The sequence below is a fragment of the Megalops cyprinoides genome, chromosome 1, assembly GCF_013368585.1.
Source record: "Megalops cyprinoides isolate fMegCyp1 chromosome 1, fMegCyp1.pri, whole genome shotgun sequence".
NCBI lineage: Eukaryota > Metazoa > Chordata > Actinopteri > Elopiformes > Megalopidae > Megalops > Megalops cyprinoides.
Genome location: NC_050583.1, coordinates 57,433,103 through 57,577,281, shown reverse-complemented (window position 1 = coordinate 57,577,281; position 144,179 = coordinate 57,433,103). Strand labels below are relative to the sequence as shown.

General features: G+C 39.0%; 6 protein-coding genes and 1 long non-coding RNA gene across 10 annotated transcripts; 3 read left to right on the top strand and 4 right to left on the bottom strand.

Annotated features, from left to right (window-relative positions):
* Positions 1–45,271: 45,271 nt before the first annotated feature.
* LOC118782901 lies at positions 45,272–50,457 on the bottom strand. Its single transcript, XR_005005184.1, has 3 exons — positions 50,156–50,457; positions 47,923–47,985; positions 45,272–45,815 (listed from the first exon to the last, which is right to left on the bottom strand). It is a non-coding gene; the product is annotated as an uncharacterized LOC118782901 (long non-coding RNA).
* Positions 50,458–61,154: 10,697 nt separating this feature from the next.
* LOC118782911 (carbohydrate sulfotransferase 3-like) lies at positions 61,155–75,866 on the bottom strand. Of its 3 annotated transcripts, XM_036536545.1 has the most exons (4): positions 75,417–75,866; positions 67,645–67,688; positions 64,402–64,616; positions 61,155–64,255 (listed from the first exon to the last, which is right to left on the bottom strand). In XM_036536545.1, the coding sequence occupies exons 3-4, from the start codon at positions 64,479–64,481 to the stop codon at positions 63,037–63,039; spliced, it is 1,299 nt and encodes a 432-aa protein (XP_036392438.1). In that variant the 5' UTR covers positions 64,482–64,616; positions 67,645–67,688; positions 75,417–75,866; the 3' UTR covers positions 61,155–63,036. The 3 variants fall into 3 exon arrangements, with proteins under 3 accessions (XP_036392438.1, XP_036392430.1, XP_036392446.1); XM_036536537.1 differs by lacking the exon at positions 67,645–67,688; XM_036536553.1 differs by lacking the exons at positions 67,645–67,688; positions 75,417–75,866 and adding an exon at positions 73,986–74,063.
* Positions 75,867–78,099: 2,233 nt separating this feature from the next.
* On the top strand, positions 78,100–85,703 carry ghitm (growth hormone inducible transmembrane protein). Of its 2 annotated transcripts, none has more exons than XM_036531777.1 (9): positions 78,100–78,156; positions 79,206–79,348; positions 79,706–79,808; positions 80,996–81,107; positions 81,433–81,574; positions 82,043–82,151; positions 83,806–83,994; positions 84,638–84,809; positions 84,960–85,703. In XM_036531777.1, the coding sequence occupies exons 2-9, from the start codon at positions 79,217–79,219 to the stop codon at positions 85,045–85,047; spliced, it is 1,047 nt and encodes a 348-aa protein (XP_036387670.1). In that variant the 5' UTR covers positions 78,100–78,156; positions 79,206–79,216; the 3' UTR covers positions 85,048–85,703. The 2 variants fall into 2 exon arrangements, with proteins under 2 accessions (XP_036387670.1, XP_036387662.1); XM_036531769.1 differs by having other exon boundaries at positions 78,109–78,200.
* An 11,545-nt stretch (positions 85,704–97,248) lies between these two features.
* Positions 97,249–113,384, top strand: LOC118792939 (cadherin-related family member 1-like). Its single transcript, XM_036550816.1, has 18 exons — positions 97,249–97,365; positions 97,575–97,577; positions 97,931–98,026; positions 98,648–98,793; positions 98,891–98,941; positions 99,057–99,146; positions 99,454–99,540; positions 100,165–100,281; positions 100,707–100,850; positions 101,227–101,305; positions 101,662–101,762; positions 101,899–102,099; positions 104,277–104,429; positions 104,734–104,898; positions 105,797–105,864; positions 109,919–110,147; positions 110,555–110,809; positions 112,857–113,384. The coding sequence occupies exons 1-18, from the start codon at positions 97,305–97,307 to the stop codon at positions 113,382–113,384; spliced, it is 2,574 nt and encodes an 857-aa protein (XP_036406709.1). The 5' UTR covers positions 97,249–97,304.
* A 7,058-nt stretch (positions 113,385–120,442) lies between these two features.
* On the bottom strand, positions 120,443–123,154 carry LOC118769442 (leucine-rich repeat, immunoglobulin-like domain and transmembrane domain-containing protein 2). Its single transcript, XM_036516579.1, has 3 exons — positions 123,075–123,154; positions 121,895–122,676; positions 120,443–121,233 (listed from the first exon to the last, which is right to left on the bottom strand). The coding sequence occupies exons 2-3, from the start codon at positions 122,661–122,663 to the stop codon at positions 120,443–120,445; spliced, it is 1,560 nt and encodes a 519-aa protein (XP_036372472.1). The 5' UTR covers positions 122,664–122,676; positions 123,075–123,154.
* Positions 123,155–124,869: 1,715 nt separating this feature from the next.
* On the bottom strand, positions 124,870–128,041 carry lrit1b (leucine-rich repeat, immunoglobulin-like and transmembrane domains 1b). Its single transcript, XM_036549720.1, has 4 exons — positions 127,920–128,041; positions 126,981–127,441; positions 126,114–126,419; positions 124,870–125,930 (listed from the first exon to the last, which is right to left on the bottom strand). Exons 1-4 carry the CDS (start codon positions 128,039–128,041, stop codon positions 124,870–124,872), a joined length of 1,950 nt encoding a protein of 649 aa, XP_036405613.1.
* Positions 128,042–136,316: 8,275 nt separating this feature from the next.
* Positions 136,317–140,917, top strand: rgrb (retinal G protein coupled receptor b). Its single transcript, XM_036550687.1, has 7 exons — positions 136,317–136,392; positions 136,727–136,883; positions 137,349–137,470; positions 137,998–138,151; positions 139,759–139,876; positions 140,374–140,487; positions 140,777–140,917. The coding sequence occupies exons 1-7, from the start codon at positions 136,317–136,319 to the stop codon at positions 140,915–140,917; spliced, it is 882 nt and encodes a 293-aa protein (XP_036406580.1).
* The last annotated feature ends 3,262 nt before the right edge of the window (positions 140,918–144,179 follow it).

Genomic DNA, 144,179 nt, shown 5'->3' with positions numbered 1-144,179 from the left:
TGAAAGAACTTTTTTAATAACTGTTTTGAAGGGTAAACAGCCAGGAGATTCTAAAGGTGACGTATCTTTACCAACTTCAAAGGGCCCCAAAACAATAATAATTATTAAAAAATCTATATTTTTTTACTGTAGTCATTTTTGGAACATGTCATTTTTGAACATGTTATTTATTAGAATAAATATTTGCTTTATAATGTATTCCTTACTACAATGTTTTAAAGCTTGATTTTTGTGTCAAAATATCAGTTTTGTCACAGTATATTAAGGGTTATGTCCACTCACTGTTTTGCTGTTGTATCATTTCAGATATTTTTCACTGAAAGCATTTGTGATATTAATTCTCAGTGGATCATATGCGAGGAAAGCTATATGGAGGCACATGGTCTAACTTTGAGCTGGGCAAAGCAATTTTCAACTAAATGAACAAGCACTATTGTGTGAGAACTGGGAAAAACATAATTCTTAGCTTTATTGCTAAATACCACAGAGGTTAAAATGAATGCTATCTTATGAACAACCCCTGACGCCTCACTAATTTACTTAAAACTCAAAACTTCTGGTAATCTCTTCCACTGTGTATAATAATATTGATACAGAAATGGATAGGTGTCCATACGTACACATAGAAGCAGACCATGGTGACTTCCCCATAGAGTGCACTGGGTCTTCAAAAAGTCAAGACGAAACAAAGTACGCAGCGATTTAAAAAGGCCAGCTGGGGTGGGTGGGCAATATTGTGATCACTCACCTTCATCCTTAATTTGTAGTCATTATCCTTACAAGCATGTCAAGATCAAAAACAAGGAGAGAGGGAGTGATGAGGAGAGAGAGAAAGACAGGGAGAGGGAGGGAGAGACAAAGAAACGGAGAGAGAGAAAAAACGACGGTGTCCATGTGCCCCTGTTTGGGAGTTTGAGGGTATGTCGGTGGTACGATGTGGGGAGATAGGGGTGATAGCACCTTAAAACCAACAGTGCCGGAAAAGCTATGAATATTAAATTCCGGCACAAGGTTAAATAGCTGGTTTCATGCGAGGCATTACAGAATTATAATTTCAGATTTGTCATAGATGTTATGCAGGCTTGAGTAGGAACAACAACGCGCGGCACATTGAGTCTTACTCCTCTAATGGAAGTAGTGTAGTAAATGTCTGATGCAATACAAGCTATTCACATCTAAGCACCCATCAACCAGAACTGCCCTTCCCACCCCCGTCCCGATCCCATTAGTTTCCACACAGACTGCATTCAACGTTATCATATCCTCAAAATTCTGTTTGTATTCCTTTTTTTTCCCCTCTCTCGCAACGCAGGATCTATATGCGATAAATATTCAAATTTGTTGTTGATGTAGCTAATGCTACTACGAATGTTTTCCCCTGAAAATGTTAAGATGATAGTGTACACTCCCAAGATCACCTTCAGGCTGATTAAAAAAAATCAATAGCCCTTAAATAGGTTTATTGTTTTTTATGTTCATATCATACAACCAACATTGCAAGTATACATATTTCTTATTGCTGTAATGCTGTATGCAGTAATGCTGTATGTTTTAACTCAGCACTGCATATGACAGTGGTTCAAAGCTGGTGATACTGTATATGGCCTATGTGTGCAAGAGTCAGAAAAATATGCTATATTTTGCTTTTCATAGTGGTTAACTGTCCACTTTGATGTGCATGAAGTTGCACTGTTCACAAAAAAGATGTTACCAAAGATTGTTTGGTAATGTGGTCTCATTATAATGCATGTAAAATGGTGTTCACTAAATATCCTTTCATTGAAAGTTCCATAGATTGACACAGGACAAATCAAGCTACCCACTGTAGATTCTAAAGTGTTATTTATGCTAGTATTTTCTGTACAAGACATACAGCACAGTAACCCATGTGCATTAGTAGAAGTTAAAGGCATTATCTCAAACAGCAGTTGAGGGTGAAGTGTACAGTTTGTAAGTTGTTAAAATAATTCAAGAACTTTTAAATAAAATCCATTATTAGCTGGAAAAATGGAATATGAAATGTAATATCTCAATATTTAAAGGTATACATTTCAGGGAAGATTTAGGGGAGTGACTGAACCAGAGCATGTGGCATACTAGTGCCACATAGATCCATCTAGACATTGTACCAAAGAAGTAAAAGAGTCAAATAGGATGCTACGGTACACAACATATGATATTTAGTATGAATCGAAGGAAGTAATGAAGCTGTGCAATGCTTTCGTCACATGCCTATGTACAGTCCCTGGTACTGGATGGCTCGAGGATCATAGAAGCTCTCAAAAAAGCACATAGGAGGGCAACAAGACTGCTATTGGATATCAATCATTTGTTCAGCAGAGAGATTTAAGACACTTAAGCTCTTTTTTAAAGGTATCTCTGTACTGTTGGAGACATACCTCATGATGTTTGATGTTTAGTGAAGGTCAATAGCGTAGGCACGGATAACTGAAATCTTTAATATTCTTGAAAGACCGTACAGTATAAATGCACATTGGCAGAGCAGGCAAAAAATTAATTTACAAGAATTTGCAGGGAATCAATGTCAGCCTTGAGAATATTACTTAAACAAGCAAGAACAGAATCATTATGTTTTAGACTATTTTAATAGAAAATATTGACTAAAGACTCATATAATCAAACACTTCTGATGTCAAAGGAAAGCAGACCATTCAAGTATTGGAAAGGAGCAACCAGTCATACCATTTATTAGAGACTTGAAAATATTGGGGATAAAAATGTGGTCATGGTCAAAGATACAGTATTTAAAGGGCTCTAAAAGAATTCTTCATTTGACATTTTTTGTCATTCTCTAGGTCTGCCAGTCTAGTCAGTCTTTCCTGGCTCCTAGGTGCACGCAGTAGTGATTTTTATAATAGTCTTTTATGTATTTGAAAACTTCTTGAAATTTTATAAAGTTCTTAGTCATCCAGTTTCCATACTATGTCAGTAATTGGCTGCATTTTTTTAACCTAAATGTATAGTTTTACACTATGTGTAATTTTTACATAATGGTTTTAAAACAATAATTAGATTTTTGTGGTAACTAGGGATGGTATAAAAGACATAAACCAGTCCTATCCAAGTACTTCACAGGATGTGACCCGTTACTACAATTAAACAAATATGTCAAAGGGTCTGTTTATAAAATGACTACCTTACTGAAATTAGGCAAGGTACTTCTTTCATACTACACTATTATGTGCAGGTGAAATTGATATTCTAAACTAAAATGTGATTTTTAAAAATAATGGTTTACACTTTCTCCATTTGACTCAAATCTGCTTAAATTCCTGTATGCAGAATTGAATGTCTTTTGAAAAAGGCATACAATCTGACCATGACATACTGTAGACAATGATTATGATGAAGGTTCCAATATCATTCATTTTATTAGGCCATGTTGGACACATTTAAGAAAAATCTGAGGTGGTCTAATATGGTCCAATACAAGAATAGACAACTTAGCCTACTGATTCTGAAAATCAATATTATTTTTAATTTTAAAGGACTACTGTTTATACTATTTAGACACAAGGCTTTTTGTGTTTTGCTTTTTTGGAAACTTTATTTTGGATTTACCTTATATACTAGGCTTGTCTCACCACAACAACCACTGAACCACCAGAGTGCTGAGGAAAAACAGATGCAATCCTCTGATACACACATCACACAGGGCACAAGAGGAGAGTGGATGCTCATTGGAGAATAGGCATTAGTCCAGTATTACTCCAGTGACATCATCTGAGCAGGCGTCTGATCAGCTGCAGGCTGCCTGAGAGCGATGGGCCAAGCACATGCTGGCTGACCTACCAACCATATATATATATGGGGTTAAACTAACGAGTAATGATAATCCTATGAAAAGATATCACAATTATCAAAACTATCACAGTATCATCTTTTCTCTCAGTTTATTGAAAATGTATTTGCCTAATCTAATGTTTAGCTGTCAGAAGATGATCAACCTGGGTTCTAGAACTCAGCTTGTGCTGAAGCAGCTGCCGTAGCTATTGAGCAACTAGAGAACAACAGAATTTGTAATTGCACTTGTACCACAACTCGAAATTACTATATAAATCATTCATTAACTTTCATGTTAACTGAGATTGAAGCTCAATTTATGCTGTTGCTTAACATTGTGTCTCACTTGCAAGTTAACAAATATGCTGTATCATTTACTGGTATCAGTGGGGGGGGGGGGGGGGGGGGGGGGAACTCTCAGACACACTTCAGTGGAAAATTGAGGCATCCTCTGTATGACGGAAATTCTCAAGTGCAGTTGCTCAGTAGTCACAAATCAAACTGCTAGCTATATTTGAACAGCTGATGGAGTGTCTTGGTCCACATGCTCCATTGTCTTATGTAATTTTGTTATAGCTGACATATTTTGAAAGAGTTGTGCATATGTACAGTATTTCTTGCAAATCTCAACAATAGCAATTAATATACTTATTTTTTTTACTTTTAAATTTTTTTTACTATTACTTTTAAAATTACTTATATCTACAGGTACCTAGCTTGCTAGAACCTTGACGTCATATACCAGTGAGTAAGCGTAATGAGTTGTAACTTTTAAGTTACTGTGCTGTAGCTAGGAAGCTGCTTGAAGCAAGAAGTTCAGTGATGCCTACAACAACAGTATATCAACTGCTGAGTCCAGCTAGCAGACAAAATTATGATTACCACAGGTGGTAGGTGAAGGTTAGACTATAGTGAGGACACTCTGCTACATATATCAGGTCCTCCTGATACGCCATGGTATTAGAAATGACAGAAGTAGCTAAAATGCTTACTTAAAGATAGACAAAGTAATGTTTTATCATGGCATGTGCAGAACATTTCAATTCACAGAATTTAAAAGAAATTAAAAGAAGAAAAAGAAAAAAGAAAAATTATGAAGAAGATTATTTGGATAAAAAGCGCACTGATAATTAGGACAATAACTTTACTCTATAACTCTGTATGAATATGTGGGTGAGATAAACAGTGGATTCCATCCATCTAATAGCTATGTCTCTTTCCAGGCTCACGTATGCATCCATTCAAATCACATAGCCAACACGGCCAATGACAATTCCCGATTCCCATTGTACGATGGTGCTAAATTAGCCGACCCTCACTGTGCTGAAATCACCCCCCAACTGTTTGCTTGTGAAAGCAGAGAGGTTTTTTTTTTCAGATTTAATTATCTTTTTTTCATCCCTTCTTCTCCAACCTCCAGGGACTGTCCTCGGTAGGGGGCTAAAAGAATGGGAAGTGAAAGCAGAGGGGAGTGGGAAACTGCGAGCTGGCAGCATGGCGGCCGGTTTGTCCTCTGTTTGATCTGTCTCTTTAGATGACACAGCAGGAAATTAAAGCTGAAAGGAAATTCAAACCACTGTCCAATAAACAACAAGGGAAAAAAAAAAAAAAAAAAGAATGCCTAATTTCCTCCGGTTCATATGTAGGAATTTTATGTTTAGTACGCGATTCAGCATTCTGGAACGAAGTTGAACATATGTTTAATGAAGTAAAATGGCAAATTATTTTAGCGCTGACTTGAGTAAACTTGTTTGTAGATGTTTTTTGCAACATCTGAACAAGACACATGCTTAATTCCACTGGTGTATTATTATTATTATTATTATTATTATAAATATTACTGTTGTTGTTTTAAATTTTATCTCTGTTTGCATGTTCTAAACCACACTGTATAGTGTCAGTTATGGCTGCAAAGTAATGGTGATATCTTTCAAAATGCGGTTTTAAATTATTGTGGCACTTATCAGAAGCATTTATCATATGACTACTGATGTAGTATCTCATATTACATACACTACAGAATAAAAAGGGCATACAAGTTGTTTGCCAATTATGTTCAGTCATTTAAGAAGCACATTGGACAAAGAAATACACAACCCAAACTTTAGGCTTGACCCTGAGCTTAATACTAACTGTGAGCCAAACTGTAAAAATAACCTTATAAAGTATTTGTGTGACAGCAATAAAAGCACATTATTCTCATATTATGAACAAATAAAAATGGCATTGTATATACCTTACACACCCTTTTAGCCTCCGTTTGCTGGTCCCACCTTTTTGGTCTGGTCTGTGTAAATTTCTGATTCGTGTCACATAATGGCTGACAGCCAAAGTGTATGATTCTTTATTAAAGCTACATATTATGTGATGCCTCAAAGTTTCATTTTCTGGTGACATTTGACAGTGACACTGTGTCAGACCAAAGGAAGCATCTGGGGGAAATGATATCTTTTGAGAGTAACGATACCTTCAGCAAAACATTCAGGGTGATGAAACAAAACTCTCACATTTTTCCCTACATTTCACCTCAGAGAATGATTCACTAATTAGTTGTGAGGAGTAATTCAAACAGCCTCTATCTTATGCAAACACTTTTGACTGACATGGAAAGTCCCCCTCTAGGGTGAGGAATCTTTACAAATAACTCCCCCATAGCATATTTTTAGAGGGAAAGCAAGCAAAACCAGCAGGGGCCCTCAAAAACAGAGAACTCCTCTACAATTATTGTTTTATTGGTCTAGAAATGTTTGGCACATAGCTGTAAATAAATGCCTCATATCTTCTTAATTGAAGAACTTAATTTGCCGTTGGTGTCTGACATGAAATATAATATTTATAAGACATTATTGGGAATAATAATACTAATAATACTAATAATAATAATAATGTAGTGTCATTCATTGACTACAACTTTTTTACCATAGAGCTAAGCTGCTGCCTCTGGATATTTATTACTTATTATTACTTTGATTTTAATATTATTAATTTAATTTTAATAACATCTCACAAAGCATATAGTGATTTTTCACACATTTTAATTCAGAAAACATGACTTTCATATTTATTCACACATTGTAACCACATTGTAATTGTAACCTAAATTTTGCTTGTTGGGAATTCAGTGGCTGGATGGTGGCATCCAAAGTATTCCTTTTATAAATGGAGGTAATACATAGAACAAATTCATCAGTAGTATGTGTTATGGTTTAGGTCAGAGAGCTATCTGAAGACTGCAGATAAATGGTCATTGACCTGCACAAGTTGGAATATGGCTATAAAGGAATTCACGAACATATGAATATATCATTCTTCACCACAGTGTCTGCTGTGAAGAAATTTAAGGCTGGTACACTGCTGGAGTGAGGATGATTGCCTATTTTGCCACCATTGGCTGTCAGACAAGTTGTTCAGGGGACATCCCTAAACCCACTTTTATGTTTTTTGGGGTTGCTCTGCAGCTATATGTCCTGGAACTTTTGTTAAGAGACAGGGAACCATGGCTTTAGGCCAAACAAAAGGGTCCCCCCTGTCAAGAAACTAAAATATGGCTGAAAATGGATACTCTAGCTTGACAATCCATTTCAGTCCAGTCCAATCCAAAGTGTTTTCAAAGTTGTCAAAAAATATTTGTTAATATTATGAAATTGTTCTTTGCAATGCAATGCAAAAATATTTTTGAAGAAATTATACAATATGTACTTTTTTAGCATAGCATGTTTTTTTCCTGTTCAGTCAGAGGTATGAATAAATATGGCAGGCACTGTTTGTTGACCAGAAACAACCTGGCGAGGGCATCACCATCCCAGTGCAAGATCAGCATTCTCCACTGAGACATCTCCAGGATCAGCTTCTTCCACAAGCCCAAACTTCCAGAGCGACACCTGGGCATTACTGTGGCCAGGTAAATCTCCAGAACCAAAGTGTCTAAAACAAATTGGTGCAATGTTCAGAGACATTGATTCATGTCATGATTCAGCTCTGGCACAGTGCAGGCAGAGACAGAGGGAGTACAATCGCCCACGTTATGTTGCACAAGTGGGCTGGTTCAGAGGCATGATGGTATTCACGACAAAACAACACAGATGACTTGTTGACTGCACAACGCCACAGAGACAACGTTTTCACCTTACACATTACATTACCTTGTGCAAAACAATGCCATCACATTCATGCATGAGATGCACAGACATGTTGCATGCATTTGCTAGACCCTTTAATGTATGTGTTAGGGGCTGGCCACCTTATTCACCTTACATGAACCCAGTGAAGCTCCTCTGGGTACACGCTGGATCAGTGTGTGCATTTTTGGGGTCCACGGCACATGCTCATCAAGCTCCATGCTGCACCTCATGCTGAGGGGAAAATTATTTCCGAGAGAGAAGTATACACTTGTGAAGATCTGTCTATCCATCTATCTATCTATCTGTCTGTCTCTATTCTCAAAAACTTACATACACTGAAAAATCAAATGACAAAAAGGTATTCACAGTTTTCTCTCCAGGAACCAGTACAGGTTATTGTTCTATAATGCTCATGTTCAATTTCATGTTGCAATGTCCCCTGGAAAATAGACACTGTAGTATGTGTGTAAATGTCACAGTCTTGAAGAAATGATTGAACTAAATCCATGGTGGCAATCTCTCCCCCAGGTCTGGACTGAATAAACCTTTTATAAGTGCACAGATTTACTCCTCTGAGAGCATTAGCTGGATTGACATCACTAAATTATTTAACACCAAACCGTATGTACTGCTATTGTATTGAAGCACAATGTGATAATGAAAGATATGGATTTTTTTCCCCAGGAGTTGACTGTCTACTTTAATACTCTTGGCTTCAGTTTAAACAAAAGTTATTATAGCAGTGTTTTCTGATTTTCTTCTGAACCGAATTATATTGACTATCTACATTGTATTTCAGTTGCAGTTGTGCATGTGTGTAAGCCAACACAGCTCCTAATTGAACATTATAGAGAACTAATTAGAATGTTTGTTGTTGTTGTTTACAGTTAGCCCAGGAATTGCATATAAATAAATTTCCACATAACAGGTTCAAATGATTGTACCCACTGTGGATTTGAAAGGTTCTTGCCATTGATCAGAAAGAGGCTCCCATAATTTAGATACAGTCTTGCCATTTCATGCATCAATATCCCACATTGGAAGATACTTAAAAACTTGGAGACATTTTTCAGCAGGATTTGAATTTTATATTCAATATGAACCCACGCTGTTTCTCATATAGATTTATCTTCATACTTCACTCCTTCCTTACCTCACATACATTTCTCCATATGCATTATATTTGTCATGTAAAAGAATCAAAGGGTTATTCTTTTTTTAAATGATGAGAACTAATGCAAAGGTTCTAAATATTTAGATCATTCAATGGCATCAATACAGCAGGTCTGTGCAATACAAACACTGCAGAAAGATGGCTTTGGCAGGTGGTGACGCTTCCCTGCCAAACTGTTGCCATTTAGTCCCTGATAACGCAGGTAATTGCATTTCCAGAAGAGCAGGACCAGATGAAACATGCCGTGGACAGAAACTGCTGGCATACTAGTCCCCTCTGTTGGAAAATTTCATTTTTCCACAAGGAAGCCATGAATGCTAAGGTTGAATCCAAATCCGTTTTTCCGCACTTTATCAGCGTGCGACTCACCAAGTGGGGAGATGGAGGTAATTCATTCAGCTGAGACTCACCACTCTAATCCAATTTATAGCCTCCCCCAGCAAGAGATAATTACAAGTCTTAAACCAGTTAGGAGAGGGGGAAAAAGCCCTCTCTCTGAAACTCTGCTGCGGGCCCTGAAAATATCGACTGAGAGAGGATTTCTGCTGGGAGAAGTCAAGCTAAGGCATTGTTAAAAACTAAGAAAGTGTGTTAACTAATGAGGCACAGTGAATCTTAAGGCAAATGGAGACCCCTTGCCCAATGTTATAACATACCCCAGGCGATGTTTGTACACTGAGATGACACACCACAGATGAGTTAAGGGCGTTCTTTGTGAGCTTCAAATAAACCTTTGTGGGCAATGCAGAAATTTTCTTTTGACCTGAAAACATAAGAAAGGCCCACAAAGACTTTTTCTACTATCAGTTGTCAGTGCTGTTTCAGTTGGAATATGTGCGTTTTCCTATGTCCCGATTATTTGTAAATGTTTTGTTTTGAAATAAAGTTGCTTGGACATGTACAATACATGGACATGTTTCTACAAGGTGCAAAAGCATAAGCTATTCTGTTTGGTTTAACAGTGATGTTTTGTCTTTCTGTACACATAATTTTCTTCAGTTACGTATTTGGAAATATGTGTGAGGACATGTATGAAGAAAAGCAGCGTTATTTGGCTGACATCTCAGTAGCCCAGCTCTTGAGATGATTTGAATGTGTACATGAATGCAATATTTGACTAGGACACTGCGTCATGATTTTTTTCTCCCAAAAAAATAAAAACACTCTGCCATTGATTTTTCACTTGGCTTTTTTAAACATAATTAATCCTGCGTATCCAGTCTCTGCAATCTTCGTTAATGCAGAGAAGACACACAGATTACCATAAACTACACCCCATGACCATCTCAGAAAAGATGCTGCTGTGGCGTCATTGATTTTTAAAAAAGATGATATGACAAAACAAAAACAGTTATTGATTTTGCCGCTGTAGCTCTAATATAATATTTAGCCTTTCAAAAACAGTGTTAACCTGGTATCACCGGGTCAGTGTGGAGGGGTAGCTTTTGCACCGTCACATTAATAGTAATTCAGTCAATGTGACAAGGGAAGATCTTAAGGTCATACATTGTCATTACATTCCAGAGTCACCACTCAACCATCAGGTGACGCTTAGGAAGTATTTATGGAAGTAAGGCAAATTAAAAAGAGGGATTCAATGTTTTCAGGATATTGTGGCAATTTCCATCTTGTCACATCTTTTTGCAAGGTCAAAACAGCTCATTAAAAGAATGGATAGAAGTGGTCTGAGAAGTGACACATTATGTACAGCCTGCATTAAGAGTTATTTCAGACCAGGCATTGAAATGTGGACTTGACTTCAGCAATTTTCTTATGTCGTGAAGAATGTATTTTCTTACAAAAATCTGTCTGAGGCAAGGTTAACATCCATTTACCTTACATTACATTTGCCTAGCAGTTGAACTCTTGGCATCATATATGTTCAAAATCAACATATCCCATTGATAATGTGTTAGGACATTGTATATATTATGCTTAGGTATTGATGTGAATTTGATATGATTTGTATTTGATAAAAAATCATATTCCGTAGTCATTATGGAAATTTCGTCTTGAAAACTATTACTCTTGAGCTTGAAATATCCGGTTAAATATATAAATACATTGCAGATTTTAACATAGCAGGTGAAATAACAATGCAGGTTACTAAAAACACATTTTTCATATTGTTTCGAAAAATTTGGAACTTACTTTTATCTTGTCATTTTGGAATCGGGAGCCTCTTAAATTTAGGCACACGTTCAAACTTTTGGCGAAAAAGTTTCCGTTTTTGCAGCTTTCAATGTTTTAGCTTCCTGCTTTAGCTTTTTAATCTTAAAGAAGCTGGGTATTCTTCTAAATTACATAACTGTTGCCAGGAGGACAAACAGGAGACTAACCGCTTGGATTTTTAAAACCAAAACTGTATGTCGGTTTGAATCCTCTTGCACACAACAATGGGCTTCATCTTTTATATCTTTGATGTCACTGCACAGGAATGGGGTTAAACTTCTGCAAAGAATTTTTAAACTAATAAAGGCTTTGCAGGGAGCGGAAGCAGTAGTGGGCCCTAATTAATGGAAGGAGAGACACTCCTAAAGTCTCCCATTCACAGCATCACAATGGACGTCTCTCTGAAGCAGAACCTGGAATGGAATATCGAAGGAATGAATGAAAACAGGCCAAAACCAGAGACCCTGTGCCACCCCTGTCTTTTTTTTCCTGCCTCTTTCTTATTGTGTTTCTGTTTTAGAGTGTCTACCACAATCTGCCACGGGAGTCCCATTCTACATAAATTACTCAGAAGACTCAGCCAGTCAGTTCTGTAAATGCAGCCCCGACAATGAACACAAAAGGAAGGCACATTGCCAACAAGTATCCAATTTAGCCCTTAAAAAATGTAACTCCTGAAGCCCCCTTCCCTACTGTGGAGCCTCAAGAGTAGCCGGGGTCAAGGCCAACAGTGCGTGCGATGGGGGGGTTGGGGGTGGGGGGGAGGTAGGGGCTATCATGCTGATACAAGTCAAGTCGGGGGGATTGAAAGGGGCAAGAGCAGAAGTGTGGACCCACCTGCCTCTGATTAACCTCCCTGTTAGAGGGTTTAGTCATGACCTTTCCACTTCAGAGTTGCCCCTCACTAGTAATCTGTTAATTAGCAAAGAAAAAAAAGCTGGAAGGGTTTGGGTTGAGTAGAGTGCTGGTGGTCGCTGGGGCACGTGGGGTGGGGGGAGATCCGGGGGCCTGCTGCCTTACAGAGTTGGTACAATTATTTTATTGACATTTTAGCAGTAGCAGTAGTGTAATAGTAGTAGTACTAATGGCAGCAGTAGTAGTAGTCAAGTTAAATGACGGTATTAAGGTCTCAGTAATGGAATCATCTGCAGCCAGCAGGTATACATGATTTGACGGGGGGGTTGGCCAAAACTACAGTAGTAAGAAACTACAGGATTCTCATTCTTGTCGGCTGTTCATTCAGTCACTGAAGATCGAGAGAACGGAGGGGCAGAGTTTTAGGCCCAGCTCACACGCAGCTCTTCTGGCACAACAATAGCAGTAACAAACAACAGTAGATGTTGTCACGTGTTTGGTCACATGCACATGTCTGACTGTGAGGACGCTACCGGTGTGTTCGAGGAACAGATACTGCTCTCATTTCAGACCGCAAGAGCCGCGCTAACATGAGGCCGCGGTTGTACTAACGCACGAACCGTGTCCGCCAGCTCGTTTTTCACTGTCATTGACAACAAATACATTCCAACACGACTTGTGAGGCTTCACGACACAGTCCTGCATGTGTCCCAAATAAATAGCAGTAGCTTGAGCTCTTTTAGCTCAATTCAAACATGAAGGTTGCTGTTATAAACTTCAGCAAGAGAGTTTTTGCTTTAACTTTCTTTACAGAACAAACTGTGTTTTTAGTCCCCATTTAAAATGACACCATTGGATGTTAGCTAGATACCAACCTTGTCCTGTCATTTAACTTGCACAGCTGTCTACTGCACAAATAAAACAAGTAGTCAACAGCAAACTTGACCATTTGTGAATTTAACCATATTAAATTCAAAAAGGGAGACTTGCAGCTGTACATAAGTAATATGTGTATGAGGCAACTGAAATGTTAGAGCGAAAATATGGAAGAGGTGGCTTGCCAAAAGGAAGTAATCTAAAGGGATATTCATCACTTGAGCTGTGGCTAAATAAAACTGCCGTTTGCTTTTTTTTTTTATTCTTTTGCTGTCACTTTATACATGTCCCTTTGTTGATGGATTGCAGGCCCGGAGAGGGAGGTGGCTCTTGTTTCACTGGGTTGTAGCAGCATGCTACCTTTGACCTTTACTGTATTGAGCTCTGCTTGCTTTTCTGAAGGCTAGGTATGAATAACTTACACAAAGCAATATGTTGTTTTGTGAATGATACCCTGCATCTCAAGTCAATCTGGGTTTCCTTCATAAAAAAAAAAAATGTAATCCAAGAGCCAAGAATACCAACATAATGATCGATAGGAGGATTGTGACTCGCCTGATTTTTGGAACTCTTTTCTTGCATTTTGCTTTCGAGAAAGCTGTGCTTGTTGTTTCAGGCACTGTTGTTTATAGCAAGTTGAGTGTCAGAGAAAGAATTGAGCATTCTTGGAAGTGCAAATTTCAATTACAGTGTGAACAGAAAAAAATGTCTGAAAATCGTAATTCTATTCATAATCATCCATTCTATTTAATGTGGATTAACTAGTTTAGGTGTTACATAAGAGGAAGAGAGTAACCATGTGCTACTATTAGCTTTGGATGTACCTCTGCTTCATCAGAAAATAAGAACAGTCTACAAAAAGCAATTGCATCACATTTGCCTGTAGAAACCTGAATCACTGAAGCTTTTGGCTCTGAAGCATTTCTTTGATGTGTGGACTGGGGGAAGCAGACTTGTGAAGTCAATTAGTTGTATGTTTATAAGTTCCTGACAGATGCTAGGACCCAGAGAGGAATTCATGACCCTTAAAAGGACTGGACAACAATTACCATAAAATATGTCCATCACACTAGTGAAGTAAAGGTAGCAATATTATGATAACAAACCATGGCCAATTAGTTATGAATATTAATGAAGCTCTCTGTCTAATTTCATGTTGGTGGCATTAAATGCCTGCTTTTCCTTACATAATGGATAATCATGTAAACGAAAGCATCCTCATTGATTAAAGGCTTCCATTACTTGCACACCTTTGAAGCCTAAATCAATTATTTGGGGCTATAGGTCATGTTTAAACAATTAGAAATGGCAGCAAGGCTTGATCTGATATTTCCCTGGACCTGTTATGGGCTAAATTGCATTGGGTCTATGAAATACAATACATATAAGACATATAAAACTTAAAAATGTAGCATTGTGTGATCCAGGTGCCCACGCTTTTTAAGTTTCACATCTACCAACATATTGTTTTAATTCAAAATGAGATAGGCTTTGCTGGAATGATGGTCTTGTAATAAATCATGATGTCATGTTAGGTCTGGAATGTCATGCTGTTCAGGAACTCTTAAAAACAGGAGAAAACTAGCTAACTATCTGGTGAAAAATGTAAACATAAAGGAAGCTAGAGGTAGAGAGATGTTGAGAAATATTCAAAAAGGACTGGAAGTTAATAGGCACATTAATAATTGTAATAAGGATGGAATAAACCATGACTGGCACTGGAGTTATCGGAAAATAACTGTTCAATGGACAGGATGATGCAGCTCTCAGCTAACTTGGGGGCCAAGGTAATCATTACATAACCAGTATAAAAGACAATGATCCAAATGAAAAGAAAGCTAAAGCATTTTGCAATCTTGGGTTCACATCTACAACACAATCAGTTACAACAGTTGTTGTCACCAAAAATATTATTATACTATTATCATGAATCTAACAAAGAACTGCAGTATCAGAGTGATTAACCTTCACTACCTCACTCCTATTCTGGTGTTTATATGGGGCAACTGTCAGCATACCAGCCTCAGTTAATGTTTAAACTACTGTACCAGAAGTTTCTTTCCTTAGGCTATGCCAGGCAACCTAAAATATGTTAGCCATTAACAGATCATTGACTAAGGCAAACTTACCCAGGTTACATAACATGTATATCTGATTTTGATTTTGGCATCTCTAGGGGGTAAAACCAGCATTTTATCCAGCTACATTACACAACTTAATTTTCATAACAGTTTGTTGTGTGATGCTAAATAATTTTAATGAATTTAACTTAACATCCTTTTACAAACACACAAATGAACGGCAGTATTAATTTTCCTGCCTATTAAATTCTGCTGTTCTGCTGCAGTTCATGACAATAGAGAAAAAGGTTTATAAAAATCTACCCATGACAATAAATTGAAATCAATTTCAGAGGGACAGCTGAGTACCAGAGCTAATTATTTAATTGCCTTAAGCCTTATTTCCCTAAGTTGAAGCGGAATTTTGATGTTAACCTTCTAAGAAGTGACAGTTCCAGAAATAACTGTCGGTGGCGTACTTGTACTCTGAGCAGTTCCAGTATTTGTAGATGAGGCTTATGGAGTGCATGGACATTGCTCTTCTGAGGGCCTGCAGGTCCACCTTCAGGTGAACTTGTCACACTGTACTAGGTTAAACACTCCTGTGCTGAGCGCAAAGAGAGGGACCCATTACTTCCAGAGACAGCTCAGCAAACTGCAGAGGATCTGAAGGCTTTAATTGAGCAGTACAAACTGTTTTCCCAACAAAAGGATTGACTAGAATAAATGTCATAAGCCTTTAATGAGATAGCTGATCTCACCAAAACCCACTTCCATTCAGTGCCTTATGGCTTAGAGTCATTGAGACTAGGGGGAAGCTCTGCTTTTTAGAAACCCGCAGAAGCAGGGCAAGATGACAATGCAGTTCAATTAATGGGACAAAAAGTGAAAATCCAATTAATCTGCATCAAGCCGACATTTTTGCATGATGATGGCTCATTAGGCCCTCAGTTTTGTCCGAAGCCTCCCTCCCTCATTAAAATGTTGTCTTTCTCAGCAGGGTTTTAGGGGGTGGGGAGGGATTATTTATGCAACAGGTTCTAAACAAAAACTCAGCGCTACCCTCATTTAATGGATTTAATGGTGTTGAATTCTTAAATGGCTTGGGCAGATGCACCGGGACCTCTCTCCACTGCAGGCTGAATATACAGCACTCCACATGGGAACTCTCTCACCATTGGAAAGCAGAAACTTACCGTGCTAGTTTTTGCCATTGTTAAGCGTATAGCTTGGAAATACGGATCAAGAATTTCATCTCTTTTTTTTCATCATTTTCTATTTACCACAGAAATGCATGTAGGGCAGACTTCTCCATAATCTGAAGGTATAATTAGAATAGTATATTTGCGTCTGTCTGTACTGCTATATATATATATTTTGCTAAGCATTAACTCACCAAAATGAAATGCTGCATAAACTGTACTGCACAGTGCACTGTACCACACACACACACACGCACACACACACACACACGTTTAAGATAGGAGAGGCCAGACCTCCTTAAAGTAGTGGTGCTCTGCAACACTATATTAATAGAGAGTTTAAGAGAAAAAAGAACTATATCAAACAGCTGAAGCACATTTTTCATCTGGGTCAAAAAATCAATGTGAATCAATCATAAGTGAAAACCCCTGAGTAAGATTGACTGGCACCTGACCAGAGGCTCGACATTCATCTGGACATGTATTACTTCTCCCTACCTACAGAACTAAAACACATGAATTGCAGTGTTACCCCAAAGGACTGGACTCAATTTCTTTCAATGTGTTCTGATGATCATATCGCTCCTATCTGTAGTAGTTGGAAAAGTTTCCAGCTATTGCTATATTTATCTTACAATTGATATGATCCATTTTTTCTTCAATTAATTACGACACCTATATCTCAGTAGTCAGTTTCTCTGAATCACTAATTGTATGCATTTTGTATATATTGTTACACCAGTTTGTCTGTTTTTAAAATCTCTTTTCATTGATTGTGTTTATACAGTGTTGTTTATGTCATGCAAATAATAAAAAATGCGTAAAATTTTATTAAATTATTTTATGTACCTATTATTATTATTATTATTATTATTATTATTATTATTATTATTATTGTTATTATTATTATTATTATTATTATATGCCACAAGAAACACTTTTCAACATGAATTATTTGGCTATTTTAATAAGAAATGTAGAAAGAAGCTGAAATACGATATTTGTGTATTAGAGAAAAAAAAGGAACTACTCAGGAGATTACTGATTGTGTCTTCAAAAGATGTTGCAATTCTGTTACTTAAATTTCAGCAAGTGAAATTACAAGTGAAAGAACTACAAAGAACTGCAAGTGTCCTGTTACTTTTTTGGTTGTAGATGAAGCAGTACCAAGATGTAGCATTTTTTGTCATACATTTTCCCATGCAGTGTGCCACATGATAAACAACTCCAATTTGAAGATCATTGCTGGGTGAAACAGTTCTCCGCCACCTACATCAGTAAAAATGGTGACAAATAAAAAGAATATGTTAACACATCTCCCTGGCTGGTCCTGTTTAGTTAGCACCTTCCCCCAAGTGTTAAACTGATATCCTCACCATGCCTTTGTTGAAACAACTTGTCTTTAATATCGTTCCAGGCTAAATTTGAAGTGGAGTGTGTCTACTTGTTGCAACATTGCTTCATCTTTCTTTCTGCTGCCCTGTATCACTTCCCCCCTCTTGTCCTCTGGCGTTCAATGTCCCATTAACCTTCATATCCAGCAACTTTCTGCTGTTTGCACAATGCTGTCCAAAGGAGCTTATAGGACACAATCATGGTGCCACATCATTAGCGGCATTACCCCCCCCCCCCCCCCCCCCCCAACCCCCTACCCCCCGATCATTATTGCTTTTTCTTCTCGCTCAGCACCACAGCTCAAAGACAGGGCACGTCGACAAGCGTCACGTACGACAAGTAGCTTCTCAGATGAACCCACGTCTGATCTTACCCACAGGTTAGACAAACAAGCTGTGTTCAAGGTGTATTTAATTTCATTTGCTCGCCCCCATGCCATGTAATGTCACAATACGATGTGAAACTGTCGATTTTTATAAGGCAGGCTAAACTCCAACATGGTTGTGATGACACAAACCCATGAGTTTCCCCCTGCTGTAGTAAAGAGTACTCTTTATCAGGTTCTAAATTTAAATTCCTGATCTGAGACTTAATAGTGTGGCCGGGGAATGCTTAATTTTTCCTCAACTGTACAATAGCTTTAACTGAAAATAGATTTTGAAATTGCCCTAAGGTTGTACTCAGGTTTGTGCAAAGGGACGTTCAGCGAAAACCATTCAGGGAGTTGACTTAATCGTTTGGCAAGGATTCATGTCCTGTACTTAGAATCCCGAGCTGATCTGCATGCGTGGTCCAGGTCAACTAATTAATTTGAATTTTGTGTAAAACGTCCCCCTCTTCTCAGTGACAGCTCTTCAGTATCACTTCATGTCCAAAAAAGGGAAACACATGTACAAATAATATTTTTGAACTGGGTCATCTATGCCTGCTGTAGGTCAGCAGATCCATTCACAAACAGATCCAAACACAAACTCAAACTCTTGGTCAGGTGGACTAATTAAATTTAGTAATTGATTCAAGTCAGGATTTAAAGGAACCAACAATCATAGAAGACAGCTACCTTAGGACCTGGTCTGCTTTCAAATTGTCACAAACTGTACCATAGCTTATAGCATTGGAAATGGTGACCCTTCCACTTGATAGGACACTATGATTATCAATAAAGAAATCGTTTTGATCAACAAATGCCTTTAATTATTTTAATGTGTAAACTGACCCACTCACAGTATGCTTGGGAAAATAAAGGGATATGGTTTTCTTGTTGATTCATGAAAATTATGTCCTACTGTACACATTTGTACAGTCTGATAATTATCCATTTGCAACCTCTAAAGCCTCTGGCTGTATGTACTGTTTAAAGAGCACATAGTGTGATTTCATTTTTCTTTTTGGATTGTCTCAGATCAAGAGAGATTTCCTTTTTCCAGGGCATATTCTTGTTTGAATAAATACATTTATGTAAATAGGTTGCTTAACTGAGATTCGTGAAACATTTTGATATGATCAAATGGCCAACATGGCCAAAGCCAATTCTATAAATGCATGCTCTGAAACACACACACACACACACACACACACACACATTGTGCCACACAGCTGATGCAACTCCACTACCAACTGATACACAGCTAGCCAAACTAGCCAGCAATTTAGGAATACTGTCTGTGGTGGAAGACACAGTGACACTCAATGAAAAGTAAGGAATTACAGTAATGAACTACAGCCATTCTTGTTAGCTAATATTACCAAGCTAGCAGGAACTGTACAGTATCTAGTTTCAAAGACAGCGTTGTCTGATCATAAATTCAAACTTTATTGTGCTGATGCATGTGTCATTGGTTATCTTTCAGCTTGAGGCACTGTGTTAAACTTTGCTGTTCTAAAGAGTAGCTGTTCTGAAGAGTAGCTGTCTGGCAAAGTGTGATTATGGACATGAATGCTACTTCCAAATATGTATTTGAATTTCTTTTTCATGTGTAATTCAGATCTTATGTACATACAGGTATGTAAGGCTCACCTTACAGCCCATGACCAGACACCCAGGATCATGCCTGAAATACAGTCTTCCTAGATGAGTTTTATGTCCACTCAACATTTCTTGTATGTACTGTATTGTTGATAGAATGGCAGGATATTTAGAACATAAATGTTTACAATTATTGCCCACCAGTGTTTCATTACACTTATAAATAAAACAAACAACAAACAACAAACTTGTCTTTCCGGTATTAGTTCATATTTTTATTATATTATATCATATTTGTCCCTTTTACATATAGGACACATCTTCCAAGCATGTCTCTCAATCTAGGATTCGGTTTTGTACAAGGAAAATTTGTTCAATAAACTTCATTAAAAAATGTATATTTGGAATTTAGGTCAGCGTAATGTACAGATACAGCTTCTACACTATCACCCCCAACCCCCCCCCCCCCCCCCCACCCCCCACCCCTCCAAACTAGTTGTCTGTCTGTTTGTTTCTGGGGATAGTCTGCATGAAATTTAGGGAGTCACAGAAGGGTAGGCAGAACTGAGTCTGAGAAGAAGGAAATATGCACATTATTGGGGCCAGCTTTCAGTTCAGGTTATACCAGCAAAACAACAGAGCAAACAAGTCTTGACCAATGTTATACAAACGTCCAATTCTCCTCTGAAGTGCATTTAAATAATCTTAAAGGGGTCACACTCAATATTCTTTCTTGGGCATATGAATTAATTAGTTTTCAATTATGCAGATAGTTGAGTTCCATTTAGTTACTCTACTAAAGTATTTATTTTGTCCAACTGTACTAAAACCTTTCAAAAAAAGCATAACAAACACTCCATAACTCATCACAAGTCAGTTATATCTAAAATTATGAATGCAATGGTTGTATGTATTATATATTGTAAGTTACAATTATTGTTCACTTACTTGATTCACAAGCCCTTTGGCTCTCAGTCCTTTAAAACAAGTCAAAATTAATGTTCATATATAGATAAATGAGTAAACATATGATTTTAAAAAAAGGTGTTCTGACGTACTTTACATGTGTGCATGTTCACCAGATATAAACAATACAAAAAAAAAAAAGACAAAGGGAATGCTTTATCATTGTAGACATTGAGATTATAAAGTAGGTCACGGGACTTGTTGGAGCTGTTTTGAAGCTTTAAGTGAAAAGTCATTGTCCATGCGCTATCACCACCATGACAGGAACACAGTGCTTAAGTGTGTTGATGTTGCCGCATTAGCATTGTCTTTACCTGCTAATTCTGACTCCAGTGCAGCTGGCTTTAGTACCGTAGAGAACAGCTCTTTTTATGGCTCTCTCAAGCCACAGAGAGTGAAGGGTATCATGGAAACAGCTCTCTTATGTGTCCCTTTATCGGTATATTGGGATACTTGGTTTGCGGCAGTCCTCTAATGGGATAATACGCGCGATACAGTTCGAAACTAATGGTTTGGCAGCAGTATGAAAGCTGGCTCATAAGTAGGGAAAAAGGAAACCGAGGATGAAATGTTAAATTAATTTCTGTGAATATTTCTATTAACGTGTCCAGGTCAGGTAGATAGTTGTATCAATGACTAGATGAGAGTTTTATTATAAACAGTATAACATCTTTGAAACAGCATGATTTATCCCAAAATCAAATGTACAGTTGTGAAGGCTTGTGCTACAGCGACCTTAACTTGACACTATGGATTGTAGAACTAGCAAGCACCATTCAGTAATGCAGATGTATGTCTGTGAATAATTACACTCCTTTTATTCCTCTTACTTTCGGTATCCTTACTGCGTGGTCATCACACACTTGTTCTATAGCTTTATTCAACGTATTTAACGTAACATGTGCGAGGATGAAAGGATACAGCGAAAGCATCTACCTCTCGAGAAGTTTGCAATATATCGCAGGCCTTGTGCTGTTTGAAAATTCAGTGTGTTTTACTCTCAGTTCCCAATAATCTATTCTGCTCAGTCAGGCGCATACATTGACAAATGTTTCCAGCATTAGGTATTTACCTAGCGGAGTGTAATGGATGTAAAGAGTTTAAAAATGCCTGCTGCACTAACAGCAAGAGCAGTGGCAAAACTATCTAGCCTGAAAAGGGAAAAAACAGACTGTCGGATGCAAGCACTTTGTAGATACATTTTCTTTTAACTCCTTGTGTAAGATCCGATTTATTTGATGAATTCCAATCGAATTAACAAGAACAACGGTCAATTCAGTTGTATTGTGACCAGTCTCTATTTAATTTTTTTTTTTTTCATTAATCTACATTTTCTTCCAATGGCAATCCTCTACCTGGAGTCCTTAGTAAAATAAAAATGATAGAAAATTATGCTACCAGCCAAGGACGGTGTTTGTTAAAACCTTGTGTAGTAGAACTTGTATGCACCTCTTTTCTGTCATTTTTTTAAACCTACAATCTGCTCAGAACAGTTGATTTAAAGAACAGTTCATTTAAAGTGGAAAAGAAATGAAATTCCTCTCTCCACTAGTGCCCGTCCCTTGTAAGGTCGGGGATGTCCACACAAATTTAATTGGATTTAGTTAAGGAATCTTTAGTTCTACCCAGACTGCATTCAGGGACAATCAGAGTTCAGAGGGTATGAAGCGGGGGAGGGGGCTGGGGAGGTGAATGTGGCTTATATCCAGAGAGGTTTCCACCTGTTGTTGTACTCAGATGATCAAAGGAGGCATCTGGAGTTTCCCGAGGGGACATCTTCAGTAAACTGAAACTGTCTTTAAAACTTGGCCCCATTACACCGTTATGCAAAAAAATACAATGGCTGCATGTAAGTGTGCGATCAGCGCCATGGCGTTAACTGTTCCCGGAGGGATCGTCGCTTTTTTTGAAAACGCACAACTTTTTCAGTGCCGATTTCCCAGTCCGTCACTGTGAGGTGAGCGAGGCAGGTACGGTAATCTCGCTGTGATCTCTGAGCTGAGAGTTAAGTTCCGTTAAAGAAAAGCATTCGCACAGGTCTGGCAGGGTGAGGCGACTTGTGCTGGGATCTGTGAAGAGGCTGCCCCGAAGTTCAGCTTGGATTCACAAGCTGGAGCAGCGCTGGCCTTCCCCTCGTCGCTGGATCATGCCCGATCAGGCCGAAAACTCTCGCGTTGCAGAGGCCCACCTCTCCTCCATGTTCAGGCCCCACGTCCCGGCACACGTATGCTGGCAGGAAACTCACTTTCGTCACACAAAAAAGGGTAAGCCTGCAAGCTCAACAGGAGCACTGCTTCTGTTTTTGGTAGACACATCTGGACAGTTCACATAATGTGGAAAAAAATGATGAATATATGATATAAAATAAAGGATACTTTCCAAATGTATTCATTCAGGTTCAGTCTAAAAAGGATTGACTGACTGGCAATATTAATGTAAGCACTGCTCTTCATTGCATTTGAGTTGAAATATGACTATTTAAATCACATTAAATGCAGCTGTTGAATTTATGGTGTCAATGCCATTCTCCTAAACATATGAGCATGGGTCAGACCTCCCACTGCCCATGAGTGAGACCTAGAAAGTGCTGTATCTTTAAGGATCACGCATGCTTCATATTTGGAATGTTGACAAGCTGTAGAGACACAGGCAGTCCTTATCTACCACGTTGCCATGCGCTGTACAGGAAAGAGTTTGGGTAGCATTGCCCATAAAGCTCCATGCCTTTCTTTCCCTATGATTTATAGTGATGCCGGTTTGGTCAGACTGGCTAATGAAATCTGTGACAGTGCATTAATGAGGCCGTTTGTTTCAGCTCAGGTTTAGTTTCTCTGCCCTCCCCTGTTTCCCCACCTCACTCCTGTTCTTCTCTCTACTCCCGCTTTCTTAGTCTCTAAGGTTCAGTCTTTCTTACCCTTCCCACTGCCTCTCCCTCTCTCTCTCTCTCTCTCTATCGCTATCTCTATCTCTCTCTCTCTCTTTCACTCTTACTTTTTTCCAAATAATTTTACTTTGATATTTCAATGTCTTACCTCAGCTTTATGCTTCTTCATTTTAATCCATGCTTTCAGGTCCACACCATTACCTGAATGTGGTCTTTCAATGTAGCTTTCAAACAGGTTGTCTTACGTTTGTAGAAAAATCCATGACAAAAAGACATGAGGTTTTAAATATCTGGTCATAATAGTGCTTATTTTTCCTTAAGAATGTATTAAAAATATATTTTCAATAATGAGTGAGACAAATTTGATATTAGACAATTTGTCAAAATGTTGTGCCGTTTATTAACTGATTATGTATTATTCTTGCTCATATGCAATATTGCTATTGAAATGCAAAGGGAAAAAAGAAACCTGATCATTTTTAAATCATAGTTAAATTGTGACTAGTCCAGCTTTTGTATTGTGAAAAAGATCAAAGAGGTTGTTTGAGTTTTTTTATAAGTTTCATATGCTACACAAAGTTCCAAAATGCTGTGACACTTCTTTACTTTCTTGGTGCATAACTCATGGTGCAGGAGAATAACATTCATTTAATGGATTATTGTGGTGAAGACACTCGAATACTCTAGGTCACTTTCCTCCTTCTTGCAATAGTTTGCAAGTAATGATTAACCTGAGGCCTCTTTAATTGAAACAATGTGTTTTCACAGTCAAACATTAAAAAGGACCAGTACCTCTGTAAATGAAGTCTTCACTAAAACTTCTACTTTAAATGTTTGTGTCTTTAAATAACTTAAAGTAATTGTCTTTAAACATGTGGTTAATGTTTGTAATAAGTAAAAAGTAATTTGATGTTGGATCATTGAAAACTGCAGGTGCATTGTGGGGAGTCACTGGCATTTTGGAATCCAGCTTCTTTTAATTTACACCAAGTGTAGTCACTTTGGTTTAGTAAAAGTGCCAATATATGTATTTTTTCCAGTGTGTATAATCCTCTTACAGCAAACTGAAGTCATGTAACATTTCCTGTCTTACTGACATATGGACTCTTACAGAGTTGAAACATTGAGGAGCATAAGAACAGCTACAGTATCACAGTTAAAGCACAAAGCTGACCATGTATATATGCATGGACCAGCCCTGAAGTCCATCATCACAGCAGTGCCCGTGTAATTTAATAGCAGAGTTAATGCTATTATTATTATTATTATTTAAAATCAGGCACAGGTTATTAACAAAAGCAGGGATCTATCAGACGCCCGGTCTGGGAAAGTTTGAGGGAAAAAAAAATCTGGCCAGGTCCAGCAATCATTTGCAATGTTCACATTAAGAAGTGCTGACAGCAGTGGGGGAAAGCGTTCCCACTTTCATCTAGCGCTAGACCTCCAGCTAACCTTCACGTCACACTTTCCCACCGCCACCCGTCTCTTTATTAATTGTGTTCCATCACACGGGCGGAATTCCAGGTGCTGTGTGTTTTTTGTCACATCAGAAAACTTTCGACTGCTTTTTTTTTCTTTTTTCTTTTTTTTTTCCCCCCTCAGAGAAACGATTCAAATTGTAGCTTTGAAACCTCAAGCTTATAAAAGTGTGGAGCTCGCACAGGGCCCTCCCTCTCATACCATCCCCTTCGTTTGCCAGGGAAAAGTCTGCTGCAGCACCGTATTGTACTTTTATTGGGAACTATAACTGCATATTACTACTTTGCTACTGTTGCTGCTTTTATAGGCTTTGGTCATATGAATGTGTTGTTCCTCCAGTCAGCAATACTGTGGCTCCTTTTTTTTTTCTTTCTTACCATTAAAGTCAGTCTAATATGTTTTATTTGTATTTTTAACCCAGTGTTGATGCTGATTAACTATGAATCCCTGTATATTATTAAATTATATGTACACAGTAATCCTCCGAGCTTCACACACCCAATTATAGTGTATTATAGTGCATAACAAATAAACACTAGTACTTGATTAGATTTTTAAGCTTCATTCTGAGTAAATCATTTTGGATGTAATAGGATAATGGTTATTAAGTAAAGCAAACTTCATATTCAAGGAATGAAGCACAACAATAAAACAGAATTTTTAATAATATTTATGTATGTCAAGATAAATGCCTATACTTGAATATAAAATTTGTACAAAACATGGATTCCTTTCATTATCAGTTCACATAGACATTCTCATTTAAAATGTTACATTTTAACTATTCATAACAACTACACGTTCACACAAGGTTCAATGTTTCTTTTTCCATGTGAAAAATATGTAAGCATATGAAGCTATATTTAAAAATCTCAACTTAAGTGTAAGATAGGATTTTCATGCAGCATCCCATATTTCACTCAAAATCGAGTGAGAAGAGATGGGGAAGTAAAATGATGCTAATATTACTCAGATATATAGTAGTTCCAAAGCTATGGCGTATTTAATGCATGAAAAGAGGTTTTTGATTTAAGAAAAAAGATGCAACAGTCTGAATTTTATATCCTACATTTTTCAGGGCATATTTTTGTACTCCAGTGGAGTTCTGAGAAACACAGGGGAGTGAATGAATCTGCTACAAAAATCTAATAATGCACAATTTTTTTTTTCATTTGTCTGCCAGAAAGTCTTACTGTATCATGTTATGCCTAGTAAAAGGAAATAGGTTAGAGTCAGAGTTAAAAGCTTAGTGTCCATGAAAATGTGATATTTGAATAGTATTGTGCCATAAATATATAAATGAAATTAAAAAATCAATGACAGTGTAAGTTACTTTTATGTATTCTTATTATATCTTTTTTATACTTTCTTTTGATGTGTTCATGGTTCACTTATATATTTAACCGTAATGGTGACGCTACCAAGTATTAAGTTTAGTCAATAAATGAACTGCATGGTACCTTTTTACCCCACTGTTCATTGCTGGAGTTGGGGCAAGCATTTTAGCACTCTGTCTGAAGTTATTTAACTAAAAACACAGAGCTTCACACAAAGCTGAGGATACAACTGCTCATTACAGGGAGATAGAAGGGGAAAATGGTCAACGTCAGTGAATGAGGGACTTGTTTGGGCTGAATTCTCAGCAGGCTTTGTCATCAGGACGGGACAAAGGCCGGGGCACAGAGAGAAAGGGACGGCGGGCTGCAGGCTGGGGACATTCTGGCGGAGGCTTTAACAAAGTCTTCTGCTGCCCTCCAGGGGTTTGCCGCGGTGGTCCTGTGGAGCCAGATAATCACTTAGCCTAGGCTTTCTGTACTTGTGTCCCCTCTAATCACGTTAGTCCTGCCAGGACCGTATATCTGTGTGTCTTTATCAGGTTTCCACTGGCAGCACTGCTGTATTTAATATTTAGAGTAAGGGGTGAGAGCTGGCGGGAATAGCAGAGAGCCGTTGAAACAAAGTTGGATATGCCCTCACGAGATGGCTTGCTTTGACTAGTAAAGGAGCAGACCAGTTGTCTTTGTCCATAAATTCAATTTAGCGAAGCTTTCCTTTTCAGTCTGTTTCAAGATTAAACTAATTGTTTAGTGTTATGCATGTGGGTTTTAAATATCAATTGTTTATGATTTGATTAGTTGGGTAGGTAGTTGTTTCTCATTCCAACATGTATTTATTATCAAAGAACCAATCATGAGCTAATTCTGTATGCATGATTTGTCATCTTATAGGTTGATTTTGTATTGTATATATTCAGATAAGCCAACCCACGTTTTTTGAGTCAGTGTTAGGATTAATTTTCTTAGACATATTTCAGGGCAAAACAAAAGAGAGAATCCACTTAGAGTAAAGACTGTCACCAGGAGGTCACCTGCTGCAACTACACCAAAGTTATCTGTTTCTAAACAGTATTTAAATGCACACACAATTCCATAAATTCACATAACTGTGAAATTAAAAAATACACTCCATTTTCAAATTTTGACACATATTGTAATGCTGACGTAACTGTGCATGTTACCCGCCCCAGATGAGTGAAATGCAGGAGGGTGAATACTGACAGGATGTTTACTCAACCAAGCTTCATGAGTAAGAAGGTTTTTGTCAGGTAAGAGTCAAGTTTCAGGATCAGGTGTTGACAAAATGCCCTGGACATCACACTTTTGATACAGCATTGCCATGGTTGTTTCTTTTCATATCCACATTATACTGAAAGTTGGATTTCAGGTTATGTGGAACAGGATTAAAACGTATTGATAGTGAAAGGATAAGAGGGTGACTTGCTGGTGAAGTTTGTTCACAGCATTGATATTTTGATGACCTGGTTTCACCATCCTTAGCCATTTGGATAGCTGAAAGTACAAATCGGTGGGACCAAGGTTAAAAGGGTTTGGTTTCATATTCAGGTTTTGGGGGTGAGCTGTGCAATCAGATGGCCATGTCAACGGAAACATCTGACAATCTTTGGTTATTGTTTAATCATGGATTATAGGCTATAGTTCATGTAACTTCAAGAGAGAAGAGCAGAGAAAAGAGCAAAAGAACAAGAGAACTTTGTTTGCTGTACTACTTTGATCGTTTAAAAGCACAATGTTTAATAAAAGTAGTGTACACCACTAATGCTCTTGGGAATTCTGTGTGTACAATTCCTTGTAAAGTTTTAAAATAAGACACGGTTGTCACTGTAATAAAATGAGTGTGGCTGAAACAAATAAAATGAAAGTGGTCAACGTACAATATTTTACAATTACCTTGTAAAATAGTGTTTATTTCACACCTCAAATTAAGTATGGATACATGTGAGCATTCAGCCAACTCATAGATTGATTAAGGCATGAATAAGATATCAAGCAGTGTCAAGACGGGCCTCACAACAATATCTTCACTAACGTTATGGATAGAGATCTCTCCAGGAATGGGCCACTGTGGTGCAAAAATGTATTGGATACGCTAAAAATCATGACCATGGTCAATGTAACTGTAAACGTTTTTTTATTGCAATAGGATGTTCTAGTCTGTTCAATACAAGTCAACATAAATCAAATTAGCTTCACTTAGGGAGAAAACGTCACAGAGATTTCAACGTTTGGTGCTTGGATTGAAAGACGAATATTCCCTGCTTCTATGATATGATTGAAGGTATGACGATCTGTTTTAAATAAGCAGAATTATTTTGGTTTACTACTTTAATAATTGAAATGACATCAATACTGACGTGTTCCCTGTATAATTGTAATGGTAAACAAAGCTCTTAGATACAGGTTTTCTGCCATCGGAAACATTGAGTTTAACCCCTTCCTGCCCCAATACATCATGGGCTTGGGCATTGTTGTATAGTGTCTTTGGGGGCATGTCTCACCCCTGCTTCTTTTGGCCAGATTCTTTTACAGCCTGTCAAACAGTAAAAAAGGAAGGAAGTGGGATATTGGGTTACGAGGGTTCAGGTTGTTCTCTGTTTATTTGCAGTGTCAAGGATTGAGAGATTACACTGTTTATAAGCAATAAGGCAGGAATCTTGTCAAATGTACCCTCAGGCAGAAGTGCCACCTAAAGTTGTGGGGAAGTGCTATTGACTTTTGCATTAAGAATGAAAGTTCAGGCTGAGATTTATTTGCTTTTAGTAAGTGCCCGTAATCAATCATCTCTTAAAAAACAGACATCTCCACTATCTCCTATATATAGCAGTGTAATTGGGATTTTTTTTTCTCTTGAAAGAATATGTCCTTTTAGTATTTGTACCTTTTGTGGTCTTTTGTGAAGCAGTCCAGCTTTGGAGGAGATTGCTGAGGAAAGTGTCATCCAAAAAAGTCATGAAAAAGTAAATTCAAGACACCTGCAGATACTGGTCCAAACAGTGTCATACGAAAATGTGTCGAAAACTGAACATTTTTGGCCTCATATTTCTTTTTTTTTCCCCAAAAAAGTGATTACGCTTGTAATATAGCAAAAGATTATAACAATACTAATGTGGGAGAAGATGAAGAAAGAGAGGAAGAAGAAACCATTGACCAAAATAGATTGACATTATTAAAATATGTATTTTAAATTTATATTCCCAATTTTATCATAAAAGTTAACAGTGTGTATCATTGTAATTGTCAAGTTTAACAGACAGGTAAGGAACAAATACATACTTCTGCATATTTACTGTTATTTGATTCTAATACAACAAGAAGCACAGCATATGTTTATATAGCACTATACTAGTAGTATACTATACTGTAAGATCAAAGAAATTGTCCTTAATTTAAGGTTTAATATTTCACTAAAACTTCAGGAGCAGATTATTCTTGAACAGCATTACGATTTATGTTATAAACAACAGACCTTTATTTTTTCCCGACTTCTTCTTTTTATTGTAAATGACATGTTTGGAAAATAATAAAATAAAGTCATTTTAAGCTGAAAATACATATTAGCATATATTTGCAACATACAATGTCAGCCATTGCTCATATGTTATGCTGTCCAAAATAAACATAAGATTTCCCAGTGTGAAAATGGAGGAAATAAGGTCAGGGTTATAATATTCCATAATATTTTGGGGGATCTTGTGAGAAGATGCCTCGGCAATTAACGTGATAAGAGCTGTGATGTGGACCGTATCATTGTCACAAATAATAGATCAGGGACCAGCCGAGGGAGCCACGAGAAATACGCTTTCTCCCGCTGTACATGAGCTGTAATTTGTGCCCTTTGACCAAGTTCATCCACACTCTTTCGACAGTTGAAAATTGCCTGTCTTTCCGCCACAAATTACACCTTCATCAGCTGGCCTAAAGAAGCAGTAACTGAACAAGGACTTTGCTTTTTAATTACCTTTGATCTGTGGCAGACCCCAACACGCACCCCAAAGTCACCTCGTCCCAAAAACAGAACCTTGAGTCAACGTTAAAATAATCCCCTGACATGACAGGACAGGCGGCTATTCCAAAACCATCTTCATTTGAGGGAAAGAAATGTGGAATTTATATATCTGGTCAGTGGAATTATGAAAATTGACTTATGTATTTTATTGCCAAATTGCGCTGTTTTCTGGACTTTTCACAATTGCTGTGGGGTCATTATTTGGGGAAAAATAATTTTAAAAACAATGCATTCTTATTGTGACAAGAAAGGGCTCTTAGACCATTCCATGCAGGGCATCACATCCGCACATGTACCAGGTTTGGTAAACGCATTGATTTTTTTGTTTTTTTTCATGTGTCATTGAGTTGTGAAATGAATGGACTTTCCAGCTGTTGTGGATTTCTTTGCACTGCAGGCTCCTTCCTTTCATTTTGGCCTGATCATTTCCAAGATCAGCTCAAATCAGATCTAAACACAAGGGAAATACAAACAGTGAGATCTGCATTCTTATTCAAACAGGTACAATGTCACAGAGGCCCTTGTCTACATTTTGTAGTTGCCTGTGGAAAATAATTGCCCTATCTGCAACTGTCAAAATGATGAATGCCTTTGAGAGCTAAAGAGAATTGAAAGATGAAAAAGGGAAAGAACCTAATCCCCGATCTTAAAGCTTTTCATAATATATTGCGATTCTCTTATTAAAAAGAAGCCGTGTGAAAATGGATCTGATATACTGTACCTAGATCTACTGTATAAGTAAAATCAACAAAAGCAGAAAACGTGGACAATATTAACTAACCGTTTTCCCTCCACCTCTCAGATTATAATATAACCTGCTGACTGGTGAATACATTACAAGTGAATTTTTTCAGTATCTTAAAAACATTCAATCTGGGTTTTTTTTTCTCCAAGGTTTAATTTCATAACATCTCATTTTTTGAAACAGAGAAGGAATTGTTTAGCATATAATTTATTAAAACTGAATTGATGAGGGTATGTGTTATGGAATGGTAAGGTCAATGCATTTGCCTGAAGAGTAGATACAAAATTAATATTTCTTTTTTTCCCATAACGCATTGTTGATTCCATATGCACACAGTGTTTATCATATGCATGTGAAATACATTTATCATAAAAACTATGCAAAGCAATATGTATACAAGACTTATATGCAATATAACGTTATGTAACAGATTTAACCAAGTATTCCTCTTTTATACTTAAATAACGTTATGAGCTCAGCAGGCACTGAAATTAACAATGTTGTGCAAGAATGAAAAAGTACCAATGCCATCAATTTGTTGCTCAATGTAAACATTTGTGCAAAGTGCATTTGTTAGGTTGAATATGTCCCTTTTTCATAATGTTTTGGAATTCTACTGGGTCATATAATCACTATGGTTTTGTGTATTCAAAATGAAACAATGCATCAGCTGACATGCACCTGGGTAACACAAGTCGACCCATACTGATTGATGGGCCTCGAAACAAACATATTTCTGGCAAATGTCTCCATTAATCTTCAAAAGCACAATTCAGCGGTCTTTCAGAATATATGCACCCTCACTTGGTAGGTGCCTTGTGTGAACCTGTTTATGATTCCAGACGGAGGATATGTCCGGCAAGACAAGAACGGATACACCTCGTCACATAATTAGTAATTTGGAACGTTAAAAATGCGCGGCTGGGACGTCCGTCCGGCGTGCCCTCCTGATAACCTGAGACACCATAAACACCAGACAAGGTGAGCTATTCTGTGTCACTCCAGGGGCCTGAGGAGATGGGCCTCGACTGCCACACTGATGGGGATAGATGAGGGCTCTTTTGTTAGAGGGAGAGCGCAGTGATAGCATCAGCCAAAATGAAAATATGTATATTTTGCAAATGGGTGAACAAAGGCAAGCGGAGGTCAGTGAAGTCTGTCCCTTATCACTGTGACAAGTACATGCAATATTGCTATTAGTATGACTAATTTATTTTTTATTCTTCTCTTTGCAGAGTATTCTGCTCCTTGTTTGGGTATAAACAAGTATAAATAAAGGGAAAAATAGTTTGACCAAAAAAGCTGGCATTTCTGAAAGTCTGTGGGCATTATAAGGTGTTTCAGTTTTTGCTCTTTCGGGTCATTTATTCACAGTGTTAGAAGAGCCCATGCGCAGTGCTATCACTGGCTGATATCTCTTCTTACTGATGTGTAAGCAGGGTTTATGTTACACTTATTACAGCTGGATGCAATGATGGCCTATACCAGTGGCGAGTGGCTGGACATCATAAATCTTCTAAGGGACCTTCATAAAGAGACATCATTTCTTCTCCCATGACATATACCGTGATAATGTATGCTGTGATGTATTTCCAGGACAATTTCATTTTTTTCCACAGCTGACTTATTTTAATCAATGATATTATTTACCTGTTTACTTACTGACTTGTTTATACATTTATCTGTTCATTTCTTCTGCGTTTTCTCTGTTTTCTTTCTTTTTTGGGGGTAGCTGCATTGACCTTTGTGTCCTAACACCAAAGGAGATGAAACAAAAAATAAACTGACATACGTGAGCCAAGCAAGTCTCAGAGAAAATCTTGAGGAAGGCCCTCACTGCAAACCACAGAGAAAAAAATACCCTGTAGTGAGGAGAAACTGTTAGGCAGAACAAATTGGTACAACTTGCTCCACTTCAGCCTGTGCACGTGATCCTTCCCACTGTCTTTGTGGAGCGTGGGTGGTGTGCATTACCCCCACTACGAGAAAAGACCATATTTTTAACAGGTTAATGACCTCACTCTTTCCACATCATTTCATTTACCAAGCTAGACCCAGGAAAGCTACACATATTACTCCTGATTCTGTTAAATTATAGATTAGCCAAAGGTGGGACGATTAAAAATTCAACATTTTTTTTTTTACCCAGCTAATAGGTGGCCTCTCTGGAGTTGGGGCAGGATTCCCTCCCCCTTGGACTGAAAAAAAACCTCACGATATCTATTACAGTGACCATAAATATTGAAGGAGGAGGACAAATAATCCAGAAATTAGTAATCATAGCTCAGGCAATTCTAGACTGCTCTGCACACATAGTATGACTGACATTTGGCTGTAAACAAGCTGGTTAAAATTGTTACAGAAATTGGATTGTGCAATATGCTGACTTCAGATAGAGTTAGAAGGCAAAAACACCGAATACAATAGAGTAATTCAACTGGATGTTTTGGGAATGGCTCCCACGAGGGGAAAAGTTGTGTAAACACTTAAATTTACTTGATGCCCAATGTTTTGCACTTTATTTTTATGCACAGGGACATGATCTGTATGGGAATTGTACTGGCACAGCATAGCCAGTGTTTCCCAATGTCACAGGTGAACCGTTAAAGTAATTACATTGTTTTCTAATCTATTTGAGCATTGTTTTTTTATATTATGTGTTGTTTTCTACTGTTCTCATGATGTCACTTCTTGAACTGTGAACAATGCTGAGACAAACATAAGTAGACATGTGTTTGGCAAAACATACTGTGTGCAATAACATGTATTTTGCTAATCTATATTTTCCCATGTAATAATTACAACTTTCTAACTTGTAAACAGAGGCTAGTTTCAATGTTAGTGTGAATTGTTTCACAGTATACATCACTATACCGTATATAGACATACCTTGAGGAAATTCATTAATAGTGGATGGTTTTATTGTTATTTCTTCCATTGTAAAAGCAGTAAAAGAGTGGGAAAAATAAATAACTGTAGAGTTCATTCACTGAGTTCACCGAACCCTGCTAGAGGAATGGTTAGCTTTGTTTTAGAGCCAGTCCAATCCATTTTTAACAACGTAACTGAGTATTGCGAAGATGCTCCGATGCCGACCACCCTAACAAGAACAAAACTTGTGTAACCTAATTCCCTTTATTGGCACAGACTGCCAAATGCCCATTTCCTAGATAACTCTTCCTCTAAGATCTGGTGCTTATGAAAGATTCATAGGAACAATGTGTGCTGCTGGGTGAGACATATTTTGAAGCTTAGAGAATGCAGACACCTTGGAAGGCACAATTTGAGCCATCCGCCAGGAGATGGCTTTCTTTCCGTTCTCACTCTTCCAAGTATGACAAATATCTGTCTTGGGAAAGGGCAAATGACAAGATGTGACGTCTATGCGACCTCGCCAAAATTACATTACCTGCCTGTAAACTTTCTTGTGCATGTCATGAATGCCTATTCGCCAAGGACATAAAGGTTAAGTGACTTTTCAGAAAATGTTTTATTATGTGTTTGTTTGTTGTTTTATCTTAAACTTAACTTTTAAAATATGTATAAAATAAAACAATTAAAAAATAGATCTATTTTTACATGTGCCACGTCATTTGTGTGTTGCAGCATCACTTAAAGCGATAATTCTGTAAATGGCATTTGCCCCCTGGTGTCTGTGCTACAGTAAGTGGTGTAACAATGATCTGTACAAGATTTAAAGCATGTCTGAAGTCAGCTCAGCCTTACAGGGTACAGCACTGGATATTAATACATCCACAGGGTCTAGGAGGTCCCGCTGGTGTGCTGGAAGAAAGGAGTGATCTTCTTCAAGCACCATCTGTGCCACTGTGTTCTGTGTAGCATATGCAAAGAAGACTGCTACTCTGTGAGTCATTTAAGGATGTGTAAGCTGAGTTGTGAGTTGTTCTCATACACAAATAAATGTATTGTTTTACCTGAAAGATAGATACACTCAAGAAAGCTGTTAAAACGTTTTGTTTTTTTGAAATCGGTGTAAGAAAAATGAGCCATGGGTTAATGTATAAGTCTTGCATGGTGTAACACAAAGTCAAAATTGACAGCAAAGGAAAAACGGTTACAGCACTGATATTCCACCTAGTGGTGGCGTGTGGTCTATTATTTTATTGTTCTTGAGTGTTGTGTGTTTTTGTATGTTTTAAGGGGTGCTATTTTATTAAGAAAGCCTATAAATGACAACCACACGTCACACAACCTTTCCCCCCTCCAAACCCTCTAGCATCTGCAGACATTTTAACACACCACCACCGCCATCCTGTGTAACTGATAGGGCTGTCTTATTGTTTGGGGAGCTGTGTGAAGCGCTTGCTGTTCCTTAACAGTGCAGATGTCCTCCCTATCTGATTACTGAGGAATTCAGTGTGGAGGGTCCAAGGCATGGAAAAAAACGGTAAGAGATGCTGGCATTTGTTCATATTGAGCACTGCATTCAGAGACCAATACACTATTCTTCTGACATGTTCCCAAGGCCCTCTTTCATCTTTCTAAGGTTTGTTTAATTACACTGATGCAGGTTTAAACACTGGCTTGGGCCAACACCAAGAGAAAGTTTTTTGGCCGTCTCTATCATTATAACTAAAATGTCCAATCCAAAGCTACCTTAAGGGGCACTGACAGTCGGTAACATCAATTCAAGAAACAAATCAAAATAATCAAAACTTCAATTTCTATGCTGTGCACATCATAATGCCCCATAGAGGATCATCAAACTAGATTTAAAGATAGAATATCGTAAAACTGCTCACATGACACATTCAGGTGATGAACCTGAATCATCCCTTTTATGGAAAATTAGGAGAAGCAAAACAGTGCAGGGCTAAAGTGTTGACTTCATGGATAAATGAAAAAAAAAAACTGGGGATCCTCTATGGAGGGTCCATAGTTAGAACCCTACAGGTGCTTCGGCCTTGTTTTCACAGCAAATCATACAACGAATTCAGCACAAAGTCAGAGCTAGTATTTTCCACATCGGAACAATTACCTTTTTCATATTTCACATTTTTATACTTCACAAATAACAAACACTTTTTGCAAGTTAAAATAAATATTTTGTAAATGATGAGCAAAGCAAATCCACCTTGACTATGTACACAAACAAAAACCCCTTCCGCATTCAAATAGACTCATTTGTGCTCATGTAGAATCATAAGTCCACACATTCATGTTTGCAAAAATAAATAAAATTAAATAAAATTACTCACATAGTTGCATTCTACCCCTCAAAGGCATAACTTTGATGTCACTTTTAAGACAACATACAAGTCACGCATCACACACACCATTAAGAGGCCCTATTCTAGACAAATACTACCCAGTTCTTTTAAGCTGCTGTATAGGTATGCCCCTCAAACATGAAATTTAGTGGACGGCCCACTATTCCTGCCATTTCAAATGAAAGTTAAAGCCAGAATGTATTTACAATGCAGTACATACATTAGTGTGTGTGTGTGTGTGTGACTTACATTATTAATTTCCTTTGTAGGCATCTTGATCTATGCTCACGTACACATTTTACATGTTCAATGTATTCTCGATGCATATAGCAAGAGCAGTGCAATCCACACTTGAAACTTTCAGCCAACAAGTGAAGTTCCTTAACCTCTATGTCACTCTGCCACCCGAGCTTTCTAACAGGCCTGAGCCCTCTCTTATGTTTAATATTCAATGTACCAATTACAATCATTTTAGTATGCATGAGATCTCCTGGTGTGTTTTGTCTGATAATTTTCAAAATTGTTCACTACATCAGAGAATGCTTCAAAACAACTGACTTTGTCAACATGCAATGCCTTTGTTTGTTCTAGATGCTTCCAACAAAATAATATTTATTCGTAATTTGATTCTGTATTTTGATATCAGAGAAAATTAAACAGCTGACAGAATACCAAATATAAACAATGCACCATTTCATCTGGAATGGGTTAGATTTTGTATGTGTAAAATGTGCCTTACCCAAATGACATTTAAACATTTACAGTCTCCAGATTTGTCATATATATATATATATATATATATATATATATATATATATATATATGTTTTTTAATAACAGACACAAAATTGTATAGTGCACAGTTCTGTTGCGTAAGAACATACAGCTGTCACAATATACACAACGAATAATCCACAGCCGAAATAGAACCACGATAAACAATATTTTTATTAGTACTTACGTACATAATACCCTGCTGTAGTTTCACCATTGTCTAAGGTTGTATCTGGGCTGCCTTGTCAGGACATTTTGACTTGACTTGGTCTGTAACCGCTATTGACAGCTCTTATTACGCAGACTGTAACATCTGAATCATTGGAGCTAAATCACTGCAAACCGGTGCCCGCATTTGTGCCTTGAAAAAGAAATGTGTGCTTCCCCAAGGCTCGGTGGCATCTGTTCTACATGTGTGGCAACAACACTCCGGTTTCACTATATTAATCCCAATTAATTGTCTTCGTGTTACGGCAAATATTTGACTTTGCGGCACCAAGGCTTTAATCAAAATCTAATTTGCATACGTTCCAAAATACGTGAGGCAGTATCATATGTGACAGCGGTTACTTCTGACGTCCATCTGGGGTTAAAGGTGTGGTTTGTCTTAGTTGTGCATTTACAGTAGCAATAGAAATTGTTAAGCTTACATTCAGCCTGTAAAAAAAAAATTCCACAGTTACAGAAGGTGGTGCTCCATTTTTATTCTCTGTAGCTCATATACATGCCTGAGCTGTGTCCAACTCATTATTTCTGCTACCACAGAAATAATAAAGGGGATGAGGTTTCCTCTTGAAACAGTAATTGAGGGCTTGTGAGAGCAATAAGAGTTGGACAGTCTAGCAATTTCACCTCCTCCACTTTCCCTGCCCTGTATGCGCTCTGCAGCCACCAGGGGGCACTGTGTCTGTTTCTTGGAGTCTGCTCCCTTTCATCTTGAAATACCTATACAGATTAAGTGAACTCTGTGCCATGTTGTGTTCATTTTACTGGTGGTAGCTGTTGCTGTAACAGAAACTAGAAGGAAATTTTAATTAGCCTGTATCTGCAGTATGGCACCAGTTAATTTCACAACGTGTGATGCATTCTTCTTCAGATGCAGTCGAACATTTCCTGTATGTAGGGTTATTCATTTAACCCTATTATATGCATGCACTTATGTACCTTTGTGGTGTAAATTGCTCTGTCTGACAAATAAATTAAAACAAACGCAAAATGTTTATGTCCTCATTTTAGTTTTAATTCACTACTTGAAAAATATTGAACAATACAATTATTTTCATTAATTGTTTCAATTTTTTCAATGTTTTGTTTTATTTTGTCATATTTGTATGGACTAAGAAGCACTGTATTTAGAGGCTGTAAAGTACCTTAATTACAAATATTTGTAGTATTGAACCATGAACACATGACTGTCTTGAAAAATCAGCTTAGCTGAACTGCTCATGGTTATTCTGTAAAATGGCTCAGTACAGCATTAGGGAGTGGGGAGCTCTAGAGTCAGCTGTGTCAGTGTGCCATAAACAACAGATTAGTGCTGGAGAGGTCGCGTCTTCTTTGAAGAGAGGATTGGCCACACTTCCTCACCAGGAAGCAATCACAGATTGGACAAAGAAAGTTCTTAGTACTGTGTGCAAGCCCTTAATTACATCCCTCCTGTGTTACATTTTAAAACAGGGGCTCACCTTAGATCAGCTAAACATGAGAAGCTCAGTGAAATTCTTAATTAGAAAAAAAAAAAAAAACCAGTCAGCAACATATGGGCACTAAGTGAACCAGCAAGAATGTTCACCATTAAAAAGGGAAAGAAAGATGAAAGCATTTTCCCCCTGCATTTACAAAGACACAGCACTATTTACTGGTATTCTGGAAATAAGGAAAGTCTGCAAAGTCACCCTAAAATTACTCATAAATCTGTCGACATGACTCCCCCTCCCCACTGCTCTTCCAGGCCTGTGGTGAAGGTCTTGCAACACGGCGGCCTAATCATGTGTTTCCCCCACAGACATCTTTACATAAGTATCAGATCCCACATTTTCATTCATGCCTATTATAGATTTTACTTTTCAATTATAAAAATACTCTTCTTTTTGCCTGTCTTGAGAAAATCCACGGAAATTCAAGTAGTGGAAATGTGAACTGGCAGCCACTTATCTTGGTGTGCATTACCTTGCTGTTAGATGCTACCTCAACTGGGCTTTGAATTGCAAGGAACAGATGAAGTAGGCCAGAGTTATCTAAGGTCATGACAGTTTCGGTTTTAAAGGCACGCAATTTACACATACTTTTCAAAAAATTTTAATCATTGTTTAGAACTCTGTGTTTTACTGCCCTGAGATTTGATAAGCACCTACACGCGACAGTACAGCTCAGATTTACAAAATTGGACTACATTCAATGATTGCTATAATCATCGTGGTCGTTAGTACTGAACATTTCAGAATACAGTTCCATACCTTTCAGACTGATTTATATGTTTTGTCTTAGATTATGCTGCCCTCTGCAGGCAAATTAACTTACTGAAAGTTCAGCACTTTGAAATGGGGACCCATTGTGAAGACACTGTACATATTGAACTACTGAAGATGTCACTACTACTACTAAGAAGAAACTGATGGAGAATGGTGTTTACTTTTAAAACACAAAATACAGAAGATAATCATATCATTGCATGATTTTTTAGTGTATGATTGTTTAGATATGTTTAGTTCCACTTAATCATAGTAACTGGCACAATGTTGATGAAGAAGCCATAAATGTCTGGAAAACATGGAAGCCATCTCACTTTTTGCCATTTTAGTTATAAGGAATTAAGAGTCAGAATGCCTTTCAGAGAGGCATACTAACTACTAAAGATATGCCCCAGAAAGGCTCTGCTGACTCCAGTTAAATCTTCTTGCCATAGCCAAGGTACATACATATAAATCTGGCCCCTTTGCCAGCAGTGTTTTCTCAAGGTGCCTGTATATTTTCTTTTCCCACAAAATAAAAAGAATTAACAAGTCAACACAGCTGGTAACTTTATGAATTATATGCTCCCAACTCCACTTCATTTACTCAAAGACGCCCATTCATCAATTAGCATCTATAATCAAAGTAAACTTTTTTTTTCAAATTCACAATAATACCTCCATGAGTTACGTTAATCATAAAACAGTGCTTTGTTGTCACGTTCCTCTCTGTACCAGGGGTAACATAAGCATGCTAGCATATAGGCACTTAGCCGCGGCAATTCCATGACAAATTTAAGGCAGTATTACCTTTGGTGGGAGCTTACACAACATACGCATTCTGTTTCAGGGCTAAAGAAATCGGGAACAAGGCCTCTTTATGGGGACGCTGGCCTGCAGTGTCTCCATTTCCCTGAGCAGCCCAGCAGGGGGACGTGTGAGAGCCTACGATTCACGCAACCTGCAGTCAGAGTATACGTTTCTTTACCCACAGCAGGGTCCACAGAGACCTGCCCGCTCTCACACAGAGGAGACTTTGTTGGGATGATATAGCAAGGCCAGCAGTGAGGCTACTGTACATATATTTCATCTACACATTCCTGTCATCCTGCTCATTACTCTGAGTGTCAAAGCGAGCATGTGCAAGCATGTAGGCTATTTGTCTCTGGCAGCTTTGTCTGATTACAGCTAACTCAGTCAGTTTACGCAATTATCTTCTGTGTGCTTATTTATCAAGCAGTAAATGTCTTCTCTTCAAATATGCAAATAATAAAGCCACAGCCTAAATTGTATAAAATGTACAACACTCCCAAGTACGAGTCCATACAGAGTTAAAATCTGAAAAATCTCCATGGTGAATTGGCATTACTAGTAGGTCCTTTACAAGTGGCGAAGCCACTTGCTTATGTTTCTCATTATTATGGCTCTTTTGACAAATACACCCAAATGTGTTGTTGTCTCTGCTCCCCTATCAATGAGACCGTTGTGGCCCCTGATCCACTGCAGTCATTGTTGTGCTTAAAAGACATTCAATATAAAGTTAATAGTCTCTTAAAAACCTGCTGGGCCTGTGATTATAAAAGACAGTAATTGAGTAAAAGTACTTTTCAGGACTATGACTCAAGGGGTGTAATTTATTCTGTTTTATTGCCCATAAGATGGCAAAGTGCATCTGTGTGGTCCAGGTGAGGATGAAGGGACAGTGGACTCCGCATGACGACTCTGATCCCTGCATGACAGCACATGGTTAGTTGGTGCCCAACTCACTCGTGTTCCCATTTTTCAGGATTCCGTTCTCTCTGTGAGCCCAAGGGTGCGGAATAGGGCGTGTCATTCCCTATAAAATGTACAAGTGTTACAGCTTATCCCAAAGAAATCTTGGCATTTCTTAAATCGAAATCTAATACCACCCACCCTTTGCAAATTACAGACCTGCTACTGATGGTGGCTTCTTTTAAAACTGTCAGAAAACATTTGGTTTAAAGTCACAGGCATTCCACCACAAAACCATGGTTTTGAATTATTAGCAGGTGGGTAAGGGTCCTTGGTTATCTGTGGGCTGAGAAACTGCTCTTGGGTGCACCTTGCATTCCTGTTTTTTGTTCCTGTGTAAGAGGTTCAATCATTCACTGAACGTTCAGTAAACACATATTTGTTTATGTATTTATGGTGACATTACAGGCACAGGAGACGACAGCAATAAAATTGGGGGCCTGTTGAAACCACACAGCTCAGCCCTTATTTATAGAATTGTTGGCTGTGCTTTGTGGTACTTCTTTATCCCAGCTCATTTCTTAGCCTATAAATGCCATATGCTGTGCAAAAAGCATATACTGTAATCATTGAAGTGAACCCATTCATTTTCTTTTATAAATAGAGATTATTTTTCAACTCTAAAACAAACATTAAAAAAGATATTTCTACAGGGACAGCTAATATTTAAATTTGATAATTACCGTAGATTTGGGGGAATTTCCAAGGGTTTAAAAGTTCACTGCTCTGTTCCAGTAGCCTTTTTTTCCAGAGTGTTTTTACTTTGGATCAGTGTATATACAGTGTGTCTCGTCTGATTGCGATTGTATGTTGTACAATATATGTTGATTGTACGTTGTTGAATGTTCCTTGCAATTCAAGCAGGGAGGTGACTCTAAACAAATGTCTGAATGAAGCACACAAATACGCATAAACAGAATCAGAAGGTAGTCATTTTTCCCTCACACTGGAATCAGAGAGCTTGTCCTGGTTTTAGACCGGCGGGGAGATTGGTGGTTGCTGTTTGTGCCACTGTCTCCACACCCAGTCTCCTGAATTCAGAATCAACGCCTCCTCCTGACCCCAGCAAGCGTGGGCTCTCTCTGTCTCTTTGGGACTACAGGGAAGGAAGTGGACTCACACCCCAGTACCTCTCACCTCCACTCACTCTCTGCCCCCCTCCCTTCCGTCAGCGGGGAGCACCCTCCTTTGTTTGGTTCACTTACAAAGGGGGTATACAGCAATTGAAAGAGAGATGGCAGAGGGTCCTGTAGAGTCTGAAAGGTTTGTGTACTTACAGTCCTCTTCAGTTTTGTCTTTAAGGGGATTCCAAATGCCGAATGCCAATCCAAATGCAAATTGCTTCCTGGCAGAATGCAAATTACTCTCACAAAATGGACATAGCTGAGAAATACTATGTTGGTCTTAAAAGGCTGTAAAGTATAATTCTGTCTATAATAACATGTCTTTGAGAAATTCTAAGCATATTCCAAAAATTCTCTCAGCAATTCTGAAACCAGTAGGGAAATCTGATACAATTTACAGCAGTTGAAGCTATGGACTCCTCGAAGTCTCTGACCACAGTGACAGAATCTAATTCTTAAAGATCTGCTATAATGATTGTTTTCAACATTAGTTTTAAATTCAGAGGGACTTCAAATTTTGTCAAGATTGTTTTTTGATTTTTGTATTTACCAAATGTATTGCAAAGCCCGTTCCTTTATTCAAAACCCCCTCAAACCATTTGGCCCCCTTGAATTGTAGGGTGTATGATGGTTTGCGGTGGTCAACACGTCCTACCTCTTTTCAAACATATACTTTTGGGGCACCCACTCCTCCACTTTTAAAAATGCAATGATGATGTGCCTTGGTAAAACCGCTTAGACATTTCGAATTTTATAGAAACAATACTGCAGCCCCGGTGACACCATTTTTACGGGACTGGGCTGAACACTAATAACGTTTCACAAATCCCACATGGTGCAGTTGAAAGTGCAGCATTATTTGTGTTTCCAGGAAAGCACACCTGTATATTTAGGACAACGCTGGCAGCTAATTGTGTGTGTGCAGGTGCACGATAGCAGGAAGGAGTACTGGTATGCAAGTAAGTAAAGTAAAGTAACTGAACAGTTCCGATCAGTAGCAGAGCCAAAATGAAAAAGAGTGAAAAAAAGACCAACTTCAGGTTTCTTTATTTTCTCTGACCCCATATAAGCATGATGCCCGGTAGTTTCATGCTGTGATTCCCACTTCAAGTCATGTTGGGCATAGCTTCTCCAGTTTTATTCAGTCTGACCGGTTCTCAGATTTTTTGGAGTATGAATGCAAATAATCTCTGAATGGAGTAATTTTACTTTACAGTATTTTTTTTTTCGGGGGGGGGGGGGGGGGGGGAGCCAAGAGACCGCTAGTCTTACATGCTGCACATAGTAAGGCTTTGTGCCTGAAGTGCAGCCCGGAGACGAGGTATGAAAAGTCCCTTTTGCAGCCGTGTGTGGACAGAGCAGCTCACAGAGCGAGTGAAACATTCTGCGGGCTGTGTGGAGACAGACGTGGGAGCGCGTTTCCTGCTGCACTGCCTCCCTGTCCCCCCACAGTGCGCCTTTTACAGGAGGCCCAGGCTCAATGTTATTGCTGGGCGGGGGAAAAAAAAAAAACGGAAAGAAAAACAGAGCAGCAGTTGGTTTAGCTCACGCGTGTTATTACGTGCGGTTTGTGATAAATGTGTGCGCCTGTGTCTACCGATGAAGTCCGTCTATGTGAATCCGTGACAATGCTGTGGTTATTCACGATTGCCAAAACCTCAGCAATAGAAGCTACCAGTCTGCTACAGCAGCCAAAATGGTGGTTTCCTTTTATGAAGGATTCCATAAAAGACATTTGCATTTACTGTAGACTTTTTTCATTCATAACTTTGGCTGGTTTAGTAGATGAATAGCCACCTGAACACTGCAGCCATGAACAGTATGATGAGGCCTCCAGGGGAAAAAGGCCAGGAATAATATAGCACAAGTTTATTTAGTTCATATTAATGTGCGTGGCATGATATGTGTGTGTCTGTGGACATATATGGAGTCCATCTGTGTGAATCGTTATGGTCACAGTATTTATTCGTAATGATTCTAACCTCCCTTCGCCTCCCCCCCACCTCCCCAAAGTCCCCACATCCCACCATCTTAAAAACTGCAGACAGATTGTTTTAGGATTCTTCGGCATAAGTGTAATTTTGAAAATTCATGATGAAATCATTAATTAATTTCTTACATTGAAAGCAAATAGCAGCATATTTGTTACACATTTCAACCAACGATGCATGCTGATTCCTGAATCTCGGTGGACAAAAAGGGCATAAACATTAAAGAGTATCAACATCGACACAAAGCCTGCATCAAATTACAAATGTTCACTGTTCGCCTTTTATTTGGGGCCGATGACTTTTCATCAATACTTCAAAGAATGCTGTCTTTGTTGAAAGAATGGCATTGCTCTTGTGTAATGGCATTGCACACATCACTCGTTGTCTGGAAAAGGTTGGCTTACTTAGGAGAGGGAAATTATAAATACTGCCTAATTCCAGACAGATGACTAAGTCTCCTGAGGAAAGGAGAGTATGGCTGTGAACACAAAAGATAGCAGGGAGGATGGGAAAATTTGTGGCCCCATCCAAATAATTACTACCCTCTACTAAACACAACTTACCATTATCTTGAATAGTTGCACCTCATGTGCAATGTGTTATGATGTGTAACAAAGCTGTAAGCACAGCTCTATGTGTAATGCCATTACCTATATTCAGGATGACCACTGATGATGATGACAATGTGACAACAAACCAAAGTAAAGAAAGCTGAAAAAAAAATGTGAGTGGTGATTAAATGCTGTGCTCTCCCATACCTTGTATCATTGAATTTAACGTTATATTATGTATTTTGCTCAGTAGACTCCCTTGTCCAGAGTGACATACAAAGCTTGCATTGTTTTAAAAATCCTCCATTTGGACAGTAGGATATTCACTGAAGCGATTCAGAGTCAGTACCTTGTTCAAGGGTATTACAGCATTGCCCCATCTGGGAATTAACATTGCAACCTTTGCGTTATAGACTGTAATCCCTACTGCGCCAGACTTCCATATTTTCCAGATCCAGCTTCATCTGACCTTTATGTCTTCCCAAGTCCAATGTCATACGTGGAGCTTTCTCATTAACGTTGCATTACATTCATTTAGCAGACGCTCCTGTCGAGAGCAACTTCCAGCTTTTTATGTGACAGCAAAGTATCTGTGGGTACAGTGGAGGCTTGTTTGGCTAAACCAAGATGAATACTGTAGGTCCACAGTAAGGAGATATCATGAATGTCATGCATTGTGTTGAGGTCACAGGAGGCTATGCTGGAATATAGAGTGGGAGGAGTTACGTTTCTGGAGGGACATCTGGCAGAGACCACAGTCGTTCTGTTCCACCCAGACGTCTGTGGCCTTTCTTGCTATCATGTGTTTGGCAAACTGCTCCTGCTGCATTCCCACATGGTGGAGGCTTCTTGCTGTCCCCTAGAATGACACACAGTATAGCCTCTGCAGCAGTTTGCCAATGATTTAATGTCAAAGTGCTCTTCATTCTGCACCATGCTATAAGCCAATTGCCCTCTGACTGAACCTTTGAAAAGAGAGGTCGAGCAGGCCTGCTCGTGTTTCTCTCTCTCTGCTGTTGGTGCTGTGCTCATAGGCCTGCATTTCTCCATATGAAACGTATTGATCTGTGTGACAAAATTCCCCTAGAAGAGAAAATAATGTCAAATCTGAATTCTGAATCTGTAGGGGCAGAAAACAGTCAGAGGATGAATTTCTGTCATCAACTTTCAATAGTGTGCTGGGTATGTACAGTAAAATGGTAAACTGCTGACAGTGCACGTATGCACACACACACACACACACACACACACACACACACACACACACACACACACATACACACACACTGTACTTTTGAACCACTACTTGTTTTAACAGCTGGCATGTAGGGGTCAGCTGAGGGGCAGCTGACCTCTGACACTGCTGGAATGAATCCAACAAAAGTTTAATAGAAATTCAAACCACCATTAGGAATGGCATGAGCCAACAAGGTCCGGATAGCCAGAGTTCAGCCTGTGAGAATTGGATGATTAAGCTCATCCAGGTTTCGCTATGTAGATAACACTCAGTCAGCTTTGTCTGAGCCATGAGCCATTCTATCTCTTCTTCTTGACACTTTACACTGGACACTTGACTTACTTTATTTTGGGAATGTGAGAGAGGTGTAACACAGGGTACTATGCAACGCCCATGACCACATTCATGACATAAATAATTAGTGCTTGCAAGTCAGGTTAAGTTCTTTATCTGATTTGAATTATTAATGAGAAAACAGTAAAATGGAACTGTGTACTGCAGCCAGTTTTTCTAAACTCCAGTGGGATTAGCCTTTTTTTGTTGTGTTTCACAGGAAGTGTCACATACAATGCATCTTTCATCCAGTCTTACACACAGGCCCCAGTTAATGCATTGAAAAAAGAATACTAAGGAATCAAGTTTTGCAGTGACTGCCCTGAATTCTTTACTGCTCTAAAGCTCCATATGGTATTTTGTGTGACCCTAAGGAGGAAAGGAAACAACACACAATGCAATTAATTTTAAGCGAAAGCCTTTTTTTTTCTTTTTTTTACATTTTCTTTAGTAAAATTCTTAAATCTTCAGCTTTAAAGAGGGATGTATATTTTGGTGTTTAATCCAAGAGTGAAATGGTTTTGGGCATATCTGAATCTGTAGCTTAGTGAAACATTTCCTGGCTGATATTTGGTGTTTAGTGCCATGGTACATTTCAGTTTCATTTTAAAGTGGCAATGAATTAATGATTTATTTCTTCCTTCTGTGCAGTTTTGTTGCATAGGCTGTACTGATGTTGACACTGGTGTCAACACCCAGCATGACATTTTAGGCCAATTTTTAGCTGATATTATGCCTTGCACTTTTTAATAGGATAAATTTTAAAGCTTAATAATTTTAATCATCAGCTGTAGTAGTGCCTTATTTATCTAGTTCACTTTCCCCTGTATCTTAATGTGTTGTGTCTCATGCATATAGATTTGGTGTGGTTAGACTTTGGTGTGGCAACACGTTTTTTTTTATGTATATTATATAACATATGTTGTTTTTTTTAAGATATAATGTCTGTGGAGATGAGAATCCCATGTTAAAGATAGAACTACTACTCCTGGATATTTTTATCATTGAATGAAACCATTTATTTTAGCTTTGTCCTCTGAGTCACTGTTTCTACCCCCAGACCTTTCTGGCTTACCAAAGGCAGCAGCAGTGTTTAAACTACTTGCTTTGACTGTAACCATAGAGCTTGCTACACTTTAAATGTAGGTGGAGCAGATCTTGGAGAGACCTGACCGAGCGATCAAATATGGGCGCTTACTGGACAGTTTTCAGTGTCATCCATAACTCATTGAAATCTACTGACAAACCCTGCAAAAAAGCAGATGAAACACATGCAAGGCCAAACAAATTTGGGTAGGTGCAAGAGAAGGAAGAGGAAAGAGCATTTATTTGCAATATAAAAGCTGGCTTTTAAAAACGACATCTGATTGAAATAATTTCACTGCTTCTTCCTTACCTGCACCGGAGACACCATTTACACAGGAATGATCAGACTTCCCACTCCCACTCAAATCAGTTCCTTTTAAAGAGGTAAAACAAGGACACTATCACTACATGCAAACACTTCAACTGTTTACACTGGGCATATATAAGCGTGTTTAAATTTTGCATATGTTCTGGTTTACTAAGCTGCAGACTCTTAATAAGCAGAGAGTCCCACGTGACTATTTTTAGAAAGCCACATTTCTCTTAAAATGTGTCTTATATGACATCTTAATATAAAATGAAAGTTCAAAAGCCTGTAATTACTCCTACATCTTAGTTTTAAATTGTGGTCTGAGTTCTCCCAATGTGCACTGCATATGTATGCATCTATGTGAGACATTAAGTTCTCAATTTAGGAAGGAGAGCCCTCCAATGTTGAAAATGTAGATCCTTCATCCATCACAGGGAAATGGAGGGAGGAGGGAGAAATTGACATCATAGTTTTGAAGCAGAATTTTTGTTTCATTTTTTGCAGGATTGCCAACTTGCAGTACCAGTTTGCAGTGACAGAGCCTCCCTGTCTGTGCCCCAAATTCTGGGAAGCTCTTCAGTGACATGCCACAACTAGCAGCATCACAAGGTTCTCACATGACACCCCGGCACCTCAGGCACAGCGCTACCCTCCATAACTGCCAGGCTGTGTTCGTGAATGCAATGTTCACTGCAATTAGTGATCACAGTACCGTGAGGTTCACGTTTTACTCAGAGTGCTCCGTATTTGCCAGCTCATGAAGGTGGCATTCAGTGCTGTAATTTATGGACCTGTTTGGCTCATTTTGCCTTTTAGCCATGAGGTCAGTAGGGATTGGCCTAATTTACTCATGCACTGTCTTGTTAAATAGCAAGTCCTGCCTAAATTCTTCCAGAGAGTCCTCTTTTTTCTTCTCGTTTTGCAATGCTCTTGTAATGTTGCCATATACTGCACATATTCCACCAAACAGAGAACTCTGCATGGAGCAAATTGAGTTGGGTACAATCTAAGTGCAGTACTATCAGCTGTAACACTTCTTTTATGTGGCTGAGTATGCTGCACACCAAATTCAATTATTGGAATATTTATGCTGAACAGTGATGGTTGCTTCTCTCAGTGGGTTGCAGAATGTACCAGTAAATTTGGATATATCGTGAACTCTGGAAATCCCTGCAGAAGAGGGTTCAGAAATGTTTCAGAAGCGGAACCCAGCACTGCTCACACACAATAGGTGGCATTGAAGCCGCCCAACGTACGAAATGACTGCCGCTTTGTGTACCCTACTTACACTGGCTCAGGAAACAAAACTCCGGTTTCTTAAACAAACTCAATGCCAGGCTGGAAAAACTGCTCAGCGTGTTGTTTCAGATCTCTCACATCGGCCCCTTTTCCATACTCTTAATGTTCCATTATTTACTGTCTTAATTTCACCAAGCATGCCTCAAGTGGAGTGCTGACCTCAGGTCCTATCAGAGGCTAGTGCACAGTGGAGTAAGAGTTTATTAAATGGCGATTTTTGGTAATAATCTAAACAACTCAGTTTAGCTGAGTGATAAACATCTGCAGAACAGAATCTGGACCTAAAATATGAAGGCATAACACAAACACTGACACACCAACACCACAACTAATTCTGAGGGTTTTTTTTTCCCTCACCCACACTCACATAATCTTAGCAATGTGTATGTCCAGGTTTTTAGGCAGTGGTGCAGATTCAGTTTATTAACAGTGAGATACATACAGACTTGTTATTGGACCACAAATTAATCAGTTCAAAGCATAAAAACTTCTTCCTTCTTTTTTATCGACTGCCGACCTTGAGATTTACCGGATTTATTCAGAACAGTATTTCAATCCAGATTTCAATCCAGCCGTTGTAAAGAATAGTAAAATAAGTCACAAATATTTTATCAGGAAGTGTATCAGTTTAATATTTGCATGCTGTTAAAGCTGAAGAGGGTGTGTACTGGAATATCTGTGTGGACATAGCATACATAGCTGCTCCTGTGGTAAGCTACATGCAACAGAGGAGAACCTGTATGGGAGAGACTGACTACGTTCAGGAAAGTGGCTGCACTATGCACTCTTTTAGTCATAGAAATGAATGACTGTTTTGTCTCCCAAGTGTTGCTGTTGAACTATGCTGCTGTTTTTTTTTTTTTTGTCTGAGTACACAAAAGCAGAAAAAAACATTCCCCATGAATCATGTTCAAGCTCAAAATAAATCACTTACCTAGGTCCAAAAATGATGGATGAAACAAATGAAACAGTCTTGTTGTTGTCGTCACTGGCACACATTCTTTTAATACTGTTATTTCTATCAACGGATTTTGCTTTTTGGTGTAATCTAATGCCCCAGTTGTTTGAAACATGTACCACATTTAACACAACACAAAATTACAGCATGCCCTGAGCATTAATAAATCTCCCTTCCCATTATGGCTTGAGGACCAGTAATAAAGCTTATGGATAAAACAGTGATTGACTTTGAGGACCAGTTCACTGCGACGTTTTGGGAAAATCATCCCATCAGTGCACGCATCCTCCCAATGGCATTGCTGTTCTGTTCCTTTCAGCTTTGTCTTTAGATAGCTCACTTCCCTTCTCCCTGGAGGATTTGCTGGGAAACGTTTTGCAGACAATAATCTTTGTGGTTTGAGCAGTGTCCATGAGTCAGGGTTTGCTCAAGGGGCTTTTCCTCTCATTCCTCTTCCTGTGGAGAAGCACAGGGCAGCCCTGACTGAGGCCCGGCCCAGTGTTTCCTCCCTGTCTCACATACACTCACTGATTGTGCTTTGTATGAAAAACCCAAATTAGCTAAGTTTTTTTTTTTTTTAACAAAAAATAGACAGGTCATCAGAGGTAGGGAACACGAAGTCTAGGTGCGTTTTCCAAACCGTCTGCCCGAAATTCAACATCTGTCGGAAAGCAAATGTCAGAATGGGACCCGTGAATGAGGAGTCAAAATAAGCCTTCATTGGGTATGTTTGTTTTGTACCTGGCTGCACAGAACCCAGCTGTTTATTCTGGTGATCCTGCTATCTCTGACCCAACGGCTCCGGCCCTCACATTTCCACAAAAATTCCTCAGACGTTCTCACAGCAGCCGAACCCACATCCCCACAGTAGCTGTACCCACATAAGGGCTTAATTGTTCTGTTCTGTGCCACTGTCGGGGACACGGAATAAATGTACTCTTCTGTATTGCTTCACTGTTTCAGTGGTCAAATCAATCTCAATATTTAAAATCCCTCAGTCGTGGCTACATCACTGAACTAATACTGCTAAGCAGGTTTCTTTCCCAAGCCTTTTTTTAGAGGAAATGTGATTCATGTTCTTCTGACCTGAAAGTACTGTATAAGAGGATTTCGTGCTCTTCAGTAACTTGCTTTTACTTTTTTTTGTTCTACCCGAAGGTGTTCGAGAGTCTAAATTAAGAGAAAAGCTAATATCTTGGAATTTTTGAAGTGGAACCCATTTCACAGAGCTCCAAACCCCCTAAGAAATAAGCTGTCCAAAGTAAAGGAGGTGGTGGGGAGATAAGCAGAATGGGCTAATACATTTAAAAAAAAAAAAGTGTTGGCAGCTCTCCTTATGTCCTTTGCCACGGGCAAGGCCCAGGAATGGGGGAAGCTATCTTTGTTTTGAGAAGGAAAAGCACTGGGCTCTATCATTTGACACAGGGCATCTGCAGGGGAATACAGTTTTGAGTGTTGTATGGTGGGCCTTGGTTCATTGTAACTGCAATGCACTTTGTCCGAAACAATAACACATTTAAGAAAGCGGTGATGATTTTTTTTTTTCATCTCTGCAAGTTTTTATTGATTTTAGGAACCATAGAAGATGTACTACTATGTAAGTAATAAAAATTAATTCTATTTGCAATTCACTATTAAAGAAAATGTGCTTTGCGGTTAGATTGAAATGTTTCTCCCATTTTATCTGTCCAAAAGCTGCATTCCTCTGTGTCCCAGTCAAACATTCCGAGAGCGAATGCAAGCTTGAGTAGATTCCTTATTTGGTGTCCCACACACAATGTTATCAGTGCCATTTCAAAGATAATGCAGAGCTGAAGAATTTCATCTTAAACATGGTTTGTGGAGAACATTCTGGCAAACTTGTCTTGCATCACACATTATTACTCATTGTTGTTAGCACTTGACCTGTTATATTTATTCTGTAGCTATTATTATTATTATTATTAGTAGTAGTAGCAGTAGTACTAGTAGGCCTAGTAGTAGTAGTAGCAGCAGCAGTAGTAGTATTAGTATTATTATTACGGTTGTTTTGTTGTTACTGTGGTGGAATATGCACACAATTCGAATAATAGAAAGATGATGAACATGTTTTCTTATGTATGGAAATGTTAACAGTTTCAAATCATCCCTGAAAAATTCCTTTTGCTCTCTGAAGTCATCAGACACCACACAGAAAATGAATCAGCCTCAGAAATGCCGTGGATTTGTCTCTCTATGTTCCAAAACTGAAAAAGGAAAAAAAAAACTGAAATATCCTCGCAAGGAAAGGGCTAGTCATTTTCTTAATTACTTTCCGGTGTGAAAATGGGCCTTTTTGTAGTGTAAACACAACATTAGGGAAAGCAAGCAGTTTCAGTTAAAGTCCCTTCAGGGCAGAGCAGCACAGAGGGGCCCTGGGTAGGAGCACATGGATAATGAGCTGGTCAGAAGTGGTGATTATTAGTGCATGCTGGAGACTTGCCCTGTAGCTCTGATCTCATAGGAAGCCTCACTTCCCCTTTCTCACAGGGCTTAAGTGATCGCCTGATGTCCACAATGACCATGACCCTGGGCCCTTCAGAGATGAGTGTTCTGACTATGGGAGTAACATGGTCGCTGCACCATTCAGGGAGGTTACAGCTGATATTTTCACTTTTCAATCACTGGACCAACAGCCGCTGGCCTGTTTTCCCATTAGGTTTTCACCAAAGCTGACCTTTCAGTACTATTCTGTTGTTTGCACAGAACCAAACCATATAAGGCATGTGGACAGTACTCTCTGTGTGTTTCAGTGCGTCAATAAATCCATTCTTCCTCTTGAGTTTGACTGTGGGGTGAGGTCAGAGCCCAAGCCAGCAAAGACCACACCTAAATGGTCCATGTCAGAGCCTGCAAATTTCCACTGATTACCCAAGTATAATATCATTGGTTATGGTATGAGGTTGGGTTTTCATGAGAATGCCATTCACTGGTCCCTGTATTTATTCAGTAGAGGCAGACATTTAAATCCAAGCAGGTAGAAACAGTGGCAGAACAGAGGAGACATTGATGTGACCTTAATGAGACCTGGCATAGATTGTTCATCACAGTGCAATATGAATAATAAGTGGAAATTAAAAGCCTGTTTAAACCAACCTGGCTTTTTTGGAGGTTGTTTGCACAGCAGTGACACTGTCATTACAACCACCAGTATTGTTACTTTTTTGTCCACTAGAAACACTTTATGGCAGGGAAATCCTTTCAGATACAGCATGCATGTGATATCAAATCAGAATTTTCCATGACTTCTAATGGAATAAGGAGTACATATAACAGTTTCCAAACAGAATTAAGCACTAAACCAAAAACTGTTTTGTGTTGAAAAAGAGAACATCAGATAAAAATGATTTAAAATTCCTTGAAAACAAAAACACTAAAAAAAGCTACAATATAGGCACATAAATCTAAACTATATATGTAAACAGTCATATGCTTTCATTGTTCTTGGAATTTGTTTTTTTTAATGTAAAGTTAAGTGCAGGTTACAAATTACTGTGGGAAACGCAGACGCAAGAATGACTGGAATTTCGTTTTTTTGTGAGATTCCTCCCTCTGTCTGTGCCATAGACATGTAGTATTTAGAGCGTTTCAGAATATACTTTCAGTGAGCCATATGAATGTTCTGTAAGTGTAATTCTCTACTTTTATGAGCTCTCTTCATTTTCATTTTTCTTTTTAAAGAAAGTAGCTTTTAAAGCTATTTTTATGAAATTATGTCAATGCTGTGAAAATATGAAGGGCTTTACTTTAAAAATCAGGGTAGAACATACAGTAGAGAGCTAGTCGGCTTAAAAATGCCTGTAACCATATTTTCGGCAATCTTTGCTTTATTAACAGATTTACTTGATGTTTCTGGTATACATCAGTGTTGAATTTTTCTCTTTTTTTTCTTCATAAAAGATTGGCCATGTTGTTGTTAGTTTTCACGTGGGAATTTTAGGATAATTTTCCTGTACCTAGCCATTTCCAGAAGATTTAGTTTACATATCTACAGAAAAACAGTATACATCTTGCAAAACTCAAAAGAACACCTGTTTCACTTATTTTTTAAAAAAGGAACTGAAATGTCTTGCAACTCTAATTCTTTCTCACTGTAACTTCTCCTTTCATCTTCACAGCTTGAATTATGAAGCAAAGCAAGGTGCTGGATTACAGAAGAATGTATGTGTACTTGTATTTGTCTTTGACTTTCACACTTCAGAGAGACGACGTGCCGACACATAACGAGACGGATGTAATGACATATTTTTAGTTCGCCTAATTTTAGAGAGTGGCCTCAGTGGTCATGCTCAAAGACCATGTCTTATGCACTCCAGCGCTGGACTCAAGCCAAAAAAGTTATGCATTCAGAAACATACCACAAAGTACTAGCTGCTCTACAGATTCATTGTGCTTTTACTTGTCCTGAATGCAGTGCAGTGCAATATTGAATTAATGCATTAGGAACAATTTCCTGCAAAGTAAAGGAGGGATTACATTTTTCAGTAAGTATTCACCTAGTGTTGTCTGTGTACCCTGTGGTTTTGAAAAACAGCTTCTTACAAAAAGACGACTAGAATAGTCCTACCGTGGAAATGTAGGGTGGCTCTCGGACAGCTTGACTTCTATTGTTTCCTGTGGCCTCCTCACGTCTCTTTATGCAGCTTGATACAGCTTCACAGGATGTTGATTCAGAATGGCATAAGATAGAGACAAACAAAAAACCCATCCCTGACTGTATGATGACCTGCATCCTATGCTGAACAACATTTTGTGGTTGGGGGCCTGTGTTATCTTTACAGTCTTTTTATTTATACCTCAGTGGAAATTGTCAGGACATCTGGAACTATCACTAGATTCAAATATTGCAGAGGGGTGAGCACAACAGGCAAGCAGAGAAAGTAGGAACTTCCTCTATTGGAGCACATGTCATAATGGCCTCTTAGGTCAGAGGTTTCAGTATGTGCAAGTTCATGGACTTTGTGACAGATTCAAGAAGTTGTGGAGAAAATGCATGCTACTACTGCCATTTATGTATGTAAGCAATTGTATGTGTATGTATGTAAGCAATTTATGCATATAAATACAACAGAAGCTTTTATGCAGCTAGACAATAGCAAATTATTAATATAGCTCACATAACCAAAACATTTATGAATGTACACAGGAAAGACCATTGTGTAATAATACCCTTGATAAAAAATACAAGCTTAGCCACGTGTCTTCCTGTTCTTCAAGTCAAGTCATAGCACACAAGAAACACGTTTGCTCTTGTAGTCACTATTATGCAGTCAGAACTACTGTGTAACAACAAAATTCCAATAATCCTGGGTAAAATAATAGAACTTTATATTTGAAACTTCTGTGCAGGTACTTTTCCAATGCGCAATTCCAGTTCACAGCTGGATTGATGCAATCATAGCAGCCGTGACGTGTACGTACGCAGAAACCACCGGAGGTATTGAGCAGCAGCCCGAAAATCAAAATTCTCTCCAGCTGTACAATTGCTGTGGTAACTTGTTAACACTTTGAAACCCCATGGTGCTATTTCCTGTCCAGGTTTTAAATCAAATCCCTCCAGCTTATTCACCAACAAAATGTTGCCGCCTCTGATCCAAAGTCATAAAACCGTAACACAAAACACATTGCACAGACAACAGCACAGTGGAAACTACCGATTACAGGAAAGAATGGCTCTATTGTATGCACAGTTAGTACTATGTTTTGTGTTCAGTCATATTGTGTTCAGTCATATAGCTTAAAGTGTTCATTTCATGCAACTGATTTAGACCTTATCTATGGCCTAATGCACTGCATTATAAGTCATTTCTGGCCATCTGTTCTACATGCAAATGAGTATGAGTGTCTTACCTTAAATATATGGGAGACTGTCTACTACAAGGTGCAGAATCTGAGATGACTAATCCCTAATTCAATAATACACCACCCTCTTTCTTTTGAGAGCCCATCAGGACGCTTCAGTCATATTTTGAATGGTAATGATATGTTTAGAGCTTTAACTACATTTGCAACCATGTAATCATAACTGTTTAAGTTACACTGACGAAACGGATTGTGCACTGGCCTACACCATACATGCTTTTTTTTGTACAGATGACAGCTGTGGTAGCGACAATCCTTTCATCTCTTGCTAGCAGTTGCACAGAAGTGTGTTTTGTGCATCCTGCAAATGACAGCACAGTGAGAATGCCAATTCTCGACATACTGCAGATCTAAAGAGGGGAGGGATGGGTCTGTCAACAGCGTTTTCGCTGTCTGGGGTTAATGGGCTGCCACAATGCTGCACGCCGCTGAGAATGATCTAACCACAGTTGCTACAGTGAGGCAACGTTCATTATGGATTGCTTCATGTAGGCCAGCGTTGTCCAAACCTCTCCTGGAGGGCCACTTGTCCTGCATGTTTTAGATCTCTCCCTGCTCCGACACAGCTGATTTAAATGATCCGTTTGTTATTAGGCAGCTTCAGGAGTTCATAATCCTCATTGATCATTTGAATCAGCGCTGATGTAGACAGATAGTAAAGTATTCCAGTTGCATTCCTCATACCTCATATATACACATCGTGTGAGATTAGTGGTCCTTCTACTTGCCAATATTAAACAAAATAGTGTTTTCTTTCTCAAGCAACAATATGTAACAACAGGGCTGGGTGAAAAGGTTAAAAACGTTACAAGAGCTGTAGTGTCTTGCCTGTGAGGAAAATAACTAGATGCAAAAGATCCATTTGTGTGATTAGCTCAGACGGATACAGAGGGTGCATATGAGTGAACGTCATGCTATTTGAAACCGTGATCAGGCTGCTGAGAAACAAAACCATTTCTGCACCTTGAGGATGAGAGTCAGCCAGTTCAGCACATCCTGTTGCAGCTGTCCCCCTCAGTGAAACATCAGTGGGGTTCTTAGTGAGACTAGCATGACCAAACTCCTCATCTTGGCATCTTCTAAATGAAGTCATGCACACTGTATCCAGCAGCTGGATTCTAGCCAAATGTCCAGTCACATGCTAATCACATTTAACAAATTTGCCATGCACAGGGGTGACTGTGACGAATGCATGTTGGAAAGAAGAATTTACTGTACAAATTATACTCCTTATCTACTAGCTGGTAGTCTGTAAATGCTGCTCCTTAGAGAGGTCAATGTTAAAAGCAATGTTTGGGGGACTGGTCATTTCATTGTTTTTTGAAACTGCTTTTGTAAGTAATGAGTTATCATTCCAAGGTTGCTTTGTAAAACACTGAAGTGTTGAAGTATGGTCCCCAGGTATTTCCCCAACCAGTTATGTAGAAAGCTAAATGAGTCCATTATTACTGTGTGCACACGTCAGCAGCAAGTGGATGAAATGCATCTGACATTGTTGCACCTAATCCACCTAAACCATACTAGCAGAAACATTTAATCTACTGTCTCCCAGACAGCAAAACCTGCAAACCTGGGCTTAGGCTCAGATTCACGATAACTGTAATGTGCTTTGCCTTCAACTGAGAACACCAGAATGATCATTTCCTGTTGTGTGTCACTTACACAACAGTATACACTTTGTGTTCACTTACATTAACAAAAAAATCAAGCACTGTGTGAGACAGGAGTAAACATCACACTTGCTGAAGACTGAAAACTCCACACAATGTGCATTATTTAGACTGTGTTTGCCGAGACAGGTGGAGCCGCCGTGTGAGATGTGAGGAAACCCCGAAAAGGAAACCAAACATCCTGTTGTTGCTCCTCTGCATCAGATCTTTTTTCTGCCCTTCCTAATCCACACCTGCTTGCTACAAAGTCTGGGGCTTTGCTCGCACCCATAACCAAAAGAACAATTAATTCAAATAGGCTCAACGCCACTGCATCTTGAATAGCTCCTTATTGCTGTTTACATTCACAGACATGTGATCAGCCAGCCTTTTGATGACAACTGTTCTCTCACAGTACTTTACGTTCGGCCATCACTTCCCACATACCTGCCTTTTCATCTTTCTCTCAAGCCCATAATCAAGGAAATGTATGGCACAATGCGAACACGCACAGCAATCATTAAATGTTAGTCTGGCATATTTTACAGGACAGCGTTTGCAGAGCCCTCTCTCAAACTCATAAATAATTTTTCTCTAAGTTAGTCATTGAAGTTATTTCAAATAATCCTTTGTCTACAAATCGGCTTGGAGTTAAGAGTTCAATGAACACACCCAACATGGAGGTACAAGGCATTTCAGTACATCTCACACATGAGGAAACTGGAGGGTTTTTTTTTTTTTTTTTTTACTAAGGAGAACTCTTGCCTTTTTTGGAAAAGACCTTGCCTTTTTTGCTTTCACACACACTGGTATAAGACTACTCCTTTGTTCAGGGTCTAGAGGCCCTGATATTTCTGCACTTGATCTGATTTGTGGCACCAGTGGAAGAGGAATTGCACCTTAATAAGAGACTGCTGACCTATGCCGTGTCATCAGAGAGAGTAAGCAAACACCCTGCTCATGGCTCTATCTGAGAGCACTCAGACGTACACAGGCAGAGCACATACTTCTCTTACATTTGCTATTTAATTGCAGGGAAAAATCTTTTCTAAAACAGGGACAGGCCTAGATCTGACCTAAATGCAATGCAACAAACCTTCTTAGCTCTGAGTAATAAATTTAAGCACCACAGGTAAGTGTCATGGATTTTCAATTCATTAATCAAAGTTAATGACAATGCACACTGTGGTTAAGACTGACTCTGGGCCTTTATGTTCAATGTGAGGCGTTTTACATAAAACTGAAAGTAAAATGCGAACCAATACAAACAGAAAGTATGTGAGAGGGCCATGTGACTTTAATGACGAAAGTGGCAGTCGGTGTGGGTGTAAAGGTTTGGCATTTTATGGTGCGTAATACTTCATTAGACATCTTTGTTGACTGTTAACTGTGAGTAAGCTTGGATCTCACTCATTTACATCCGCAGCAGTAAAGATGACAGAGCACTCCTCAGGCTGCCTCCAGTGTTAGACTATTTCAGTCCCTGCTGTAATGATGTGGCGCAGTGCAATATAACAGGGCAGCAGGGTGGAGTTAAGTGCCCTTTTTTTCACTGAAGGGAAAATAAGGCTTTAATTCGCTGGAAAGTGGTTTCTATATTCTATATTTGCCCCAGCCATACAAAGACACCACCCAAAAGGCATGGACCTTTTTTTGAGCAATCCCACAGCACTGTAAGAGTTTCTGAATCCCCAGCCCCTCATCATCAGTAGTTCTCCTATTGTTCCAGATCTGTTCAAATGATGAAGAGTTCTTTTATGTATATATATTTTAATATTCATGTCTTTGACTTTGAATTGTTGTATTTCATATTTTGTGAGTATTGATATTATCAGTTCACATGTCAGTATTAATGGTCGCCTCTAGATCAATGACACGCTTGACCTTCACGACTGTTTCCATGGCAGTTGAACAATCAGCAGGAATGACAACAACGTTTTCGTATGCCGCCTACATAATTACGGCCTATCCTTATCACTTAAAAAAACAGGTCAGCCATCCAAATGTAAGAGGGAGCCGTGCAGAGTGCCTCAGTGCTGAGTAAGGGGCCCATAAATCAGAGGCCGTAAAAAAACGTGTCCTCTGTGTTAGTTCAGAAAAGCACGGCCCTGAGGGGATGGGGCCTCCGCTCCGCTTCAGGCTGGAGTCCGGCCTGTCGGTGTAGCTGGATAATGGTTTAGGCCAGCAGCGTTTGCACTGCCAGCACACAAGTGGCCATTCACCAGAGGCAATACCGATATGTAGTACGAAGAGGTGGCTAACACAGCCTTTGCATGTGTGCATGTATGTGTGTGAGTACGAACATGTGCATATCTGCACAGTTGTGCGCAAGTCACTTCAGACTCCCTGGGTACATGTGGGAGGGAGCGGTCAGGTGGGAGAAAACCGATCCCCACCACATTTTAATGTAAAGTGGGAGAAATTGCTATGTGGGGAGACTGAAATAGCAAAGGCTACAGCAGTTAACATTCTGCTAGCTGCGCAGCTGCCTCCGCACGATCACTCTTCCTAGAGGACGAGGATGTCGGTTTGGGCTAAACACAAACACATGCTGTGGACGAGGCCAGAGAGGGAAATGAAAGAGGAACGCTCTGAATCCGGTGCTAAAGAAAATGAGTAAGCAATCATTCTGTAAGCATGTTGCCACAACCCCAGTCTGGCGAGTTAGACTGCGATGTTGGACAAGCCATTCACATGCTTTGTTTCCTTTAGATTTGCCATTTAATCACCAGTTGCAATATTGTATTTTCTTGGTTTTGCTTATTTTGTGCAAATATGGAAATCTCTTAAATAACTGATTTTTTTCCCGAAAGGCAACATTTCAGCAGAATCATCATAGGTTATGCCTAGGTAATATATAGTACTATTGAAAGGACAACATATGATCAGTTGTCCTCATGTAGATGGACAGGTATTATGCAGGTTAGTCTACAGCAAATAAAACTGACTCCAATAATGACGTATAATTTAAGGTAAATCTGTAATTGGTCCAAAAGGTCTTTCAACAGTTTGATTCCTCCAAAAGATAACACGATTGCTTCATAGCAAAATTAATTTAGTATAAAAAACAGAATTTATTGAATGACAGCCCTATAACAACATTTTAAGGCACAGTGTCCAATGGATTGAGGCATTAGAATCTTCTTGCTGCCATTTTTCTTCCACGAGAATATTTCCCATCACACTCTGTCCTCTGAAGTCCAACTGAGTTGAAGAGCACACAGGAGCAATCTTTGTCCAGAAAGTCCAAATGGATTTTTCCTCAAGTAAAGTCATGAGCAAAGCTTCTGTCCTGTTACCTGAATCCATTACGTATGGTAACCCCTGATGCTACACTACATTTCATTTTGTAACATAACATACAGTACATTAAAACAACAACAAAACAGTATGCAAACATTAAAAAGGCAACCATAGTTTTTAAAAACACACACTGTGTCCATATATAATTTACTTTCACAATAAAATTTGAATGACCGCGGTCAGATCTTTAAATATCAGAAACTGGTTTTTAAAATGCAAAATTGAGATTTGTATCGATAAAACCCAGTCTTTTGGTCACTTGGCCTCCTTTAGTCACTAGCCAAGAGATTGTGTGGGCAGAAACGAATGCTGCAAACCAGCTGCAGACCGAAAGCCTACTGTACATACAGTACCACTGTAAACGTGGGTTCTACACTAATGAACTAATGAGCTTCCTCTCCAAGCCCTGTAATTCATCACTACAACTTTGTTAAACAAACACACACACACACGCCCCAAGAAAGATCCACTAAGACAGAGTAAGAGAATCTTTTGACAGTGTCTGTGCTATGGTATAAAGCTGGTGTTGGAAAATCTTTTTTTTAATTCTCTCTCTCTCTGCAAATAGGCATTACATTGGCATGACATTCTGAAATCACTTAAATAAGTTATCAAAAATAAACTGCTGCACCGAAGCCACAAGACTTTCCTATGTGGAAAGTGTGAATGTATAGTAGCTTTCATTGAGGTCTCTTGTGTCCTTACAAAATGTCCCTCTCATTACAATATGTACAAACTGAGCAAATCTCCAAAGTATTGATTGAGCACGTGGTTTAATTTCATGTTCTGTATTTTGGTAATGGAGAAGTATGATGAATTAACTCACTAATTGTCTCGGGTTAAAACGACTAATTTTATTATGGCAAATTTGCGGTGGGTAACATTAACTCAATAAACTGGTATAATTTCATGTACACTAAAATGATCCTCTCTGATAATTAAAATAACACGAGCAACTGAAAAAGTAAAGTGTGGTGGAGGGGTTTAATATTTGTGTGAATGCATTTCAGGTGCAGGTCAGTTCAGCTGGCTATTGAATCTGATGCCTTGTGTTCCGTATCACATGTGTCTGTACCAGTATCTGTATCAGGCCACATTATCAAATTCTAATGAAGGAGACCTAGCTGAAGGCATGCTTGATTAAATACCATGGCCCTTCATTGCATGCTTTTCACTTTAACAATACAGTTCAATACATCTGAAATATACAGTACACTAGTTAGCCAGCCATGCAATGACTCATAGATGAAAGTTCAGAGGCCTTCATTGTCTCAAACAAAATGATCTGGTTCTGAGTGAAAGGTTCTGTGGTTTGGAATGAGTTTGTATCTAAAGACCAAATATAAATTTCTGTGTCCTGAGAGACAGAATAGTGAACAAATAGCAAATGGTTGGAGATTACAGACTTGTGACGCTGAGACTGCATATTGTTAATATCCTAAAAGTACTGAAATATTGTGATTTGAATTTATAGTTACCCACCCAAGGTCAAATACACTCTCTGATTTTGGTTTATGTTGCCTAACACATTGTCATAAAGCAGGCGATAACTAATGCAGCAAAGTTCAGATCAAAAGCGCTAAAGCCACAGGCTTCAACTGAAAACTAAATTATCGCCATGCGGTATTAATATGCGCAGCGTGTTTTGTACCGCAAAGAACACCATCATTTTTTAAAGAAACTCTTTTTCCCTCCACTAGAATGACAAAAGGTAAAGGGCAGTTTAAAACTCCTTCAACATGACAGAACACATGTCAGGAAGGTTCTGCTGTCAGTTGGTCTTTGGTGATAGATCCCCTTCCATCAAAGTTATTCAAGTGATTCAAGCGTAAAACATAGCCATACCCTGGAGTTCTGCACCTGATACAACTAGAGATACTTATCTTTCTACAACTTTCTCCATTGTTTTACTTGTTCCATCAGGCTTAATAAATATAATATCACACTATATTCCCTTGTTCCAACATATGTTGTTTTCTTCTGCTTGAGCAGATTTTTTTTATAAGAACATAAAAGTTAATTGAACTAAAACATCTTTTCTTCAAGCAAACTGACAGTCTTGTCAGTTAGCATAGCTTCGTCATCAACAAATTTATAACCAAACAACTTCATAGTTGGCCCACAGACCTTCTGCACAACTTGGGCCAGTTTGTAAGGTATACCGAACCTCCACTTTTCCACCTGTTCTGATGAATTTTTCTGTGTCGAATACACGCCGCTGGCTTCCTTCGAAGCTTGGGTGTTTTTAAGAATCCATTCTTTCACCTGCGGAGTGAAGGGGATCCCAGTAAACGTGTACATCTCAGCTGCCTTTTGCATGGGGTACCTGGCAATGTCTTCATAGCGCACCAGCATGTACCTCCCCTGCAACCAGGCCGGCTGTTTCAAGCCCACCTCCGCAGACATCCTGATGTTGTCACAGTTTCCTTTCAGCTTCTTCACCTCGTCGTCATCGATGGGCACCTCGCCATCCACGGCCCACTTCTTCCAGTTCTTGTACTTGGCAGAGAAGGCCACCATCCTGGATGCCAGGACAGCGCGCGGGTCACGGACCAGCTGGATGAACTTGACATCCAGGCGGGGGTCCTCCGCCAGCGGCCGCAGCGTCTCCAGCTGCCTGACCCGCACCGTCTTGATGGCCCGGTGCTCCTTCTGCTGGCATGACTCAGACGCCAGGGTCAGGTTCAGAGGCCCGCAGCGCCTGGTCTTGCAGTGGTACCTCTCGAAAACCTTCTTCACGAAGGGGGTGCAGACAGGCTCCTCGCACAGGGAGCTGCTGGACTCCCGGCGGAACAGGTTGGTGGTGACATGGTCCACCGGCAGCGGGTTGATGAAGGTCTCCAGCAGGGAAAAGTCACAGAGGAACAGCTGCTGGAGCACGTCCCGGTAGGCCTTGGCCGAGGCTGTGGCGTTGGTGCCGCCCGTCTCCAGGGTGAGCATCTTCTCCACGTGCCACAGCGGCTCGAACAGGTAGAACATGTTGCTGCCCTGCTGGTTGAAGAACTCGCCCACAAAAGAGGAGCCGGTCCTGGTGGTGGCCATGAGGAGGATGTGCTTCCTCCCGCCCGCCCGGCTCTCCGTCCGCTGGGTGTAGTTCTCCAGACGTCTCTTCAGGTGCATGAAGATCACGTCCAGCTGACTGAGGGAAGAGTAGGATCCATTCTGTTTCAGCAAGGCGGGGGCTGAAACGTTGGACTGCAGAGGGGTTTGAGGAGTCTGCCTCGGCGTGAGTTTATCAGAGACCCTGAGTGACAGTAACACGCTCTGTTAGGAGACCTACATCTTTCAAATCCAGCACAGTTAAATTTTTTTTTTAATTCTACTTGATTAATGAACTAGGCAGGTCATACTACATGATGCAACAGCAGCTGATAACAGAGACTGACTTACTTTGAAATAATGTTGTTTTCTTTTTCGATGATGACGAGTGCCACAATAAAGACGAGGGATATTGTGTATTTGATCCTCATTCTTGGATGTGGGACTCTTAAATGATTCCAGGGATTGCTTCTCAATCAGTTTTGCCAATCTTGCAAGGCTCCACAGCTGCCTGGTCAATGAGCCCTGTAGTTCATTGCGTCTCTCACTGCAGGTCTGGCTTCATCCTGCGATATGAAACAACCATTTAATATACCAGCAGAACAGTGAACATGAGGGAACCAGACATTAAACAACAATTTGAGCTATTTTTTAGAACATTTAAACCAGTACACTCATAGAGGGAACCATTATTAAACTAAAAAGAACACACACAGCTGTATTTTTCACAGCTAATTTTATCCAGTTCAAAATGGATTAAATGCTGAACCAACACCACCTAGACTGAGAATTTAACCACTGTGAATGCAGGAAACAGAACTCCCTTCTATCCACACCTTCCACGGGCCTGGCTGGCGGCATAACTTTTTTTCTAGTTAGTTAGTTATAGGATTTAGAGGAACCTAAAATAAACTTCATGAAATTGCATACTACCAGAGTACATCTCGATTGTTTTCAAATAGAGAGATCTTACTGGGTGCAGCTGAGTTTAAATTAGAAGGATGTCTCGAATTGAAAGTAATCCCTCCCTTGGAAGTATTCATAATATCTTTGAGAGCAAGATGTAAACAGCAGGCCCACCAACCAAGCACATTAACAACTGAAGCCCTGCTGACAGCACTGCCACATATGTCTTTCCTGACTGTATACAAATTATAGTATTAACGACATAACCACACGCTTATGAACAAGTTTCAGAGTCTACCAGAGGTTTACCATCTTGCACTCCTCTACAGCTCAAGCAAATTCCACAATATAAACATATTGCAAATAGAAAGTGATAGAATCCACATCTTGGTGTTGGAAGATAGCACGCTGAACTATGTGGTCAACTTCCCCCAGCCTGTAACCCGACACCTGTCTGCTCGTTACAGAACCCTTTTATGTGAGGTGAGATTCACCATCTGCTCCTCTTTTCACCAGCTAGAAGAGATGTGCTGAGAGCTGAGTGCCAGACCATTCCTCTCACTGCAAAAACAGGGACTTCTGGAGGTACACATAAAACAGACCTCATCATGAGTCCTAGCCTCAGGATTACAAGTAAACAAGTGTTTTAGCTGGCATAAAGATACTTTGAGGTTATTAACCATTGCAATAATACATATATACATTTAAGGAAGTAGGGAGGGACTCTGGACTACGACATTCAGTAGAAAGCACTTTGCATTCTTTAAAGGGACTGGTAACAACAATTTGAAAATAATCAAGAGTAGTAATTCAAGGTAAAATGAGGATGACAGAACTTAAATACAATAATTTAAGCATAGGAGCAGCATAACTATGTTATTTCTGAAACAGGTTTGCATGTAGTCATAAAGAGCCAATTTGCTGGTGAGCTGAACCACAGTATGCTTTTTAGCACCCACAGAGGAAGTAACCTTAACTTGGATTTAGAAAAAAAATTGTAGCAGTGAGAGGGAACGGTAGGTGAACAGACTACACTAAAAATAAACTTCAGCACAAGAAGAGGTCTGTTTATTTTGGTTCCTTAAATTGCAGTGGTGAGGTATGGTGGGAGTTCACTGGCTGACACTCAGCGGGGGTCTGATGAGCTTGGCAGATCAGCAGGAGATGCGCAGATTCTTGGTGCTACGAGTGAGGATGGATTCACAGAGGCCCCATGCTTTCACAGGGGCCATACGAGGACATCCTTGCACATTCTCAAAAGGATTAATATCAGGTTACCTGCCAGACTGGGGAGATGCACTGATCCCTAAAGCCTGTATACTGAGAGTGTACTTGCATGCATGTTGGTGACGCTTTCTCTCTGAGTAGGGCGGCAGTGTAGCATACTGGTAAGGAGCAGTACTCATAACCGAAGGGTTGCCGGTTCAGTTCCCCACTGGGGCACTGCTGTTGTACCCTTGGGAAAGGTACTTAACCCAGAATTGCCTCAGTAAATATCCAGCTGTATCAATAGGTAATATGTGAAAACTGTAAGCTATGTAAGTCACTCTGGATAAGAGTGTCTCCTAAATGCCAATAGTGAGTAATGATTTCAGTTTGGGCTGAAATACGAGTGTTGTGGACCAGATAAACTCTTGTGTTCTTGCCACAGCTCGATAAGCTCCTCATCCTCTTACCCTGTTCCCCCAGTTTTCTTTGCCATGGTGTTTATGCCTTTTTGCAGCTGTCTCTCTTTTTCCACAGCTCTCTAGTTTGTGGTTCTACAGGACACAGCTGCTGTAACACTGCATTGTGGAATGGTCATTTTTCACTGGTTGTTGGCAATTCTTCTTGTAAGATAGGTTCATGGGAACTGACACACAATTTGATTTGCCAGAGAGTAATTCACAGCTCATGTTCCAAAAAACACCTGTCACACTGCAAGATGCCCTCATGCCAACGTACAATTATTGCGTGCATACACCAAGTTTCAGCAATAACTGTGGCAAGCTCGTAACACCTATAATCTGTGAAAAATTGGGTTTAAACTCATACTGTGTCTTCCAGGCTGAACTCAGGGTAGAATTATACAAAGGGATGTTTGTATGCTGACAAGGCGAGAATTTTTTTAGGAAGCAAAGGTGCCATTTCTCTTTTTGTACGCGTGTCTGTTTATAGTAATGAAGTAACTGCATCAGTACTGAGGAGGCTACACACCGGGAACAGAACAAACCATGCAAATCATAGTTAATTAAGACATGCTTTCTGTGCAGTGTAGCTAAATGCCAATCAATGTACACACTTCCCATGCTGCTTAATTGAACAGTGCTGCCTATTAAGTAATATCATGCCAGTTGCTGTGAAATAAATTACGTAGCAGTAGTAAATGTTTGATTCCATTTTGAAAAGTAAGCATAACTGATTTAATGAGCCATTCATAGTTTCAGTGTAGCGGTGTAGCAATGTAGGGTGCATGCATGACATATGACATGCAGGGTTAATCTTTGAGACTTGAGTATAAACTGCTGGCGAGAACAAGCAGGTAGCCTCTCGTTGTGTTCAGTTTCATTTGAAAATGGACATTCCTTGAAAGGTCAATTCCACAATTACCCCTGTGATCTGGTGATTGCAGGTTATTATATTAGGAAAGGAAGACCAATAGAAAATATGGTGCTGAGCTGCAGAAAAAGATTTTGTAGAGTTCTGCACCTTTGTGAATCCCAGTTCATCTTCTGAAACCAACGTAGGCTGGCCTGTAACCAAGCAGAGGAACAAATACACATTCACAAAACCACCATGTGAGACTTTTATAACTAGGCAGGATGTGACAAATTGAGTTCTTTCCATTTAGTAACAACCATCGATTTCCTGTCTGCTCTCCTACATTTGCTCAATATTGACAATGAAGCATGATGGGAACAAAAAAAAAAGTTCCTCTGTAAAGTTGTAACTGTATTTCAAGTTACAACCTCATGCTTGTCTGAGTCTGTTAAAAAAAAGTTGAGAGGTACATCTGTTTCTGTTAATGCCACTTCACCATTAAAGCAGCCTCAGGGGTAAAGTACAGTACTAGCTATTCACTTAAAAGATCCAGGGGCATGTACAGGGGAGGAGAATAAAAAGATTTATCACAGACTTGTCTGGAATGATTACAGGCCCTACACCCAGGAAAAAAATCACCAAGGGGAATACCTTTTTTTTTTTTGAACATACAACTGCAATCCAGCTGTAGTTTTTCTAACAAGAGTTACCCATTCATTAATATTTAAACTGCTTTGGGTGTTTATGCTCAATAATCCCCTCAGAAAAAAAAAACAAAACAATGAATTAAATACGCACACGCACATACGCAAACACACATTAAAACTATGGATCATAAACAGCACAGATAAGGACTGCAGACGAAGAGAAATTATCTCAGAGAGCCGTGGCTTGATCACGATCACGAAAAGCCATAAAGTATGCTAACAGCGTGGGAGTTAATTCCAGGGAATCAAAGATGCCACAAAGGATGGTTTACCAAAGCTTGTCCTGGCTTGTCAACATGAAAAACAGCACAGGAAGAACGTGAATCAAAAGATAGCTGGAGAGGGGAAAGGAACCACAGCTGTGGATAGAGATGAAAGGCACTTTTCGAGCTGGAGCAGAGGGATGACATTCTTGGAAAGTGCTTAATTTTTTTTTTTTTACTTTGAACCACATTTATAGAAAAGAAATACGATTTCCCATTTTGGGAAGCCTGAGCTAAGTGCCCTGACAAAAAAAAGGAATCTGAAAATGAATCTGCAAATGTTTCGGCACAGACGTGTGGAAAATCTCCATTGTAATATGCCAATATTTATAAGGAAGCGCTACTGACATTTTCAGTAGGAAAACTGCCCAAAGGAAATAACTGTCTAATTACCTTCCAACAGATGTTTAAACCTAGTGTTCTGTTTCTCATATGAAATGGGATATCTGTAACAAGTGCATGTCAACAGAACCAGATGAATTATCAATTGTTGGACAGGAAAGAGAGGTTTATGAGACTAGCAGATTAACTGTTGCAAATGTCTTCTTCATGGTAGGTTTTCTGCACATTACAGGCTTAGGAATTTACCCTCTTGTGGATGATATGTCCAGTCAGGTACAAGACAATGTATGGACCTATTTCAAGATTACAAACATAGAAAAGTCTCCTACACATTGGTGCCAGACTGCATATGCCAGCCTCAAACACTGCCCTGTTTCCAATGGCATTTAATGTTGAATACTATATTTCTACAAACTGGTTTACCAAGGCAGCTAGCTGGAAAAGGTAGCTAGCAAGCAAGATATTAAAATTGTTGTATGTTTGAGAGCTCTAGCTAGAAGCTGCCTGTAAGTGTGGATCAGGGATTTGCATTTTAGCTTACAATGGTCACAACTGTGGTTAAAGGATCTGATCCTAGATCAGCACTTAAGAGCATCTTTGAGCTGTTTGAGATTATAAACAGTCCCCAGGAGCAATTTGTGAGAGGTACATTACAGGGGAACATCAAAATGTGTCATCACACAGACACAATAAGTTTACATTTTATGGAATTGCTGGCATATACACTTACTGAGCACTTTATTAGGAACACCTATAAACCTTATATATGCAATTATCTAATCAGCCAATTGTGTGGCAGCAGTGCAATGCATAAAACCAAGCAGATACGGGTCAGGAGCTTCAGTTAATGTTCACATCAACCATCAGAATGGGGAAAAAATGTGACCTCAGTGATCTCGACCATGGCATGATTGTTGGTGCCAGACAGGCTGGTTTGAGTAGTTCTGTAACTGCTGATCTCCTGGCATTTTCACGCACAACAGTCTTTAGAGTTTACTCAAAATGGTGCCAAAAACAACAAACATCCAGTGAGTGGCAGTTCTGCGCATGGAACCGCCTTGTTGATGAGAGAGGTCAATGGAGAATGGCCAGACTGGTTCGAGCTGATAGAGAGGCTACAGTAACTCACATAACCACTCTGTACAATTGTGGTGAGCAGAAAAGCATCTCAGAATGCACAACACGTCGAACCTTGAGGCGGATGGGCTACGACAGCAGAGGACCACATCGGGTTCCACTTCTGTCAGCCAAGAACAGAAAGCTGAGGCTGCAGTGGGCACAGGCTCACCAAAACTGGACAGCTGAAGACTGTAAAAATGTAGCCTGGTCTGATGAATCTCCATTTCTGCTGAGGCAGAGAGATGGTAGGGTCAGAATTTTTTAATCCATGCCACGAAGAATTGAGGCTGTTTTGAGAGCAAAGGGAGGCCCTACCCAGTATTAGTATAGTGCTCCTAATAAAGTGCTCAGTGCTCATACTTATGCTCCCTGCTCTGGCAAAAATTAGCAACTTACTCCCAACTAACTCCCACAATTCATCAATGTAAATCACTGTTCAAACTATGACAGTAACAGATGAGCCCAGCCTCAGTATCATCTGTGTTGCTGTGTTGCTATCTCTGCAGTTGTTTTGGCACAGCACACACATCAAAAGTGGTAGGTGACTATGTGCTTCAGGTAAAGTCAAATCAAAAACAGAATTTTCCCCATTTAGATTGAACCACCTGTGGCATAAATGACCCAATAATGTAATTAAGAGACTGGATGGAGTAAAAGCCAAAAACATCTCCAACACTCCAGCAGGACCAGGGTTGCCTACCACTAGCTAACTAGCTATCTTTTAGTTAGCCAGTCGCTATTGTATGGAAAAGTGAGATACAGACTTCTTGGATGTTAAAAATAATTAAGACTGCACCATATAAATGCTGAGGGACTCAAGCACATCCACCATCCACTGTCCATTCCCACTATTTCATTACACCAATGTCTTTGAACAATCATAAGATTGTTTCTTTAAACAGCAGCCTTTGACATATGGAAACTTTAGAAATGTATGTGCACAGGTATTAAAAACTGATGCAGTCCTAAACATGCCCCCCCCCCCCCCCCCCCCCCCCATTGATATGCACATTTTCTTACATGTGCGTCTTGAATTGTTACTCTTGATTGATTTTTCTGTGGCTTAACCGCCACTGCAGGTTGAAAAACTCCATTCCCACACAGCTTCCTCCACTTAAAGGCATGTTGTGTGTGATAAACTCCTCTCCTTGTGCAACATACACCAGACTGATCTTCATTTTAAATAATGACATTGTAGGAGGAGTGCTATCATGAGTTGCCTTTCGGCAAAAACACATGAAATGATGATGAGTGTAAATTCCCCACCAGAATGAGACAATCATGCATGTGTTATTGTTTAGTTTTGGGTCTAACGAATTTAACCGCTCCCTCACGCCACTTTTCTAAGTATTTGGAGCTGAATTCCAGTTCTAACACCCTGATGCAATCTCTGAAATAGGCAGACTTGGGCTGTTCTAGCCAGCCAGAGAGGTCACAGTATAAACAGAAAACTGCCAGGATGCCACCTCTGTGAAATACTTCATTCTCTACGGCATAAGGCTTAAGGATGGAAATTTTAGAAACAGACTGCTGTTGATGTGGAATAGCAAGGCAAATAAAGAAGAGCCCCAGCACATGAAAGTAGACGCCTTTTTGCAAAGATATTTTTTCACTCTGGAGTGCCCTGCTGCAGGCTTAACAAAGATCTCAGAGATTTAAAGCTCTTATTTTTCTCAAACCGATCTCATAGTATTCATGCTTACAAGGTCATACTTGAAAACTGTCTGTTTTATACACCATGTGACTGTATGTCATCATTCTCCTGAGACATTTTGAGTGAATGCCATAAAACAGATTAGCAAAATTAGGTAATCTAATGCAACTGGGCGACGTGCAATGCCCAGCAGTTTTTGGCTGCATCCAAAATTGATCACACATTGTCTCCACCCTCCACCAAGCAATATGTTACTGATGATAACTGTTACACTGAAGTTATAAAACAGGTCAACCAATACAAATAAACAAACAGCAAGTGGTCAAAAGCAACATGAGCAGCAGTGGGTGTGTTTGTGGAAGTCTGTGACATTGTCAGACTTCCCTGACTGGCAATGCACACAGCTTCTTAATAACTATTTACATTCACACAGCTGGAGTTTTTTTGCCATTTTACGCATGCCTCTGTGGGGTCTGCAGATGGAGAACACTCCAGTTAATTGCTGAGCAGGGGCAACGTGTTCTCATGCGGTCCAGGAGACCTCATTCATGAAAGCATTCATGTAGCTAATTACCCAACAAAAAACCCTTCATTCCCTCATGCAAACAGATTTAAACCAATTTCAAAACATCTCAGACATGTAAGCAAAATTATGGACAGGAGCAGTAGCATGATCGCTGTCTCTTTCAGTTTTCATGCCGGAAAACCCGCACGCACTTTTTTGACATGTTGTATGCAGGCGGTGGAGTGAGGGGCAGCTGACCTTTCACACTGCTACAACAGATGCGGGTCCAGTGTAGATGCTTATATAAATTCCATGATGGCGGACAGAACCTTTCCAAATGGGACAGGTTTTCCGTTGTCTTTGTCATGCCAGCCCATGTCAGCTCAGCCCATGAGTGTTACTGGTGCCGGCCCACTTACTAGCAGGCTGTGAGCGGAGTGGCAAGCTGTCTGAATATATTGCTTCCAACAGGGTTGGTGATAAAACTACGGGAATAAACACGGAAGGGGCCAAGGTCCTTGTTCCCATTACTGATCACAACAAATAACAAGAGACAGAAGTAATTATCAAAGGCAGATCTCCAAATAATTGTTAGACCTCAGCCTCAAGACTTCAGACGAAGTCAAGATAGTTCTGTTAATCCAGGCAGACACCAGTACTCAGTGTGAGGTCATGTTTTACAGCTCTGGTTGCACTTAACACAATGGGAAAGCGCTCATGCTGTACCAGGTCAGTCTGCTTTGGCTCCCGCTCATGTCTGCTTGGTTCTACCTCCACAGTGATCTAAGAAGAAATGACTGAACATGTGACTGTGAAGACGTCAATACATACATCTTTTCTAGTTTCAGTTTAGTAGTCTTGCACCACCACATGTGAACTCACTGGTCTAGGAGAAAGCAAATACTTGTAAACCAAAATTGTATTCCAGTGGTTTATGCCAAATTTGTTATGTAAGAAGTCACTCTTCTTTTCCTCATTCATAAGAGATGCTATCGAACTCACAAGGTTGTGATATAGGGAGCATGTCCTTTGGAAGTTTCAAAATACAAGCTAATTTCCCATTTAAATGTTAATGTCATAACAGAACATAGGTAAATGCAAGTAGTGTTTTTTTTTATTTATTTATGCTTTGGCTAATCAAATTTTATTCTAAAACTGCCTGGAGAATCAAGCAGATGAATTCATTTGTGACCTATCTTTCAATAACAAATTTAAGGCAGCACTACTTTCAGACAAAACAGATGAGTACCATTTTCATCTCACTTCAGTCTTGTGGAGATAATGATGTGGAAAACCTTCACACCAGCAGTAATTTATGCTATTGCACATGAGCTCAGCTTAAGTAAATCAAGTATCTGAGCTTAACATTCCAATGAAATAAACCGGCCATAAGTCCTTTATGGACAGAGATCTTGGAATATTTAGGAAACACTTTAACATCTAATGGGATCTGATGATCTGCTCAAACTGAAACTACCACTCTGCACAATCTCCTGACAAATTGTTTTCATGATCGTAATCCATGTAAGGCAATTGCACCAAAAAGTGTCTACCACAGAGCTGTCTCCAATATTGTTGCTACAAAGTTGCTACAAATTTGAACTACACTGTAGTTCATTACCAGTAGAAAGTGAATCCGGGATTCAGTTTTTTTTTTTCCTTTAGGATTTAATTTGTCGAAATGGATGAAAAAAGGCGCATAATGTAATAGAAACACACCAGATCATTTTGAGCTTCCTTAAGTACATCACAACAGTACCCAGTAAAATGCATAAATATATAATGACAGGTCCAGGATTTTGCACAGCCTTTTTCCCATAAGTTTGGGTTCTCTCTGACCGTACTGTATGATTTCCAAGACAGCAATGCAAGTATATGATGTATGTTTTTTTTTCCCTCTCACACAAAGCAGTATTTACCACATGTAGTGCAGAAAGCAGGTTCCCTTTGCGTGCCTTGTCTTGTTTTATAATAGAGCAGTCTGCGGCTCATCAGTGAGTGCTCCTTACTGATCCCTAACACAGGGCAGGGCGTTTCAATCGTTTCCGCAGAGAGCGCCCCTCAGAGCTACATATATCCACAATCACCAGTGACAGCTCACCCAGAACCGCCTCTGCACAGGAACTGCAGGGCTGTGGCTTGAGTGGAGGGGGGGGGGGGTTGAGTCTGTGCATACTATAAACCCAGAATCCCTACAGAGCACATTACCTCCACTGTTTTCTTCCTGTTTATAAATATCATGTCATGACAAGTGGGCTTTTGTGGTTGGGAAGCTGTCTGGTCTTTCAGGTTGTTTCCAGTTCGAAGCCTGTGGTTATTTCACTGATTTTCAGGGATGAACATTCAAATACAGAATTATCAAAAAGGCTTGTCAAGGAATTATCAAAAACTGCACCTGACTAATGCTTGCCTGTGTAATACGTCCTTCAACAATGGCATGTATTGCGATGATTTTTCCTCTCTTTACCCAACATGGGTATAGAGTTTGCAGTTATATACAAATAGTTTAGCGTCTGATAGAAACACCAAACAAGTACATCCTTGCTGAAGTGAGTCATTCGGAATGATGTGCCAAAATGACTCACTGTAGCTCTATATCCTTAAGGATTTGAAAAGAGAGATATTGATTTGTAATCCTGGAAATATAGCAGGATCACAACTTGAGAGCTCACAGAACTCCATCATAACTCAGCACAAACTGTTTCAGGTATTCAGAACTTCAGATAAATGAACAGTACATACATTGTATGAACTCACAAGTAATGAAGACAGCTCTGATTTGGTATTTGCATTTGATTTTTCATCTAAGTGCAACGATAGCCTGTGTCCATTTTCATAGAATGTGTGTGATAGCAAGAAGCTGTCTAAATTGTGACTCAAGTCTGTGAGAGCACCAGAACGATGATGGTTTTCTCTGGCTGAAAATATGACAGTGAAATCTGGAGACACTTGTTCTAACACTTCCTGTTAATTTTTCATGACTAGCTCCAAACAACGGGCTTTAAATAAACCATAATTGATAATGCACTAAAAGTAAATTGTAGCCTACTTCTACGGTCTGTTAGTTCATTTCAGCCACACTTTCCCACCATCAGTTCGTGCCATCGTTCAACACGGGAAATACTGATACACAGACACAGACGTGTTCCCACGAGTCAAATAAACTGGATCTCGTTTTATCACATTTTGTCTCGTTATGGCCATGACTATCTCAAGTTTCCTCACAGACGGTGCGTCACGGTATGTCATATGTAAAATATCATGTCCCCCTGCCGAGACCATGTAAAAAAAAGACAGCTACGAGCAACTGCAGCACATTCAGATATATGCTAACACTTTGCAATACTTACTTCATCAGTATCGCCCGGAGAGGCAACGATTATTCGAGTGCCCAACTGCGAGTCACGTAGCATCCCGCACTGTCGCCATCGCCAGAAAGATGCTGCACTATCCGCGGACAACACATTCCTTTAATTTCCCATGAACACCGACCGAAAAATTCCATGTCCGTTAACTTCTTACATTGCAGAGATGACGAAACAATCAAAATAACAAAACGTGTACAATTAGAAAGAAAAACAAACATTAAAGAACACAAGCCCGGACTAAACGCTCACAAAGTTCAGAAAGCAACTTTTCAAAGTTACTCAAAAGTTCAAAATTCCAGTTTCTAAGATGAAGTCGCTGTTTTATGAGGACAAAATAATATTACGTTAAAAAACTACAACCAAATACCACGTGCTGACATTCACCGGGAGCGCCGCACAGAGCTTTAGATGAAGAAGCGTACCGTTGTTCGCCAGCTGAATCGCGACTGGTCTACAGGTCACGTGGTAACAGGAAGCCCCATAGTAACTTCAGTTCTGTATAAGGAGCGTGCTTTTGGAGGAGGTGTACCAACAGGAGGGCTCTTCCTCACTTTGCTGAGAATCTTGCTGCACAGTAACAGCATAACTTTTTGGGCTTTGTGTTGAAATATTCAGGGAGCCGCATGCACGAACGTTTTCTATTAGCCTATACTTTGAGTCTAATAGAAAGTCACGTGATGTGAATGTAGAACACTTAGCAATTTGCTTGAAGTAGACTGGCAGTTAGAAGAATATTTTTTTTTCGGTTTGAATAATAATTTTAAGGTGGTCTGATGTAAAGCACATTCAGCGTGATATAATATCGTCCCATTTAGCCTAAGTGTAGCTACTGGACATCTTGCATGCAAAGAAAATGTTACGCATGGTTACTATTGAACAAAAATTATTAACAGAACAAATTAAATGTTATATTATGAATATAATTATGTCCGTTATCAGTGTATGGGGCATGTTTCCAGTTAACTGGAAAGTTTGGTTACTGAAACCAAATACATTCAATTACAACGCGTATTAGGCTCGTTCTAGCGAGAATATAGCGCTTTGAATATTTTAAAACACTGCCATCTAGTGCTCTCAAGGGTCCTATGCACATGCGCTTCCATTTCAATGCCCATTCCTGTCTCGACTGTTTTTTCGTTTACAACGAAAGCATTGAATTAAGAGCAAGGACGTAGAAACACATTTTATCTTATTATTGTTAGCTGTTAATCTTAAAATTGCGTCTGCAGTGCACATTATTAATGCCTTTTACAGTTTAAAAAGCAAGTCAAATCCACTCTTTCCCTCTTTTTCAAGAATCACTGTATGTCTTGAGTCTGTTTTCATAACGTATATGTAAGTTCACTTGTAAGTCGCTTTGTATAAAAGCGTCTGCCAAATGTAAATGTACATGTAAATGTGAATGTATATGTTTCATACTTGGAAATAATTTGTTGACCTTATCTGTTGTCTTCAAGACCTCATATGTCCTTCTTATAATGTGGCACCCATAACCCATAACAAGACAAAATACTCTAAATGTTGTCTGAAAAAAGGAATTGCATTCATAAAACCTCCATAATAAAACCTCGGGTTTCCGGTTCGATTCCCTGCTGACACACTGTGCTGTACCCTTGGCCACGGTATTTAACCCACAATTGCCTCAGTAAATATCCAGCTGTATAAATGGATGACATGTAAAAACTGTAACATATGTAAGTCGTCTGCTAAATGCCAGTAATGTAATGTAATGTAATGTAACTTCATTTGCCAAGTGTCACCCATTTCTGGATTTTGTTTAAATCTTCTTGAATCACTTTATCAGCTTTCAAGCTGTCAGTATCACGTCCGAATCGGGAAATTGAATTATCAATATCATTTCTGTAAATAAGGAACAGCGGAGGTTCCGACTGGTCTCAGGGATAAATGATGACTTGTTTATTATGACTCTTTGTGTGTAGTTAAAGCTAAATTGTAAAACACTTTAACACAATTAATTCCTGCTGAATATTATATTGATTTCCTACTGATTAGACCTATTTGTTTCGTTAAAGTGGTTATAATGTCTGTTTAATTGTTAAATAATTTTATAATGGTGAGAATGAAACAAAGCATTGTAGCCCTGAGCAAAGCAGTTAACCTCAGTAGCTTCATTAAATATCCAGTTGTTTAAATCAGTGTTTCTCAACCCTCTCCTGGAGTACCCCCTGCATGTTTTAGATCTCTCCCTGCTCCAACACAGCTGATTCAAATGATCAGTTTGTTATTGAGCAGCTTCCGGAGTTCATAACGAGTTGATCATTTGAATTAGCTGTGTTGGAGCAGGGAGAGATCTAAAACATGCAGGACAAGAGGTCCTCCAGGAGAGGTTTGAGAAACACTGGATTATACGATAACGCACAAAACTCTTTCTGCGCATAGCCTAAGTAAAATCATGCAACGTAAACAGAAGTAGAATAACACAAATAATGATGATACCAATACAATAAATACTTTTAGATGTAGCTACAGTCTAATCGTCGTCATAATTGTTGTCAAGAACAACCAGTCCCACTGACATACGTGATCTTGTACAAAAATCTTAAATCTAAATTTTGATGAGAACATTTGTCCGAGAGCCTGAAACAAGCTGTACACTTCAAATCCCAGAAGCCAACGGAGAGTCTCTTGTTTATGACGTCATTAACAAGAACTTTCAGGAAGGTTGTTTCGCGTTACATCAGTTGTGAGGAGCGAAGCAAGAGTAAGTGCGTATTGTTAATTTGTAGAAGGACAGAGGACCGTTAGGTAAGAAGTGTTCGATTTAAAGCTATCTTTTTATGATTCTGCGTACATATAGCTATAACAGAAAATGGGAAAATATGTGTACAGTGCTGTTTCAGTTCCTAGTTAACTAAGGTAATGTTAAGTTAGCTAGGTGTAGTGCTAGTTGACAAGAGAATGTCGTTACAAAAGTCATCTTTGCTAACGTTACCTAATTTAGAAAACAGCAGTGCATAAGGTAATGTTAGCAATTAATCTCTCAAGATAAAATACTAATGTTTAGTAATTCTCTTAGCTGATAGATTTAACATTAATTAACTAATTGCATATCTTTACATGTGAGACTGTCTGCTAACTAGACTAGCTTGCTAATATCAATCAAGTCTGTACGTTTGGTAATTTACGTTAGCTAGGTAATTTAGCTAATAATACGTGAATCGTTTGTCTTCAGTTGACAGTTCGCTGGTAATTCGTTGTTTGGGAAAAGTACATATGTAACGTTAGCTAGTTAGCCAGCATTGACAGCGTAAATAATGACAGGCAAGGTAGCCATGTGAAGCTAGCTGTATCATGACCCTCGTAGGTAAGGTTAACTTCTGATATTGGCGGACGATACTAGCTAACATTACTTCAGTTGACATATATGAATATGCTTACTGTGAGCAGTTAGTTTAATCTTCCCAGTTGGAGCGGCAAGGTAACTACGTCCCGCACAACTAACTTTAGTTAGCTAAAATAGGCCTCGCTAATAAGGCCTAAACAATAACAATCCAAGATAGTTTGCCAGGTGGCTAAGTTAATATCATACAGTGAAGCTGGGTAGGTAAGGATCATACTCATATAGATGAATCGAGAAACAGCAAGTCACTTTACCGGAGCTAGCTACTTGCCAAATTAGCTATTTATTAATCATACTTTGAAAAGTAACAAGACTAGCTAGCTAATTAGCATGTACTGTGTTTTTCGCTTTGAGAAGTAATATGGGTCGTGATTGTAATGATTGTATGTGTTAATGCTGCTTCTTTACAGTTCAATAAACAATGCTGGTGGCGAGACTAGCATGTCTGCGCACCGTGCCGGCGGCCGGCCTGCGCACGGTGCTGGCCCAGGGCCCTTCATCCGCGAGGAGCCCCTTACTGAAAACGGCTCAGCCTCTGCTGAAGCCTCACCAGGTGAGCCAGTCGCAAACGCTGCAAGGGGCTTACCCCAGGAATTATACAGGTTTTGACATTTTGATAATTTTTTATATTGGGTCAGCCCGCACTTGTAAACTCAGCAGCACGGGTTGAAGTGGTCGAGCCTTACGACCATTTTTAGCAGCCAATGTGTACGAGTAATGTACGAGTACCGATATAGTACTTTCGTTTTATGTGTGATGTGTTTGCCTTAGTGATGGTAATCCATGAAGAAATAATAATTCCGGTTTGGACAGAGGCCTGTGTTTTGTTGTAGTCATTTGACTGCATTCTGGTAGAATTTGCGAGTGTGTGAGATGTTCTAGGTTTTATATATTTCCTCTGCGTCTGCAGGGATATGCTACCAGAGCTCGGTTTGGTTTCCGACGTGTCAAGACTGCTAAAGACCAGCTAAAAGAAGCAGCTTTTGAGCCCGCAACTGAAACCTTCATAAAAAGTATAGTATACTCATTCTTTATGGATATTTAATATATTTACCATCTATGTTTATGAATATGGGATGGAATCAACATTTTACCTTGGGTACAGAAATGGTGCGATAACAATATACCGATCATTTTAAGAAAATAATATAACTGAGCTCTAATTGTAACGTTAAGTCATGAGGTGACTGAATACTTTATAGTTAGAAATGAATGAAGTGTAGCCTTCGCAGTACGTTTGTGTTAAAGTCTACACTCCAGCGGTCTTAACGTAGGTTATGTGTATATAGATTTTTATTAACAAGTACATTGGCACACTGATGTTACTGTACTCTATCCAGTTAATTATTTTCAAAATATGGCATCTCTGTTATATCATTAGTATAGATTGGACAGTGTATTGTACATTGTTCTGTTTTGTCCTTTATCCAGAGCAAATTACAAAATTAGAGTATGAAGTACTTCTAATAATAACAATGCATAGAATGTATAGATTGTAGGTTTGAGTAACGGGCACAGCTCTGACATCACAGCGCTTACATTTAATTGGAAGGAGAGCCAAGCAAGTAGCCAACCCAGAAGCAGATACTCTTTTTGGCTTCTGTGTTGTGGTTTGGCTCTGAAAGTACATTATAATATCAAAAATGCTTATGAAAAAATGTAATTTTTTGTATAATATGGACATGGTAATTCCCAATCTGAACTAAAACAACAGTGAATCAAATACATATAACATGCAATTCATGTAAATTTTGAGTGTGAATTGAATTAGGTGCCTTTTTCTGTCAGGTCAGGTGGCAAGATTAATTCAGCTGCTTAATGTGATCAGCAGTAACTGAAAATAAGATGCTGAAACCTGTATGGTCATTTTTCAGCCATGCAATGTTCAAGTCTGTCACTTGGTGTAACAACTTAGTACATGACTAGCAAACATATTAGGCGTAAGCAGAGAAAAAGGCTATGGTGTACTCAAGCACCCACCAAGCATCTGTTCTTTTGAATAAACTATTGCTGTTTTCGCAAAGAAAAAGCAGTGTGATTATTGTGAGCTGTATTCAACTTTCAGTAATTTGCTTGCAAATAATTTTTCTAATGTATAATAAGCTTCCCTGCTTTATTTACATCCCCAGTAAAGGTATAGTGTTATACTTGTGACTTGAGGTAATGGTCCTGAATGTACGTTTCCTCTTCCTCTTTCCAGTCGATAACATGGGCCGGATGTTCGTAGCCGGAGGAGCAGCTGTGGGCCTTGGGGCCCTGTGCTATTACGGGCTTGGGATGTCCAATGAGATAGGCGCCATTGAAAAGGCTGTGTAAGTAGGCCTGTATCAGTAGTAACATCCCATCCAATGAGGTGTATGCTTTATTCATTGATTCAAAATAAAGCGTCTTTTTTTAAAACATGTCTTCAGTATGAATTTGTGTAAAATTACTATTATATTTCCACTCATACTTTTCTTGTGTAACATTTTATTTTAATGTTTTATTACATGAATGAAAAACATTCTTGTCAAAATGTGCTTGTTAAATTGTTCATGAATGTCTGACTACATTTGAGCGTGTTTGCATAGGTGTGTACATGCACACCTATGTTTTTAATTTAACCTTTGATCGTCGCTCTGTTCTCTCCCTCCGTAGTATCTGGCCACAGTATGTGAAAGACAGAATCCATTCCACCTACATGTACTTCGCTGGCAGTGTTGGCTTCACTGCCCTGTCTGCAGTGGCAGTGAGCAGGACTCCAGCTCTAATGAGCCTGATGATGAGGGGCTCCTGGCTGGTAAGAGTCCTCCACTCTCTTCCTCACCGTTGACAGCAGTGTTAATCTGAGCATGCTCATGCACTTAACTCCCCAGTACTGTACCTTAAAGGGCATACAGGGTGGTTCTGTGACAAAAAAACAACCCAGGGAAAGCCATGCCAAGCCGTTTGCGGATTCCCCCACGCACACACACGCACACACACACACACACACACACACACGGTCTTAGTTGTTAATTTTTACGGTAACCTTGAAGGAAATTTCAGATTTATTTCAGGACAATGAGTGCGTGGAATGTCTGTATTAAATTAGCTGTCATCTTTTCGGAAAACAACCCTTGAAGCCCTTTTTCATCTGTTGTCTGTCTTGTTTAAAACTGTCTGTAGACTTTTTGAGGTCCCAGCATAAATAATTTACATGTCAACCCTTCACACAGTTGTCTTCAGATGAATCAATTTTGATGTTGAATGAATTCTGTGTCTGTAGGCCATTGGTGCAACATTTGCAGCCATGATCGGGGCAGGGATGCTTGTCAGATCAATCTCATATGAGCACAGCCCCGTTCCCAAACACCTCGCCTGGATGTTTCATGCAGGTAAGTAGTTTGCTTTTCGAAACTGATGTATGATTGTTGAGCCAATGAATATTTGGGTTGGTGTTGCATTTTAATGATATCATTTTGTTTGCCAGGACTGTAAAGGAACGGGCTGTTATTGTGCCGATATTTTAGATTAATGAACAACACAACAATGTGCATTTATTATAGCTGGATTATTCTCGCCATACCCAGAAAATGACCTTCAAAAATAAGCACTGCTTGTTCCACTAGAGGGCAGCAATGTCAAGGGCTCTGTGGAGCACAGCAAACAAAACCAGGCCCCATCCAGCACATCCAATGTCTCATATATCATACAGTGTGCATTCCAGGTTTTTTTTTTTTGTAGAAAAATACATTTCATAATAAAGGAAAAAAACAATGATTAACAATATGCTCTCTTCAACAAATACTCATGTGTTCACCAGTATATTTTACTGTCAGTAGTTTTTTGTATTATTTAACAATTTAATTTTGTCATGCCTTGCTTAGAGGAGTAGGACCTTTTCTAAAATTGTTATAGACCTGTATGGTAGATGCATTTAATATGGGATATAGGCACATTTAAGTGTCCAAGGGACATGTTGAGAAGTATCATCACTGTGCAAGGAAAACAGATTTCAGCACAGTCAAGGCCTTCAGCAGTGTGCACATCTTTCCAGATGTGTTTTCACAGGAAGCCTAGGGATAAAAAATTTTTCATGTCTTTTTTTGTTTCAGTTTTGAGTATAATCTCAAATGTGAAGGTTGGGGTTTTGGTAAAGGAGCTTAAATTGTAAGGCAGAGGCTCCAGGGTTGGTACCCAGATTAACCATTGCCAGTGTATCCTTAAGTGAGGCACTTAGACTAAATTACTTCAGTAAATGTCCAGCTGTTTACATGGATCATATTTAACACGTTCCTGTAAGTGGACCCGGATAAAGGTGTCAGCTAAACAAACGGATAATGCCGTTTCCAAAAATGAAGTCAGTGGCTTTCCCACTGAAAAACAACCCTCTCTCTCGAAACATGTCTGTGTTGCTTAAATATTATTACATATTTTTATGTGTTATTAAATATTATCAACATTTTGTTTAAGCTGTTACTAAAACTACTATAAGCATTGCGTGTCATGAAATGCAAATATTTAAGGTGACACCCTCATTTTGAATACAAATTTGCATGTACTGCTCTTCTTTGCTCTCTGTCCGACATTTACGGTAAGCTAAGCTTTAATCAGAGCCAGATTGGAAAGGCTGTGAGCTATTTTCAAACCCAGGGGAGATCCCCTGCTGCTGTCGGCCGGATGAGTGCTGAGGTGGAGCAGCCAGAGATTAAAAGTGTGCACAAACTACCAGGAGAAGGATTTTACACAACACCAATATGTCAGTGTCCAGGAGGTCAGGCCATTTTTATCATGGTCATTTGTTTTATATTATGTTCCACTTTAAGGATGCAGTATCAAACGTGATTGTGTGTGTGTTCCCCCGTCCTGAATCATGCGTCCTCTTGGCCAGTCCAGCGAAAAGCATAGCGTGTATTGCCTTGAAAGTGAGGTGCGGTGGTGGCAGAGCATTGACCTGTCCTTGATGAAAACCTACAACCCAAAAGTTCCCCTCTGCTCAGGCTTTCTTCAGCCAGAACATCAGTGCCTTGTTTGTATGTGTGTCCGAAGGTGTGATGGGGGCAGTCGTGGCCCCTCTGACCCTGCTGGGCGGTCCTCTGGTGATGCGAGCAGCCTGGTACACAGCAGGGATTGTGGGAGGTTTGTCTACAGTGGCCATGTGCGCCCCCAGCGAGAAGTTCCTCAACATGGGCGGACCCCTGGCCGTGGGTCTGGGTGTGGTCTTCGCCTCCTCCCTGGGTGAGCACAAGTCCAGTTTCATTTGAATCTTAAAGGACGGATCATAGTGATTGTCTAATTACACGTTCTGGTTCATTTAGGTTTTTTTGTGTTATTCCACACTTCAGGAGGCACCGACCAGAAGAATGGCCAGTCTTTGTAGGCCTCTGAGTTAAATGTACCCTTAATTTTTTGTATGCGTTCGTGTTCAGGTTAGAAAGTCAAGGGGAACAGAGTGAACTACATTTGTTAGAAGTCTGAACGTCTCCATTGATTAGTTGACTGCAAGACTGGTGTTATCTGTCTTACTTTCTCTTTCTCTTTTTAACCCAGTTTTCCTTTTGTCTTTAGATACCAAATATATATGTCTGTGATTTTTTTCTAAATGTCATTTAAATGCTTATTTATGTTGTGATGCACCTTGGGTGGGTGTCTAAATATGTGTTACTAGGTTTTGCCATTAAATAATGTTAACTTGCTGCAAGGCAGTAAGCCAGTTTGAAGCCTCAGGTTGATCTGTCTCTTGGCTGAGGTCAGAGGAAGTTGGACCATTTTTAGGGAAGGACTTTCTGTCTCCTGCAGTGCGCTGCTGTTTGAGTGTTTCATGGAGCCATTCATCCAGATCTCAGTCACACTGTGTGAAAATGATGTGTCTTCCTTATAGGGTCCATGTTCCTGCCTCCCACCTCCCCCTTTGGAGCAGGGCTGTACTCAATCGCAGTATACGGGGGCCTCGTCCTCTTCAGCATGTTCCTGCTGTATGACACACAGAAAGTTATCAAGCGGGCCGAGACCTACCCACTGTACGGAGTTCAGAAATACGACCCCATCAACTCGTAAGTCCTTTTTTGGGCACCTTCCTGTGTAGACTTCATAAACGGCTTCTTAGTGAAATCCTAGTTGCACAGAGGCAAACAGGTATTTCATTTGTATTTGAATTTTAATGCAACCACTTACACCCACTTTTCTTCTGTCTTGACATGTAGATGCTTGGGAATTTACATGGATACTCTGAACATCTTCATGAGGATGGTGATGATTCTGGCCAATGGTGGAGGAGGAAGAAGGAAATAAGAATCTGTCAGGTTCTTCAGTTGGACTGAGCACTGCTTTCTGGGAAACTGCAAGGAGTTGAAACAAGGCTGGTATCTGCACTGAAGATAGTTCTTACAGCTGCAACTCAGATATGTCATTTACATTCAGTTTTAAGATGTAATTTTCACTATGCCATAGAAGCCTGAATCCAAGTACGTATTGCCCTCTTTTTCAAACCAAATAAATCTGACTTTTAAAAAAGATACTCCTTTATTGCTTTATGTTAGATAGAACTGGATATCTCTCAAGGAAAGGGGGCAGAAACATAATTCCCTGGGCTACCAAAATCATCATACAATTCTCTGTTCACTTGTACTTCAGGTCTGCTTAATTTTTTATACATAAATGTATTTATTATGTGAGTATTCCTGTATCTGTTAATCGCTCAAAGCTGGGCGCACATCAGAGCTGTAGGAGTAAGCTGTTCAGTCCCAATGCAGCTTCTGGCTTCCACACATACATGCACTGTATTCGTGTTTTTCCTTCCCACAAAAATGGAAACCGCATGTGTAATGTGAAAAGGGACTTTCCGGGGTGGCTCATTTGGTGGTGTGTGATTTATTGAAAAGATTAAAGATGTTAAGAAAACAACAATAGCGCAAGGTTTGAATAAAGTTGTAACCCTCTGACATGTATCTCTGGTGTCGTGACTCTTATTTATCTTGGGTGGATCAGTTTTGGTCGTTGTATTAAAAAGGCGGTCATTGTAACTCATGAATACAACAAATACACCATTATTCTACCTTAACATGATATTTGCACTGGAACCAAACTGTTAATGTTTAGCAGTAACAATGGAGGGTAACGTTCTGAAGAATTCTTCTGGAATTCTAAAGTGTTTACATAACCAGCCTTTATACTCCTGCTTGTTGTCAGGAATGCAGTTAAGGAACTGGTATGTGCTGATATAATGATGTAATTCCCCTTCAAATGTTTAACTTTAACTTTGAGTATTTTAATATAAAAACACTTAGTTTAACAAGTCACTTGTCCTTGCTTTTTTATCACTTTTCCTGTTAAAAGTAAAAAAGAATTGCCAGCAACTGGATTTGCCACATTTCTAAAGTTTACATCCAGGGGCATGATGAAATGCTTTGCAAATGGTGGAAACAATTATATTTCTCATAAATGAGAAACAATTTCATGTAAGGATGTTACAATGTTATGTAACATACTTAGGTTATTGTATGGCATTAATGTTTTTGCTGATGATAGCCTGAGCAGTGGAGAGCATTTGAGTTCTGAAGGCTTTACTGCTTCCCAGGAAAACCTGGGTGAAAAAGGTCCCGCCTCTTCCAGTAAGTAGAAAAGCAGGACAAGGTCAGTCAGTGATGACGTTGGACATTCTATCCTTGCTAACCCTGAGGGCATTTTGATACCAACCACAGCAGCAACACTGCGCCACTCAGACATAGCATGATTGCAGTTGTTTGTGGCTTAGTTTGCTCTACTCTGGATGACTGATTAAAGGGTTGAGTCTGTCGGTGATTGTTCCTGGCTAGATTTCTGAATCCAAGAAAAAAAAATATTCCTGTTAACAGGATAGATGCTCCTAGATCGGAAATCTGACAAGAAGCTGCTTGCTGCTGCATCTGATATGAAGGTTGATTTCACAATTCCGAGGATGTGATGAACAGAGGCCATCTCTAGGGCTTGATTGCATCAGATCATCTAGGGGTCTGTATGACACATGACAGACGCAGATGTCAGAGTTTGCCTCTCCTTGCTACTTTAAAGAGCCTTCAGTAAATGCAAGCTTTGTGACGCAAAAAATCTGTCAGACGTTCTGGGCATTTCAACCAGGAATCATAAAAGAACAGGACCGTTGCACAGGTGTGCTCAAGTCAAGCAAACAATGGGTCAACTTTCCCTGGGCCAAGTGGCACATCAAGTGCCCCCACAGCTGCCATCCAAAGAATCCTACTCAATATGGTAGGATCAAAGTAACTACCCTGACCTCATTTTGGCACTACCTTAAAAGAGCCGAAAACAAGAAGTTGTCTGCATGCTGCAATGAAAATAAAGACTTGGAAGTTGATTGGAACTGCATTATTTCATCAACTTTCAAGAGAGAAGCGTGAAAAGTCTACCACAAATCCTTGTTTTCTACTCCTCTGCCATGCAGAAAAGTAATTTCTTCTTCATTTAAAATGAATACTGAAGTAATCCCCTCCAGACAAAGCAGCATTAGGTTGCAAAAGAAACTGTTTTGCATTACTACAATTAGTCCACCAACCTGCACACAATGCTGAGAAGTCCACCAACAGGCGTAGGCTGTAGGTCATCTCGGAGCTGGCATTACATAGTTAACCTTGTTCTTGGTTGGCAGCAACAGGGGCTGGTTCATCTTACCCACAAGCTCAACTTACCCTTGTCTCCCCTCTCATGGACGTTCTTTGGCATGGTTTTTACTTTATTCAGCTAAACCCTAATTTGTCTTTTTTCTTTTACTTCTCACTTTACAAATTATATATAATTATACCTCAGGTGTTGAAAAACTCTGAAAAAATTAGAAATCAGATCTGTTTTGGAGGTAATGCAGAATGCAACACAACCTGCAGTAAAAGCATTTTAATCTTAATGTCCGCTTGACGCCAGGGTTTTTTCCCCTTCTGTTTCATTGTCTGTATGGCACTGCATTGACGTTGCTGAAAAGAGATCCTCTCTTTTGTTCGTACACCTTTTACAAGTGCGCTTCTGGTTTGAGGAGTTTTTCTGTATTTGGTGACGGGTTAGTCTGGGGTGTTTCAAACACACTTGTGAAAGAGTCTTTGTTTTCCAATCTCTGCAATAATGTCACACTGTTTACATAAAGGATTGTGTTCCATTGCATAGATAAGAGGAGAAAGAGGAAATGTTCTTTTACTGTAAAATCCAGGTGAAGTTGATAAATTACTAAAATAGATGCCACCTGTGTGCTCTGCAAGATTTTCATTCTAATATATCCTGAACATGTCTGATTTTTAGTTTGATTTACTTACTGAGGGTCAAATATGAATTGTTGTCTTGTTTAGCATCAGTATTAATCATGTAAGTTTTGTAATCTTGCTACATCCTGGTTAACTGATGACATGTATTTGATTTCGTTTTCTAACATTCAATGCATTCCCCTAATCTCCGGTTAGCTCAATGCACGTCTGGGTCACGCAAAACCCAGTCATCGTTTTTTTGCTGTTGTACTCCCTTGGCTTAAAATAGCCTTTTATTTGATTTACAAAACATGAAGTGATGAAATCTAGGTTACTTTATATCTATATATAATGGAAAAATAAGCACACTGTGTTCAGTGTGCTCATGGTGATTTTTCTGAATCACAGGTGGTAAGACACACAATGTATACAAAATGTCCAGTCAACAGTAATTGAGAGTGTTTAAAAACACTTAAAACAAATAATTAAAATAACAATAGGAGCAAATAGGAGCAAAATATTGTTTTGCCAAGATAGACAAAATAAGTAAGTGATCTTTCCATTATAATCAACTGTATTCTCGTGAAAGTTCTGTGTTGTCAGTGTTTCCCTGGCAATGGGTGCAGTGTTGGTGCATATACTTCCTAGTATCCTTCTTTGTTTCCTTGCCTTGACGAAGGCAGGGGGAGGATACTGTATGACCTGAAGTAATAAAGCAACTCTCACCTAGTCAGATTTCACAGAAAAGCACTTCACAGTACTCTCAGACGTGACTTTCCCAAAGACATTTTTACTGAGAGATGAAGAGAGAAATTCTGCTTGCCTTGGGGATGGTGTTTCTGCTGTGTGTGGCTGTACTGTCCACAGAAGGTAAGATTTGAGCACCCTTCAACAGCTGAAATGCTGGAGGAGAGAACTGAAAAAGACATGTTATAGGGTGGGTCTATGAGGAAGTAAAACTAAGAATGTTTAGTTTGGAAGCATCAGGTTTTCATCAAACTATCTAAGGGGTCGTTGGCTCAGTGTGTGGGTGGGTCTATACATGGAAATGTGTGCATTCTTATACTTGGGTACATTTTGAAATGCATAGGGACTTTTAAAATAAATCTTCAAAGACATGTCAACGTTTTTACCAGCTGGTAATGGAACTGGGAGAGTGAATCACCAGCTATCGCGGGCAAATCATGGTCAGATAAGCAATCATGTTCGAAGTAAAAATGCTTATGGACATTTTTATTCAATGAATGTAGTTTCAGACAATTCCAAGACTTTTCATCCCATGAGCCCATTCTTTCAAGGGCAGTTTGTATTGAATGCTGTCTGTCTGGGGTTTTCTGACATTTCAATGGGAAAAATGTGCTGGAAAATATATTTGATTAAGTGATTTACATTGTCTTTGCCAGTTTTCAGGTTGTTTGCGTTCTCAGACCAAAATATGTATTTTTATGTGGTATTCTTATTCTTATGAAGATTCTAGCTAAATTACCAGACTATATGAGTTCCTTCAATACATATACTTTATAGTACTGAAACATTCTTTGATACTTTGTTGATACTTGTGTTATTTCATGTAATAGCATGGATAAACATTTTATAGTACATTTTTAGTACAAATATTTTTGATAAGATTTTATATATTCAAATGCTTTATGCTATATTTTCAAATGTTTTGTTTAGCACATAGACCCAAGATCCGGTTGAAGTGTTGCACAAGAAAGGAAGTTAAACTTCTTCGAGGTAAAGATAAATATTCATTCCAACTATTTAACTTTCTCAGTGCCCATATTTGAACGATGATATGAATCTGTCTTCTGTGCCACTTGAGACTATTTAAATACATAAGCCACAAATTCCATGGAATTAAGAGTCCAAATGATTTTTAAATGGTAATCACATAGAGGCAAAGCGCAGGATGTAATTCATAATCTATTATGTCTCATACAGTTTTGCATCTTAGAGGAACAAAAATCTGTTCCCTAAAAACATTTTGCTGTAGCAACTAACAAATAAACAATTAATTCGAGACCACCACTCAAAATCATATTCAAAATGAGAGGATCCTGTTTCATGTGTTTATTTATTCCATTAGTTAGTTAATTAGTTAGTCTTTCTTACTCTCCTCCATGTAAAGCTATTAAAACAATTAAGTACAGAAAATCTAATTTACAATCTTTGAATGGTTTGAATGGGACATACAGTATAATAAGGCCATTGATCTAGTCCTAATTTGAATACCTGATGTAAAACAAAATTTGTTAAACTAACCAAGTATGATACACCTTTTTCCCTCAAACAGAGCTCCAGAAGTACAAACCACAGAAAGTCTACCATGTTTGCAAGAGATGCAGGAAACCGAGAGATCCTCCCCCTCGGCCTGGAATCCCTCTGCCATCTCAATAATACCCACTAGAGACAGGAGGCAGGGGTGCTGGCTAATGAGTCCTTAGTACACACAAAGTGTGCTACAGAGGAAACCAAGGGTCCTATGAAACAAATGCAGGTATATTTGGGAACAATATTTAAATATTCAACAAAACTGTCAATTAATGCAAGATCTACAAAGATCTGCTAGGCAGTTTACTTCTGTTGCTAGAAAATCTAGTCTGAGGATTATGACAGAAGTACAAGTATGTATATATGGGTTTATAGGGCAACAATAGATTTGTGACCAAGTAAAATTTGCAGTGATTTTTTTTTTTTGTATTATTTTATACTATTTTGTATTATTTTTTAAATGTCAGATTACATATACTAACATTTCTGAGAATGAAATTTATTTCACTTCCCCTGTTCATTCAAAGATGTTGTCAACGCTGTATACAATTTTTATATGCAATTTCCTGCGACAAAACAATAAATATCAGAACTCAATGCATCAAGTGTTCCTTTTATTACACTATATAAAATTGCATCTGTCTATGACCGGGGTTTTAATCTATGCATGATTCTATAAAACAACATTCCAAAGAACACCACAAACATAAACAAGCACAATTATACACAAATGTAATGATTGTATAAATATTTACAGACATATGGATAAAGTATCATGTGAATAGCTTAGCGCGGAGGGGAAAAGATGAAAAATTTTCCGGCTACAGGGAGGTTGAGTTTTTTTTTTTTTTTCAACATTCCAATCAGACTGTATATAACTGTGGGTAACAGCTTTCAGACATAGAGTTACATTTATAGTTACAATAATGTCACCATGGACTATTCCCAACAGTTAAAGTAACTACAAAATTATTTACTCATGGTATTTGAGGGGACAAAAATTTCCTTTCACCAGTCTGAAGTCGTGCGTAATGGTGGACGTGTTTTGTTATGTGTCCCAGCAGGCTGGCCCTGCCTACCAGCAGATGACAAAGGATTAGCACATTAATCTTCTTGTCCGCCATCTGTCCGCTCCACAAAAATTAAACCTGAATCCAGGGCACTAGCAACAGATGTTAACATCTGTACTGTAAATTGGCGCCGTTTTCTTGAAAACTGATAAACATGTAAAGTTTAGCAGCTTATTATTAATAATATAATTATTTTACAACACACCTAAATTACAGTCATTAACAACAGATTTACGTTCTATCTGAAAATGTGTTTTAGTCCCACGTCTGGTGTGTAATTTAAAGCATACAATAAAATACTGCTCAAAAAAGTAAAATGGTGAACGCCGGGGTAGCTAATCTTGCTCTGATTACCTCCGCTGTCCTCCATGTCACGTTCATTGCAAGACCAATAGCAAAGATTCTCCAATAGAGGGGGACAGAGTTATATTCCCTGTCTGTTTACCTTGTAGGAGTAAGAGCAGCAGACAGCTGAAATATGTGTGTGTTTCCTGTCAGTGCCAAAAAGTTGCAGTTAATAATATGCAATTAGACATTTAGTCTAATTGTCTGTTACTAATTTCTGAAGCATTTATATTGCATTTATTCTGAAGCATTTATATTGACTGAGGTGCATAAATACCATCCCAAAGGATTTTCTCTGTTGCAATTTTTGTCTTTCTGAAAAGACCAGCCTTGGGAATACTGTATTCAAAATGAATGTTCAGCTGACATTTAAAAAATATAGGATTATATTTTACTGGAACTGTAGAGTAAAGGTTTTGAGCTGTGTGAAAACTGTCACTAAATTATCCACAACCAAGTATGTTCCAACCTTCAAGCTCATGGATTGTGAAGAATGGTGTCAAAACTTTGGTTCTATGCATGATACTGTATGTATGTGTATGCAATTTGTATGTACAGTACCAGTCAAAAGTTTGGGTTCACTTTTCTTTATTTATTTTAAATAAAGACAATATTTTTCAGAATTAAAGATTTCATGGAAAGAAATTTGTATATAGGCATCAACTTCTTGACTTATATTTGTCTAAGAAATCAATTCAAGCATTTAAGCATAATTCTTTATATCAAAAATGTCTTTGAATGCATGTTTCCCATTATTATAATCAAACTTTTGACTGGTACTGTATATTTAATTTGTCTTTTTACTCTTTCATTCATTCGGCCTATTTCATAATTTTTTTGCTCGAATGTCTAGTTTGTTTTTCTCTTACAGAGAATACATGTAATTTAAGAGTTGTCTGGAAACGTTAAAATTATAGTATAATATAAAACTTAAAATTAATTTGATGTTTTAATATTAATATTTAATGTTTTTTTGGAATGTGGATAACTAGTGCCAATTATACATTACATATACATACAATTATTATACATGAGTATTTCAGTAACTTAACCTTCCAGCTTTTCACCACAGTGATAGATGTATACATTGGCTTTCCTTTTCAGCATGCAGTGCTGGTGGGGGTTGTGATTCAGAGTCAGCTGGCAGCTGTCTGCAGCCAGGCTGTGACCAGGCCCCCTGAGCTGCATGTCTCTCACCTCCCAGAATCCTCTGCAGGGAGAAGCCAAGCAGCCGGGCTCCCACACACCCTACTTCCTGGTTCCCTGGTTCAGGCACCACGCAGAGAGCCAAGGTTGCTAATGATCTCAACAGAGACTGCACAAGGCAGGATGAAAGTTTGCAGTGATTATCATTTTTGGAGAGAGGAATCCTTTTGGAGAGCACATCTACCCGCTTCGAAAGTGACAACTTTTCCGCTTGCTTCCTTTCCTTGTCAAATTATCACCACATAGCTTTTTCTCCAACAGTTAGGCTGTATTCAATTAACCATTTGATTGAAGTGTGCAGACTTTGAAAGAAAGTCAATTCAATGTACAAAATGCTCACCATGAATGGAGAGAGTTTGGTTATTTACAGGGATTGTAAGTTTCAACTTTGAGGGGCAACAAACTCATTGTAATAACATGGGCATGTATAAAAGGAGGGAAACTGTTTTTTCAGAGCAGACCTTTGAGTACAATATAATCAAGAGACTAGGGGTCTGCTGAGGATAAGATGACGTTTCTAATCCAACCCACTGATCTGATGTGCCAGAATAGCTCTGCCACTGGCCTGCCCCAGCAGACCCTGTATTGTAATATTCACTTGTTCAGAAATGCAGGTCTGTATCCATAAGCTCATTCTGTCCTATAATTCTGTTTCACTTTACAGTGAGCAGTTTTTTTGGTCTTGCTTGTTTTTGTCTTCCATTTCTCTATATGCTGTAGCAGAATCTCAGATTGATCATATCATTTTGTGTCTTTGCTTGTACTGCTCCTGCTTCTCTGTAATGAACATTTGCAATCTATTTTGTCTAATTGTTCAAGTCTGGACCAATTAAACGTCTGCGGAATGCACTGCATCCATCAACTGTTATAATTCTTGTGTGAAGAGGTTTATGAAAATTCAAACAGTGGCTCTGAGCAAAAACCAAACTACATTCAATTCATTTAAGATCTATTAAGGGGATGGAGCTCCATTTGAAAGAACATTTCTCAAAATTGAGATATGAGGGTAACATGCTTCACCTGATCTGTGCCCTGAAATACTTTGCAGGGAATGGCATGTGGGCAGCTAATCCATCCTGGGATTCTCTGTATCTCGTCAGTCTTTAAAGTGCGCTAAGGCCACAAATCTGAAATACTCACCCACACCAACAAATGGCAGACAATAAAACAGTGGAGTCCCGGACACTGTCCAATCCACTTCTATGTCTTTTGACCATGTGACAGCAGAAAATATCCAATATGCCATCTGGATTCATTCTATTGCTATATAAAATATGTCCTGGCATTTAATAATATTTAATCAGATCTGTTATGGTGGTGCATATGTTTTTAAAATTGTCATACAGTTCTTTGCTATCACCAGTTGTTTTCTATCCTGCATGATAGTGTCTGAAGCAAAATCAAATAGCAAAAAACAATATTAATTTTCCCCTGAAAACATTTGAGGAATTGGATGTAAGACATTTCAGCATATGGCTGGTGCCCCTGAATGTATTTGTGACATGTACCTCACGATGCGTCATGTCATATTTTTAGACCTGTGAATGCGAAAGATGCGCATGACTGCGCAGCAGTCTGAGTATACCAGTGCGGGATCAGAATATCTTCGCACCTCGCAGCGCCTGGAGACGCAGAAATATTACGCTATTGTGCATCACACCTGCGTTTCAGGACCAGATGAACGTCAAGGCAATGACGTTGCAGTTCGCATATATTTAAAAGTGCGCTTTGTCTTTCTCATACCAGAGGTTCAGCTATTTTGGCTCCTTCAGTTGCTGCATTTTCTCCCAGTATTTTCCATATGATAATTCCCTTTACTTAGGACTGCTTTATATTTCCATGTCAAACATACTGATACCTATACATTTTGAGGAGGTGGAACAAAAAAAAACACATAAATTAAACCTGATTTCAATCAAAGCCTTTATGTTTTAAATCTTGGGAGAAAGATTTCAGGCTTCATTTCAATGACACACCCTCTGCCAGCAGTCTCAGCCCCCTACTGGTAACGAATGTGTAATTTCTAACATATCTTTTAAATTGGCACATCCATTTGTGGTGTATTGATTCAGATATTGCAGACAGATTGAGAAAAGGCATCTGGTCCTTTTCTGCTTTTAAGTCCACAGCTCTCCGTAAGCAACGGGCCATGCGTTTACAATCTACAGTTGGTTCTGTTGCCTGGAGTACCAGCTCTCAGCACTAGCAGCTTGGCGTCCAGGAGCACTGAGCATGTGACTCAATAAACAAAAGATCAAGACTGAAAACCCTACTGTAAAAGAGGTGGTCCAAGAGCACTGTAGAAAGTGTGCATAAGAAAAAAAAAACCTGTCAGCAAATAGTAAAACATTTTTTACAGTACAGATAGTAAAGAGTGGACACGCAGAATTTAATAAAGAGCTGATCTCCACAGTGCTGATGAATTGTATATGTGTTACATATCATAGGAATATGTATATATTTTTATTAATTGCTAAATTGAAAGAGATATTTATGTTTGGCTTTTTCCACTGGTGTAGGGTCAAAAGTCAATGTGGGGTCCTTCAGGCAGCACAGTTTTAACGCATATCATATGACTTTAAGACAACATAATTTGAAATAATTTTTATCCAAAATAGTAGTAAGAAAGTGACAGAATCAATCAGTAATCATATCAGATGAGAGGAAAGTAAAATCATATGCTCTTAAGAACAATAATGTCCACAAGGCTGGGAAGTAATGGATATAGAAATACAATGACTGAAAGATACATAAATAAAATAAGTACATAAATATATCTCTTATTTATACATTTATATAATAATAAAATGTTTAATACAAAAAAGTAATGCATTCAGAAAATATCATGAAAATGAATATCATTCATGTACTGTATGACATTCATATATTGCAACAGTCAAATTAGCTATGAATGTAGATTTTTGGAATAAGTTTTTTCCTATTATTTCATTAATCAGACAATTTTGGTTTTACATTGGTAATATTAGCATGACGTCCTGCATAGCTGAACATTCTAAAAGCAGTTTTGGTGGGGGTATAAAAAGAGTACAATTGTTTCATTTGATGTTAAATGTAAGGCCAGATGAATACAGATTTAACTCCTTGGCTGGTTGCCACGGTTATGGATGATCTCCTCATCTGAACATAACTTTTTCCTGTGGATTTATTCTTAGTGAACCAGCATTTGCTACTACCTGTTGTATGCTATGTCCCGATGTAGCTTATTACTCAATCGGGTGAATACACCGTACACACGTCGATCTACCTAGGTGGCTAGCTACAGCAGTTTAAAATGATTATACTAGTTTGAACTACTGGTGCCTGAAATCTGTTGGAGCCCATTAGCCATCTAGAATGATACATCATGCTACTTCATAGTGCATAACTGTTTTACAGTGAGTTTTTATTTATTATTATTATTATTATTATTATTACATTGAGTAAGCAATATTTAATCAGAAAATTTACTTTGCTAAATTACCATTAATTCGCTAGCTACCTACATCAGTCCAGCTGGCTTACTAACTATTGTAACACTATCAAACGAAAAGTGTGAAAAATGTGATATGTTAGGTCGACGTTTTGAAGACATTTGCAACACACCTCCTTGGTTGTGGCAATTAGTTTACTGAAAAAGTTTTCCTGCTTTACTTCCCAGGGTAGAGGACTGATATTATACTGAGAACATTCTTTAAGCATGAGTATGTATGCATGAAACGGGGTCCAATTAAAATCAATAAACTGTCCACTAAAATTTCAGCTGAGTAATCAGATTGATTAACTTAGCACAACAGATCTAACTGGTATGTGAGATATTCAAATAGAATAACTGAAAAACACAAATATCACATTATGTAAAGGTTTGTGTTTGCACTGTTATAGAATAATACGAATACACACAAGGGAAAAAAAACTACTTACTCCAAAAATCTGGAATCAGGTGCAATTATAATAGCAAATGGTCAAAGAATAAAAATGATAAAGGTAAAATTTAAAGGTAAAATTGATATGGAAAAGAACCATATACAATGTACATTTGTAATTGTAAATCCAGTGTCTAATAAATTGCACTCCTACTTTCCTGTGCTTGAGTCTCTGTTCACATTGTCTTCTCACTATTAAATAACTGGAAATATCATTTACACATTGTGTTAATAAGAGTGTCATGTCTGGCAAAGCTACCTGGCAGTTGAATGTATGTATTGTTGGGTCTGAAATATCCCCCTTCTCATGAGAAACTAATTGTTATAATTGGGGTATAGCAGGAGGGTCTGAAAAGCCAGTGGAATAAAGACGCGTCATTGGATTAGCATGTGAGCATCTGTTCCAGCTTCTTCTAGTCAGCCATAGACACCTTCAGAGAGGCACTACGCTGGCTATCTTTCTCCTCCTCCCCACCATATGATTCAGTCTGTTCCTCCACTCCTGCAGAATGAAGAATGGGAAGAAAGCATATATTTTCCTGTGTCTCACTCTGGTGCGGGTCTGCTTTGGTAAGTTTCTTTTGATGTCGTTCTTTAGATGCCATTTTGGAGGTGAGCATGGTTAATGTCTGCCTAATCCTCTCTTCAGTGTGTGAGCGGTGTGGATATGTGTGCTGTTCCTGGTAACGTTGCTGAAGCTACATATGATTTCTTTTGACAATAAAATGTGTTTTTTTCCCCTTTTCAACACCATCTGCTGATCAACTGCTGACTCACAGCAAGTGAGTCTGTTTCTTTTAATTGAATATGTTTGCTGGGGTGTGAATTAAGGAATTTGGTTTAATCTGTCAAGCACTGCTTTACTATTAGAAAAGTTATGGTGCTGTAGTTTTGGGAAGCATTAAACTGTTTGTGGAGATATTTATTTAAGTAAGAAATTCAATAAGACAGCATTTGTGTGTATATGGCATACCTGGAATTGTAGGCATTGTTGTGTGGACAATATCTCTTCTTTGCTAGTAGTATAGTAGTGTTTTGGTATGTTCAGGTATTCATTAACATTTAATTAGTAGTATCTTAGGAAGCGCTGTGCTGTACTGTGAATTTTAATTAGTCTCTGGCAATTTCCTTGTAGCACAAAGCGACTACGCCCCTTATTTTTTCGATAATGGACCCAGCAGTAGCAGTGGAAACATGGCATTATTCAGCCTTTCAGAAGACACCCCTATTGGTAAGTCACTGAAGCATTAAAATTAGTAAAACATCAACAAATAAATGGCGCTGCCTAGTTAAAATGTGCCCTATAAATTCTGGTTGTGTAATTTACATGGAATGATCCGCCTTATTGTTGATTATCTGCGCAACTCACCACTTGTTGGTTGGTTGGACAGAATTCAAATGATGAGTCAGTGGTCACATGGGGGCTAAATATAAGCTTTGGGTTCATTAATACCATCCAGAGTCTGACGTACTTTCATAGGCATCAGGTGAAATGTGTTTACGAAGCCTGACAGACACAAAGGGGCAGCACTGACGCCCCATGAAAAAATTCATTAAAGCAAGTTAATTGATGAATATTTACAGCTGCAAAGGTGTTGATTGGTGGCACCCAAGAGTAATTCATGCCACAAAGAGGTGATCTTACCTTATGAGGACAACGGAGAGTTCACACTGACTAAGAGAGACTGCAGGCCATGCTAGTCCAAACTACGCACAGTAAATAAAGTTTAATGTAAATAAAGTCTTTCAGTGCTGAAAGGTTGTGGAAATGACAAGGTGTAATGTGTCTTTCCCTGACGTGTAACATGTGCTGGCGTATAGGTTGTAAAATCCTCCATTATTCACCATACAGGAAGCCAGATTTACATTCTGAATGGAACAGACCCAGAGGGAGATCCAGTGAGGTTCGACCTGGCCTTTGAAAAGGGATCCAAGGAGTATTTTAGTGTTGATCCAAAGTCTGGAAATGTTACCCTTATCGAAGAACTTGACAGAGAAGTAAGCCTCAACATAAAAAAAAAACTAAAATATGTTTGCTCTAATCGAAAGTTGTTTTTTTCCATTAATAATGGTTTCTTTTTCTTTGCTTTAATAGATACAAGATGAAATTGAAGTTCTTGTCAGCATTACAGATGGCCGTAATAAAGTAAGCCTCTGACACTGAACTGTACGTGCCATTGTATAGTTGATTGGAAAGTCCATAGATTGGGTCTCTGGGTATTTCTTTCACAAATGTGTTACTTTTTGATGTCTTAATTCAGGTGGTTGAAAAAGTGAGGGTATTTGTCACCGATGCCAATGATGAGCGACCACAGTTTCAAAATTTGCCATACATTGTAGACGTTCCAGAGGTAGGTGTCATGTTGCTATTTGGTGCATACACCTGCTTTTAATGGCTTTGCTGTTAATGTAAGGTGCATTTTGTATGTCCTTTATGTGAAAAAAATCATTTGAGTTTGCATATGTTTGTGTGCATATTCACAGGTCCATGTGTGCACATATATGTGTTTGCTTATATTTGTGTATATATATTATATGTGTGTGTGTGTGTACATGTACATGTATTTGTGCCTGTTTACATGTGTGTGTGTGTCTTTGTGTGTCTATGTTTACATGTGCGTGTACACTTTATAAACATTTTGTGTGTGTTGTTCACAGGACACACCCCCTTGGAGCAGTATTTACAAAGTACAGGCAGTTGACAGAGATACTGGATCTGGTGGTAGTGTCACATACTTCCTGCAGGTAACCTCTGCCAAAAGAAGACACAAGGTTCACTCAAGTACTCACACCTAAGTGGATGACTGACCCCTACGATATGTTCAGAAGCCTTATCTAGAACACTTGTTTTAAAAGTGGAGTATAAAAGATTAATCTATGAATAAAGCAAAGAATTGTACACATTTAATTTCAAGCTAATGTAAAATGCGAGATGTGCTTCCATGGTTTGGGATTAAATCCCAATTGCATTTGGGTAGGGCTATTAGGGTTTAGTGAAAGTTTGGGTTTGCCTATTGCCAACAAACGTCCTGACTCAGCACTTTTGTTGTGGTAGCCAGAACATGTATCATCAAGTTATGTTTCATACAATGGATAGGTGGATACAGCAGATTCCCTATATGGCATTCCTGATTCATATCTGTTACATTAAAATGTTCTTACTACTATGTCATTCAACCTAAAAAACAGACTTATTCATATTTGAATATGGTATATAAATATTTGCAGGTACCAAAAGGGTATATAAAGGGTTATATAAAATATTGTATGAAAGTTTAGACTCACATCTAAAACAGACCTTTATGAATGCTTCAGTGCTCAAGAGGTGATTTTAAAGAAATTGCTTGCTGGAATTGCTTTTGTGTCCAGGATCCCACCTCGACAAAGTTCGCCATAGACGGGCACAGTGGGGTCATAAGAATCAAACCAGATGCATCTCTTGATTACGAGAGGACAAGAACTCATTTCGTCACGGTGGTGGCCAAGGTTAGTTGTGACATCATCATATGAAGATGAGGACGCTCTCTATTGCTGGCAGGGCTCCTGATGACTGCTAGCCTTCTGTGTCAGCCATGTTTGGATGAGGGTCAGAAAGACCCAGCTTTCAATTCAGTGCAACGCCACAGGTTCATGGATGACTTCTTACACTCACCATGAAAACAATGCGTTCAGCAAAACAGAAGTGTGGGAATTAAAAAATGTTATGAGGGAACGTCTGGAGTCTGACTGGAATGTCAAAGCTGACACAACAAAATTAAGAAGTTATGAGGGTGAAATATCCAAATGCACCTAGAATCAACCAAGTATTATACTGTGCAGTTTTTGTGTATTGCTATCCTAAAATTTGTTCAGTGTGTATGTTATATTGAGTATGTGACAGAAGCATAATATGCTCCCCTCTCGTACCTCAGGACGGAGGTGGAAAATATAAAGGGAAGTATCGAGTATTGACGTCATCGGCCACCGTGACAGTGAATGTGATCGATGCCCAGGACTCTCCTCCTAACTTTATTGGCACGCCTTATTTTGGGTTTATTTATGAGGTCTCAGAACCAGTAAGTATGAAGTGCAGTTTTTTTTTCAGGCTTCTTCAGATTACTGAGCTAGATGATGGTCATTACATTACATTACATTAATCATTACACTGCTATGGTAAAAATCATATGCACGTATCGAGTCTTTTGGATTACACATTTATGCTGCACTGTTAGATCCACATTACAGTACATTTCATTGTTACAGGTTTATTTGAATATTCTTCACATAGGAGTAGTGGTAGAGCAACTTCCAAGACCATCACTAACTGTTAGCCTTAAAATGTTTATGGACTTAATATATTCACACCTTCAATGTTTTTTCTTTTAGTAAAACAAATATAGGGCTTGCGTAAAGGATGTCTGTTTGAGTATGTTGTGAATGTTGTGCTTTCAGGGCACAGAAATTCTCACTGTTTATGCCAAAGATGGAGATCAGGGCCAGCCTCGCCCTATTTACTATTCTCTTGTTAACGGTAAGCACAACGTCTAATGCACTCAGAGCTGTTCACCTCTTCACACTGGGAAATCATTTTTTGAGCATCATAAATAATTCCATGTAACAGCAGGTTAAATGCGTAGCTGCAGTGTGTACTATGCTATGTTAATGTAAATGACAAAAAGTTAAAAAAAAAAAAACGAAGCATTCAGGATTTGAGGATTTTTTTATTAGATCGCAAATTAAGAATTCAATAACATACACTCTATAAATAAGTTGTATAGTTCTGGATATAATTTTTATCTATATTTCCCCTGATCTTTACTGCAGGAGACATGAATTTATATGTGATCAGTCTGAGATGTAATGCATTGATTGCTTTACCTCCCACAGAAACTGATGGTGTTTTCACCATAAACAATACGACTGGAAGGATCATTCTTCTTGTTTATCCTTTCCAACTCCAGAAGGAAATGTATGAACTCAAAATAAAGGTTTGTATTTGGCATTTTTCTTTAAAATGGCTCTTACATATATATTATATATGCATGTCAGAGGGAGCGTATTTTTTTCAGAGGAGATATGAAATATTCAGAATAACATGCCATTATCTCTCAACTAAAACCACAGGCCACAGAATTGAAAAATGATAATGAGACAGATTATGCCATCGCCACGGCGACCATCCGAGTGGTGGACCTCAACAACCATCCGCCCACCTTTTATGGAGACAGTGGGCCGCAGAATAAGTTTGAGCTCACAATGTACGAGCACCCTCCAGAAGGAGAGATCCTGCGAGGCTTGAAGATAACCGTCAACGACTCAGACCAGGTAGGCCTAGCGCTAACAACACAAGCTGCCCTGGTTAGAGATATCCAGGGAATTTCTATCACAGTGATGTCCATGAAATATCCTCTCATCTGTTTTAATGTGTTTGCAGAAAGAATTTAGTTCAAAAAGCTTCAAGAAGGGTAGGCTTGCCATTTTGCTCATAGTCTACTGTGAAGTACTGTATCTGTTGCCGGCGCTGCATCAAGGCTTGAATGAAAAAGCTTCAACATGTTTTCTCTCTGCAAGTTTTTCTTCTAAATTTTTGTTGTGACCTGTACTCAGAATAACCACCTGATTTGTTTTGTCATAGTTTTATTGGTTGCATCAAACATTCAATCTTTAATTGCTCCATGTTAAAAGCAAGGGAACTGTGTTACACTTCAATTACAGTTTAAGGAATTGTCAAAGAAAATTGTCCCCATGAGACATTTCTCAAACATTGTGCTTTATTGATATTTGAAGTGAGTAGTTATTTTTGTTTTAATTTAATTATAATTATTACACAACGATTCAGCTTTACATGCTAGTAATCACTGCAACATTACCATGTCATTATCCCTTCAGTCTGAGCTTCATTCTTTCGGCGTATTGTTTAATCGATACATGAAGCATTCATGTGTATAAAAGTAAGCTGATTCTACAGGACATGTGAGATTCAGAGAGTCAATGAAAAACCTCACTGATGTCATATCCCAGTGAATCCATTACTGGCCAGCCATTGAGACATTTACAATGAAATACAATGAATCCAACTCGAAGCTAGTATTTACTGTGAAAATTCCAGCATACAAATGCATCAACAAATTGTTGGTATTGCATAACTGTTCGTCAGTCATCCAGTTGCTATTTTTGTGTTGTCATTTCCACTGATGTGCTGCACCGAGTAATTTCAAATTATGCAATTGCATGAACGATTTCAGATTTCAATCCTAGAAAACAAGCAATGAGCAAAGGTTCAGTTTAGAGTGAGTAGTTGCTAATAACATTATGTCATCATTCCTAAAAAAAGGGCTAAAGCAACCAAACATTATCATATTTCATGTCTGCTGTTTGTCTGACATAACACTAGATTATTGGATTGGCATATCTCCAATTTGAATACCCTAGGGCTTAGTTAGAGATTTGAGAACATACAAACTCTGTTTGTGTTGTGCAATGACTCGTATTTAAGCACCATTGGTTAAAATTTGTGAAAAGAACCTGGCTGATTGCCTCTCACATAAAACGGTTTCATTAAACACATGGGAATGGGGATTGGCACCAATGAAGGAACTTACTATAAGTGCAACTTGATAAAACAGGTATGAGTAAAAGGGATAAAAATGCTTAGGTAACAAACAAACAAACAATCAAACAATCTCCCTGTCCTATCCTGGCTCATTTCTATCCTTGTACATACTGCCTGGCATTCTTAAGTGGAAGGTGAGGTCAATCAATTAACCAGTTAACCTATTACTCCATGCCTGACTAGTTACACACATACTCTCTCACACACACAAACTATCTGAGCTGAAACTGAGGGAAAGGACTCAGTTATTGGAGTCACACATAAGCATTTAGGGAAACATATTGTCCATATTAGTGAAACATCTCCACATGTTAGGGTTAGGACATAATTTCTTTGCAGTACATCAAAGACATAAACCAAAAACTATAGCTGGAACGCATTGCTACTGTCCTTTTCCACATTGTCATGTCATTCACATGTGTAATACAGGATATTACCATTTAAAGAATCTAATTACAACACAACCTGAAATTAACACTAAATGAAAGTACATTTCAAGAGTTTCTTAAAATAATCAGTTTCACATTTCTGTGTTCATTCCTCCATAAAACTTAAAGGTGATGCATTCATTTCATTAAAAGTTGCTTACTTACAGGTAATGCATTTCCATCTTACATACTGTTTTTTTCCACAGTTGTGGAACTTCTGTTGAATAATGTAAACTGCAGAAAGATTAACATTAGGACCAATCAATCTATTTTGTCCAACAGTGTGATTTGTGCCTGTGTTACTTTTTTGAGTGTTTGGTGGTCTGTGAAATTGCCCTAAGAAACTGTGGGGTACGAAATTTAAAAAGTGCATAGAAATTTCAAGTATAATTGATGGTTTGTTTGTAATGATGGTATGCATGTATTTATGTATTCTAATTTCAAAACACCTTCTTTCACAGGGGGCCAATGCTAAGTTTAACCTGAGGCTGATCGGGCCAAGCAGAGTTCTGCGGGTAGTGCCCCAGACCGTTCTAAATGAAGCCCAAGTCACCATAATCGTGGAAAACTCTGCAGCCATCGACTATGAAAAGAATCAGTCCCTAAACTTCAAGGTAGGAAAGGAACAGATTTCATCACATTTTCTTTCCTTTATAGCTTTCCTTAACTGATTGTTATAGTACAAAACATCTAGAATATGTCAGTCTGTTTCAAGGTACTCAAATGGTTATGCAGCCACATTTAGTTCACTCTCAGCTGTAGTTGATTGCCCTGCAAGGTGCCAGTGATTTTTTTTTTAGCAAAGCGGTTTGTGAGGAGTAACCCAGCATGTGACTTCAGGACATGAGTCTCAGTGTGTGTGAGGCCAAAGCTGAGGTGCTGAATTCTGTCAGGCTCACGTGGATGGTCTTTCCCTAGCTCCTTGCTGTTGAGATTGACACACCCGAGAAGTTCAGCGCCACAGCCGACATTGTCATTCACCTCCTTGACACCAACGACAACACTCCCAAGTTTTCCTCTGACTTCTACATTGCCAGGGTTCCAGAAAACTCCCCTGGCGGGTCCAATGTTGTGTCTATAACAGTAAGTGTCACTATATTTGTTTCTGTTCAATCCACTCTAAACAAATTTCAGAAGCTCAAAAATCTACCTATATGAACATAATAAACACAGGGGTGGGTGTTTATGTTAACACACCTGAACAAAGTGTAGAAGCTATATGCAGACACAGACATTTTTGAAAATTTAAATAATTTATCTAAAAAAAAATTCTTTAAACTGTCTTAATTACAAGGTCAAATATAAATTCAAGTATAAATTGGAGCAAATTGATAGATGGCTGTTGCTTTTATTTTGTTGTGTAATAAATATAAATGCTTGCATTATACATTTACCACTGTGCTATAATCATTTGAAATGATTTTATTTTATTAAAAAGAATCCTGAGTACGGTTTAGCTCCTAGTGTTGTCAGCACATATTTCAAACAAGCTGAATAAGGATAATAATGCTGGATTATTATAGTTTAAGACATAATGAATATACTCTGCGCTAAAAATAAATATAGAAGCGGGAAATTGAAATGAGTCAATGTATAGTGTTTGGGGGGATAATTATATTGTCTGTCACCCTGGCTGTGTCATCGCCGTGACACAGGGAGAGACAGGGTGGGGACTAGGAACTAAATCCCCACACATTGTCCATGAGCTGTAGCTCATCGGGGGGTTATCCTCAGCCAGGTCCAATCAGCTAAATGAACCGCCAAGGAATGACCTTGGTCTGGGAGTGGATTACCAGCATGCTTACATTAGTAAGGTAAAATCTTCGTTTTAAGTCCTGTCTGCCTATATACAATGCAGACAACCTGCATTTGTTTTCAAAAAGGATTTATCTGTAGGGTTCTTTTTTTCATAGGTTGGCTTGTACATATGACTTCAGACAAGAAAATGTATAGAGCATGATATTGTTGCCTTTTTTCACAGGCAACTGATCCTGATTCAAGCCTTTGGGGTGAAGTCAAATACTCCATCTATGGATCAGGGGCTGATTTGTGAGTAGAATTATGGTGCCTGTCTGCCAATACCAATAATTACTGGCTATGTGCATCACAGAGCTCCCAGCTGGTGTGGAGCCAGTTCACAAGAATAAATCCTTTAGAAATGATTGCTTACGCAATATCGTTAGTTCTAATGCACTGATTATTCATTTAGACAAAAAAAAAAAAAAAAATGGACTACTGAATGCGAGCAACAATTATTGCTTTATGTAACGCTTCTGATGTCACAGACCAAAGCCTCCTAGGAAATGTGCACCATACAAATGACGAGTGTGTCAGTGGCTGTGTCCATTTATATCCTGCTTTGGATCACTCTCTCAAACATAAGCAGGCACCCTCTTCTGTATAAGTGAGTCAGTCAGTCACTGCTTTATCATGCTCAGGCAACCTCAGGGTGGGGAACAGAGAGGCCCACACCCAGGGTTGGGAGGGTTACTTTTAATATGTATTCCACTACAGATTGCAGAATACTTGCCCTAGAATGTCATTTGTAACATTTTCTGTTAGATTACTCAAGGTAAGTAACGTAATCTAAATACTTTGGATTACTTTCTGAAGGCTGTGTTGGGTGATTCTCATGAACTATGTCCAAGTGATGTCAAAATCTAAATAGTTTAACTTCAGTGATTTTTTTCCCGCAATACATAAAATACAGCCTGTATTTTTTTAATTATGATAACATAAGCAAGATGGAATCCAAAGAACGTTCTAACGGGTTTTTAAAGAATGCTCATCTGACTAAGATTCTGAACAGTTATTTTTAGAATGTTCACTTAGCATTATTGTGGCTAACATTTTGGCACCACCATGTTAAATCTATGGGCATTTCATCGCAGTTTCTTTGGAATTGTAAATGGTCATTCAAAAACTGTACATTACACGAAAACATGAGTTAGAAAAGGCACGAGCCACCCTAAATACAATGTGAGTGACAAAGGAGTAGCTTAACAATTTAATGTGTGATATGCGTAGTGTAAAATTGAACATGTGAAATTTCACTTGTTTTGTCACTGTATCTACTTGTTAGCTAGTTAGCTTTAATACTATACCTACTGCCCAACTAGCTAGCTGAATAGCTAATCCAGTGCAGCCAAACAATGTAAGATAGCTAAGTGGCGATCAATATTATCTTAAATAATGAAAAAGAGAACTTACTCCAAGATGCTTCTTCAGGTTAAAGATCTACTTTTTTTAAGTGGATAGCAGTTTGGTTTCTGGCAAACACAGCGTGCATTGTACTGTTATGTTGCGACCATTGCCAAATTTGAAAGTAAAATCGTCCTGGTATTTCCATGACATAAACACCTTGCGCTGGTTGCTTTCTGTCTCACTCTCTCCATTCTACTGTCTTGTGAGTCAGGCACGCTGCGGGTGTTTTTCTACTTCTTTTTTTTCATGAGGGGCATATGGGAGATACACCTCGGAGTTGCCTATCATTGGATAGATAATATAGAATAAGCATTAAATGAAAAAAAAAAATGAAAAAAATCCAATGTAATCCCTTCAGTAATCTAAATATTTTTAAAATGTAACTGTAATTTGATTACCATCAATTTAAATGGTAGCTGTAATGGAATACAGTAACTCATATTTTGTATTTTAAATATACGTAACGCTGTTACATGTATTCCGTTACTCCCCAACCCTGCCCATACCACACTGAGGGCAGAGACCTTTGAAAGCACTACAGGACGTCTTTGTATTTTTAGGGTCCAGCCTTCTGGTATAATTTTACCAAAGGGTGGATTTCTTTAGTGGTTCTCCACTACTTCTGCAAAAAAAGAACAACTGATATATTTCAGTCTTCCAGCATCATTGAAAACACAAATCAAAGTCTCAATACCCTTTTATTCTCAACCCCCATTTAAAGAATCTGAAAAAAGTGGTACATTTTTTTCCATGACCAGCCACTGTAGAAAGTCCTCAACCATGCAAAAAAGTAAAAAATGAAGTCAAATAGTAATGTCTTGAAAGATCCTTTCCCAGATTGCTAAAACTACTGAGCCAGGGTTGAGTGATTCAAATTAGTATCACCAAGTTACAATTCTAAGGGCTACTCTAACAATTGTGGCCAATAGCATATGATCTCCTCATTGGTATAATACATATCTTTTGATTGCATTTATTTATATTTACATTTATTCATTTGGCAGATGCGTTTGTCCAAAGCGACTTACAAGTGAGACAGAGTACAACACAGACAAATGGTCATATAAGGAGTCATTATGATTGTCCTTCAATGGTGCTTTATTGTTTATTTCCATTTATATAAAATATGTTATAGAAGTTTAATTATGATTAATTACAATTTAAATCCAACAAAGCAGGAAATGGCACAAGTGAGTGTTTTGAAACAGAAAGCACCAGCAGCTGTGCTTGCTCACAGTCCAAATCCAGAGATGTAATCACACCCATAGTCTGGCTCTCTCTGACAGCTTGAATAAATCCACAAACTGGATGCACACATCACACGCAATGTGAGACTTATATTTACAATGTGCCCTCAGCAAGATTTTTTAGTGTGTGTGTGTGTGTGTGTGTGTATGCATGTGTGTGTGCGTGTGTGTATGCTCTTTAATGCTAACCCTAACCCTAACCCTAACCTTCACAGTTTAAGTAGGCATGAACTAGCCCCATCTTGAAGGGTGTGAAACTAAAATATATTCGACAGACACATTCACTGATGATCTGAGAAGCAGAAAAGGTCTGGAGAGGAAAAGTCTGGAGAAGTCTTTGTACATGATCTGCCTGCTGCTTCTCTCACAGAGCAGCAGTGTGAATACCTACACTGAGATGTTTTTGTACGTTCAAAACTTTTGTTTTTGTACATTCAAAACATAAAACTGCAGAGAGATGTGTTTTTGCAAAAAGTTTTCATTGTCTTCAAAGATCAGATCTAATCTCAGCACATGAGCCTTTACTATTGCAGACTTTTACTTTGCTAGATTAGATTTTGAAAATGAAAATGCAATAGTTATTAGTACAGTAAGAGATGGATAAACGCTGACCGATTTAACATTTTAAGTCTGTTTTGCTCCTTTACAAGCCCTACCCACAACAACAATATTAAGCTCATCCAGAGATCTGTATAGCATATATTTGGCGCGCAGTGTATCAGACATACCCTTACTACCCTTACTTCAACTTCCTCTTGTGCCACTGATTCACATTTAACAAGAGGTGAAACTCACAGAAAATGAGAAGGATATACATAATACAGCACCGTGATCACTGATAATACAACACCCTTACAACATTACAGTATTCGGAAAGAAAATGGTGTGTATTCATTGGAACAGACTGGAAGTTAGTGGGCTAACATGTTGTTGTCATGAGGATGGCTATTGGCAGTGCTCTGAGGTTGTTCCTCTTGGCTGGCTGTAGAGGAGGAAAATCTCTTCTGTTGTCCCAATAGCCTGGGTCCACTGCTGCACAAACAGCTTACTTAAGGCTGGCAACAAGGTTCTGGCTAATCTTGTAATTGGATTGGAGGGGGAAAAAATAGATCGTCAGAGTCATCTCATGTAACAGGGCCAATTAACTTGCAATGTGACAGCTGGAGGTAAGAACGCTCAAGAATTGTTGAAACCAGGCAACATACATGGATATGCAAATGCATGCTTGGATCTCACCTCAGAGTGGATATCCAATTATAAATGTGTGAAATCTCACAGCTACCAGAAAAGTTGTTATGTCTCACCAGGCACAAGTTGTAAAAAAATGTAGCGAACAGCTGAATAAGATACAAGCTCAGATGTCAGTATAAAGCAGTGCAGAGCTTTTATTTTAGTACAGATAAAGTTGTGTATGAAGCTGCATGCATGATTTCAGATTTTGCTCAATCCTTGCAGTGGCAATTTACACCTAAATTAATTTATACACTGTGGTTTAATCTGTGCTGTGGTGCATAAGCAATCATTCTACAGGCTTTTTTGAACTCATTGTACTGAGAGGAAACAAGCTCTCAGTACAACAGCTGTGTGCCATTTGACTCCGCCTCAGCTTGTGCACATCATAATCAGCAGTCTGTCCTCTGATTGGTTATCAGGTTCATCATTCACCCAACATCAGGCATAATCTACACACAGCCGTGGGCAGTCCTGGATGCCGAGGTGAAGTCCAGGTACAACTTTTACGTGAAAGCTGAGGACACTGAGGGGAAATACAGCATCGCCGAGGTCTTTGTGACCATCCTGGACCAAAATGACCACTACCCTGAGTTCAACGCAAACTTAATGGAGAAGACCATGGTCCTCGGCACACCAGTGAAAGTGGAGGTGAGTGCAACAGGCGTGGAACTGAGCTGGGCCTAAAATGTCAACAGTCCTGAAGGGTAGCAATTCAACAAGTTTCCAAGCTCTCTTCAAACCGCAAACACTGTCAGACTAGAAGCTATCAGAGAGAGGCTGTATCTGGTTCCATAATAAGTGATGTGATAATGATCACATCACTTGAATCAGGTGTTTGACTAAAACGTTACAACAAAGGCTTTGCAGGCACTATAACCCCCAAGGAACAAGGCTTAGAAGGAAAGCGGCAGGATGTCTACTATGTTGATAAATACGTATGTTACTCAAGTAAGAGTGCATATTTCCCCACTCTTAGTGTAACTTGGCCCTCAGCATAGTGTATGATAGCAGACAAAAACGCGACTGGCCATTCTTGTGTTTTTGTGTGTCTATAGGCTGTGGATGATGATGCGGAGCAGCCCAATAATGTTATTGAGTACTCCATCATGAAGGCAGACCCCGACAACATCTTTGACATTAACACGGACACCGGCGAGATCAAGGTGAAGCCTTACATAAAATCCATGGATATAGTGCACAACATCACCAAGCACAAGGACTGCAAGTGGTCCCTGGTGGTCCAGGCCCGAGACCGAGGCTCTCCGTCCTTCAGCACCACCGCGGTTCTGAAGATCGACCTTACAGAAGAGGTAAGTCCTGACAGGGTCCGTAACCAGGTTGTGAGATCATTCAAGCAACTATGACTCTGGCCCCACCCCTTGTAAAAATATTTAATTGTTATCATGGTAACTGTATATTTACATGTCCAATACATTTGCTTGATTTAATCTTACTTGTGTTCCAGTCTTATTTGAAACTGATAACATGTTTAAGGTATGTTCTACATTTTGTAGTAATGGAATGATCCTTTTTACATTTTTTAAAAAATATATTTTAATATTGCATAAATTCTATTAATATTTTAATATAACACATAACTCCTACGTTATGTGTTATATTAAAATATAACACAAATGACAAACCTTTCATTGTAGAAATAGTATTAATTTAATTATTCCTAAAGTCAAAATGGGTAGTAATACATATTACAGTGTATTTTCTTCTTAACTTGTCATTTCAGTATATTCACAGGCATATAAGATCATAGTGTTGAATCTTTTGTCATTTATAAAACTATTTTTGGATGTATGTGAATGCTTGAAGCTTCTGCAATGCTGCCGTAGAGCCCTGCCTGTCACACATAGATTATCACACCTAAATATGAAATTACTCAAAATAATCTGTTATCCTTTTCTTTGTGCTTATGTTGATTTTCGGCATCTGTTCTCACATAACTGATGACTGCATTTCCATGACCATGAATGTGTGATTTTGCATCAGACATGGATGTTCTTTAAGTTGTCTCTGTGTTGTATTGTGCTTTCAGATCAAATCCAGAATTATTTCATACTTCTTGGGCCTCAGGAAGCGTCCGTGGACTGTTTTTGGAATTTGTTTGACCATTGTCCTCTTCACCATTTCGTTAACAGCCCTTATTTCCTCCATCTGTTACTGGAGGGCTGTGAAAAAGTCGCGGGTCCACCCACAGGGCAAGATCAGAAAGATTATTCGGAGGCCCATCCCATAAAAGCTTGCTGCAGTCTTATTATTGATCTGATACATTCTTCCTTAATATACAATACCACCAAGACACGGACAAACAGCACCTGAGAAGCAATGTCTATTGTTGTATGACCTCACTTTTTTTTTTGTTTTGTTTTGTTTTTTGTCTGTAAAAGAGTACAGGAGCACAATTTGTGGACTTCACCTTCGTTGCTTTGCATGTTATGGTCATTGGTATACTCAAATCATCTTCACGCCAACTCATGTTCTATATAATGAAAGCTATCTCAAGACTTAAAGTCAATCTTGGCATTCATAGCATGTACAGAGGTAATTATCTGCATTCTCTGTCTAAGAGAAAGCACGCGTTACCTATTTTAACCTCAGTCAGATACAGTAAGAATGTGTGATTGACAGCATGTAGGCACTATATCATTTTTTGTTATTTCTTATCCTACTTTGTACTTTTCAGACCTTAGAATGTGTGCCATTAATACCATTTATAAAGTACCATTTCTACAGAAGACACTGAGATAAGGAATCTTGTTCTGGGAAGTATCCATGTCCTGCCAATAATTCATCTTCATGTGTCTGGAGCTGTGCCATTATCATTTCACCACACATTGCCCTACCACATTACATGCTGTCCTTGGGTAACAAATGGAAATTTGATGCTGCATGGCGCTCTCACAGGTGCTCCGTTGAACCCTTCTGATCTTGTCTGGAGGTGCAGTTCTAGCTCTTTAACAATAACATGGCAACACTATGCCATCGTGTTAAAAAACAAATGCAGCACGTATCTGTCAGCACACAGAAATCTTCACATCACAATGGCAATACCTGTCCAAACGCATCGCACTGCAAGACGAAGTTCAGCAACTGAGCAGTGAATGATGACCACTTTGTGTTCCTTGTATTTACTGATCCCACTCGGAACGCCTTTGTGTCACCCTTGTGTCATGTATGCTTCGGAGACAAAAATAGTATGTAGAGATACAATAGCATAGATGTTGACTGGACTCCTCTGGCAGTGCTGTGCTTGCACATGGCTTGATTGCATGTTTTGGACAAATGGTGACCTTACTACAGTCCTTTTGACTTGATTAAAAAAATTCTCTTTGTGCTCTTTTACAGAATCATCTCAAGGGGCCTATGGCAGATTTTTTATTGAAAAGTAGGGACAATCCCATGAAAGTCCTAGGCATGGTCGCTGGTATCATTAGCGTAATGGTAGTCGTGACGGTCTTTATCTCGACGGTTATGTTCATGCGCAACAACAAAAAGTCCAACAGGATAGCGCCGAGCCGCCGGATCATCCGGAGGAGACCCAGGAAGCACAAGCCCTATAAGCTCAGGCTGCCGTTCACCCCCGGCGGCAACCCCTCTGCCAAGTACCCAGAGGGCAACGGCGAGAACCTCAACAAAAACAACTCCCACTTCCCTCCGCCTCCCTCTGCCCCCATCCTGCCCCCGCCCCCATCCAGCTACGCGAGGTACGGCGAAATGAAGCAGCCAGTGCCTACCGTCTCTGGGACTCTGCTGACCATGGGCCCCGAAATCCCAGGCAGGCACAGGGATGGAGGTGTCAGCACGGCATTGGTCTCTGAGCTCAAAATGAGGCTAGAGCAAAAAATGTTAGAAAACAACAGGGGCTATTATTAATTAATCTTCTGCATCATCATGGATTGGTTGATTGACCAACCCACAAACTCCTTTATTTATCAATGTTTGCTGTTTTTTGCTGCAGATACTTGTGCGGGTGTTCAATGCAGGTCCCATCCCAAGTGGTGATATCCTGGACAAGAATCTAATGTAGCTGGATTTTTGTTTGTATATAGTCCAGACTCTTTCCTCTTTTTAACTAAGAGTCTATGGAAATGAAGGTTATCGAATTGCAGTTACTTAACAATGAGTTGAGCCTAAAAGATCACATGATGAAATTGTCCTGGAGATTAATGGGGAGTAACTGTCCCACCCACTGCTCCATGCATCTGTATATGAACAATTATAAAAATGAACAGGACTCTTTTGTTCTGGGGACTTAAATGATCATTTTTACATGTTTGCATTCAGGCTAACCACTGTCCCTATGTGGCTATGCCACAATGAAGGTGGTGTTTTTCACATCAAATCACGCTTTTCTTTTACAAATCTAAGCTTTCCTTTAAAGATTATCTCACAAAGTTTGAACTCAGTTTCTTTCTCTGCTGTCACTTGTCACTTGTTACTCTACAATGTTTTGTTTTGTTTTTCCAGAAAGTACACTTCTGTTTAACTGTTGCTGATACAAAACTGTTTCGAACATATTGTAACATTGCAAGATTGGCATAGTGTCATGGGGAAAGATGAGACCAAAGCAGGCGTAGGGATGTGAATCAGGTTACTTTACTGTTAGCAGAAAAGGAGAAAATAAACACCACAAGAAAGATCATCGTCAAAGCACAACAAAAGCAGGAAAATGGCCAAAAAAATTGCCAAAACAACAGTGGTTCAGTCATGCTGAGAGAGCTGGCTGTTGGCGGTGACGGTGTGAGTTCTCTTCTGGCAAGTAGAGTATGCAGCCGGGTTGCACTGTGTTAGGCGCTGCCAAGCCGATTGCATGAGAGAGTTCTCCCCAACTCATGTCAGTGCTAGCTGGAGTAACTTCTGTAGCCCAGCTCGCAGAACTGCTGTGGAATGCAGCACACCTGTGGCCGTAGAGCACCTGTGATGCTCAAACACGCTCACCTCTGTACTCACAAAACACTCAGACATAAAATGGCGTTACTTTTAACTTGATGGAAAATTCTGCTGAAATTGGGCTCACCACCATGTTCCTTAAGTTGCTCCACTCTAGTTTACGGTCAGTTGTGTTCAGTATTTGTAAAGATAAGAGTATATCATCCAGATAAATCTTCACAAGCTGGGTAGGCAGACGTACAGGTAGCAGAATACTCGATGTTCAAAGTCAGAAGCATCAGCAGACATTGTTCCAAATGAAAATTTCAAACTAGAAACTAGAAAGATTAATGGGTTGTTACAGTACATATTAGATCACAACTTTACACCTTCTAGACTTTGATAAAGCTTCCTCTGTGACAGTGAAGTGTCCACGTGTTTGACATGACAAATATTTATATATTTATTTAATAGACAAAATAATTGGTATAATAAAGGCAGTTTCAATAACACATTGAATGTATGCCAAATATTAAAATCCAATGTCTTTGTAACATTTGTAACATATGGTTGTATACAATAATCTTGATCTTGGTCATAAAATATTAAGAAATGAGATTTGTATCTAATTACTGTATGTATACAAATTAAAGTGGGTTCACAATGAATCTTACAACTTTGTGAACTCAAAAACATATCGGTAATACTAGGAAAGCACAGCAGTTTCTAGTTAATGAGAATACCTTGTCATGATAGAAAGTTTTATGTAATTTATTTAGTTGCAGCTTGTGTTAATGCCGCCTTCCAATGACTACATGCTATTTGTAACTCAAGCATGATTAACAAATATGTGTCTGTAATTGTAGTAGATGTAGAGGCTGGATGACTGGAGCCTCTCTGCTCCTTTGTTTAATTTTTCTTCCGTTTTTATGTGTGTCAAGTCCCTTTTGGTGACAGTTAATATCACAGGAAAATGTGATAATAATAACAATGTGACACTATGATTGCGGGGGAATATGATAGGCTTGTTTGGCATGGTCAATTTCTTTTGAGCAGACAGCCTTTTAACATATACAGTATCACTCCTTAACTGGGTTTGTACATGTGTATTTTTGTCCTGTAAAAAGTGGGCGTAGTGGTTAAGGAGCAGGACTCGTAACCAAAAGGTTGCGGGTTCGATCCCTGCTGGGACACTGCTGCTGTACCCTTGGGCAAGGTACTTAACCCGCAATTGCCTCAGTAAATATCCAGCTGTTTAAATGGATAACATTGTAAAGAACTGTAACCTATGTAAGTCGCTTTGGATAAAAGCGTCTGCTAAATGAATAAATGTCAATGTTTTAATCTGAATTTTCGTTATGTAAATAATACAAAAATTCACTATTCTGAGAAATTAGTTACTATGTCATTCAAAATGACAGCCATGCCCCCATGCAATGTGCCATCCACATGTCCACATCCATGTTTTGAAATTTACAATGTGTTATTCACTGGTAGAGGGCAATTAAAACTGTAAAGGGAAAAAAAAGCTTTTTTATTGAATTCAACTCACCAATACTGTGTCGTACACACCCTCAACTCAGCACTGTGGGGCCTTTAAAATCTACAGTGTAAAGTTGACATTTGAATGACAATTTCTGGTGATGCATCATCTGAAAATTTTTCACATAAATTAGGTATTTATTACAGTCTCTAGAAGAATACAGATCAATATTAATGTTGTATAACTGGTTGCATACATGCTGTATCTATATTGAAATATAATGTAATGTTGAATTATTGATTTGGAAATATGTTAAATGTTCAGTGTTCATCCACCCATTGTTTATACTGTTTAGTTGTTGATGACTAGTACCACAAACAAATGTACAGCATTTAAATTGTTCACTGTATTGTATGGCAAAAATATTGCTTCACAACATAAATTGAATGTAAAACATGTGTGCAACATTTGCATGTGAATTTCTGTACTGACTTTATATTGATTATTTTGATAAATAAATGACATTCATTTGCCACATCTTGCTGTTTATTTATTTATTTGGCAAATCATGAACATGAATATTGAATGTAATTATTTAACACTGAAGCTCATTTTCTTTTTGAAATTTAACACACAGTGGTTTGGTATTTCCACTTAAGGCACAGACTGTGCTTGGTGAAAGGTCCACGGATTTAAAACACAAATCCTGATCAGCCTGGCTAACCTGCAGAGTTCTGTATGTATGCATGCAGGGTGCTGCTGATCTAAAGCTTAATTTAAGCCTTTTACCAAAAGCTTATCAACACATTTCAAATACACTGTTTGGGAGACAACTCTATGGACCCAACAGAAAGACTGAAAACATCTGCCACCGATATTTTGTTATCAACATGTAAAAAAATATTTCATTTGAAATTTTGTTCATGGCAATAAAGCAAGATGTGACTGAGACAGAATGAAACATAATAATATTAACATTAATAGAAATGTCTGAAATATATTGTATAAAATCACGTTTTTAAACTACATACTCTGAGACAATTAATTTTATTGTATGAGAATTTTTATACTGACAAGCAGAAACTCTTTACAAAGGTAATGCCACAGCTGTTTCCACAGTTCAGTATATCAATTATCAGGGAGAGGATACTGTAATCGTAAAACATACCATACACTAAAACACAGATAAAATGTCCTTAAACCAGAGAAAGAAGAAGCCAACCATCTCAAGGGGTGGAGGGGGAGGACTTTCTGTGCCACACTAGTCTTTGTTCCACATCTTATCTTTGATCCCATGACCTAGCCCCATTCCCACCTTGTATTCATAATTATATGTGTGCCTGTACCTTTAACCCACTTCCTACGGTGTAATCCTAACCCCTACATATCCTCTTCTTGCTCCATTAAAATGACCCCTACCCACTTTGTAATCCCTTCGCCTCGCCCCCAGCCGAACCTATTCCTGAGATAGTACATACTTCCATTTAATCAGCTTGAGCCATTTATCCCAGTGAGAAAGTTCATCTCTCAGACTGGGAATGACGCAACAACAGTCATGCTAATGGACTTGTGAGGCTGTCTGTCCATAAACACCCTTTACACTATCTGTCTGCATGTATGTATCGATGATTGTCTGTCATTACTGAGGTTTTCTTATGCATATTGACTTCAGAGAAATATGCCATGGTATACCATATTATCATTTCAGCATAATATTATGCTTCAGTGAATTATCAAGTATGAATGTTCTATCCTTTCCAAAACACTATATTTACTACAAGACAATCTTAAAGCACTGGCTTTGCTCTGAAGTACGGATCAGAAATGAATGGGTGTTGTTTTCAATATAAATTACCTTTCTTATTCCTGAACTGAAATTTACTGGTAATACATAAAGGTGGTAAGATTCTCCAAAAAGCATGTGTCTTTATACAGAAATTAAAACAACAAATATACAAAGTCCCCAGCTAAAATACTATGAGGCAATGGCCTCCTGTAGGAGAAAGTTTCATCTTGTCCCCCCCTTCACCTATAAAATCAATGCTAGTTAATAAATCACAGCGGGTTCAAAAATTAAGCAGACAGAACACAACACCACACAATAATGAGAGAGGCCAAAAACTTTTATTGCATTCTCAGCAGCATCAGGGAGAGTATCTCAAAAAGCATAAGGCACTAAGCAGTCTTTTGTATAGCACTGAACAAAGAGTCCAATGTTTGCAACACCAACCCCCCCCACCTCACAGAGTCCAATTCTTTTTTATCTTACACTCAAGGTCTATCATCTGGGCAGTGTCCGGACAGTGTCTAATTCCCATTTTCCTCCCCGACAACTGGCCTTACTTTGTAACCTACGGCACACATGTAGAATTGTTCTACTCCCTCTCAGTTCTGCTTTGAGATATAGTATCTCATAGCTGCATACCTTCTCACAGTACACTTCTGACCCTTCTTTTTTAGTTTCTGCTCACATACAGAGTATAATAGGATATATATATATATATATATATATATACACACACACACACATTGTTTATTTAAGGTTCTGGTTCCCTTCCAGACTTCCAGACCTCTACATGCATAATAGAGATAGAGTAAATGGCTGACATATCAATAACTTCAGTTAATATGTCATTTACTGTGGTTAATATAACAGTAATCATGATTAATATGATAATAAATTTGATTAGTGTATAAAAACATTAAAAGGGGGCAAATTACCTCAACATTCCTTGGCTTGCGTTTATACCTGTGTCCTGGTTCAAATATTCTTTTCTCTTAATTCAAAGTGTCAGATGTCTTACAGAACAGAAGCTGACAAGCTTTACATTTATGCTCACCAAGATAATTAGAAATAAGTCTTCATCAAAACCAAAAGTAATGTTTCATAAAGAACAGTGGTCTTTTCTTCTATCCATAGAATATAATAACGTTATAGAACACAATCGGGTTTTAGAAAAATAGGTACTGTAAAACATGTCGCAAAACAAAGAAGCATGTTTACGCTGGGGTTTTCTCGGAAGTTTCCAAAGGTCACACAATATTAAGGGCAGAAATGTTAGGAGCAAAGGGTCTTTGGAGACCATTATTCATTTAACAAATGCTTGTCCATAATTTTAACAAACTTTCATTCCCGGATTTGCCAGAATTAAAATCATATAAACAGTCATATTATCATCATGATTAGATTTAGAATCATTACTAGTAGTGGTGGTAGTAGTATTAACAGTAGTATTGGTGGTTAACATAACTACACAATTCACACTGCCTCACAGTATAACTGTCAGTTGCTGTCAGTAAAAGACTCATTGTAGCTCTTGATAGTCATTAAACATGAGATTGGACTGCAATCTACACCTGTATCTGTCATGACTGCGGCGTCTTAGCCGGTTGTTTTCTTTTCCCTGTCCATGTGCTTTTGTTTTTCCTTGTGTTCTAGCCCTGCCCCGTTCTCCGCCCACCTGATTGTCTCTACCTGCCTGCCTGCACACCTGCATCCCATCTTGTCATCTGCCTTGCCCTATATATTCCCCGTTTGTTTCTTGTCTCGTTGCTAGTTCGTCTCAGTTATCTGTTTCGCTACAAGCTATTTTTCCTGTTCTGCCTGCCAGCCTGTTTTCCCGATCTTGCCTGTTTCCCTCGACCGTGTTTTTGGATCTGTTTGGTACTGTTTGCCGTGTCTTTCTGGTTTTCTGACTTTGCCTGTTTTTGACTTCGTTTTCTGGATTCCCCGTATCGGCTTATTATACTTCGCTTGGTGCACCCCATTCCGCTGTCTGCGCTTGAGTCCCTGCCTGAGTTGTGACAGTATCTCTAAAAACTTTCATAGTTTGGAAGTTTGGAAGCAATAAAACAAACATATATTTCCTAAACAAGTATAAAATTTATTGTAATACAAATATTTCACAGCATAAAGTACATTCACAAAATAAAGTAGACTCCACTGTGTGAGGAAAAAGGCCTTTTACACTTCATAGGACAGCTAATACTTTACTGACTCATTACCTAAGGCTTTACTTTCCTGTGCAGGTGTATGACAAAGGTAACTGCCCCTCTCTATGTAATTTATTATTTTCAGCCAGACTTTTAAAGCTTAAAAACCCTATATTATTTCAGTCTGCTCACAAAATGTATGAATTATTATTTTATTCACTTATTAAACATGACTACTTGAACATTTAATGCTGCTCTTCACAGTCATTCAGCATGAGAATGGACTGCAATCTACACCAATGTCTCTAAAAAGCTGCACAGTCTCTGCATTTGGAAGCAATAAAACAAACACATATACTTCCTAAAGAAGTATCAAATTTATTATAACACAAATATTTCAAAGCATAAAGTACATTCACAATATAAAGAAGACTCCACTGTGTGAGGAAAAAGGCCTTTTACACTTAGGACAGCTAATACTTTACTGACTAGCTGATTAGCTAAGGCTTTACTTTCCTGTACAGATGTATGACAATGGTTATGTCCCCTTTATATGTAATTTATTATTTTCAAATGTAGACTTGGGATATTAGGACTACCAAATATTTGGGTATGAACCTTTCTCTTAAGCCGATCTTATTCTGGATTAATAAAGCTCGGCAGTCGGTCTGCCCTTCTGGGTTTTGTCATCCGATCTCCTCCTCGTCCTCTTGTCCTCGCTGGAGTCCCTGCACAGGCCCTCGTCGCTGGTGGCCTGCAGGCTGTCGAAAGTGCCCTGCCTCTCTCCGGGCTTCTGGGTCTTGTCCTTGCGCCTCCTCCTCCTGCACAGCTCGAGGCAGCGGTCGAAGCAGCTGAACCTGGTCTCGGTGGTGCAGGCGTACATGCCGGCGGGCACGGCCAGCACCATGGCGCACACGATGACGATGATGTGGATCAGCTTTTCCCGCTGCTCCAGCTCGCTGATGTCGCTGCCAGTGACGAACACGATGCACTGGCCGCTTCGGGGAGCCTGGTTCTTCAGCGTCACGCAGACCTCGTACTTGGTGACGGGCAGCAGGTCCGTGACTGAGTAGCTGTTGATCCCGGGCCCGATGTAGATCAGCTCTTTCTTGGCGGCGTCATATCTGCCGAAATGTATGGTGTACCAGGTCTCGGCCGGGTTCTCCGTCACCGCGTACCACTCCAGGGTGATGCCGTAGACTGTCTGTTTAGCGATGCGGATGTCAATGTAGACATTCTCCTCCGCCGATGCCAAGGGAAATGCGGGGGCGAGTGGCGATGACGTGTTGAGTGACTTGACATTCACCAGGATGCTGGCGGAGGAGTTTCCGATGAAGTTGTTGGCGGTGCAGGTGTAGACTCCCCTGTCTGCCAGCTGCAGCGATGGGATCACCAGGTGTGACCTAACGGTCTCCTCATCCACCTGAGTGTGTGACTCTGAGGACACCAGAGAGAAAAAAAATATAGGTCACCGGCTGACTGCCAAGCAATGAGATCAGACAACAATCCAGAGGACATTTAGATAGACATAGCCTGTACATGTGAAAATGAATCACATGTGTGTGGCTGATATGTGAAAAATTGGATGAAGGAACACTAGCAGGCTTTCTGAGAATGGGGGTGCAGTGCACACCTACTGATAACCCCAGGTTATGGTTATCCGTGCATCACTTCATATAAAGGTGACAACTCTAAGCTGTGGCTTGGAGTTGGGGTGACAAAAATACAGTTACAGAAAAAAACTATTAATGCAACTGAAGATGGGAGCATCCACATGAACTACAAAAGGGCTGAGCTATTCTGTATAAATGACTCACTGATTTTAACCAATCACTGTATTTGCTAGAGTGATTGACAGGATATTATAGCTCCACCCATTGTGGTGTCCATGAAGTCTCAATTTCTCACCACTACGGAAAGCCAATGTATTAAATGTATTGTCGTTTCAGTAGGTTTTGTATATGCATTTTGTATATACATAATCCACACACAATTTATGTCAAGTCTTGTATGTATGAGAAATCTCTTTTACAGAGCAATAGATCAAAGTGAGAAAACAACATATGGTAAACAGTAAAAGTTTTATACTAAACCTTACCAGTAAATCCTCTTATTATCTTTAGTCCGTATGTCCATCTAACTGTTGGGCTGGGTCTGGCCTTAACTGAGCACACGAGTGTGGCGTTCACGCCCAATTGTAGTGTGAGGTTTGTTTCTGGGGCAGTGGCCAACGGTTTCATGCAGGTCTTTAATTCAATCTCGTGGAAAAACTTGCCTGCCCTTAACTCGGGACCTGAGCAGGTTAGGTACGAGTTCATTAAAATGATCGGCGAGCTGACGGTTTTGATAAACTCTACGAAACCCTTTAAACGGCAATCGCATAACCAGGGGTTGTCGTGCAGCGCGACAACAACAATAGCACTGTTGTCCTCTCGTTTCCCCTGTTTGTCTGGCGTGTGGTAGAGAGGCCAGTTCAGGAATACATCCCTAGATATAACAGTAAGCTGATTGAACGATAAATCTAAGTAGGTCAGCCCCGGCAAATGTTTAAGCGCGTACTCAGGGAGAACGTCTAGCCTGTTGTGTTTCAAATCCAGAATTTTCAAACTAGGCGTATCTTGAAATGCTGTCCATGGTACTGACCGAAGTTTGTTTCCCTGTAGTCTTAGCTCTGTCAGATTGCTGAGACCCTCTAGGCTCTTGACATTCATGACGGTGATGTCATTGAAATTGAGCCAGAGGAACTCTAAGGCACTAACTTCATGGAACGATCCGCGCGGTATCTCAGTTAGTTGTGAATTTTCTATTCGAAGTTTTATTAAATCTTGGGGCAAGTTTTCTGGAAGTCTTCTCAAGGCGGTTCCCATACAAAGCAACGACCTATAAATAAAATATGGGTATTAGTAAGATACACAGTCGTGCATTTTGTTAAGGCAATAATAGTAACAAAACGTCGTCACTCAAGACGACTTCGTATTTTTACGGACAGTAAAAGTATTTTAGGACAGTATAGTAGTTCTGAGCACTTCTCGTTGTGTCGCTTTCACATAAGCCAAGCAGACTGCTTTGAAAATGTAACATATCATTACTTTAAAAAATCAATACTAATAGAAAGATCTTAAGATTTGTTTCTTAAACTTGCTTAAGGTTTGAGTAGAACAATTAAAAGAGATGAAATTAGACTGCGACATTAGTCGGTCAGCACAAGCAACAATAACCCACTAACACAATGAGATCTCGCATACTTTCGTGAACGTCTGTCTTAATTCAAAACTTACCTTCCAAAACTGTCATTTGTACAAGAACAGCCCGGCAAGCAAGATGAAGTAGCTGAATTCGTTTGATGAAAAACTAAACCTATGATTAATGGTATATAAAAGGTGCCCATATTCCTTTAAACCAGGTGCATGCAAAGTACTTTCACAGGACATGTCCACAGGTTCGGGTCTAGTAAAGCTTATTATCGTCCTTGACGCAATTCTTAAGACATCAAATGACAGTTAAAGACGCCGGAAGTTGATATTTTTGGAACAGACACCATTGGTGAATTAAGAGCATGCTGATAACTCGACTAGAGATGGCCTAAAAAATAAAATGACGTCGTATTTTTTATTACTTACATTTATAAATGTGAGTCTACCGTTTAATTTTTAAAATCACATAGAGGCAAGTAGGACAGTACTCTGTGAAGAAAAATGCTGATTGGAAGACACTGATGACAAACGCAATTACTTTAGCTCTTTAGCTTATTACTTATTCTCATTACTTATTACTTTTTCTTACACATCAACACTTACCCTGATAGTATCCATGCAATATCTATTTTAACGGGAAATCCTGAAATTGTCCATTTTCGTCTCAGATGATATGTACCTGTTATGAAATAGGTTGGGCGAAATTACGAAAAAAATCATTTTTATTCAAATGGGGCTTCTCAGTTTAAAAAAATCAAAGTTTATTATCAATTCGTGTTAAATTTTGGCACGTAAATTTCCCGTCTGTCTGTCTGTTTCATGTGTGTAATAAATATTAGTAGTAAGTTCATTTTCATGATCTAAATGGTAGGTTTCAACTAAGTGAACATTAACCACAGTAACAATTTACTTTGCTATTTTTGGGTCATTTAACCGTATCGTGAAAGGTTTTCTCTCACTTACATGCCAGTATTAATTTCTTAGCCTCAGGAGTAATAGTTTCTTACGAACAATGCATCTGGTGACAATGTTGATGATGATTGGTGATTATGAAATTGTGAATGATGTATTATTAGATGTGATAGAAAATATTTTAGCTTTGTCTATTTATGTGTTCAATGAAACACATGAGCAGTAATATCAAAAACAATTTATTTTTCCACATATTTAAACATTCACAGATCTCAGAAATTAAATACATACAATATACAGCGTATATAGTCTGAAATGTATTTTATAGCAGAGGTTATTAAAACTGGCACATTATCTGACATGGTACAATGTTAAATGTGCGATGTTCATTTCTATAAATGCATACAACTTTCTTTGCTTTGTATCCCTTAAAGAATGTCTGTCACACACAGTGGAATGATGCTTTGGAAAAATATCTTTCACATTCTGACTCAATATTCTCCATCATCATCACAAAAACTCATAATTTCTAAAACAAAACAACAGTGGACAGACATATACAGGTATACACAGATATGAAAAAGTGCACAACAAATAGAAAAAATGTAACTTTGCTTTATGCATCATGCACTGACAAATGTTATGTTTACAATGAAAACATGAATCATTCCCTTTTTTACACTTTACTGCAGGTTCTCTGTGTTTGCTGAGGCTCGGCAAAACAGCCTCGGGGAGGCTTCACACTTTTTATCTGCCTCCACGGCAGCCCTTGAAACAGAGATACGGCCACAATGGCCAGGAACACCTTAAATAAGGGTGAAAATCTGCTAAAGACATTGCCCCAATATTTTCCTGTTTTAGCCATGCACTAGTATCTCATAGTGTCCTCTGTATCTTCCACAGGCCCACCACACAGCTGCACTGAACAGGCAACTCTTCCTTCTGAAGTTTAGGATGTCCCAACCTGTTAACAGAAGTACTCATTTGGCTGTCCCTCTGTTCTGGCCGTGGCCTCTGAGTCTACGCTGGACCTGGCTGATAGAAGCCGGTTGGACTCATCTGGGTTTAACCTCGTCAAGTATTCACCCTCCAGACCCTTGGCCTTTGTTCCAGGGGACAGAGTTTCGAAGGTGACATAAGAGTCCTGAATGTCCTTCGATTTTCTTCCCAGCAGTTTCTGACAGCGTCTCTTTAGCGCCCCGCAGCAGACAATGAGCGTAAGAGGGACAGCTATTACACAGGCAACAGTGATCACAACTACATTAATGAGCTTTTGGGTCCCACTCGCACTGGCCGCCTCATCTGTTGAGAAGATTACACACTGCTCTTTTTTTGGTATCAGTCCTTTGACGCACACGCAGGCGATGTACTTTGTCTTTGGCACCAAGCCCTCGATGGTGATTCTGTTCTTGCCCGGCTCGACGTTGATTCTGCGCATGTCTCTCTCTCCGAAGACGGCGTACAGCACGCTGAAGGCCGTGGTGTTCGTGGCCGTGGGCGCCCTCCAGTTCAGGGAGACAGTGTGGTCGGTGTCCCCGATCACTTTCACCGACCTGACCACCCTTCTCTCGGGGTCCTGCTGCAGGGACGAGGCGTTCGCAGCCAGGTTGCTCAGCACTGCGTTCTCCACCTCCAGCAGCCCTTCGCTGTTGGCTGGGCTGGATGTTTGCCCGTCTGTAGCGCTGTCAGAGACACTGTAGCTCTCTATTTCTGGGTACGGCCCGGCTTCTCCTAACGGTTCAATGATGGGCATGGCTGCAGTGGTTGTTGGGGCGATGTACCTCGCCACCAGTTTTTCCTGGTAGGCTGCCTTTCCGATCCCACTTGGTTTCTTCCCCCTGGATCTTTTAGAGTTGCCTGTTAGATTTTCTGACTTTACTGTGTCTGTTATAACCAGTGAAATGATGGCATCTGCGCTCCCGATGAAGTTGGTAGCTTGGCAAATGTATTTCCCCGAGTCGCGATGTGAGACAGCCGGTACACTCAAAATGGACCAAATTATTCCCTCCTTCGAGACCTCTTGCTCAACTGTAAAGAGGATGACAACACAGATTAGGGCCACCTCCGCCGTCTGAGATGTATGTCTCGCAGTTAGCACTGCAGCACAATAAGTTCATATACTCACATATGGCAATATAAAAACAGTCAGCATCCTACCATCCAATGCAATGGCTAGCTAAACCTTGTCACCACACTGCTGCTGACACTCACCTGTCCCGTTCATCTGCTTGCCATCCGCCCTCCTCCAGGAGAGCTCCGGGATGGGGACTCCGATGGTCCCGCAGCGCAGCAGGACGTTGTTGCCCACGGCGCTCTTGACACGGGCCACGGCGGTGTGAACCCTGGGGCCCTGACACCTCCTCAGCTCTGCGTCGCTGAACAGCACCCCAGAGAGGCTCTCCGGCTCCGAGCACCTCAGCCGGGTGTCTATGAAAGCCACAGAGGATGAGGGAGACTTCTGGAACTGGACCAGGTCATACAGCCGACAGTCACAAACCCAGGGATTGTCATGGAGACCTGCATGCATAAAAAAATAAAGATTAATATTTATATTGCACGCAAACATATAATATGTAAAAATAGGGACAATATGTGTACAGGCACACTGATTGGTACATATTTGCTGATATCATTCACACAGGAGCCTCAATAGTGTACTTAATGATAGTGTAATCATACAAATGCATAGTTATAGTTAGGAAGTATAATATATAAAAATAATCATTCAATATTTCACTAATTTCTCTGAACATTAAATAGTATTTTCACAATTTTCTTTCTTCTTCTGCATCCTATTCCTCTCTTTCTTCCTATTCTTCTGTATTTATTAAATATTCTTACTCAATGCAACTTACAAGACTGTCACAGAAATATAAAACACATTATTTTTCTGTTGTATATGTGCATTCATTTTTCCTACACAAAACCTACCATTTTATACTAAGTTATTTAATCAAAAATGTTTTGATTATTTTTCCATAGTTGGATTTCACGCAATGCTGCATATTTATACTTTTTAAAAAAATATATCATAATACCAGTCATAATAAGCATAGCAATAATAAAAAAGTGTCTTACCTAGAATCATTTTGGGATTCTCTGCATCTTGGGTGGGCTTTACAGATAACCATGTCGAGAGGACCTCTGACGGAACAGTCATTAGGTTATTGCTTGATAGATCCAGATAGGTTAAGTTTTTGATGTAAATTGTTGCCTCAACTGGAACTGACGCAATCTGATTGTTGTGCAAATCTAGAAGCCGCAGACTGGGCATGTCACTTAAAGATTCCCACGGGAAAGAGGTGAGGGCATTGCCATCCAGTCTTAGTTCCTCTAGGTTATACAAACCACGGAAACTGTCCGCATTTAATGACGACAGAGAATTGAAAGACATCCACAGGAATTCCAAATTGTTGAGGTAATGAAATGTTTCGCTTGAAATCCTCTTCACTGCCGTCTTCTCAATTCGAAGTTTGGAAGTGTCCGCGGGGAAATTGGCGGGTATCAGGGAAATCTCAGGGTCATTGCAAAGAACGCTCCTGCAAAAAAGTTATATTTCAGTCTTGTTTCCAGGCCAATTGACAATATAACTTTAAAGATATTTGTACTGCATTGTTATTCTGCTGAATAACACGGGGATTAGCTCTATGCGTGCAATCGTTCATGTACAGTGAGATCAGTTAATACATACAGAAGTATTCCGGCAGGTTATATTATAAGCAATGGAGCAATGGCAATATATCAAGTCGAAGCAATATTCCATTAGACATAACTCTTTTTCAATTCCCCGTTGCTTTAAAATTGGAGAGCAAAACACAGCATAACAGCAGCAGAAAAGGAAAGTAGATTAAAGAGCATTCGCAAATTAATCCTTTGCTAAATAGAGAGCCGTAGAAAAATCGTGGCAATCATGACAAAATAGTGCATATGAAATAATCAAGACCGAATGTCTCCGCAAACGATACGATATATTACGTTTATATATTTAATAGCATGGTTAAACATTTCTCATTTTACCTGGCCTTGGATCCATCACTCAGCTTGTGATAAAAACAGCTGCACTGAGATGGACACGAACTCCAAACCAGGGGGAGACAACCGAAAGCCAAGCAGAAAACCCATCCAAAACGGGGAAACATTTTGCCTCCCAGCTACGCTACTATACTACTAAAGAAGAGAATTACTGTTGTTTTCTCTTATGGATTCATCAGCGACATCGCATTGTCTTGCTGCCTCGCTGTCCCATACTGAGCTGACTGCTCCGAATCCCCGGATAAAAAGGATAGACAAGGATTAGTGAAAGGACTTGGGTTATTTTCATTTACACGCTTATTGCTTCCTGGAACCCAATAGGCTAGGTTTGCCGTCCTGTGTTTATATACAGAACGGAACAGAACACAGTAGTTTCCTCCGAATGGGTCACTTAGGGGGTAATTTTAGTATTCTGCACACAGGCTACTTTTATGGTTCTGTTGTAGCCTGCAAATAATTCACTGAAAATTGTCGCGCATAGTTTACCGTCTGTTGGTTCCACTCCATTTCCTAGATGAGCGTTATTTTTGTTTTCCGTTTCGTCGCGAAGAAGGACCCACTCACTTCATTAGTAAAAACAAATACAACCATTAAAAAGAGAAACGTGTGCTATTTCATATTTTACAGAGGTTACGAGTGTATTAGAACACGTGCTGTTGTTAAATTACTTGTATGTATTCTGTACCACCGTTCAGTTCTTCACCTCACTGCAAATAACTTTCTCTATCATCTGCGTCGTCATCATTATTCTATCCGTTCGAAAAAGGTCAGAATTATGTCCATATCAGTCAAGGGATGGCAGCCCAGTCAACGCATATTCTCTAAATACAGCTATGACTTCTTCCCACGATCAGAGTTTTCTCTCTGATCATAACATTTGACGTTTTCATCAAGTGTATGAATTTTTCGCTTTGAAAAGCATAGCTCCACATGAATGTGACGGCTACACGGGTCTTTGCAACACATTCTTAAATCCTTAAAACGATCTGTTATGTAGGCTACATTAAAACTTATAAAGGACTGTCTTATATTCCTTAACCCGGCCTGTTGATTATCTATGGCATTGGTAAGGCTAAACATATTTAGACTGTCCACAACGTGGAATCAAAAAAAAAAAAGTTTCATAAAATATTATTAAATTGAACACCGTGTAATTACAGTAATGACGAGGATTCTCTTATTTTTTGGCACTAAAGTGTAGCAACGCGTGCTGGCTACCCTTTGATAACCCTTTGTTGTTTTCCTGTGTTTCCTGTGTTCTTCATTTGCATGCTGGATAAAGTTTAAGATAATTTTTTTTTTCGGGGGGGGGGGGGGGGGGGGGGGGGATGATCTGGCGCAAATGTAACATTCCAACCAGGGACAAAAAAAGTCTGCGCAAAAATCAGTACTTCTTGACAGAAACAGAAATACTTACGTTTCTTAATGTATTAAAATTAATATCTTCCGAATTCTTGTTGTGTGTTATTCCTGTTGTTGGCTTTTACCAAAACCCCTCATAATGGAAAATAATTTCATCCTGGGCACTGATGGAAATGATATGCAGATAACAGTGTACAACAGGCTTGCAGTGAATGTGTGACTTGCACTGGTGATGTGTATTCCTGAGTCATACTAAAATCGGAAATGCCCTCAAAACAGGGGAAATGTGTATGTTGTTTTCCTTTTGAGAACCTTGTGATCTGGCCATCAAGTCCTGAGCCATTGAGTGACTAAATATGTCCATCCCTCTTCACCTGGGGTGATCGTTCTGCTCAAAACAGCAGTCATGCATCACCCAAGTATGTGTTTCACATTGGATATGCGTGAGGTGAGCCCCACCCACACCCCCACAATGTAAAGCACTTTACGATCCATTAAAACTGTAATATACATGAAACACATTATCATCACCTCTGAGCTCCAGCACATTTCCTCCCTCTGAAGTCCCACAACAAACAGCATATGGGCATCACCCAGTTAAATCTAAGTTTGTTGCTACCAAAGTAGCTCTCTGGCAGGGTTCAGACAGTTGCTGGCCATGTGGCACAACCAGAAATACAATCAGCTGGCTAAGACAAAGACCAAGATCCTTAGCCAAGACAGCCACCTGTGCTCTTATTTTAACTTCACAGGTGGAGGTCATGGATTCGTATGCACCTCTTTGCAGACCTGTTCCTGCAACTAGTAATCTGTGTGGTGGGGTTAACAGGGGAACAGCAGTGTTACTCTCAACTATAAACATACAGAAAAAAAGAAACAGATCAACACACAATACAACACAATCCATTCTTTCAGCTGATGACTAAGAGAGTCCCACCGAAATATTAATATTATTCATGTGAGTACTATTTTCCTTGAGACGCATAATTTGTATTATTGTCATATACAGATAAAAATAAACATTATTTAATTTCAGGCTTGTGAGTTCGTAAATGGTTTTCCTAAACCTTACAACAACTTACTGTGTGTAATGTTGTTGTAAAAAATTATTCTGGTATCTGAATAAATTATTGAAATAAAATAACAGGAGGGACAGCCAGATGATCTGAGGTAGATGAGCAGAGAGTTTGTGCAGCAGGGTCAAGCCTGATAATTGAAGAAGCAGGCAGGAGTGGTGCCCTTGAGTATCCAGTAGCCTAACCCCAGGGCCACCCTGAATTTACCAATTGGAAACCAGCATAGCTAGCCAAAGAGAGGTGAGTCATGGCATATTTAGGGAGATTAAAGACCAGCCTAGCAACAGCATTCCGAATAAGTTGTTGATGGAAGTTGAATAAGTACCATTTTGGCAGAGACAGGAAGAGAGCTCAAAAGAGATTCCTTGTAGTCCGAGTGAGGACAGCATAATGACCTGGTCCATGAGCTGGGCAAAGTAGGTAGCGAAAATGGAAATGCAGTGTTTTTTAACCTCACATGAAATACCATTTACATACTCTGTGTCCTCAGCACAAACAATCATTGTTTAATCATACTCAAATGAACTTTTTTCTTTATCCAGTTACAAAGAAAGTTCTACCAATTCTTTTAAACCTTGCAGAAAGAATGATTACTCGTGCATGGTCTAGTAAGCAATCCATATTAGTAATGGCCTAATCTCACTTACAATGAAAAATAATGCTGTGTTTCTCCATTTTATTTCACTGAAAAAGAGATTGAACTTTAACACAGAAGCTTCACGCAATCCCTAAACCTGGAAAAACAAAGGGGTCACTTGAGTCCATGTTAATTCTGTGTTTCATGTCATACTATCTAGCACAAAATACAGGTATTCAGACTTCAGTATTCAGTCGATATTTGTAACATTTGTTAGAGGCACTGTTCACTCAGCAACAGGCTAAGGTTACATTTACAAAAAAAGTTTACTTCTTCACCTTTGAATGGTTCTTTTTGTTGGCTAAAATGCCTAGTCAGATAAACAAGCATACTATACCCAGCAAACCAGGAGGGAAGTGAAGGTCCTAAAACTTTAATATACTTAAAATAACTCAAACGAAATGGTAAGAGAGGCCATGACGGCTGCAGTTGTTGTTAGTTAGCACTTTCATTAGAACAGGTGTGCCTTTTGGTAAAAGCAGTTTTCATGAATAAACATTTATGGGCCTCAAAAGTTCATGCTGATAAACATCCTCAATGGGATGAGATGTAATAGAGCAGTTTTCAATCTCTCTGACATTTTGAATCAAAGGGGTGTATTTACATTATTTACAGTACATTTTTATGAGCCTCCAACTTTGCTAAAACTTTAAAATGAACATACTTCCAGAGCTATTGTGAGTATAAAGATGTACCCACTTCTATATTCTGTATTTTTTCTCAGAAAGTGAATTGGTGAGGCATGTCACTACCTTGAAGAGTTTTAGAGCAGAAAACTTAACACTACACTACTGCTGCAAATAACAGATATCCTGTTACCACAGAAGGGTGAAGAAGCATGGCAGGATTCAAGCTCCTTCCAGGTTCTCATATATTCACATTAATCCTTTACTGAGGTCACCGTTACAACCTTTCACATACTTCTTGTGAAACTGCATCAAAGCCCTAAATATAATACCAACTATACATCTGACAACATCTGACAACAAAGAGGTGTTCACTTTTTAATAAAATCTACTTTTTGAAACCACAAACAGGAATTCTCTTTCTTAACAGATTGTGTGAATGTGTGGCTGCTGAGTGTTACTTCTTACCACTTTTCACTATTTCTCAATTTTCACAATCTTATAATCCAGCAGCAAAGATTGAGTTTTCTAAACCACTGATTCTCAATCCTGCTCCTGAGGGCCCTCTGCTTTGCACGTTTTCCATCTTTCCCTGCTCTACCTACCTGACTGAACTCATCAGTGGCACTTTTGATTAGCTGAGCACACCTGATCAAGAGCATGTTAATCATACTAATTTCAATCAGGTGTGTTTGGAGCAAGAACAGACAGAAGATATGCAGGAGAGGGGGGCTTCAGGAGTAGGATTGAGAAACACTGTTCTAAACAATATAACCCTTGTTTCAATGCTAAATGTTCAATGTCAAAATCAGCTAATTAATCTGTTGCAATTTTTACACATTCCCCTGATTTCTCCTGAATTTAATTTACTCCATATGTTGGTGCCACTTGTATAGAGTACGTTTGTTATCAAAAGCTATTTTCATTTTCAGTAGATGCCCAATCTGTTAATCATTATATACACATTTATTATGCTCAGAAGAAAATTGCTCTTTGAGTCCACTGTGATGGAATAAGACTGTCTTCATTATACACAATCAATATCAATGCATCCCATCTCACAGCTGTATTTCAAAGATGTATTGCATACCTCTACATTTGGGTGTGTTTAGTAACTCTTAACAGTTTTCTTAAACACACAAAAAATTCACTACGAGAATATATCCCATGAATCTGAGTTTGAAATTGTAAAATGTGTTGTTAGTAGAGGAAAGCACAGTTTAGTTAGGTCAGTCTTCCTAATAGCAATTAATGAGGAAATGTTCTCATTGTTTCATTGTATTATTGTTTGTGTTATCATTCACAGATAACATAATGATGATGAGATATTTTCATATGTAATATTTTCAACTGTCATTTCACATAGTTATGTCCTGAAAGAACACTATTAGATCTGGACCTCTGAACACTAATCTTCAAGATTAGGAACAACCATTCCAGTGCGACAGTTCATTGGTCCCGCCATCTAAATTCAGGGTTTAAACCCTTGCTAAGGTCAATGGAGTTCACTCTTTGAGTCATGTCTCTGTGAAACGCAAACTGAACATGATTATCTTACCTTAATAGCACACAAGCTCGCTTGAGCGTCAGAGCATTCTGTATGATGCTACTCAGCCAATGTTGGTGGATCGTCCAGGTAAAGTTAAGGGCACAGTATCTTAGCACATACTGAAACACATGAAGTAAAGGCAGGAGTATGTGTGTATAATTATTTAATTGTTGCACAAACAAAATAAAATCCAATACAAGTGGAAAATTCACTTTAACAGCAGCTCCAATTGACTAGCCCATGGCTGGCTCCAGCTTTTTGGAGGTCTCACTGTAATTTACTGTACACACTCATACTTAACAAAGAAAAACACACTGTCGATGTAACAAATTTAATAATAAAAAAAAACTGTTTTTACAGTCAAAACATTTATCACAATAGAAACATTTCTTTGGAGTGAAAAGCAGGAAATTTCAAGTTTTCAAGCCCCTCATTATTACTGCTATTACTGCTTTTTAGTGGTAGTATTGAGAGTATTACTAGTAGCTCAGATTCATTTATAATATTGCATCAATTTAAAAAGTTAATTGACTGTTGTGTCGGGTTAGAGTTAGCCTGTAGTAGCATGCTGGTAAATGTATTAGTCAACAAAGCTGGTTCAGGAACAATAACTAATATTATTTTTTGCTACAATGGCAGCAAAAATAAGAAAGAATACCAGATGTCTCACTGTAGTAAAGAAAACAATAACAGCTTATAGAACAAAGATTTTGTTTTAATTTTTGTTTGTTTTTGGACACAGTATGTGATTGTTGAATTGTTATTTTGGCAGTCCTCGCCACTTGCAAAATCCTACTCTGAACAGGAACGTGGCAAAACATCAGGACTTCTTGGATATCCACTCACAGCTTGTAAGGCACTCAAAAGAGCAGTCAGCATAGTTTGTAGGACCGGACACATTATGCGATCTAAGTTCTTAAGCCGAAATGTGATTTCAGAATACATGTGCCGAGTTTCCCCAAGGATCAAATGAGGTGATGAAACTCTAAACTAACCCAGCAGATTCATAAGAAATGATAAACCAACAAACAACAGCAAACAGCATTTAAAAATTACAGTTTGTGTAGAATTATGGTAAATAAATATATCCACATTTTTTACACTTTTTTACATTTATACACATTTGGCATCATAGAAAAAAAACTGGCTTCCTTGAGACATTAGACTTTACCATCTAATTAATCCAAGGTCCAATGAGGAATGACAAAATGCAAAGGCCCACAAAATACTCAGTACAAACAAGATGGCAACAGGTAAACAGTGTGCTTTTTCATGCATAAAGGAGAGCGATGATTATGGTTGGTTGTCCTTGACAAGATGGGAGGTTATCACATATACACAGTCTGTCTATTTCTCTCTCCATTGATAGCAAGTGATAGCACTCTGTATTCGATAGATCTGTTGCATGAAATTGTTGAAATTATCTACAAAATATGTGCTTCTCTTCATTTACCAAAGACCCCTTTGTTATTGTAAACAGGGACCCCCTAGGTTAGGATTAATTTATTAAGATTTTATTGTTTGTCTATAAATCGTTAAATGGGCTTGCTCCAACTTTTCTTTCTGACCTATTACAACCACACGTCCCATCAAAACCACTCAGGTCCACTGACAAGTTCCTTTTAATTGTTCCAAAATCAAGGTTGAAGCATAGGGGAGATCATGCCTTTGCAGTGATAGCACCTAAACTCTGGAATGAGTTGCCTCTGCATCTAAGGCTGGCCCCTACACTGCCTGTTTTTAAATCCCGTCTTAAAACATATTTTTATTCATTGCCTTTTAACCCAGTATGAGAGTTGCTTTTCCTTTTTCTTTCATTTTATTGCTATGGTCTCATTGCTTTTATGTATTGTCTTTTGTCTATTTATTTATTTATTGTTTTTTTGTACAGCACTTTGGTCAACAGCTGTTGTTTTTAAATGTGCTTTATAAATAAACTTGACTTGACTTGCCTAGGTTGAGGACCATTGTTTATCTTAATAATATCAATAGTCTATCTCTGAACTGGCTGTCACTCTACACTACGCTGCTGCTGACTATATGTCCTGCAGTATGCAGATAACCAGTAAGTCAATCAGTGTGGACAGCATCAGATGGAAGGCAGGCAGATAGCTCCACTTTGTTTTTTGGCCTAACCTGATTTTTGTATCTGATTATTTGTACTGATTTTAGCATGTTTTAGCCAGGGGAAGAAAGGCAAAATTACATTTAGCTGCTGTTGGAAGTATACACAAAAACTTGCTTGAACTTAAGAAAAAGGAAAACTATGTTATGATCAAGTATATATACACATGACATGCTCCGAATTACCCAACTGGTTCTGTGACTAACAAAGTATTTGTTCATTGTAATAGCTATGAATGATCTCTGCTTGCTAGACACGTGTAAATAGATATTTCTACAACAAACACGTATTACTTACTGTTTCTGAAAGAGCTCTGGTCCTTCCTTCCTTTCCTCCGTTTTACAAACAGGAAATGGACGCTTGAGGTCACGTGGCCATCACCATCAATCATAATTTTGCAAATTTTGCAATTTTACATTACAATATGATATAATTCACGATGTAAGAAAACATGACTTGAAAAGTATAAGTGCAAGTTACTTTGAACGTGAAAAATTCATTTCAGTCACTTGTATGGCCAGTGGAATTCAATGGTTAAAGTCCATCGGCACCCCGTGAGGCTCTTATTCAACGCACTACTGAGGCGAAAGGTTGTGTAAAATTCTGGAAAATGCGAAACCGGACCAGTTGGATATCAACAGGTTAAAAGTCACGGTCTGAGGACGACTCTTTTCTTTGATAATTAACTTGTGCTGTACACACTTGAGGTTTATCTGACGCCTCCACTTTTTGTAAGTGGGGTGTAGCTTGATTGTAGTCTGTGCGAGTAATAACTAGAAACAACAAAGAACTTTTATGCATGCACTTACTGAACAACCTACTCGGCTCATTAAGACATTCTTACGGGGATTTTAACAAAAGAGAAGGGCTAAGCAGAGCAACTCGCTTCTTTTTCACGTGACTTCGGTCCTTTAAAAGGAGAATTCTTTAAGTTTCGGTCAGTCCGGGACTAACACAAACGTGGCGAAAGTGATTCTCTATAGTGTTGTGTCATAATCATATTAAAAATGGTGGCATACACTTTACCGGAGGGGTTCACTGACTTCGACATGTTTACATTCGGATCTGTCATCCTTGTGGAGGGTAAGTGGTTACTTTTTTTCTGCACTATTGTATTGCATAATGTTTTGATGCTATTCGTTGAATTGCATGCAGAGGTTATTGAGCTTGATTGCAGTGCGATTAAAACGCTGATGAATTTTCATATTTTATCCAATCAATTAACCCAATCAATCCAAGGTTTAGTGGGTTTAGTATCGTGCTGGATTATAGACTGTTGCGTGTCATTTTTTAATTCACCCACTGTGTACGAGTAGCCTTCATATGTAGTCCAGCTGTTCTGTGTGTGCACGCGTGCCTGTCAGTTTATGTAATTTAGTAATAATCTTTCCTTCTTTTTCTTTTTTTGTGTTTTAAGCTCTCGTTGGATTCTTCCTCAATTCCATCGCAATTTTGTCCTTCCTTACAATTAAGGAGATGAGAACCTCAAATAATTTCCTCGTCTTTAACCTGGCTTTGGCTGATATTAGCCTGAATGTAAATGGCCTTTTTGCTGCATACGCAAGTTTTCTTAGGTAGGAAGTATTCTTGGATCACTTTCTTCTTATCTTGTGCAGGATATTGAAAGGTTGATGGTGTTGTAATATTTAACTTGCTGTCAGTCTCAACGTGACATTCAGACTCATCTGGATGGTAATTCTTGTAACTTCATTTGGTTTTGTGTTATCACTTTCATGGTGTCATTACATGAGCAGCTACAGTTAATGCCAGAAATGTGAGATCTTCATAAAAGTTGTGAAGGCAGTTTTGAATCTGATTTGAATTACTGAAACATGCTTAAATGTGGATGTTGATTTAATATTCATTTTAATACTCAGATAGATGAGGTTTTGTATGAAACTGTAAGTAGTACAATTCTGAAAAGTACACTGTAATTTTGGAAAAATATAGAAATAAAGGTGATAGTTACAATAATTGTATACTATTAAGTATAATCATACTATGCTATTTTGAAATAAGAGGAACATTCTCTGTTTAAGATACTGGCCCTATGGGGCTGAAGGATGCCAGACTCATGCCTTTCAAGGAATGGTGGCTGCCCTCTCCAGCATTAGCCTTATTGGTGCAGTTGCCTGGGACAGATACCATCAGTACTGTACTAGTAAGTAGCATACCATAAGAACTGCATGCCATGAAAAAGGGGGAGAAGTATAGAAATGCTGGATGATGGGTTGGTGTGGCAGAAAGGGGAGGGGTGGTAAAGCTTTTCTTTAAAACCTCTGACCTATTTCCCTTGCTGAGGTCACCACCGCAACATTGCCATAAGTGGACTTTCTTCTTTTAAAAAGTAAACATCAACTCAAGACCAGCAGCCAGCATCAGCAGGGAATAAACTGAGGAGAGCCCTCTTCCCACTGCTTCCCACTGCTCCATGATGTAAAGGAAATAAAGTGGTGAACTACTTTAGGGGATGCTAGTAAGCTAATGCTGGTTTGGTGTTGAGAAAGTTAAATAAAAAGTAAAAATATATTTTTAACATTTGCAAAAAAAAGCAGGCACAGAGCACAGTCCACATCTGAAATTAACTTAAAAGTGCAGGTTTTATAAATTGAGACATGAGATAAATGATCACAGGAATATGTCATTGCATTCCACTTGAGTTTATTTCATGAACTTTTTCATTTTTAGGACAAAAGTTGCAGTGGAGTACTTCGATAACCCTGGTTGTCATAATCTGGGTGCTCTCTGTCTTCTGGGCTTCCCTTCCCCTGGCTGGATGGGGTGACTATGACTTTGAGCCACTGAGAACCTGCTGTACTCTGGACTACAGCAAGGGTGACAGGTATGCCATTTGGCAGTTTGTGTACTATACAGCAGTTTGGATCTTATCTCATGGTCCAAATTTACAAGGACTGGGTAAAATGCAAGCACTCAGAATATCCACGGAATTCTTTATGTGAGCCATCATTTGTCGTGGATAGCAAATTGGGCATAAAATGCAGCATAAAGCTTTAAGTTAGAAAACATTTCAGTAGCAATTATTCATGTGTTACATTGTACCTAGCAGTACAAAGCAGGAACTAACAGAGATTCTTTACAGCACCTTGCTGAAAGATGCCATTTGTGTCTCAAAGGCTGCAAGGAAAGCTGAGAAAATTTGGAGCATCCTGGCACTGAAAAATAGTAAAGCCTTGCTCTAGATGAGTTTACTCCTCTAGAATAGAAAGGATGGGTCAGCAGAATAGCCAGTTTTGTTTTTTTAGGGGCTTTTTGGTCTGTCTTGGGAACTTTTGTCTGAACAATGGAGTGGTACCAAGATCCAATACCATTAACAACTATGCCACAAATTTGTGTTAAGCAGGGATATCACTTTGTATTTTTGTTTCCTCCCAGTATACCATTGTTGCATCATCTTTGTCTCCGTGTGATTTTTTAAGTTCTTCCGTGACATTCTGTCTCGTGTTTGCTATAACCCTTAGTTTTCATGGGCCAGAGCTGTTAAGCTGGTAACGCCAATGTTACATACAGTGGCATATATTAGGCATGTTCGTACATTCAATGAATCAGTTGCAGGTTTCAGCTCTAACTGGACTTAGCTGATATGGCTGTAAAATGAAGCGATGTCAAGGCTTGATTGGCCACGTCACATGTCCCATTGTGTGAATTTAGAGCTGTGCAAATGAGCCACACCACCTGCGACTGCAGTAAGCAAAATAGGTAGTAGGTAGTGGTTTGCATCCTACTAGTGAATACCAGGGGATATAAATGGCCTCAAGGACTCGGTTGTGGAGGGTGTTGTCAGATGCTCAGGGGTTCCCCCAAGCTTTGTAAGGCTTCCACACCCCTAGGTGAATTTTGCTGTTTCATTTATTATTACTGAATGTCACTCCCACTGTCCCCATCTGACTTCATCCCTGGTACTCAATCCCTGAGCTTTGATTTATATTACATCACTTGTGGATTAATACCCCTCAATGGTATAAATCTGTACCTATGTATCTGTACCTAACCAACAGAGCTGCCCTCAATTGCTTGCTTTACACAATTTGGGCATGGGCAGTATGCAAATATCATCTTTTTGGCATTATAAATTATTTTTCATTAGGTCTTGTATGGCCAATGGAAAGACTCTTATCCAAGAAGCATTTTGAAGTATTTCACACTGAACTCAGTGGGGCGACTGATTACTTGGTTTCATAAGAATTTTTCTTGGTGTGCCACGTTTATGAATGTTTCAGGTCAAAAGATATTTATCTGAGGCTGATTAGTTGGGTTACACACAGCTGATTGAAAACAAATAGCAAGACAATTAAAAAATGCTAGTAGTGAAAAATAGGGGTATTTTAAGAGATGGGCAAGCTAGTTTAAGAACTGTGAAGAATCAAAAGAAAGAAAGCTTATAGATATTTTGCAAAGTCTGATGTATGCTGTTCTCTTCCATTTTATCAGGAACTACACCACCTACATGCTGACGCTGACCTTCTTCTACCTGATTATCCCAGCCACCACCATGCTCACCTCTTACCAGTCAATTTACAAGCAGTTCCGAAGGACTGGAAAATACCGGGTATGTCTGCAATTCTTGCAAGGGTGTTTATAACAAGATTTAGATGGTGTATTCTCTGTGTAGCCAAAATCGATTACTTACGTAGCTGTGAAAAACTGGGCCTGTGACTAGTCAGTGCGTGGAACTCCAGTCTCCAATCCATAAATCAGACATTTTGTTTTTGCTACTGCTAGCTGCTGTTGTGTAATTCTACTTATTATTATTATTATTATTATTGTTGTTATTATTATTGTTACAGCAATGTGGGGGTAGTAGTAAATAGCTCCTTGTACTCATAACTGTTGTTAATCATAACTGTTGTTATGATTACAAGGAGCTGAACATTCTGAAAGGTGACTTTTCAGTGGGTTTTGGTGTTTGCACCCCTTGTTATTATTATTTTAGCTGATTCATTCTGTCAGATATATAAAGCAACATATAGTGTTTCAGCTGTCATTTTCATCATGTAAACTGAAAATGTCATACCTGTAACCCTTATTACTGTTGCTGTTGTGTAGTTTAACACTAGCTTGCCGTTGAGGACGTTGTTGTTCTGCTGGGGTCCCTATGTCCTCCTCTGCATGTATGCCACTGTTGAGAATGTCAGGCTCGTCTCTCCAAAGTTAAGAATGGTAAGGACACATCTTCATTACCTATGTACACAGCAGATATTCAGATGTTTGAAGGTGACGTGAAGACAAGGGTTACCGTGTTCTTTGTGGAGTTTACAGGAGGAGGAGCCCTAACTGAGATCGGTGGTTGTTGAACCTTAAGGGGGAATTCAATATAAGCTATATGTTGCTTTGGTCTTTTAGTAACTAATATAAGCAGGTGTTGCGGCTGGAACATGAAAATGCAAATACAAGGCTTTATGTAGTAATTTGTGGAATGGCTGGCTCTGACCTTATGTTTGTTTTGTAGATGCTTCCTGTTCTGGCAAAGACTTCTCCAACGTTCCATTCCCTCCTGTATGCCTTTGGAAACGAGCACTACAGAGTGGGCATCTGGCAGTTCCTTACTGGGGAGAAAATCCCACCACCTGCTCCTGAGAAGAAAAGATAAACTGAACGCTCATGCGTTGATTGTTCATGGCCCCGTTCCTGTCTGATGATGTGTAATGTTGACAGGTTACCGTGCTCGGACCAGTGAAAAGCACATTCCTCTCTCTGTACTTGTACATATGGGTGTGACCTAGTAAATTAACAGAAATGCATTAGTGTTTTCAGAAATTGGTTATTTCAGTACTTTTCACCCTGAAAGGATGTGTGTGGTATTAGGCGGTGAAATTCTAATCAGTCGCTCCCAGGACTGGGTTTCTCGGTGCTCTTGGTTACTGCAGCCTCAGCATGTATATTAACTTTGCAGTTGGTGCAATGTGATCATAAATCTGTCATCTTAACTAAATGGATTTTCCATGAATAGGACTTGAACAGTATCATTCATATTGCACATTGTCAGCACACATTCAAATTGAAATAATACGTGCTAAAAGCCCATGTTCTTTTTCTTGCTGTTAATTGTTTTTTCTATAACATAATTTTCAGCAGTATTTTTCCCATTTAAATGTATGCAATACAAGATAAAAGCCAAAAGCTATGGCCTACATCAATACCAATTGACCAATTGTTCATTCCTCTGTCTTAAGAAAAAGAGTGATGCACCAAAGTAAATACTTTTCAGTATGTCAGCTGTAAAACATGAAACCTTTGCAGCAGAATTTTTAAAATAATATCCATGCATTTCCCCCCCAGTCTCACCATTAAAGCACTACTTTTAATGTATTTTATCTGCTTTACCCCAGTGTCTTTTTATATAGCCCACATGCTTTGTACACTTACTGCTTTGTCACCTTGTTTATAACCTGAACCATATCCCGCATTAATAATTGAGATTCTTTGTAATCATTATAGTGTTCAGTTTCTAAGATTATTCCTATGTAATATTTAATGCTGTATTTTGTTTTAAATGTTTAATTATCATGCCTTTGCACTCTAAAATGGTCCATACATTGGCGTACGCTAAGACACAGTTGGGATGTGTCTTGCCTGCGCGTTTGACAGTTAGAAGTTTTCTTCCAATGTGCCTGAAAAATCCAGGGGGCATTTTAATCATTGACCACCTATGTCTTTGTCTTTTTAACCAGTGCAGAGTGTACATATTACAGAGCAATATAGGTAATTATGGGTTAGACAGCAGCAGTAGAGGTATACAAGTGCACAACAGAATCCACAGTGCAAAATACCATTTGAGTGCAAATTATCAACATAATGCAACTAGCATTAATTCACAACAGCTACAGTTAACCACGGTTGTTTTAAGTGATTCCTTAAGAAAATGAGTGCAGTAATAACACTTAAATCTACTGTTCATTATTTCAATTTCACATTCTTACCTGCTCAGTGCATGAGAGCCTGTAGCATGATCAGCTGCTCTTTACAAAGCTATATGCTTTGAAAACACATCAGCTAAGAAGGCAAATAACAGAACATGTTTAATCCTAGCCTCTGGGTCTGGACCTTGAACACAAAAGGGTAACTTATGGTACCACTGTGACAAGTGATCTGTCAGAAATTAAAGTCATATTACTAAAATTATATTGCAAATTAGCCCATGCAATCTTTTGACTTTTGCTTCTAATTACTGTAGACTTCTTTCCCCTGTTTGGTTCTGTAAATAGTAAGCACCTTCAGTGTTTTATTTGTGAATTAATCATCTTTTATATTAATGGCTCTTTGCTTAATATCAATAACCTGTACATTGCTGTGGAAAATATTTAATTAATTATACTAGGAAATGCCCCTCCAATATTGTTGGCCATAATAAAACAGTGAAACTAGGTTGCTGAGTGTTGGTGCTCTAAGACGTTTTCCCTGAATGTTCTTCAGAGGAAGACAAAGCATTATCCCTTGAACACTTCCGAAGTGGCTGACTGCTTAAAGAGAAGGTTAAGTCTTTCTTCGCACAATGCGAATAGTGTGATGTTAACATAGCCAACCTGTCCCTCAAGCAGTTCAAGGTGTTAATAAGATCAATTGGACACTTTTCACTCCAGGGAAGGTCTGTGTTACATAACATTACACTAAGTATAGTGATCGGTGCGATGGCACTTTCTGTACAAGAGGTCACGCAAGACCTATACATGCCTCAGGCCTGATTCTTTGGCATAATGACCACATATCACTCAGCTGTTCAAAGAGTTAAATCCTATTTAAACAGGCTTTATTAGTGTCTCAGGGATCCACTTGCAATACCTCCAGTGCTTTTAATCTATTTAAGGACTACATTTAAGTAAAGGGTGCCAAACCGGAAATATATATTCAAGTGTAAATGTATGCATTCATTCCTGAATATATCAAAAGGAACCCTATACAGTACAGCTCCTTCAGTCTGTACCCACTTTTGTGTTGTAACTTATGAGGAAGCTTTTATTAACTTAATACAGTCGATGTGGAATTTCAGTTTTTGGGACGTTGAATCCCTCCCTAGTATCCAAACTTTATTTATGATCTTTGGTCTGACTCTGAGTTAAACCATCCAAAGCACTTTCCTAACAGTATGTTATGGTAGATTTTTTTGCATCCTCTTCTACTTTGAAATCAATGAAAATAGATGCCTCAGTGAAAACTGGAAGGCTCAGGGCCTTGGGAACTTTTAATTTTAAGCCATTACCCAACTTAAAAATGTGTTTTTAAGGCCCTGCAATGTTCCAGAACCTTCAGACAAGAAAAAATCTGAGGCTATATTTTTCAGGATTATATTATGAGGTCATTTGGAAGTGTGTGTACTGTGTAGCATTTTCAGCATTATACTTAGCACAGTACTAGTTTATATAATATAACGTGTAGTAGGCCTGCAAAAATAAATAAATTTTATTTAATTTTCCCTGTGTTGTATCAAACTTACCACAAAGAAAAAAAACTAAAAACTAAAATTTTTATTCAGTTATTTTCATGTAAATATAGTTGTCTGTTTGCAGCTGTATTATGTCAACAGTGAAGTGCGGAGGAAATAAGAGGGATCCTCTGAAATCATTGATGGCATGCAAGTGAAATGTTGTGTGTTGGCTGGGAGGGTTGACTGGGTTTAACTGGATGTGTCAGTAACACTGAATATGGCACAGAGCCATGGCAGAGGGACCCATAGCAGGAGCTGGCTGGAGGGAGGGACGGCCCTGTCCATTGTGCCTGCAGGTTATATCACTCTTACAGTGGCAAAGCAGCAAGCAGAATTAGATGCAGGTTGGGGAAATTAACCATGGCAGTCATTAAATAGACACTGTCCATTAGCTGGCAGTAGAGTGGAACAGTTTTGCTTAAAGGCTGTA

Excerpts from the sequence above, each read along its gene's own strand:
- LOC118782911 (XM_036536545.1), bottom strand. The coding sequence starts at position 64,481 with ATGAGGATCAAATACACAATATCCCTCGTCTTTATTGTGGCACTCGTC. Across the intron at positions 64,256-64,401 it reads GAAAACAACATTATTTCAAA|GGTCTCTGATAAACTCACGC; the intron begins GTAAGTCAGTCT and ends ACTGTCACTCAG.
- ghitm (XM_036531777.1), top strand. The coding sequence starts at position 79,217 with ATGCTGGTGGCGAGACTAGCATGTCTGCGCACCGTGCCGGCGGCCGGC. Across the intron at positions 79,349-79,705 it reads CTCTGCTGAAGCCTCACCAG|GGATATGCTACCAGAGCTCG; the intron begins GTGAGCCAGTCG and ends CTGCGTCTGCAG. Across the intron at positions 82,152-83,805 it reads CGCCTGGATGTTTCATGCAG|GTGTGATGGGGGCAGTCGTG; the intron begins GTAAGTAGTTTG and ends GTGTGTCCGAAG.
- LOC118792939 (XM_036550816.1), top strand. The coding sequence starts at position 97,305 with ATGAAGAATGGGAAGAAAGCATATATTTTCCTGTGTCTCACTCTGGTG. Across the intron at positions 99,147-99,453 it reads ACATTGTAGACGTTCCAGAG|GACACACCCCCTTGGAGCAG; the intron begins GTAGGTGTCATG and ends TGTTGTTCACAG. Across the intron at positions 102,100-104,276 it reads CCGTCAACGACTCAGACCAG|GGGGCCAATGCTAAGTTTAA; the intron begins GTAGGCCTAGCG and ends CTTCTTTCACAG.
- LOC118769442 (XM_036516579.1), bottom strand. The coding sequence starts at position 122,663 with ATGGGAACCGCCTTGAGAAGACTTCCAGAAAACTTGCCCCAAGATTTA. Across the intron at positions 121,234-121,894 it reads GATAATAAGAGGATTTACTG|AGTCACACACTCAGGTGGAT; the intron begins GTAAGGTTTAGT and ends TGGTGTCCTCAG.
- lrit1b (XM_036549720.1), bottom strand. The coding sequence starts at position 128,041 with ATGTTTCCCCGTTTTGGATGGGTTTTCTGCTTGGCTTTCGGTTGTCTC. Across the intron at positions 127,442-127,919 it reads AGTGATGGATCCAAGGCCAG|GAGCGTTCTTTGCAATGACC; the intron begins GTAAAATGAGAA and ends ACTTTTTTGCAG. Across the intron at positions 126,420-126,980 it reads GAATCCCAAAATGATTCTAG|GTCTCCATGACAATCCCTGG; the intron begins GTAAGACACTTT and ends TTATGCATGCAG.
- rgrb (XM_036550687.1), top strand. The coding sequence starts at position 136,317 with ATGGTGGCATACACTTTACCGGAGGGGTTCACTGACTTCGACATGTTT. Across the intron at positions 138,152-139,758 it reads GACTACAGCAAGGGTGACAG|GAACTACACCACCTACATGC; the intron begins GTATGCCATTTG and ends CCATTTTATCAG. Across the intron at positions 139,877-140,373 it reads GAAGGACTGGAAAATACCGG|TTTAACACTAGCTTGCCGTT; the intron begins GTATGTCTGCAA and ends GCTGTTGTGTAG.